At 43.7% G+C, this 144,179-nt stretch overlaps 2 protein-coding genes across 2 annotated transcripts; both read left to right on the top strand.

Moving 5' to 3' along the window:
• Positions 1–2,218: 2,218 nt before the first annotated feature.
• LOC135883785 (olfactory receptor 5J3-like) lies at positions 2,219–3,157 on the top strand. The gene has a single exon (XM_065411032.1). It carries the CDS (start codon positions 2,219–2,221, stop codon positions 3,155–3,157), a length of 939 nt encoding a protein of 312 aa, XP_065267104.1.
• Positions 3,158–85,778: 82,621 nt separating this feature from the next.
• Positions 85,779–137,005, top strand: GNB4 (G protein subunit beta 4). Its single transcript, XM_065410341.1, has 10 exons — positions 85,779–85,858; positions 116,541–116,646; positions 125,372–125,410; positions 126,309–126,415; positions 128,303–128,366; positions 129,423–129,585; positions 130,010–130,076; positions 130,212–130,413; positions 135,537–135,753; positions 136,365–137,005. Exons 2-10 carry the CDS (start codon positions 116,590–116,592, stop codon positions 136,469–136,471), a joined length of 1,023 nt encoding a protein of 340 aa, XP_065266413.1. The 5' UTR covers positions 85,779–85,858; positions 116,541–116,589; the 3' UTR covers positions 136,472–137,005.
• Positions 137,006–144,179: the final 7,174 nt, after the last annotated feature.

Here is a 144,179-nt window from a genome sequence, read left to right as displayed (position 1 = left end):
CAACCTTTGAGGATTTTCAGATTCTGGGCTTTTCAGCCAATTATAGAGATAAATCAGGGTTATAAAATTTGTATTTATTGTTGTCGTGTTATCAATTAGAGGTCAATGCCCCACTGTACTAGGTTCTCTGGAAAAACATAGTAAGTAAGAGAGGGAGTGTGAAGCAGAGCCAGGAATTAAAGGACTATCTCAATCTAGTGCCCCTACTGCCAGTCTGACCATTATCCAGTGTTGTGTATGTGTATGAGTGGGGGTGGGGGAGGATGGACACTTGGATCCAGTGGGTTCTGGTGTGGCCGATCTCTAACCATAAGGGGGAAATAACAGTAATTATTTGCACTACGACAGCCCCAGTCATGGTCGTGTTTGTTTGAAAACTGTAACCAATGGGAAGCAGTGGGAGGGCAGAGGCGGTAGATGACATTGCAATAGCAGATGAGCCTCATGGTGTTGATAGACTGTGAAGGGGCTTGGATTGAAAACAAGCTGTTTGTGTTCGATTCAATGGGGACGGGGGAGCCAGAAGAAGGAAACAAATGGAGAAAGCCTCACTTTTGAGGTGTGACATCGTTTTGCCTTCATGTCTCTTCAGCCTTCTTTCTTCCTTCTTTCTCTCTCCACTCTCCTCACACTCCTCTCTGATACAGCATTTTCTCCTTTTATCTCATTCTCTCACCTGTGGCTTCATGTAATCCCCCTATGCTCCCTCTTCCAAGCATCCTCCCTCCCTCCTTCAGAGCCTTGCACACAGCCTTCCATTGTTGCTTCTGTGCCAATGTTATTCCTTCACCATTTCCCGCCTGTATCATATTCCTGTGTCACGGCGAATGACCTAGAGAGATGAAGGACCTGGCAGTGTGTACCACTAGTAGGCATAAGAAACTGGGACTGGAGACAAGTGGCCAGAAATCTCCTAGAGCAAGGATAGCATAGATTGAAGGCACACTTACCAGTTCTCACGGTATTTGGTGCTTCTCTTAAAGCCTCAGCTCCTTCAGTCATGTAATCAGTTAAGAATCTCAGATTTTTTTTTAAGTATGTTTCTAGCCCTCAGGGTTGCTAAGAAAAGCTTGAAAACGTGACTCTCTCCAGGGCCCAGAAACATTGTTCCATTGCAATTTGCTGACTGAGTGAAATTGGAACATTTCGTCAAGAAGGGCCAATTTCACTGCAGCACCACGGAATTGAGGAAACTCTGCCTACATCAGAATCCTGCCTGGTTTCTGCTAGTTCACCTGCCCAGCTCCTTTGCAACCTGCCCAGTGGCCTGCTAGCAACCTCAGAGCTTCCAGAGTCCATGGCCTTGGAGCAGATACACATGCAGATTGCCCTGGGGGCTGGGAACATCCAAAATTGTCAGTGTCCATGACTCCAGGGATCCATTCCCTTTTCCAGAGACTTTTCAAAAACTGTGGGTTTGTTCCTAAACCAACTTCTGAAATATAAAAATCTTGCACAAAACAGAATTACACTTCCCTGCCCCCTCTCTAAACCCTTTGTGTATTATTTTTAAAAGATCTCAAGATTTTAAGCCAATTGCATGATTTTTGGAAGCCTGATAATGGTTTTCAAATGCTTGGGATTAGCAACACTGCCAGGGGATGTGTTATGAAGCAGCAGTAACCAAGTGACTGGGACATAACAGACATTGTAGTCATCTAAAAGGATTATCTGGAATAGGGTGACCAGATGTCCCGATTTTATAGGGACAGTCCCGATTTCTGGGTCTTTTTTCTTATATAGGCTCCAATTACCTCCCACCCCCATCCCGATTTTTCACATTTACTGTCTGGTCACCCTAATCTGGAAGGATTTAAAGTATGAGTGCTTTCTAACTTACCCTCAGTGAGCAGACAATATAAAGTACCTAGCTCAAACTCAAACCCATGCCAGGTATATTTCATTGGAGAAAATTTGTGATAATGTACATGAATCCAGAAACGCCCTATGGGGAACTGGATACCTAATTCCAGTCAATTTTATGGAGACTTGGATGTCTAAATCTCCTAGACAGCCTTGTTAAAAAGGGAGTGTAAATTTAAAGGTCCATCCCAGCTCTTCCCAGACATCATGGTGGCTGGTTTCCTGTAAGATATTCACTACCCACATTCAAGCCCGGTGGTGTCATTCAGATTTAATTCATGCCATGAAATTTCCTTCTTCCATGCTGCTCACTCTTGTTATCCCGGCAGGTATGGTTTCATGCACCCCTGTATAAATGGCTGAGGGCAATCACAGCATGGTGACCCAGTTCATCCTCCTGGGGCTGACGGATCGTCAGGAGTTGCAGATACCCCTCTTCGCAGCGTTCCAGGTGATCTATGTTCTTACGCTGGTGGGGAATCTTGGGATGATTGTGTTGATCAGGGTTGATCCCCGACTCCACACCCCCATGTACTTCTTCCTCAGTAACCTGTCCGTTGTTGACCTCTGCTACTCCTCAGTCTTCGCTCCAAGGATGCTGGTGAATTTCTTAGTGGGGAATAAAAGCATTTCTTACTCTGCCTGTATTGCTCAACACTTCTCTTTTGTTGTGTTTGTGACCACAGAATGGTTCCTGCTGACCGTGATGGCGTATGACCGCTATGTAGCCATCTGTAACCCTCTGCTCTACACCGCTGTTATGTCTAAGAGAATCTGTATTCATCTAGTGGCCAGCTCATATGTAGGGGGGCTCACGAACTCACTGAGCCACACATGTGGCTTGCTGAGGTGGTCATTCTGCGGACCCAACGTCATCAATCATTACTTTTGTGACACTAACCCATTGCTGAAGCTCGCCTGCTCTGATAACCACATCAATGAGATTTTGCTTGTAGCGTTCTCTGGGGTTATTGCCATGTCCACCCTCCTGATTGTCATAATCTCTTATCTGTACATCCTCTTTTCTATCCTGAGGATCTGCTCCGCCAAGGGCAGGCGCAAAGCCTTCTCCACCTGTGCCTCTCATCTGACAGCTGTCACCATGTTCTATGGACCTGTGAGCTTAAGCCACATACAATCCAGTTCCAGCTACTCACTGGAACAGCAGAAAATTTCTGCTGTGTTTTATACCCTGGTTGTCCCCATGTTGAACCCCCTGATCTACAGCCTGAGGAAGAAGGAGGTTAAGGATGCTCTTAAGAGGGTGATAGACTGGAAAAACATTCTCAGCTAATTTGTTCACCATGACAATTCCAGTCAATTGAGAAGAACAATTGGAAGAAGGATCGTAGTATGGTCTATGTGTTACTGCCTTGATTTGTGTATCACAAATGTTGTACAAGAATTAAATGAAACTCAAAGAACTGATGTAGCATGTGGAAATTATGTTTTACAATTGCTTGAGAGGAACAATGTTACCTAATGTCCTGTCATTATGTGGCTGTTGGAATATAGACACCTTTCCTTGTTTCTTGACCATTAATCTATTTGAAATGGTGCCCTGCAAGGTTATCTGAGATTAAAAATAAAATAAACTTGCTTCTAGGTTTAATTTCTTAATGTGTTACTTTAATTAATGCTCAGTATGTGACTTGCATTATGAGAATTCAACGCTTTTGCTCTCTTTAGTGTCTGGGCCTCATACAGGCTGCCACAATTGATCTCTATCCCCTTTATAACAGCCCTTAACGTAGTTGAAGACTGTTATCAGGTCCCTCCTCAGTCGTCTTATCTCAAAACAAAACATGCCCATTTTTAAAAAAACTTTCCTAATAAATCAGGTTTTGTAAACCCTTTTTGTCATTTTCGTTGTTCCCCTCTGGACTCTCTCCTATTTGCCCACATCTTTTCTAAAGTGTGGCTCCCAAACCTAGACACAGAACTTCAACTGAGGCCTCACCAGTGCCAAGCAGAGCCAAACAATCACCACCCTGGTCTTACATACAACATACCTGGTAATACACCCTAGACAGCCTTTTTCACAACTGCACCTCATTGTTGGCTCATAGTCAACTTGTGATCCACTTGAACTCCCAGATCCATCTAAGCAGCACTTCTCCCTAGCCAGTTATTCCCCACATTGTATTTATGCATTTGATTTTCCCTTCTAGAGTGAAGTACTTTGCACTTGTCTTTATATTGATCACCTCTATATTCATACTAGTGCTATATACATCTATTCTTAACAGTGTTATTGTATATACTTAGGCTGGGAAGGAATAAATTTTTCTCAATAAAGGTTGGTAAATATTGATTTCACCATATGCATACAAACCAATGAAAAAAATGTTGCCATCAATAATAATTGAAATTTACAGATAGGCAAAGTAAGAAAAATTGCAGCTTCAGAATGTATTCGAGTTTCATTTAAGGATATTTATTTTATCTATTTTGACAAGTGATGTTGACAATTTGTGTTTTAACAGTTATAAAGCTTTAACGTTTTGAATCTCAGTGTCGACTGTCATTAAAAAAAATGTCTGACCTCCCATTGTCTGATCCCCCATAATTTCCCGCAATTATAAAGGTTTAAACATTTAAAATAAAAAAGCCTTAAAAATAAACATTGATATTATCAATTAAAATGATCAAAAACTTAAAAATCAAATTCTGACAAGGCTCTATATACTTGTTTTACAGCTTTATTCTCAATCATCTTGTTGTCACCTTGTGCTGCTCCCCATCTGTTTGTCATCTGTATCGTTGTCTCTTATTTTAAGCTTACATTACAAGCTCCTTTGGCCAGAGGTTGGGTTTTTTGTTTTGTTTTGTTATATGTTGGTACAGCACCTAACAGAATGGGGTTGGGATTAAGCCCAATACTAATGAATTAATGAAGTAGTATCAATAATAATGCTCATGTAATGTTACTCCCACCAATGCCATATATTTCAGAGGGGTAGTCGTGTTCATCTGTTTCAGCAAAGACAACGAGGAGTCCTGTGGCACCTTAAAGACTAACACATGTATCTGGGCATAAACTATCGTGATACATGTGTTAGTCTTTAAAGTGCCACAGGACTCCTCGTTGTCACTGCCATATAGTGATTTTATAGGTTTACTTACAGCAATGCTATAAATTTATCATATATTTTAAGTGGTAGAAAGGACAATGAGATCATTTAGTCTGGCTGTATAACTCAGGTCACACTCCTATACAGTTATCCTCGGTATTAAGCCCATTAACTGGCATTTTACTAAGCGTATCTTCCGGAGAGCCAATGTCACCATTTCAATGTTTCAATCTGAAATGTCATGGTATTATAACCATGGGGGTCCCGACAAAATGGGAGAATGGGGGAGTTCAGAGGTTGTTGTAGGGGGGTCACAGCATTGTCACCCTCACTTCCGTGCTGCCTTCAGACCTGGGCTCCAAGGGCAGCAGCCAGCAACCTTTCTGAAGCTAGAGGAGGTTCCCAGATGTGCAGGTGGGTCCCTGCTCTTGGGAGCACCTCAGCTCCTACCTACTACTTGGGAGCACCGCGGCTCCTACCATTTTCGGGGCATCCAGAAAAATGGACACCTGAGCCCCAGAAGGAACTGCAAGGGAATCCCCGAGCCCTAGCTGCAGATGCCGGGCAGAAGCCCCGAGCCCAGGTACCCTGAGAGCCGACAGGAGTGGGGAGGGGCATGAAAGTCCTGAGCCCAGTGCCCCAGCCCTGGCTACAGCCACAGGGGGGCCAGAAGCTCTGAGTCCGGGCACCCAGAGACATGACTGGAGCAGAAGCTGCCAAGGCCAAAGCCCTGAGCCCAAGGCCGGGCTGATCCAGCGCACTCACTTCTGCATTGCCTCTGCAGGTGCATCTGATATCCCCACGGAGAGGAAATCCTGTCACCAGCCTGGCAGAGAAACAGCTAGGAGGCCCCTACTGGGTTCTCCTGGCTGGGGGGCTCCCAGCAGGATGGGGAGATCGGATTTCATGGGGCAGGGCTAATTCGTTCTAGCCAAGAAAGGCACAACAAGAACCAAGGGCTATCAGCTGAAGCCAGAGAAATTCAAAGGAGAAGTAAGACACACATTTTTGACAGTGAGGGAGACTAAGCACTGGAACAAATTACCCAGGGAAAAGGTGGATTCTCTGTTTCCTGGTGTCCTCATATCACAACGGCTCCCGGCAGCAGCAGGTAGTTAGACACCAATATATGGTTGTCATTCTGGAAGGTGCCTTTTAGTGAATTACAAGCAATTGGGCTCAATAGGGTGCTAAGAGTATGAAATTTCATAGCCCGTGAAATAGAGGCCACATTAGGAGATCTAATTGTTTCACAACCGATGCCTCTATGAAAAACTCAGTGTGGGGTGAGGAACAGACTCTGCTGTTTTACTGGGTAGCCTGCTTGCTCCCCAGAATCAATAATGACCAAGTGGGGTGATCCGGGGTGCAGCTCAAACATCCAACTGGGCTGGCCAGGGGCAGACATCAGGCCTGCCAGGGAAAGGTGGGTGTGGCAGTGACTTCACAAAGGCCTTTGGCAGGAACTCAGCCTATTGGGCAAAGATGATGAGGCGTCTGTGACCTCACAGAGCTCCCTTGACAACAGCCAGGCAGGACAGGGATGCAGGGCAGGGGGAACCTCGGAGACCCCCTGTAGCCTTGCTGCAGCAAGTCTCCATCTCGTGGTCTCTCTCGCAGGACCAAGAGACAGTCAGTGTGGAGGACATTCTGTGCGTTTTTTTTTCATATCTGTGGATTTTTTTGAAAGAAATCGTCATCTGTGTAGAAGGTAAGAAAAACTATAGGCTCTAAGTACAAGATAAGGGACTCTATCGTAGCAGATTCAAAGGCGTCACCACCCTCCTAGTGAAAAAGTTTTTCCTAATATCCAAGCCTTCCACACTGCAACTTGAGATCATTGATCCTTGTTCTGTCATCTGCCAGCTCTAAGAATTTCATGAGAATCAACCTTTCATTAGGAAAATAATTCAAAAGTACAAATAGAAAAAACGTTGAGTGAAATCAATACATCCTGATCTTTAGTGTCTGGGGGGGTGGGCCTCGGGGGCCAGACTGAGACCCTGATTGGCTAGTAACACCCAGGATGCCAGTAAAAAAATTCCAGTTCTCTTAGCAACCAAGCCTCCATAATCCAAGGAACACCTGAGGGCTGTGGGAGACAGAGGGATGCTGAGAATGTCTAACTCATGATTGAAAATACAGAGATGTGTTATTGGCTTTGGTTGGGGGACAAGTAGCAAATCCGTCGGGATTCTTGCCCCAAACAACAATCACTCATTGTCCTTCAGAACACAAGGGCCTTAACGCGCCTGATGTGCTCAAATCTCTCTCCTGCTAGGACTTAGAGAATTTTCTCTATCCCCAGGGTACAGAGGGAAAGAGAAAAGAAGTGACCTCTCTTTGGTCACACATCAAGGTCATGCCAGAGCTAGAAAGAGAAGCATAAGAAAAAAGTTGTATCAAAATGTTTTGCATTTAAAACTAACTGATTTCTTAAACAAAGGAAATTTGATGTGTGAACTGAAATGATACATTCTTGTCTCCACGTGTTTCTAGATTGATGAACCAGTAGATCTATCCCCTCACACCTAGTTTTTATCCATAGATTGAGGGAGGAAAACAAGTTTGCCTGTTTTGTGAATTCCCAATGGCTTTCTTGAATTTCAACAAACTGGTCGATTGAACGGAACTATTTGTATAAACTGAAATGAAAACAATATTTTCTGCACCTTTCAAGGAAGCTCCTGCTGTCCAAAGTTGAATTAGCATTTCAGCTAACTTTGCTTCCAGGGCCTTAACTATCACATCAGTGGTGCGACTGTCTGAAAAACTTGGCAGTGAACATATTCCACTTAATGTTATTTTTTCTCTTCTATTTAAATTATTTAAAAGATTGTCATGAATTTTGCCCTTATCAAAGGTTGTCAATTTCAAATTTAATTATGACAGTGAGAGAGTCTAGCTACTGGAACAAATTATCCAGGGGAGAGGTGACGTTTCTGTTTCCTGGTGTCCTACCATCATAACTGGTTAGGAAGGTGCCTTTTAGAGAATTACAAGCAATTGGGCTCAATAGGGTGCTAAGAGTATGAAATTTCATAGCCCGTGAAATAGAGGCCACATTAGGAGATCTAATTGTTTCACAACCGATGCCTCTATGAAAAACTCAGTGTGGGGTGAGGAACAGACTCTGCTGTTTTACTGGGTAGCCTGCTTGCTCCCCAGAATCAATAATGACCAAGTGGGGTGATCCGGGGTGCAGCTCAAACATCCAACTGGGCTGGCCAGGGGCAGACATCAGGCCTGCCAGGGAAAGGTGGGTGTGGCAGTGACTTCACAAAGGCCTTTGGCAGGAACTCAGCCTATTGGGCAAAGATGATGAGGCGTCTGTGACCTCACAGAGCTCCCTTGACAACAGCCAGGCAGGACAGGGATGCAGGGCAGGGGGAACCTCGGAGACCCCCTGTAGCCTTGCTGCAGCAAGTCTCCATCTCGTGGTCTCTCTCAAAGGACCAAGAGACAGTTGGTGTGGAGGACATTCTGTGCGGTTTTTTTTCATATCTGTGTGGATTTTTTTGAAAGAAATCGTCATCTGTGTAGATGGTAAGAAAAACTATAGGCTCTAAGTACAAGTTAAGGGACTCTATCGTAGCAGATTCAAAGGCGTCACCACCCTCCTAGTGAAAAAGTTTTTCCTAATATCCAAGCCTTCCACACTGCAACTTGAGATCATTGATCCTTGTTCTGTCATCTGCCAGCTCTAAGAATTTCATGAGAATCAACCTTTCATTAGGAAAATAATTCAAAAATACAAATACAAAAAACGTTGAGTGAAATCAATCCATCCTGATCTTTAGTGTCTGGGGGGTGGGCCTCGGGGGCCAGACTGAGACCCTGATTGGCTAGTAACACCCAGGATGCCAGTAAAAAAATCCAGTTCTCTTAGCAACCAAGCCTCCATAATCCAAGGAACACCTGGGGGCTGCGGGAGACAGAGGGGTGCTGAGAAGGTCTAGCTCATGATTGAAAATACAGAGATGTGTTATTGGCTTTGGATGGGGGACAAGTAGCAAATGCGTCAGTCACTACAACAGGTCATACTCGGAGCCAGGGAGACTGGCACTTCCCAGCTCTGGAAGGGAGTGTTCCTCTAGCGGTTAGTGCGGGAGCCTGGACAAAGGACTCCTGGGCTCCATCCCTGGCTCTATCCCTGACTCCCAGTGCAACCCTGAGGCAGCGGCTTCTCCTGCCATGGCCTCTGTTTCCATCAGTGGGGCTGGGGACACTCCCCTACAGCCCTTGGGCCGTCACGCTTCAGGAATGTGCGTGAGGTACTAGGAGACCTTGAGATGGGAGGTGTCCTGCTGGCCGTCGGTCAGTGTTGTGAACCCCTGGCTGCTGGCCTGAGTTTATCCATCCCCTGGCAATAAAACATTGTCTTGTTTTCACAGTCACTTTCGATCTCCCAACTTCTACCCCCTGCCCTGCTGGCAGGGGATTCTGCAGCACCCCTTACAGGCCACCTGGGTGCAGGAGATCGAGGAGGAGGGTAAAGAAAGGACCAACACCGAGCATCTGCCATCCAGCTCCATCCCATTTAGAGTAAGTAAGTGGAGTTCTCCAGAGCCATCCCCAGTGTGGTGGAAATATCCCACCAATAGGGCTCCCAGCCCGTCCCTTGGCAGAGTTTGTTCCCCAGGTTGAGGGTTCCTGTGCCCTGGGGTGGGATGTGTGGGGAGGAGGAATTGCCTCAGCAGAGGGGAGGTGGGCCGGGGAGCAGGCAGGCCCCATTAATGAGAGGCTGCTTTGAAGCCAGACTCATGGCTGCTCCCCACTCAGTTCCAGGATGGAGCGGCTGAGGCAGATGCTCAGGAGGAAGGCCGGGCAGGTGGCTCCAGAGCCAGAGGGAAGGAACATCACCCAGGAGGAGAGCGGCTCCTCTGTCCCCACGGACGGGGAAGAGGCTGGTGGCCAACATAAACAGAGGAGCTGCCTGGCATGCTGGAGGAGGTGGACGACACCAGCTCCCCTAGCTGACCCTGAGGCACCTTCTGGGCCCAAATGGAGGTGGCCTCGGGTACAGCTACGGAGGAGGGAGCCAGGAGAGGGCAGGAGCCGGGCAAGGCAGCTCTGGGGCTTCCTTCAGAGGAAGCCAAGGAGCCAGGAGCTGCGCCCCAGGGCCCAGCAGGAGCCATCCACCACCATGGCAACTGAGGAGCCCTGCGCCAGCCCCACTCTGTCCACTCAGGAGCCCCCCGCCAGCCCCACCCTGGCCACTGAGGAGCCTCCTGCCATCCCAGAGCAGGAGATGAGTGACTGTGGGACAAACATCAGCAGCTCCGCGTACTCCCGAGGGGCCAGCAGCTCCTCCGTGGGGTCTGACAGGCCAGCGGATGAAGGCTCCCTCTTTGCAGGTGAGGGGAGACCCAGGGGAAAGGGAGGAGGACTGGGGCGGTGGGGGACTAGTAATACCCTGTTCCCATTGGCTCACCAAGGTGCCGGGACTGACCCATGTGAGCCCCACTAACACCAGTGGGGGGAGGCACAGCCACACCCCGCGGCAGGGGATGCTGGGCGGAGTCGGGGGAGCTCCAGCCTCCCCTGATCATGTTGGGGGGGGGGTGACTGCCACGGGGCCCTGAGGCTCATGGGGCTGAGGGCGTCTCTCGCAGGGGTAGGGTGGGGCCCTCGCTGCCATGGGGATCCTTACAGAGAAGGGGGAAACATGGAGCCTTCTCTGTCCACTGCATCCCCCCAGCAGCAGAAGGGATTATACTTTCTCCTTCTCTCCCTGGTGCAGAGCCCCCCAGTGCCCATGAGGAGGAGGAAGAGGAAGAGGAGGAGGAGGAGGAGGAGGTGTCCCCTGAACACGACACCATCATGGTGATCCAGGAGCACCTCCAGGGCAGAGATGAGGTACAAAAATCCCCCAGCTGCGCTGCCACCGAGTCTGTCCTGCTCCTTGTTCCATCCCCACCCAGGCAGGGGGGTCTTGTACCAGAGAATCCCTCACCCCCAATGGGGGGACACGTCTCCTCTGTTATCTGGCACCCCAAAGTGGGGACATTTATCCCACACAGGCCAAGGTTTCCGCTCCCCGCAGACACTGTCCAAGTTACAAACCCGGTCTGTGCCGGGCAACACAGGTTTCAGGAAGGGGTGGCTTTCCCTGTCCAACCCCATGGAGGTCCTGAGCCCTGGAGCTGGTTTGGGTTGGGCGAGGAGGTCCCTATGTAACAGATTCTCTCTCTCTCCCCTCACCCCACTCCTAGCTGGTGAAGGACAGGGCCAATCAGCTCCGCTTCCTCCACGCTGTGCCGAGTCTGTGTTTCTCGGCACAGCGGCAGGGGCGGGACACCCTGGAGCCCCACGTTTCCAAAGCGGCCCTTGTGGAGAGCATTGCGGTGAGTGGGACCCCGTGCCCGGCCCCTGGGGTGAGGGAGCCAGACATGGGAGGAAGCGTTAGTGGGGCTGGAGGGGGAAGCAGAGGACAGGGGTTCCTGGGGCTGAGGGCTGGGGAGCAGGGAAGGGTATAATTGTGACACTGATCAGGACCTGGCAGTGGGGGAATTGTAAGCCCGGAGGGGAGGGGAGGGAAGGGGAGGGAGGAATTGGGTGGGAGACGGGGAAGGAAGTTTGATGGATGGGAGGAATGGGGGGGCCCAGCTGGTTGGGGGTGGGGGTGACACTGGCTGTTTCTGCAGAGCACTTTGGGCTCCTCCCTGGGAAGCGCCTGTGGGTCTGCGGGGCCAGAGTCTCACACGCGGTTTTGTTTCGTTGGGGTCTCCCAGGAGCTGATTGAAAATCTCCCTGAGGTGTCAGAGCCGAGCTCCATCATTTCCAGCTCCATGGTCGCGGTTTACAATCTCAGGTACCAGGACCCTCCCGTCCAGCCGCCCTAACCCTGGTGCTGATCGGGCCCAGAGCCGGGAGTCACAGATCCTCCTCCAGCTAGGTTACCCCCAGCTGTGGCTGTTCCCATCCCCCAGCAGAGGAGGCGGGAACGTCCCCTCTTTCCTGGCTGGGGGGTTGATTTCACTCCAGGAACGTTACAGTGGCCCTAGGGAGGGGATCACTGCAGGGGAGGGGGTCATGTCCATGGCAGTTCCAACGCCACGCTGGTGCTGCAAAGTGTATGACAGGTTCCTCTCTCCTGCCAGCAAACTGAAGCCGCCACTTGCCCTGGAGCTGGAATCTCGCCTCCTGAGGGCTCTTCTCCACAGGATCGTTACCATGGGCACTGGGAACGACACCCCCCAGTTCCGGGTAGGTCCTGATCCTACTTCTCTGTCCCAGGAGCAGGAGCAGGCTCTGGTCCCTGCTCCCTCGCTTTGACAGAGTGCTGAGAATAGGGGAGGGGTGAGCAGAGCTGGGAACAGGCCCGTGACAAACTGGCAGGGGGCCCCCCTTCCCTCCAGAGTAGATTGCATTACCCCTCCATGGCTGATCCCAGACTTTCCTCCTCTCCTCATTCTGTGCTCTGCTGCATGGACTCTCCCGGGGATCCTACCTACCTCCCACCCATTGCAGTCTGGCTGTTCCATAGTCTGCTGCGTACCAGGCCCTGCACAGAGAACTGCTAAGAGCAAGGATTGAAGAGGCAGCAGGCATCCGGCCATGAACTTTTGCTTAGTGTCCCTGGAGTGATGTGAATGGGAGAGGCCAGGTTGTGCCTTTTGAGTCTTGCCAGGGCTCCTGGAGAATCCTCATAATTGTCCCTTGACTGGTGTGGCCCCATTTTTTTTTTTTTTTTTTAAATGGAGATATCCCATCTCCTAGAACTGGAAGGGACCTTGAAAGGTCATCGAGTCCAGCCCCCTGCCTTCACTAGCAGGACCAAATACTGATTTTGCCCCAGATCCCCAAGTGGCCCCCTCAAGGATTGAACTCACAACCCTGGGTTTAGCAGGCCAATGCTCAAACCACTGAGCTATCCCTCCCCCCTCCCATGTCCCTTGACTGGCGGGTGCTCCCTCCTCTTGCAGGCTCTGCACAAGAGCTATTTACAGAGCCTGGACAACATGCTCAGGGGCCTGCTGACAGAGACCCCCAGCTTGGAGAAGCTGCAGCACCTCTTGGAGGTGAGTAGAATGGGACGGTCTGGGGTGGAATTGCCCCTGAACCCTGGGGGAGGGCAGCAAAGGAGAGATTAGAAGAGCCACATTTCCATTGTGTCCTTCCAGCTTGGACCCAGCCGGCCACACTTTCCCAGAGCTGCCAGTGCAGGGGGAAGGAGCTGGGACTGTCAGCCAGAGCTCTGCCCGGTTGCATTAAGCACTAACGGTGAGCACCAGGCCTGGCTGGGGACTGAGAGACTGAAACCCCTGTGAGATGCAGGACATGGGCCTCTGAGAAAAGTCACTGGCTCCTCTCTAGGGAGACCCTGAGATACAGGAGGAGCCTCAGGGAATCAGCTCTTCTGTCCTAGGGACACTACAGTTCCCGGAGGGATTGTTCTCACGGCCGTTCCATCCATCCTACCAAGGCCTGTGTAGCTGGGGTCTGGGGTCCAGGGCATGTGCCTTGATCCTGACGTGCTGTTCATGGATCAGGGGTTCAGGGCAAATAGACCAGCCCCAAGACTGACCATTGTCCCAGCCTGGAGAGACAATGAGCTTGTGCGTAGCAAGACGTGGGCAGTGTCATGGACCGCCTTTTCAAGCTCTGTGACCAGGGCTCTGCTATTCCACCCTGAGCACAAAGTCTCAGTCCCTTGGGGACGGGGAGAGGCTCATTTGTAGAGCATGTACGCCTGCCCGCTGACCCTCCCCTGCCTCCTTCTCCCGCAGCACGTCCATGTCTGGCTCCATTCCAAAAAGGCCCGGGAGAGAGCTAGGGCCATACAAAGCAGCGCTGCCCTGCTTGAATTTGCCAGCTCCCTGCCTGGATTTGATGTAAGTGACCTTTGACCCCAGCATCCTGCAGAGTCAGGGCTTGAGTCAAGTTCCTCATCCCCTGACTAATTGGTCCCCCCTGGGTCCGTAAGGGACTGCGTTCCATAGGCCACTGGCTGGCAGATTTGTTCCTGGCCTCAGGGCCCTTGTTATTCTGGAGCAGCTAGGCAGCGAATGCTCATAGAGGGCCCTTGCCCTGGTCCCTTTGCTCCAAGCTCCCTTGGGGGCAGAGAGGAAGAGGGCTCTCGCTTCTCTCTCCCAGCGCCTCCTACAGAGGGGTGGGAGCAGAGCTATGGCCCAGGGGCGCTGGAGAGCTGAAGGGAGAATGTTGATGGATTCCCCTCTCCTCCTCCTTCCACCAGACCTCCTCCGACTTCTCCAAGGCAGGCGACTTTGTGCTGCAGCTGGGTCTCCATGTATCCCACCCAGCCAACAACATCAGTCAGCAAGCCAGGGGTGGGATATATTGGCTGCACAGGCTCCTGGTGCAGAAGAGGGGTAAGAAACCCAGCTGGACAATGGGACCCCATGGAAACAAGCCTCTCGGAGACTAGTTCCAGCTGGCCATTGGGACGCCTATAGAACTAAAGCCTCTCTGTTTAGACCCACTGTAGCGGGGAAGCAGAACCCCAATAGAAACAAGGCCCCTCCTTAGAGACTCCCTCTGCTGGGCAATGGGACCCTACAGAAAGAAGCCCCCTCCTCTGAGACCGATCCCACCTTAGATGATGACTCTTTCTCTTCCCCCTCTCTGAATTAGGGAGATGAGTGTGAAAGTGCCAGGGAAATTGGCTGCTTTATTTCAGAGCCCGGCTCTGTCCCCCAGCCCAGGGAAATAGCTCACCCACAGGGCAGCCAGCTCGTGAGGGGACAGGAACGGAGCTATTGAGACACATGGAGGGAAAGAGACCATCATGAGGGTAGGGGCAGGAGCAGGGACTTTCCTCCAGGCGGCGCTGCAGGCCATACACCACCCCCTGCTCCGTGTCAGCCAGACTAGGCTGATGCTGACGTATTCCATTCTGGGGGAAGCCGGCCAGCTGATAGGGGACGAGGTAACCAAAGAGGGATCAACTGGGGAGGGAACCCCAGGGCCTTTCACCTCCAGGCCATTGAAAATCACTCCCATCCCATCCCCATGCGCTGACCTGGGAGCAAGGAGAGGATGAACCCAGGCAGGTGCCATTGGTAGGTGCCAGCTTGTCCCCTGAGCAGCTCAAAGCAGGGCAGACCCAGCTCTCCAAAAAGGCTATTTCCTAACAGGCATCACATCAACACGACACGCTGCCATTGCTCATGCTAGGGGCTGCCAACTCCCCTAGCCACCTCTGTGAGCCTTTCATCCCCTCCGGGCCTCAGGCCAGTTCCTAGTGCTCTGGGATCATGTTATCTCAGCCACCACCTGCTCTGGGAGAACTGGACGAGTCAGTCAGCAGAGGCTGCTTAAGTGCCCCATTCCTCAGAGCTACTGTCCATGGCATCATGTTAAGGACTGGGGGATCCCTTGGGGAAAGATGTCCACTTCCTCTCACCCCCCGACACTACTGCCCAGAGGCTCCCAGCCCCTCAGCTGGAGGGGATGAGGGCGGCTGAAGGGATTCTGGGGAGCGGAGCTGAATCCCCAGCTGGGTTGGGAGGTAGAACAGCTCTCAGTGGGGGACTGAGAGGAGTGGGGGCAGGAGTTCATTCCCCAATGTTGGGAGAGGGGATGGGAGTCACTAGAGAATAGAGGAGATTTCGTCTCGGGGGTTGGGTGGGGGAATCCGTCCCTCAGACATGGGGAGGGGTGGGGAGGAAATTTTGCTGGCTCCCGGTGCCGTTAATACCCTTCGTTCTCGTGGGTGTCCGAGTCTCTGATTGATCCTTGTTCCCTTGCAGCAGGGGGACATTACAGCAAAGGTGATGGCCGAGCTCTTTAATATCAGGTGCTTGAGCCAGGTGCCCAAAGCACTGCAGGGGCTGTGCTCCGCGGGGCAGCCTTGAAGACCCCCCCCCCCCTCACGTCACCTGACCAGAAGCTCCTAGCCCCTGCCGCAGGTACGGCTCTGTCTCACTGTGCCTGGGGGGGAAGGGCTGGGGGGAGCAGCCATAGAGCCCACAGCACTGAGAGAAACCAAGGCTGAGCACCTCGCTCTCACCACCCTGCCCCACCCCGAGCCCTGGAGCTGGGGCCAGGCCAGATACTGGTTCGGAAGAATCGGGCTGTGGGGCTGGCCCAGAAATGAGAGCATCCGCAGAACCAGGGGTTATGCTCAATAGCCATTGCAGTCTGGGAGGGGTGGCCTGACCTGGAGCCCCTTCCCTGTCGTCACTGCTCAGACCTTCCCATGGCCCGTGTCACCCCTGACGCAGCGAATGTCTGACCATCCCCCACCTGGGGCCCAATCCACCCACCTGGGATCTGAACCCTTCCCAGCCAGGAATGAAACTCCCCCCTAACAGTCTGGGGCAGGGAAGGATCCTCCCCATCTGGCAGGTGGGAACTGAGACGTAGAGGAAGGGCTGTGGGCCTGGTCACACAAACCTGGGTGGAGATCTGGGAAGTGGACTGGGTCCCAGCCTAGAGCTTTTCCCCCAGGGGCACTTTCACTTTCTGCCCTTTATTCTCCCCTCCGGCTAGGGGGCCTGTGAGTGTGAAATGAACAGGGGGGTGATGGGGTCCTGGCACATAGCCTGGATGGGAGCTCCCCTTGGCTTGGACCCCAGGGTCAGAGACATCTTGGTCATCCTGCTGTCCTTCGTTTATTGCTCGGAAGGGAGTCCACCGATGAGGGGTTTCTAGGGCTCCAGTAAGTCATCCTCATTGATGCCCGCATGCACCACCCTGCCCTGCCCTGCCCTGCCCTGCCCTGCCCTGCCCTGCCCTGCCCTCCGGTTTCCTTGCTGTTGACTCTGGCTTGACTCTTGACTCCGGTCTCTGGCTATGACTTTGGCGTGACCCTTTTTGGCTCCAGATTTTGGTTATGAACCCGGCTCAGTTTTCTCCTTGCCTTTCTCTAGCCTCGCTCCAGGCCCTCCACCCACCCGCTCCAGCATTGCCTCCTCCTCCTGATCTTCCCCAACCCCTCGGATTTTGACTCCCCGGATTTGACCTTCGGCGTGTCGATGGACTTTGGCTTGGGCATGGACTTGGATGATCTTTGGTCTGACCACCCGGCTTCGACCTCTGGCCTGGACTTGGACACTGGCTCTGGTTCTGCTTCTGCTTTGTGGATGGACTCTGATCTCAGTTTTGATCCTGGTGTGTCCCTGGACCTTGATTCTAGCACCACTCTTCGCCTAGGTGCCATCCATATGCAAAAGGGGACCCGTCACACCAGGTGTGAACCAGGGCCGGCTTTAGGCCAATTCCACCAATTCCCCCGAATCGGGCCCCGCGCCTAAGAGGGCCCCGCGCCCAGTGGCAGGGCTGCCGGGGTGGGGGCAAGTGGCCAAGAATCTCTTCCCTGGCTAGAGGCTCCTTTTTAATTTTTACTCACCCGGCGGCGCTCCGGGTCTTCGGCGGCACTTCGGCGGCGGGTCCTTCACTCACTCCGGGTCTTTGGCAGCACTTCGGCGGCGGGTCCTTCACTCACTCCGGGTCTTCGGCGGCACTTCGGCGGCGGGTCCTTCACTCACTCCGGGTCTTCGGCGGCACTTCGGCAGCGGGTCCTTCACTCACTCCGGGTCTTCGGCGGCACTTCGGCGGCGGGTCCTTCACTCACTCCGGGTCTTCGGCAGCACTTCGGCAGCAGGTCCTTCAGTGCCGCCAAAGACCCGGAGCGAGTGAAGGACCCACCGCCGAAGACTAGGAGCGCCGCCCGGTGAGTACAAGCCCCACGTGTTTTTTTACGTTTTTTTTTTTTTTTAGTCATTTCTGCCGGGGCCCCGTCGAAACTGTTCGAATTGGGCCCCGCACTTCCTAAAGCCGGCCCTGGATGGGGCAACCACATCTGTACGTAGGATTCAAGGTGTGGGCGTACCATGGATTTATATAGAGGCAATATGATATTTTCTGTCTTATTAACTATCCCTTTCTTGATGATTCCCAACATTCTGTTCACTTTTTTGACTGCCGCTGCACATTGAGTGGATGATTTCAGAGAACTATCCACAATGACTCCAAGATTTCTTTCTTGAGTGGTAACAGCTAATTTAGACCCCATCATTGTATATGTATAGTTTAGGGTTACCATACGTCCGGATTTTCCTGGACATGTCCGGCTTTTTGGGCCTCAAATCCCCGTCTGGGAGGAAATCCCAAAAAGCCGGACATATCTGGGAAAATAGGGAGGGAGGGGCCGCCGGTGCTTGGCCGGGGGCCAGGGCCGCTGGGGCCGGCGGTGCTCGGCCGGGGGCCGGGGCTGCTGGGGCCGGGGCCGGCGGTGCGGGGCCGGGGGCCGGCGATGCACGGCTGGCAGTGCTCGGCCGGGGGCCGGGGCCAGCGGTGCTCGGCCAGGGGCCAGCGCCCCAGGGCCCGAGCTGAGCCGGGCGGGAGATGCCGGGGCCAGAGCCTCTTGGCCTGGGCCGGCCAGCTGCCAGAGGGAGCCGCTCGGCTGGACTGGGCCGCGCCGCGCCCAGCCCCAGCCCCAGCTTTCCTGCTGCCTCCCTGTTTCAGGCTTCCCGCGAACATTTGATTTGTGGGAAGCAGGGGAGGGGGAGGAGCTGGGGGCGGAGCGTTCAGGGGAGGGGGCAGAGTTGGGGCGGGGACTTTGGGGAAGGGGCGGAGTTGGGGCGGGGCTGGGGCCCCGTGGAGTGTCCTCCTTTTTTTAAATTAAATTATGGTAACCCTAGTATAGTTAGGATTATGTTTTCCAATGGATTATGTTTTCCAACGTGCATTACTTTGCATTTATCAACATTAAATTTCATCTGCCATTTTGTTGCCCAGTCACCCAGTTCTGTGAGATCCTTTTGTAGCTCTTCGCAGTCTGCCTGGGACTTAACTATCTTGAGTAGTTTTGTATCATCTGCAAATTTTGCCACCTCACTGTTTACCCCTTTTTCCAGATTGTTTATGAATATGTTAAATAGGACTGGGCCCAGAGAATGGGGGGACGGAGAGGCATTGATAGATAGGGAGGTTAGGGAGAGGCTGAGGGGGTGGAGACTGGGGCTAGGGAGGGGTGTCTTGAGGCTGGCTAGGAGTGGGATTGGCGGGATGGGGGGGTGCTTTGGGGCTGGTTGAGGGCTAGGAAAAGGTATGCTGGAGCTGGGATTTGTGGGCTAGGGAGGGGTGTTTGGGGGATGTAGTTGGGGATTAGGGAGAGGCATTTTGTGGTGGGATGTGTTGGGAGACTAGGAGGGGTATTTTGGGGCAGGTTGGGGTTGAGGGGCTAGGGAAAGGGGTGTTTGGGTGTGTAGTTGGAGATTAGGGAGAGGCATTTTGTGACAGGATGGGACTGGGAGGGTAGGAGGGATATTTTGGGGCAGGATGGGATTATGGGGCTAGGGAGGGGTGTTTTAGGGGTGTAGTTGGGGGTTAGGGAGAAGCATTTTGGGGTGGGATGGGGTTGGGAGGCTAGGAGCGGTATCTTGGGGCAGGCTGGGGGCTAGAGAAGGGTATTTGGGGGCTGGCTTGAGTAAGGGGTTGATAACTGGCCAACCCTGTCTACATCAGGGAAGCAAAAGGCCCGAGGAAAAAATTGCAAAAAAAAAAGTGCTTTTGCAGTGTTGTGATGCTCTCTTGGGGTGCCCTGACAGTAAGCTACTGTGTTACCCCTCTGCCAAAGAGAGCTTTGCTGGAGCTTAAACGGCATGAGTCAACTCCTTGCCAGTTGCCACACCAGTCTGTCTGCGTCATCAGCAAACTCCTCGAGACTCTGCTTACCTTTCCTTTATCTTGCAGGTAACATTCACTGAAACCCAGTTCTCAAGTTCCCATAGATGTTTTTCTGCAGTGTTCTCCATTCACAAAAATTACCAAGTTTGCTTTCTTCAGAGTGATAGAATGCACTCACACCAGCCAGTCGGTGCAGCTGAGGATGCATGGTTTACTTTAGTATAACAGTACTGAGATGAATTGATAATAAAATAAGTTTATTAAGAAGAGATGTAAGTGATAGTAACCAAGAGAAAAAGAGACTGGTATGGTATAGTTACAAACAAAACAAAATAACATGCTTTCTAGTAAAACCTAACTTTAGCAAGCTACAATCTTTGCCTAAGCAGCTTTCTTACTTACATCAAGCTATCATCTCCAGCTCCTCCAAGTACCTTTCCCAGGTCTGGAGACTAGCTCCGTGTAAGCTTGAAAGAATGTCTTTTTCACCAACTGAAGTTGGTTTAATAGAAGATATTACCTCACCCACCTTGTCTTGCTAATAAAACGTGCATGACATTTTAAGGAGGTCACTGCCCTCCACCCCACCATGAGTATCCATAGTTTCTCAATTACCCCTCTCAATCCAGTTTACCTCCCTTACTGAATTTATTTTCTTCTATTGCTCCCTGTTCCCGTTCTCCACCACTTCTGCTCCTGGGACTGTCTGTGCTCCCCCATGCCTCTTCTCCTGTTCCCTTGCTTCTTCCCTGCTGTAGTTATTTTTCCTATAAGCCTCCTTTTCCAACTGAGAATAAAATCTGCATAAAACCCTGTCAACTTGCACTTCCCCACCACCCAAGTTCCCCCTAAGCTCATTGACTTTGGTGGAAGTTCTGTAAAAGTATCTGAGGGTGAAATTTGTCTCATCATGTTTAAATCCCTCCTTAAAAGTCACTTCCCTTGCAAAGCCTATCAAGGCTATTCCTTCACAGAATGATACTTAATTAATTTTTACATTTTTTACATAATAATAAGAAAGTGAGAGATCCAAGAAAACAGTAAGCTTTTACTCTTACTTTCTACAGGAAACTGAGCCTCAAAGGATGCTGTTGGCTCTTATTTTGTTTATCCCACCCTCTCAATGTACACACACTGTCACTTGGTTATGTTTTCTGTCTAATTTTGGATTGTAAGTGCCTTGGGGTAAGGATCTTGGACCTGATTCAAATCTCATTTACATTAGTGTAAATTCAGAGTAACTTCACTCTAGTCAGTGGGGTTACTTAGAAATTACACCAGTATAACTGAGAACGGGACTTAGCCCATAATCTTTATATTTACCTGTAAAGTGCTGTGTATGTTACTTGCACTGTATAAATAAGTCATAGTTTACTTATACAGAAATATAACCGTTTAATGTTTTAAAATGCATCTCTTGCCTTTTTGCCCTGAGGAAAACATTAGAGGGTACATGTATACAGAGATAGAAGACCCACGGCACAGCCACAGCTTGGCTCGGGTCAGCTGTCTTGGGCTTGTGGGCCTCCGGTTGCAGGGCTAAAAATAGCTGCATAGATGTTTGGGCTGGAGTTCGAGCTCTGGGACTCTGATCCCCAACATCTACATAGCGATTTTGAGCCCCACAGCCCAAGTCAGCTGACCCAGGCCAGCCACAGGTGTTTTATCCCTGTATAGATGTACCCAGAGTGGCATAAGACCTAATTATCATAGACTACTTAGTATTAAAGCTTTCTATCAAAATACATAAGAAGTTATCCTTTTTTTTTTCAAGTGGCTGCCTGTCCAAACTTTCTCTTAAACCCCTTTATCTGGAATTCTTATTGTATAAAAGATGTTCTAATTCAACCAGGGCCGGCTCCAGGCTCCAGGCCCCCAAGCACATGCTTGGGGCGGCACCTGGTAAGGGGCGGCGGGGGGAGCGCGGCGCGGCATTCCGTGGGGGGGCGCTCCGGCGGCGCGGCGCTCGGCGGGGGGGCGGCGCGGGCACGGCGCTGGGGGGGGGGTTCCGGCGGCGCTCGGTGGGGGGCGGGGGTGGGCTCTGGCGGTGCGGCACTCGGCGGGGGGGGCGGCGCGGGGCGCGGGGCGCGGCGCTCGGGGGGGTGTTCCGGCGGCGCTCGGCGGGGGGGGGGCGGGCTCCGGCGGCGCAGCGCTTGGCGGGGGGGCGGCGCGGGGCGCAGCGCTTGGGGGGGGGGGTGGCGCGGCGCGGCACTCGGGGGGCGGCGCTTTTTTTTGCTGCTTGGGGCAGCAAAAAAGTTAGAGCCGGCCCTGAATTCAACAACAATTTATTTTTAATCAGTGAAGCAAGAAAAAGAACAAAAAGAATCTAATTGTAATGGGCCAGATTCTCCTTTCACTTAGTTTTCAAAGTTGTAGTTCTATTGACTTCAGTAGAGTTACTCCCAATTTATACTAGTGTAAGTCAGAAAAGAAGTACGCTAGATGTTTGCATTTTGGACTACAACTCCCAGCCTGCTGCACACTAAGAGTGGGCTGGTGATTGATGGCCTCAATTTAAGTCTCCTCCTACACCAGCGACACTGAAATGCAGAGGAAATATTAAAACCGAGCAATAGGAGACAACCAGGACGAAAAACGACAACCCACAGTTGCAAGAGAACCAGGAGATGGTTGGATGTATTAGATTTTAAGGGTAAGTGATTCCTTTAATTTCATCTAACATGTACTCTGGTTCTCTTTCTCTGTTTCTTTAATAGGGAAAATTCTTTCAGAATTTCAGCTTATCCTGTTGTTCATTGAGAAGAAATGCATAGTTTATATGGATCATTGTAAAGTTTAACAAAAGTGCAAACTGTACAAGATACTGGGATGAGGGAGATAAATGTAAATCCTATTTTTGTATTAGATGTAGGACGAAAAGTCGGTTTACCGGGCACCCCTTATATGTCTTATGAAACCTTTTGTTGACGGTGTATTATCATGATTTCCAGCATGGGGCACTAGTACACAAGAAAGGGTTGTTGGAAGAAGAGATCATTGCAATAAAGAGAATAATTCAGAAAATGTGGAATTGTAATGGCAAAGGATTTATCCTTAGATGTTATATCTTTCAGGTTATTACTGAAATAATGCTTTGTGGAAAGCATACAGTATTTTGGGCGAGATCCTGTTCTACACAGGAGCTGCTTGTGCTGCTCTGGCGGTGCCAAGCAACTATAACGCCAGTTTAGTGATACCCAGATTATTGCTCCATCATAGGGGAATCCTTAGATGGTGAAGAGCCACCAAAATGGCTCCTATGTCACTCACTCACACCCCCCCGCAAGCTGAAGAGGTGTGGCAGAAGAAAAAGGCATGTGGCTGGGGTGTGTCTGTGTCCAGCTGATCCCTGGCTGTCGAAATGGCCACTGAGAACTGCTAGCAGTACGGGCACGATAGAACAGATTTAACACTGCTTTTATTTGCCCTGGAGATGAGGCTGGTCCTTGGCAGCCCCAGGATTGGGGGAACACAGATAAAAAGCCTGCAATTTGGGACCCAAATCGAATGCTCTGCAGCCTGTATGTGTGTATTTAGATTGTAAATTCTTTAGGTCAGAGTCATAGAGTCTGGTTCTACATTGCCTTGCATTTTGTGTAGTCATTTACACTGTGGAAAGAGGGTGTAGAGAACTGCCTTTGTGATTTGGTAGCATTTTACCCAGATTTGCACTCACTTTACATAATTGTAAATGGCTACACAAAGTACAAGGCAACTTCTGAAGTTACTCTGGGTTTACACCAGGATAATTAAGAAATGATTCTTTCCCACTAAGGTCTGTAAGTCTCAGAGACCTTGATCATTATCTTGAGTTATTATTTACCAATTTCTTAAAACCGCCAACAAGATGCTTTTTTTGTAGATGAGTGCATTCAGCACTCTACTAAAACAAAATCGTGTAGCAAATACTACACTTTATATCTGAACAGTATGATTAGTTCTTTTGTTTTTGCTGTTCAGCAAACTGCTTTGCCTCACTGGGTCAGTGGTCTTCTGTTCTCCTTGCAACACTACACTAGTGCCAGTAACGTCACTCCACTTCCTCCCCCAGCTAGCAGTGCCGGCTTTAAAATCATGGCAGCAGACCAACGGTGACAATGGGTCATTGACAGTGTCTCTCCTCTTCCTCCATCCCAGCCTGTTTCACCGCTTTGTGACATTCAGAAAAGGATTTAGATGTTTACATGAATCAAAATAGTGTCTGTGGTTACACTATCCAATCTAAATCCTTAGTACATATATAATGCTGTCTATGTAAGGCATTTATATGGACCCCATCACTGTAGTCTCTGAGCGCCTCACACTCTAATTTAAAGTATATATCCTCACAACAGCCCTCTGTGGCAAGGAAATACTATGATCTACATTTTGCAAATGGGGAACTGTGGCAGAGTGGCTAAGTGACTTGTCCAAGATCATATAGGAAGTCTGTGGCAGAGGAGGAAATTGGACACAGGTATCTCAAATCATAGGCTATTGCCCCAACCACTGGACCATCCTGCCAGTCAGCTGTATATCTTCACTGCACCATACAAACATTAACCTTCACAAATGCACTATGAAGGTTTGTTATGCCCATTTTACAGAGAGGGAAACACAGATACTGAAATTGAGTGATTTACCCAAGGTCACACAGCAAGATATTGACAAAACAGGGATTACAGCTCAGGAGTTCCTGGTTCTTGGTTTTGTGCTCTCTTCTATAGACTGCTTTATGTCTCATCTAGAGTAGGGGTTCCCAAACTGTGGGCCATGATATACAGTCCCGGGTGGGCCACTGGTGCAGCCATGGGTGGAGTTTCGGAAGGGTATGCGGGGGAGCATTGTGAAGTGGACAGTGACAGAGTGGCAGCTGGCGATGGCGCCCGCCCAGGGCCGGAGGAGCCCAGCGACTCTGTGGTTGGTGGCAGAGGGCAAAACGGAGGCAGTGAGCAAGGAGAAGAGGCTGGCCCCGTGAGGCTGTGGACCCCAGAGTGGCTGGAGGGTTCACAGCCATTCCTGCTCCGAACTGCCACACCCTGCGATCCGTGGCTGTCGGGCTCCCTTGAGTACTGGCCTCACAGCCCTCCCCAGGGACTTAGGCTTGGTGATGCTGCTCTATTTCCGCCTGGACAATACCCTGATCAGGACTGTCATAGGTAACAGCCAGGCCCGGCCCGAGCACCTGCCTCTGCTTGGCACTGGCAGCCCCCAAGCCCTTCCCTCATTCCGGGCAAGGGTTGCCTGTGAGGCACACCAGGTGCTGGCTGGGTGACTGTCAGGTGGGGTAGGACTGTCAGGTGCCAAGCTCAAGGCATTCAGGCTGCTGAGGCAGAGGGTGTCAGCGGGGACTGGCTGTGGCACCTGCCTGGCCCCTTTGTCCTTTTGCTGGCCCTGATCCCGGCTGAAGTGAGGTGCCCCGTGGTGTCCCCTCCCTGACAAATGTGTGGCAACCCAGGAAGGCCAGGCTACATGCTCAGCAGCCCCTTGCCTGATTTCGACGGCTCACCTGCCTGGTGGGCGAGGGGGGAGGGGGGGGAGGGGGCACTATCAAACTGTATACATTGATAGTGCGGGGGTCACAATGTAAAGGTTCGGCCACCTCGCAGACAGCTTGAGTCACTGCCTGCCCTGGGCAGGCACCCTCCTTACCCTCAGTCTCCCCTTCCAGAAAGCAGCGGGAAGTGTTAATAGTGGACCGCAGTGCCTATTGTAGTTGCACAGGTGGGCCTCAGGGATAAAAAGTTTGGGAACCCCGATCTAGAAGTTCAACACTTTTTTTTTTGTTGAGGCAATTAAGGCCAGATCTTTGGTCCCCTTTAGGGCACTTTGTACTGTGGAAAGCTGCCTTAATTGGTCTGCTAACATTTTGAGCCAGGTATGCCTGTTCTGCACTAACCTGGCAAAGACATCAGGTGAGTGAATAAGCATGGGCCACTCTGGTGATCACCATCAATGTAAGAATTCCGTGGGATGCAAATCAGAGCAGCACCTTTTCCACTATGTTTCAAAATAAAAAGTCTTGACATTGGCTTCAGTATCCAGTAACCTAAGTCTTCTTGTGTCCAGGTGGGAAAAGCTCTGCCCCTCTCCACCAGAAAAGAACCTGCTCAAACCTCCATCATTTCTCTATGATCTCTATTTATAGAAGAAAAAGAAACAGAGAACCAGATCTTCACCTCCATTCCCACCTGTTTTATGCCATAATAATAATGACAAAAAAGTAGCTAGAAATCTGCCAGATCTGCCCAGATGAGAATTCCCCTGGCGTGGGAGAAATCCCTGGGTGGCAAAGAGTTGATGTAGCTGTCTCTCTGCCGCACCCCGCATCCTGGCCCCCAGTGTAGAAAACGTTTCTGGGGAGGCAGGAGTGTAGCTGCAGTATCTCAGCAATCTCCCATTGCTGGAAATGCCCCTTGATGCTATGGACAGCCATCATACTATTGGCTGTTTTAAATTATGCCAGAGAATGGGTTGACCCCAGGATAGGGGAGTTACAGAAGCGGCTTAAAGCCACCTTTCCCCCCCACCCCCTCACCTTAGCTGCACCAAGCATATCGCAGCCACATCTGAGGATGTGTCGTGCACATTATACAGCTCAATCACTGAACATAAATAAGGTGTTTATAATCACATAACAATGGAAAGATTGTTATGAACTTCATAATAAAACTGGGTTAGTAAGGTACAAAGAAGAGTAAATTTGGCCACCTGTGTCTCTGTATCAGCATGGTTGAGAAAAATCAGCCAAATTGTAAAATCTTGGTTGGTCTTATCGCGTTTCAATTAAGGGCACTTTCCAATGGCCACCATATCCTCCTCTTTACAGTACCAGTTTTCCATTGTGAGTATGCAGGACTACCTCATTGGGCTGCAACAAGAACAGGACAAACTTTTCTTGCTGGATAGATATTATCCACACCAAGTAAAGCAGGAGACCTTAATGTATACAGGGAAGCATAGAATCAATCTTCTCTCTCTGAATACTTGTACTCAGAAAATCTATATTCTAGAGGAGTTCCACTACTAGCATTCAAAAGTGCCAGCTGCTAAATTAGTGGCAGCATAGATCTGTATCAGTATGCACCATATTAAAAGTCTTTGGGGGTGTTAGATAAGATCTGTACAATATTTGATACTGCTTATTAAGATAGTTGGTACAAATAGTTTTTTTAATGGCCATGGTGAGAATCTTGATTTGCTTGATTATGTAAATTCTTAGTCAGATGGTCAGTCTGAGTCTATGGTCAGAATCTTGATTATGTAAATTCTTAGTTTTTCCATTGCATAGTTGTGTGCAGAGAGGATCTGATTCTCCTCTCAAATCAGTTATACAGTTTTGACTTCAACAGAGCTATTCTTGATTTTCACCAGAGTAAATGAGAAGAGCATCAGGCCCACTGAGTACTGACAATTTCCCCTGAAAGTGAAATTGACAGAAGTCGGTGCTTCCAAATACTGTCAGGGGACTATGTGGTATAATGGAGAAGCTGACAAGATCTGCAGATGGTGAGCTCCTTTTGAGCCAATGAGATGTCAACTTATACCTGTGGGGAAACTTCAGTATGTACTACTTGCACTGAGATATAAGTTATGATGAAAATTAGCTATGTGACACAGGCTTGCTGGCTAAAAACAGGAGGGTGGTGGGGGGAAGTTATTTTTATCAGAATATAAAAAATATATAAAAAAGGCACCAGGCCACAATAATCCACAATTAATATTTCATGTTTGTTTATTTTTAGAAACTAGCTATTTATTTTTGACTATAGACGAGCAAAGAGAAACAGTTCATTGCCACCACTAATCTTTATTTTCCTCAAACAGCCAAGAAGCTACTTAGAATTGGCAGCTGTGTCTAGCACTGGTACTAGCACTGGTGGAAGCACTAGTGTAGACAGAGGATCAGGGCTTTGTGCCATCATGTCATCTAGATCTGTTTTGGGCAGGGTGGTAAAAACATCTGCTCGTGGTCTACATAGGGGTCCCCGTGGTTGCTAGCACAAGTGGGAGCTGCGCTGGTGTGAGACCAAAGGTGAGGGGAAAATTACCAGTGCAGAAAAGGCCTCGGTTTTTTTGGATGCATATGTGTCTGAAAGCAGAATCTGCCCCTAAACATTCAATTAAGAATTGAAAGTTAAGACATACTGAATAGAAATGCTGGAATTGTACAAATGATAGAACTCCCTGTTCTTTCCTTGCTAGATCTGGCTCATTGACTTTCACTGCAGCATCTTTCCCACTTGGAAGCTAAAACATGGGAAAGCAGGAGAATGCTAAAAAGCCAATAGTTTCTGATACTGAGGAATGTTATTGTTCCTCATCACCAGTGTGTCCTTGGCATCAGCCAGTCCAGCTGTAATATTGCTAATGGAAAAGTGAAAGGACACTAATGATGGGTTTGGATTCATTTGACCAGCTGAATATCTGTCCCCTAGAAGGATACAGAAGGAGAAAGGATTTTTTTCGCTTACTCAACAACATATCTCCCAGAATCACGTTTATAGCTGATGAAAGGAAAATTGGCATTTGCCCCTTTCTGTGTTTAAATGAGTCGACAGTCTAACAGCCTATATAGAAAGAGTAATATGTTCTGATAGGTTTCTGAAGTTTACTTCCTGCCACCCTCTGGCACAAAGTGCACCAGGGCTGCAAAACTCCTTGATACTAGCACTGTCTCCTCCAAATAGAAATCAGGTCAGGATAGAAAGGCAGAAGATGAAAGACTGAACTTCAAAAGCATGGCAACCCTACATGACTGTCCTTTACACTAGTCAGCACCAGAAAGACATTAAGCCTGTTTGGATTTTGCAACATGTAATACTTTTCAGACTTTTAAGAGCCTGATCCTGGAAGGTGCTGAATACTTTTAACTGCCAGTGACTTCCATGGGAACTGATGAAACTCATCATCTCTTGGTATTAGGCCCTTGGTTCATTTCTCCAGAGTGGCTAATTTTGAATTTGTTTTTCATCCCCAATGACCCATGAAACATCACTCACCTGCAAGAAAGAACATATTCCTTTTCAGCTGGAGTTGTCTAAGGCCTGGTCTACCTACATGAAGGGCATTCTTCAAAAATGACAATGAGGAGGCATAGAGCAGTGATTCTCAACCAGGGCAGAGGTCTTCCTGGGGATACATCAACTTATCTAGATATTTGCCTAGTTTTACAACAAGCTACATAAAAAGCACTAGCGAAGTCAGTACAAACTAAAGTTTCATACAGACGAAGTAAGCAATTTTTCAGTAATAGCGTGCTGTGACACTTTTGTATTTTTCTGTCTGATTTTGTAAGCAAATAGTTTTTAAGTGAGGTGAAACTTGGGGTATGCAAGACAAATCTGTCCTTGTCAGTACAGTACAGGGATTCAGTAATCTGGAAAAGTTGAGAATCACTGGCATAGAGAAGAAATGACTGGAGTCATCCATGAGGATGCAGTTCACATAACAGAGATCAGCCTTTGCAGAATGCTGCCATCCCAAACAGGAGGCTTTCTGTACACTGAATAATACTTTCATTATTTATATGTATGCAATATACATAAAATGGCCATACTAAGTCTGACCAATGGTCCATATAGCCCAGTATCCAGTCTTCTGATGGTGGCCAATGCCAGGTGCTTCAGAGGTAGTGAACAGAACAGGGCAGTTTATCAAGTGATTCATCCCCTGTCATCCAGTCCCAACTTCTAGCGGTCAGAGGTTTAGGGACACCTAGATCATGGTGTTGTGTCCCTGACTATCTTGGCGAATAGCCATTGGTGGACCTATTCTCCAGGAACGTATCTAATTCTTTTTTTAACCCAGTTATACTTTTGGCCTTTACAACATCCCCTGGCAATGAGTTCCACAGGTTGACTGTGTGTTGTGTGAAGAAGTACTTCCTTTTGTTTGTTTTAAACCTGCCTCCTATTAATTTAATTGAATGACATTGGTATATGTGTTATGTGAAAGAGAAATAAGACTTCCTTATTCACTTTCTCCACACCATTCATGATTTTATAAACCTCTGTCTTATCCTCCCTTAATTGTCTCTTTTCCAAGCTGAACAGTCCCAATCTTTTTAATCTCTCCTCATATGGAAGCTGTTCCATCACTGTGTTGCCCTTCTCTGTACCGTTTCCAATTCCAGTATATCTTTTTTGAGATGGGGTGACCAGAACTGCATGCAGTATTCAAGGTGTAGACATACCATGGATTCATTTAGTGGCATTATGATATTTTCTGTTTTATTATCCAGCCCTTTCCTAATGGTGCCTAGCATTGTTAACTTTGTTGACTGCAGCTGCACATTGAGCAGATGTTTTCAGAGAACTATCCATGATAACTCCAAGATCTCTTTCTTGAGTGATAACAGCTGATTTAGACCCCATAATTTTGTATGTGTAGTTGAAATTGTTTTCCAGTGTGCACTACTTTGCATTTGTCAACACTGAATTTCATCTGCCATTTTGTTGCCTAGTCACCCAGTTTTGTGAGTTCCCTTTGTAACTCTTTGCAGTCAGCTTTGGACTTAACTATTTTGAGTACTTTAGTATCATCTGCAAACTTTGCCACTTCACTGTTTACAATTTTTTCCAGATCATTTATGAATATGTTGAACATCAGTGGTCCCAGTACAGATCCTTGGGGGACCGTGCAATTTACCTCTCTCCACTGAAAACGGACTGTTTATTCCTACCGTTTTCCCCTATCTTTTAGCCAGTTAGTGATCCATCAGAGGACATTCCCTCTCATCTCATGATTGCTTACTTTGCTTAAGAGCCTTTGGTGAGGGACCTTGTCAAAAGTTTTCTAAAAGACCAAGTACACTATATCCACCTTTGTCCATGTTTGTTGACACCCTTAAAGAATTCTAATAGATTGGTGAGGCATGATTTCACTTTACAAAAGCTGTGTTGACTCTTCCCCAACACATCATGTTCATCTATGTATCTGATAATTCTGTTCTTTACTAAGGGCAACCTCCCTAAATTGCCTAGGGAGGTTGCGGAATCTCCGTCATTGGAGGTTTTTAAGAGCAGGTTAGACAAACACCTGTAAGGGGTGGTCTAAATAATACTTAGACCTGCCTTGAGTGCAGGGGACTGGACCAGATGACCTCTCGAGGTCCCTTCCAGTCCTGTGATTCTATAATTTCAACCAATTTGCCTGTTAGGCAGTTAGGCTTACCGGCCTGTAATTGCCAGGATTGCCTCTGGAGCCTTTTTAAAAAATCAGTGTCACATTAGCTATCCAAACAGTCATCTGGTACAGAAACTGATTTAAGTGCAGAGGTGAAAGTAAGCTGGTACGCCCCGGTACGGCGTACTGGCAAGAGCCGGTTTGCCGTACCGGGGCGGCCCAGCTTCCCCAGGCGGCAGTTTAAAGGGCCTGGGGCTCCCAGCAGCGGCCTTTTAAATTGCTGGAGCCCTGGGGTAGCGGCAGTGGGGCTCCGGGGGTTATTTAAAGGGCCGGAGCTCCCGCTGCCTCTACTGCCCTGGGCCCTTTAAATAGCCGCTGGAGCCCCGCTGCCACTACCCCAAGGCTCCGGGGGCTATTTAAAGGGCTGGGGCCCTTTAAGTAGCCCCCAGAGCCCTGCTGCCAGAGCCCTAGGGTAGCAGCGGCAGCCAGGGGCTCCAGCAGCGGTTTAAAGGGCCCGGTGTGGTAGCGGCGGCCAAGCCCTGGGCCCTTTAAACTGCTGCCGGAGCCCCCAGCTGCCGCTGCTACCCCATCGGGGGAGGGCACTTACCAGTACAGGGCGGGCTGGGGCTGGCTCTGATCCCCCCATCCCCGCCCCTTCCGCCCGAGGCCCCGCCCCTTCCGGGGGCCAGAGCCGGCCCCAACCCAGCCCCGTACCGGTAAGTCCCTATTTCTACTTTCACCCCTGTTTAAGTGATACGTTACGTACCACAGTTAGTAGTTCTGCAATTTCATATTTGAGTTATTTCAGAACTCTTGGGTGAATGCAATCTGGTCCTGGTGACTTATTACTGTTTAATTCAGGGGTAGGCAACCTATGGCACGTGTGCCAAAGGCGGCACATGTGCTGATTTTCAGTGGCACTCACACTGCCAGGGTCCTGGCCACCGGTCCAGGGGGCTCTGCATTTTAATTTAATTTTAAATGAAGCTTCTTAAACATTTTAAAAACCTTATTTACTTTACATACAACAATAGTTTAGTTATATATTATTGACTTATAGAAAGAGACCTTCTAAAAACCTTAAAATGTATTACTGGCACGCGACACCTTAAATTAGAGTGAATAAATGAAGACTCGGCACACCACTTCTGAAAGGTTGCCGACCCCTGGTTTAATTTATCATTTTGTTCCAAAACCTCTTCTATTGACACCTCAATCTGTGTTGTTGCCTAAAAAGAATGACTCAGGTGTGGGCATCTCCCTCACATACTCTGCAGCAAATACTGATTCAGAGTTTAGGGAGCTTTAGAGCCAGGTTTTATGTTTGCCCTGTGATAGCGAATGGAGGCCAGTACCAAAGTTTGTGTGTAGATCTAGACTTCTGTAAAGTGGAGTGGTGTTTGAATCTGGAGGTTTGGTTTGGGACCTCAAAATAGGACCTAAGGAGTGCATAGGCCTTGCGTTGGCTGTCTGAACAGGAGTGATTTTTGTCCTTTATGATTTACACGTGCAAAATAATAATCTCCTCCTACTTGTAAAAAAAAGATTTAGTAGCAAATATAATGCTGTAAGAATGCCTCATTTTGCTAAGACCAAATTACTGCTACAACATACATTACACCAGGACATTTGCTAGTATGGTGTTGTCAGAGTATAGTGTTATAAATAATTAAAAGTGAGCTATGTTGCCAATAAACAAAGTACATCTAATGGTGCATTATCCTTTCTTGTATATTATGTTTGTCCATTACTTGCTAAATTGCAAAATTCAGTCATCTGCAAAGACTCAGAGAGACTGATGTGAAAATTAGCCTCAGTCAAGTGTATTATTTTATTGTGTTATTGATAATAGTAGATCCTAAAGGCAATGGATGTAGTAATAAAAACATGTAGCCCTTTTCATCCATAGATCTTAAAGTACTTTCCAAAGGAGATAAGTATCACTATATCCATTTTACAGATTGGGAAATGGAGGCACTGAGAGAAGTGGCTTTCCCAAGGTCACCCAGGAAACTAGTGGCAGAACTAGGAGTTGAATGAAGTCTCCTGAATCCGAGCCCAGTGCCCTATCCACGTGGCCACACTGCTTCATTGCTTTAGTCACGCTGTCTGTCTTTAGGATGCATGCTATAGGCTTTGTATGCTGCTAACACTGGTTTTGGATGAGAATGATTGAATAGAGGAGGAGTAAAGGTGTTTGTATTCCCTCTATGCATCCATGTCCCCCCCAGTTATGGAGCTGCCCAGGGACAGTCTAGTCTGCAGCTTAACATGGAGCAGCCAAAGGGTTGCCCTAATTTATGTTCACCAGCAATGGACTGTTTTTGCAGCCAAGAATAGTTAAAGGTGCAGTAGTGCTCCTGCCATGCCCCTGCCATATCCTGACAGTGGTGCCTACAAGAAGGGTTCTGTATCACTCAGGGAAACCCCTGTGTTAGGGGCAGTCATTCTCGATTGGCTGGTTAAGCAGGCTTGCCACTTCCTTTATATCTGCTTCACAATCTGGGGAAGTCACGTGTGATGGTATAGGTAAAGGTAGCAGGTCAAATTCAGCCTTCAGATTCCTCATTTGATAATAATTGAATAATGGAATTGTACAGGTGAACATGAGGGCAGGACTTAGCTCAATAGGTTCAACATGCTGATTCTTTAAGAACCAAAGCTGGACACACAGGGCTTGACACTCTGCTGCCTCCTACCTTGCATATTTATTTTCTCCTTTACAAAGTGGGTGTAAAATTGGAATTCTTTGCTCTGTACACCAGGGGTAATATTTAATGCTCACTTTGAACTTGCTTTGCACAGGATTAAATCACTGTTTAAAGTGTTGTATGTCCAATGGAGCTATGGATCTTGAGGACTTGGCATATTAAACCTGATGGGCCAAGTTATCTGACCTTATGAAGAAATGCAACACTTTCAAGTTAGATTTTTTTAAAACAATGAATAAGATAATGAACTAATAGCAAATTGGGATACTTTCTGCTGTATAGGTCTGGACTAACACAAAGAAAGGATGTTTTCAAAGAAACATTGGTACTGGTGCTCAAAAAATATCAGAAACAATTATTCTATTCCAGTTTGTTTCCCCTGTTTATTTACCCGAACCTATTGCTATGTGAACTATTCGCACCTGAATTTCACTAACTCGGAATGATGTGAAATGTAGTCGGAAGTAAGTTTACTGAGATCATTCTTTCTGTGTCTCTGTGTATGTAAATAAATAAAACCCCTAAGTTAGTGGAGCTTCCTTTTGTCTTTTGTTTGCACAGTTCTCTCGGCTGGGTCAGAACTGGATCTTTTCTAGGCAGGTAATATCATTCACACCATATATGACTGCTGGTGTTTTTGTTTGCAAGGACATAAATACACTAGCCTTTGTCCACCTTGCCCCGGATGTATTAGTAATGAAAAAAGAATTTGGAGTGAGAGAGTTGATATGAATAGTCATATAACAGTAAATAATATTAAATAAAAAGGAACTGTGGGAAAAAATGCCCACTCTTTTGCCTGAGTTACAGTTTGAACTATTATATTGGGATTCTTTGACAGAACTGAGAGAAGAGAGCACAAAAGCCATAGTTGCCTGAATTATTAATTGAAATCCAGAGAGCCCAAATTGCTACAATTAAAGCCTCAAGGATCCTCCCCACCATCCATTTGAAAAAAAAAAGTTTCTTATTCACCTCTGCAGGCATCTTTGTAAAATGGAGGCTCCCTTGTGCTCTTTTGAAACCAGTTAGTGCATATAGGAGTGTGGATTCTCAGAATTATCTATAATGCATGGCGCTTTCTGCATTCAGTGGCATTTTTCCGACTTTCTTTACGTCACTTGCCATTTGTGAAGGTTGCCAGGGTAATGACCAATCATCTTGGGAGAAGTGCCTGCTAGTGGGGACAACATAGGCTTTCTTCTTTTCAGTATTCTGCAGTATGTATTTAAGAGTTGTTATAGGATCAGGATTGCAGATTTCTGTTTAGTTAGCAGAGGGTGAAAGTTTACAGAGTATGAAATTGCATCTTACAAGCACGGAGGGTAAGTTTTTATTTGTTTTGTTTTATTCAGACACATTGGGCCAAATTCAGCCCTGCAGTAAGTGGATCCAGTCCCAGTGAGCTTCCCCTTTCTTTGATATTTACAACTTGATATTTACTTTTTATCATACATGCATAACTGATGATGAACTAAATAACCAACAGTAAGGAGGTTGAAACTACCCTGAACAAAGAAATACTAGTAATTCTGTGTAAACATCAACATGTCAGGATGCCATTCTGTTTGTAGGTATGAATCTACACCTCTACCCCAATATAACGCGACCCAATATAACACGAATTCGGATATAACGCGGTAAAGCAGCGCACCGGGGGGGGGGGGCTGCGCACTCCGGCGGATCAAAGCAAGTTCGATATAACGCGGTTTCACCTATAACGCAGTAGGATTTTTTGGCTCCCGAGGACAGCATTATATCGGGGTAGAGGTGTATATATCATTTCCCACCAACACACATGCACCAAGTATGGCCACTCATCCCAAACATATTTTCAGAGCAATAGATTAAAAACAAAAACCCACAATTTGTTGAAATGCAGATTATGCAGCACTGCATCATGGTTGCCTCTGAGGTAACTGGGAATTTTTGAATAGTCTTCACTGTACAGTATGTACACAATGGGCCACATCAGGTGGGAAACCATAGGATGTCCAAAGTTGAGCCCTATTCTGTGAGATGTTGAGTTCACTCCACTTCAGCAGGGCAGAATTTGGCCTGTAGGATAGACTTTTGCAGGATGGAAACCCATGGGCTCCAAGGACATTGGAGTTTTCTGTGCTGTATCCTGTGGGATACCGACTGCCCTCAACTCTCTTGAAAGTCAACGTAAGTTGACGGTGCTCAGAGCCTCAGAGGGTGGGACCCAGCTTTAGACCTCCAATGGCTTTTCACATGGGAAGGCATTATCTGGCCAATGTATGCAAAAATATAATGAAGCCTATTCAGAAGTTCCCAGTTATCTCAGAGGCAGGCATAAAGTATCTCTGCATAAGCAGCATTATGACACGTTTAATTATTTGTTTTAATTAACTCCTTTGAAAATGTTTTTGGGATGAGTGTGTGTGTGTGTGTGTGTGTGTGTGTGTTGGTAGAAAGATTTGTGTGTGTTTAGTGGGAAGGGGTATATGGACTCATAACTATACATAAAATGGAATGCTGATATAGTGCAGTTGCTCTGTAAAATTACTACGGTTTCATAGTTCAAATTAGTAACTGACTCATCAACGTTGGTTATTTATTGCTTCATGTTTTTTGTGTCCACACAGAGCTTCTAAGTACATTGGATCACAACCACCTTGCACAACATACAGGCTTCCAGGGTAAAGGTTTTCAAGCACATAGAGAGCTCTGTTGCACTTCTAATTTCAGCTGATCATAAATATACCGAGAACAAAACAAGTCAGAACTATAAATGGGTTTTATTCACTTTTTCCCCAAGCAGATGTCTGCAGTCAGGACATTTTATTTAGCATAACAGGTTTCACTTCACACAATTTTTGGATGCTACCGTATATTAAGGTATGTTTATGGTTGCATTGCATTGCCAGAGTCATACAAAGCAATTGGAGCACACTGGCAAGCCTGGACTGTGTGTGTTTGGGGGGGGGGCGGGGGGGGGGGAAGAGAGAGAGAATGAATCACCACTTTAGTCTGAGGTTTTGCTCTTTTTATCATGCTTCAAGGAAAATGTGTTTTACAATAAGCAGATGAGTTTCTCTGCTTTTAACTGTTGATAGTGCCATTTTACTTCTCTTTTCTTGATGTCACATGATTCTGGTTTTGTGTGTGCTTAATGGCTCAGTCCTTGTATTTGGGAAAGAAAAGCAGTGATTACAAAGAACAGTTAGGCTGTGCTCAGTTTCTTTATAGTCTTTGATTTCCCCTTTTGTTGGTGCTTCAGGAAACAGAGAGTGGGTCATTTTGTATTACTTTAGGTGGAATCCTTAAGACAGAAAAAAAAAATCATCTGGTGATAACTGGATAAGGTATGTCAGCTAGAACAGGGACACTTGAAAACATCCAAAAGTCCAAATAATCGTGTCTGAGATTCTTCTAGTCCCTCAAGTGAAAGAAGGCAGCAGAAAATACTGGAGGTTAGCCTAGGCTACATGACTGGTGTGAAGCAGAAGGCTTTGTGGGTTTTTTGGAACATTGTACACCCCCCTCTCCACTAGAGTGTAGCCCAAACAGGAATGAGTAATGAGCAATTGAGAGGTGATTTTACCTCTGTAGGGCATTGGTGAGACTAGTATTAGAATACTGCATCCAGTTCTGGTGTCCACATTTTAAAAAAAGGATGTTGAAAATTTTAGAAGGGTGCAGAAAAGAGCCACAAAAGTGATTCAAAGGCTGTAGAAAATGCCTTACAGTGAGAGACTTAAAAGACTCCGACTATTTAGATCAGGGGTAGGCAACCTATGGCACACGTGCCAAAGGCGGCACGGAAGCTGATTTTCAGTGGCACTCACACTGCCCGGGTCCTGGCCACCGGTCCGGGGGGCTCTGCATTTTAATTTCATTTTAAATGAAGCTTCTTAAACATTTTAAAAACCTTATTTACTTTACATACAACAATAGTTTAGTTATATATTATAGACTTAGAGAAAGAGACCTTCTAAAAATGTTAAAATGTATTACTGGCACGTGAAACCTTAAATTAGAGTGAATAAATAAAGACTCGGCACACCACTCTGAAAGGTTGCCGACCCCTGATTTAGATGATCAAACAGAAGACTGAGAGGTGACTTAATTACAATGCATCTTCACAAGGAGGAAATGCCAGGCACTAAAGGGCTCTTTAATGTAGTGAAGAAAGGCAGAACAAGAACCAAAAATGGCTGGAATCTGAAGCCAGACAAATTCAAATTAGAAGTAAGGCATACATTTGTAACAGTGAGGATGATTAACTATTGGAACAAACTGCCAAGGAAAGTGGTAGATTTTCCATCTCTTGATGTCTCCAAACTAAGACTTGGATGGCTTTCTACAAGGCATGCTTTAGTCAAACACAAGTTATTAAGCTCAATATAGAGGTAACTGTGTGAAATTTAGTGGCCTCTGATATATCTGAGGCCATATTAGATGATCTGCCTTAATATCTATGAATCTAAGATATACATACACAATGATGGGTTTTAAATGAGCTGTTACCACTCAAGAAAGAGATTTTGGAGTTACTGTGAATAGTTCTCTGAAAACTTCTGCTCAAATCACAGCAGCAGTCAAAAAGGCTAACAGTACACTAGGAACTATTAGGAAAGGGAAAAAATAAGAGAAAATGTCATAATGCCACTATATAAATCCATGGTATGTCCACACTGGAAAAAGTTCAGAAAAGGGCAGCGAAGATGATGAAGGGTATGGAACAGCTTCCATATGAGGAGAGACTAAAAAGATTAGGGTTGTTCATCTTAGAAAAGGGACTACCAAGGGGAGATATGGTAGAGGTCTATAAAATCATGAATGGTGCAGAAAAAGTGAATGGAGAAGTGCTATTTACGCTTTCACACAATATACAAAATCAGAGGTCACCTAATAAAATTAATAGGCAGCAGGTTTAATATAAAAAAAGAGTAAATACCTTTTCACATAATGGACAATTAACCTGTGGAACTCACTGCCATGGGATGTTGTGATTGCCAAAAGTATGACTGGTTTTAAAAAAGAACTGGATAAGTTCATGGAGGAGAGATTCATCAATGGCTATTAGCCATGATGGTCAGGAATGCAGCCCAATGCTTGGGGTGACCCTAAACCTCTAGCTCCTAGGTGGTGGGAGTGGAAGAAAGAATTGATCACTGCATCATTTCCCTCTTCTGTAGATTCCCTGAAGTTCTGGTATAGGGCACTGTCATGCACAAGATACTGGGTAAGATGGACCATATTCTGACCCAGCATGGCAGCTCCTCTGTTCTAATGTATGTTCTGAGTGGATAATTTAGAAAGAAGATGGTCTTGTGGTTTAACACACATGACTTGGAGTCAGGAGATAGGCACTTTGGAAAATACTACCCAAAAATCTCTAAGACCTGGTCTACACTAAAAAGTTAGGTCGAAGAAAGCCGCCTTAAGTCGACCTGTTAATGTATGTGTCTACACTACTGGGTCCTTTACACTGACCTAAGTCACCTCTAATGTCGACTTCTTTGATCCACTTCTGTGAGAGGCACAGCGTTTAATTTGATTTTGAAGGGTTGACTGCGAGGTAGTGCACATGCAGCGTTGTGTAATTTGACTTAATTGGCCTCCAGGTGGTGTCCCACAATGCTCATCTGTGACTGCTCTGGAGATCATTCTCAACTCCGCTGCACTGCAGCCAGGTACACAGGAAACAGCCCCTCCCCTGCTAAAGGCCCGGGAATTTTTGATTTCCCATTTCCTGTTTGATCAGCATTGGGCGCGTCCCAGCTTGAGCACAGCTGATCATGGAGCCTACACGCCCCAAACGCGCTCCAGCCTGGTCTGCACAGGAGGTGGTGGATCTCATCACTGTGTGGGGAGAAGAGTCTGTGCAGGCAGAGCTCCGATCCAGCAGAAGAAATGCTGACATCTATGCAAAGATCGCTTGTGGAATGGGGGAGAAGGGCTACACCAGGCACACACAGCAGTGCCGTGTGAAAAATCAAAGAACTTCACCAAGCATACCAGAAGGCAAGGGCGGCGAACAGTCGTTCTGGTGCTGAACCCCTCACATGCCGGTTCTACAACGAGCTGCATGCAATTTTCGGGGGTGACCCTACCAGCACCCCCACAAGCAACGTGAACACCTCACAGGTGTGTGATTCTAGGGACAACAAGGAGGACGATATGGTGGATGAGGAAGAGGAGGAGAATGGGAGACAGGCGAGCGGTGGATCCATTCTCCCTGAGCGCCAGGAAAAATTTTTAACCCTGGAGTCCTGTGGGTTGTAGGACATCACGGTGGCTGATTGTGATGCCGGAGAAGGCACCTCTGGTGAGTATACAATTACAATCAAAGTCCAGTTAAACTTCAGTGGGCACACACATTCAGTGGTATTGCATGTTTACTGTGAAGAAAAAGCGAGGTGCTGTGGTTCTCTGCTTACAAGAGGCCGCTCCAGTTATGCAGAGGGTGGCCCCCGGAAAAGACTGTTTATGTTGGCTGGGATAGCCCAGGAATCCTCGATGGATATCTCTAGGAAACTTTCATGGAGGTACTCTGCAATCCTTTGCAGGAGGTTTCTGGGCAGGGCAGTCTTCTTTCTTCCACCATGGTAGGACACTTTCACACGCAACTCCCGAATTAATTCTGCTGGCATCATTGCGGTACACAGGTTAGCAGCATAAGGACTGGGTCTATACCCAGACGCTTGCAGCATCTCCTTCCTTTCCGCCTGTGTTACCCTCAGGAGACTGATATCACATAGGGTTGCCTAGGGGAAACAGAGGAAGTTCTCATTAAAAGTGCTCTTACAAGAAAAAAAAAGGGCATGTAGACCCACCCCACCCCCCCACATTCCGGATCGTCAAACCACGCAGCCGCTAATGTGCCTTTACTGTGCTCAGCATGGGTCGGCAAGTAGTTTAAAGTGGCTGATAGGGGACTGGGGCCCCACATGAGAGATTCCGCAATTTGGGAGGGAAAATGTTCCTCCCCGCCCTGTTCATAAACAGCTTCCCATGGTGCTATGGGGAAGGGCCATTGTTTGTCTAGCCACCTCTGCTCCTGACATGAGCCTGCCATAAACTTCATTAAAAGTGCGGTCACCTATGACCTGGGCAGGCCTACTCACCATGGCTGGAGCAGAAAATCAGCACAGTGAACGGTTACGGATTCTGATTATGTTATGGCTTGCACCTAGTGTAATAAGAGTGGTTTTTTTATGAAAATGGCCTTGCTATAGAAATATTTTATTCATGTACAAAGGCTCCTTTATTTTTTCCCCATGACTGACAACTACAAATGTGTCCTTCGGCATGTCATCAACACCTGAAAGCAAACTTTCACCGATTAGAAGGAGGAGAAAGAGAATGCAGGAGGACATGTTCACCGAGATAATGAATGCCTCCGGGACAGCTGAGAGCGTGGAGGATTTCACTGTCTGAGAAGGAAAGCTTCCAATGAACAAGAGCGTGTGGCGCAGGATGAGATGCTTCGGATTATCAGAGACCAAACAGACATGTTGAGGCGTCTGATTCAACTGCAGGAACAGAAGCAGGAGGGTAGAGTCCCTCTGCAGACCGTGGTGGACAGCCAGCCAGCATTGCCTGGTGCAGAAGCACGCCCCCCCCCAAGCGTTCCCTGAGGCATGGGCAAAAAGTCCATTATCCCTTTCACTTAACTCAGGGGGAGGGCACAAGGAACAGAAGGCATCCATTCACAGACCTTTGATGGTCTGGAATGAGATATTATGTTACACAGCTGAAAATGTTTCTCCCATTCCAACTTTACAACCGCTTTTCCCCAAGGTTACCTTTTTTTCCTGTTTACTTGTGTTTGTTAAATAAAGTAAATGGATTTGAGAAATAAATGTTCTTTATTGAGTAGAAGCAGTGGGCTTGGGTGGGGGGTTGGCTTTACAGGGACAGTGATACAAGCCAGGTGACATTTTGGGAAAGCACAATGCAGACAAGCAGCTCACATTAGTGTGACCATTATTGAAACGGCTTTTCAAAGCCTCGCGGATACGCAGCGCCCCTTGCTGTGCTCTTCTTATTGCCCTGGTGTCTGGCTGCTCAAAAATGGCTGCCACGCGATCTGTCTCAACTGCCCACCCCTGCGGAAAATTTCCACCCCTTTTTTTCCACAGATATTATGGAGCACGCAGCAGGTAGCTATAACCATGGGGATGTTCTCTTCACTAAGGTCTAACCTTGTTAGTAAACTTCTCCAGCACCTTTTCAAATGACCAAAGGCACATTCATTCACCATTATGCACTTGCTGAGCCTATAGTTGAACCGTTCCTTACTCTTGTCCAGACGGCCGGTGTATGGCTTCAAGAGCCCTGGGAGGAAGGGGTAGACTGGGTCCCCCAGGATAACTACAGGCATCTCAGTGTTGTCAATGATCATTTTGTGGTCTGGAAAGTCCTGGATTGCAGCCTTTTGAACAGACCCAAGTTCCTAAAGATGTGCGCGTCATGAACCTTTCCTGACCATCTTATGTTGATGTTGGTGAAACGCCTCCTGTGATCCACCAGCACTTGCAACACCATTGAAAAGTATCCCTTTTGGTTTATGTACTCTTTGGCAAGGTGGTCTGGTGCCAAGATGGGGATATGCCTGCCATCTATCGCCCCACCACAATTAGGGAACTCCATTGTGGCAAAACCATCCACTATGTCCTGCACATTTCCCAGACTCACTATCCTTTGTAGCAGAAGTCGATTAATGGCCCTGCACACTTGGAGCGCAGCAGCTTCCACAGTTGATTTACCTACTCCAAATTGATTCCCCACTGACCAGTAACTGTCTGGCATTGCAAGCTTCCAAATAGCGATCGCCACTCGCTTCTCCACTGTCAGAGCAGCTCTCATTTTTGTGTTGCTGAACGGCAGGGCAGGGGAAAGCTCTGCACAAAGTTCCTGGAAGGTGGCCTTCCACATTCGAAAGTTCTGCAGCCACTGCTCGTCATCCCATACATGCAAAACGATGCAGTCCCACCAGTCAGTGCTTGTTTCATGGGACCAGAAACGGCACTCAACAGAGTGCAGCTGCTCTGTGACTGCCAGCAGCAACTGTGAATTGTTTTTTTCAATGGTTTGCAGCAGGGCTTCTTGCAGGACATCGCTATGTTCCGCGTGGTGGACCCTACTTCGGCTCTGCTAATACTGCAGGAGAAGGCACAAAAAGTGTTTGAGATGATCACAGCAGGAGTGCACATCTGAGCAGGCTCCATGCTTCTGGGGTTATGGTGTACGCATGTCAGTTTTAAGGCATGAAAACCACTGGGTTGTTTGACGTTGAGCACAGTGCATCATGGGATGCTGGCGCAATGTTCCCATTCTCCCCTGCGACAATGTTTTGGTCCCAAGAGGCAATGCACAAACTTCCCAAAACACACTGCGGCAAGTTGCACTTTAGGATCGCTACCCACAATGCACTGCTTTGTGCGTCGATGCAGGCACTGCTAGTGAGGACGCACTCCATCGAGACAATGAGCATGGTGTGGCCACGTACAATCAACTTAATTCGGAGCTTGAGGTCAAATTAGATAAAGTCTACTTAATTTTGTAGTGTAGAAAAGCTCTGACTTAGTAGCCTTAGTCCCATTTTCAAAAGTATTCACCCACAAAAGCTTATGCTCCAATACATCTGTTAGCCTTAAAGGTGCCACAGGACTCTGTTGCTTTTTACAGATCCAGACTAACACGGCTACCCCTCTGATTATAAACCTAAGTAAGTCAATGGGATTTAGGGTCCTGAGACACTTAGGTGCTTTGAAAACGTTCCAAGATGTGCAGCGTAGCTTTGGACAAGTCAGTTAACCTCTTTGTGTCGCAGTTGTCTCCGTGTGTGAAGTGGGAATTAGTAATACTTACCTCACAAAGGTGTTGGTAGGCTTTAGTTAGTCCTTTTTGTGTGTGTGTTTGAGAATGTACAATGTCAGCTGAGTTCTGACTGCTACAGATGTAAATGTTGTTTCGAACAACCCACAGAGATGCCCCAGTTCATCTTGTTTTCCATTATGGTAACAAGGTCATGTTGAAATCTTCCATATGATTATGAAGGCTCATATGAAAAAGTTTCCTGGAGAGCAACATCTGTTATCTGGTGATAATAGTGATTCAAACAAAGGGGTGGCTTCCTGGAAAGAAACCACAGTCAATCTCATGGAATGAATCACATGACCCAGCAAGCTCATTTGGAAATAGAAACAATATTCTGTAGGTGCCACAAATAGTGCTGGAGACTCACAACATACATTATTTTGTGGTGTTGTGAAGGGATCTACAGTTTCAAGCAGCCAGGCAATGGAGAAGATTGGGGAATGGGAAAGGAAATGAGAGCCAAAGTCAACCTGTACTACGATCTATATCAAAAGCTTTTCTGCTTGGTGGTGAAACTGAGGCAGAGGTGGGTGTCACAGCTATAATGGGGGGAGGGATAGCTCAGTGGTTTGAGCATTGGCCTGCTAAACCCAGGGTTGTGAGTTCAATCCTTGAGGGGACTACTTAGGGATCTGGGGCAAAATCAGTATTTGGTTCTGCTAGTGAAGGCAGGGGGCTGGACTCAATGACCTTTCGGGGTCCCTTCCAGTTCTATGAGATAGGTATGTCTCCATATATTAATGGTCCCAAGGACCAGTACACCCTGTCACAGATGCACTTTAATTAAATACCCCTAGAGCATGCAATGTGTCCCACACATGTGAACTCAATTGTCCACTAACAGCTAGAACTGCAGTTCAGGCAGACCTCTCCAGAGGGATATTATTTAGTATTAATTAGCTTGACAGTTTATGGGCCATATTCATGCACCATGTAAGCAGACTTTCACTAGAGCTTAATTTTGTTTCACTGATTTTTATTACATACAGACACTTTGTGCCACATTCAATATTTCTGTAATATCCTTCACTTCAGTGTGTCAAGCTCGGAAATCATCTTGGTCTTACTGCTTCACCTGTAGATTCCAACTGGCTTCTGTTGTTCTTTACTGAAGATAGAAATCTACCTTACAATTGTTGTATTTGGAGTAACAGTTGTTAGAGGGGTGCCAGCATGTTTATTAAAAATAGGAGATAAACTCAATTGAGTTTACCTGAAACTGCACAATCAAGCTGACGATGGAGAGTTCCAGTTCTGTCAAGTTCCACAGACACTTGATATATAAGTTACAAGCATTGCCACATACACATAAATCCCTTCTTGGATGTTTTGGACACAACAATAATATTGAGCCAAATTCTTCAGTGCTTAATTGAACAAAACTCCCACTTCAATGGGAGTTTTGTTGAATTAGGGACTGCAGAATTTAGCTCATTGTCTTTGGCTTACATGGCTGCAAATGTTATTGATGGTTATAAAGCTTTCAGTGAACTTTCATGCTTTAGTCCACAAATTGACTGCCAGAGGAAAGGCTTGTTTGAAAAAAAAAAAAAAAAAGAACTTATACTCATCTTTCATTTATTTTTTTATGAACATTGCTATGGTACTATTCTGAGGGTATTTATATAAAATACAGAGTACAATGCAAAAGAGGAAAAGATGCTTGGTCTCAGCAGAGAGAAACTTCAGGTTGAATTTCTGCAGATTAAAATAATTTCTTCCTGCTTTTTTTTTTTTTCTAAATGAGGAAGTGAATTTGATTAATTTAAGGGCTCACAAGTCTGATTAGGATGAAATTAAGAAAAGGTAAATTTAGAATGAATAGGGCCGGGGGGGAAGTAGCTTCCCTTCCCAAGGGTAGGAGTGGAAGCCCTATTGCTTCAGACATTTAAAGCTAGACTGCATAAAGCACAAAACACTGCAAAACGTACTATGGAGAATTATCCTGCATTGACAGGAGGAGGATGGGCTAGGTGACCTAACAGAGTTTTTGTCTGTAATTTGCATAATATTTATCATTGAGAGCACCAGCTCAAGCAAGGGTAACACAAGCTGTTCTAAGTAAACCTCTGCATACAACCAGCCAGTCTTTTGTTTCCCCTAGTCCCGCTCCTACACAAGCAGCAGGGATGAGGGTGGGATGCGGGCTCTGCATCACTAGAGAATCCCCCTACAATGGCACAGAGGAAAATCTGGGTCATTGTCTGTTGTTTCCATTGTCTTTTCCAAAGTACTGAATAAAATCATCCCAGAATGTTTGTGTGTGGATAGGTGGAATTTCTAATTTGAATTTAAAAAAAACCCAACCAACCAACCAACCATATATGCTCTGAAATATAAGGAGAGAATCTTTGAAAAATCATAGAACAAAAGAGGATGGAAGGCACTCGCACCTAGGAGATTTACTACAGAAAAGCCAGTTGCATTTCAGTTAATATATTCTTAGACAATATAGATTATTTGCCACTAGCAATATCTACAGACAGAATGAGGAAAAATCTCTCTCTCTCTCTCTCTTTAGATCTATCTATCAAAATGCAAGAAATGTGTTCCTGCACTGAACAATTGATGCATGTAGTGGCTAGAACACTTACATTTATTTAATTCTGTCTTCTTTTACTACAAAGAAATTGAACTGAGAAAAATGTAGCCTGCTTTCACAAAGCAATTTTTTTTTGCTGCAGAGTGCACAGTGTATGTTATCTGCCAGGGAAAGAAACAGGCCATTTAAATTCAGGCAGTGTAGCATCTCCAGGCTGAAAAGCTATTTTTATCTTCGCTTGTAGCTTAATTTAGAAACTGAGCAGTTGAGGTCCTTTTCCCCCCCACAGACTGGATTTTTCTTTTATAATGACTTTAGATATCCATGTGTGAGGCTACTGAATAGAATAAAAGTGGTGTATCCTGAGCTTCAAGGTCATGAATGTACAGCTAAATAAAGCAGATTTATAGAAATATATACATACATACACACAGAAATTAAATTACATTGATGTACAATCTTTTGAGCATCAAGCGCTAATTTGCCAGCTTGCAGACTGCACCTAATTTTGTATACATTTATGCAATATCTGATACAGATCATTTCTTTTTTTATGTACAGGGTGCTGTAATTGTATACAACCCTCTACAACACACAAAGAAAGAAAAAATATGCTCTAAGGGCTTCCAGAAGGAGGAGGAGTATTTATGAGAAGTGTACTGATTCTGTGCACCAATTTTCCAAATCAGCTTCTTGATATTTGGCTTTGTTTATGAGGTGGCCACAGGCATTCAGAGGCTCAGTTCTTCAGAGATGAAGCTCAACACCAAGAAATGCAGATTTGAATCTGTTAGGTGATTGCAATGTTTGAATGCATTACAATTCTTAATATAAAAAGTCTGCTCATAATTCCAAGTAATTCCAAGAAGGCTTGTGTAAACAGCAGTCATCTTAAAATTGCATGCTCGGTGTCACTCAGAACTCATCTATAGAAATTCAATATTATTCTATCGTAAAACTTGGATCTAGCTAAATTTTAGGCTCCACTTGTTCAAATTCAGCAAAAAATGGGCCTGCAAAGTGCTGTGTTGTGGTGCAATAGCAAGGAACACAGGAGCATGAATGGTTGCAACAGAAATAATTATATTATTAATAACTTTAAAGTAATATGGAAGAGTTAGCATTGTTCTTAATAAAGCTGTGTGAACCACTGATATTTCAGTTTGCTGGCTGTTCAAAAAACATTAAAAACACCAAAAAAAAAAAAAATCTTTTGGGTGAATCTGAAACTAATTTTTTTTTTTTTTTTTTACTTTTTGTGAACTGAAAAGTAAAAAAAAAATTGGGGGGGTCAAATAAAATGTTTTGTTTCAATTTCAAGCATTTAAAAAAAAATTTAATAAAATTGCAGGATATTTCAAAACAAAAACTCATTTCAAATTGAAATGTTTCATTTTGAAATGTCAAAATGTAATGTTTGGACTTAATTTCCCCCCCCCCCCCCCAACATGACCAATGTAGTAAAATTGACACAAATTTTTGAAATGTTGCGGTGTCACTAAATCTGCTTTGTTTTTGTTTTTATCTGGTTTTTTTGTTTGTTTGTTTGTTTGTTTTGGTCACAAAAAGTTTTGGGTGAAAAATATTGCCCAGCCCTAGTTCTGAGTGTAGTGAATGAAACTTTCAGCATTAATTCTTCACGTGCCCTGCAGCACACAAACAAAATCTCTTTTTAAAGTCTCTGAAGTTTTAACTAATGATCCTTGAATCTTTTGATCCATTCAGCAGAGTGCTGACTTTCACACATGTACTTTTTGAGACTGCTTGAGCATTTGTTGGAAAGTGGGAAAGATAATTTTGCTGAAGCTGTCTATGAAAAAAATCTTACTGTTGCAAGTGGAGGTTTCTGCTTCTCTTTGCTATTTCACTATTATGACAGCTGAAAGTAAAGGCTTCCACTCCGCTGCTTTTAAAGTTGGGATGAGGAAAGGTTTAAAAAAAAACAAAAAAAACCTGGGCATGTTTAGTCTTGAGAAAAGATTGAAGGCAAACCTAATAAGTCTTCAAATATGTTAAAGGCTTTTATGAGGAGGTGGATGGTGATCAGTTGTTCTCCATGTTCACTAAAGGTAGGACCAGGGCCAGCTCTAGGCACCAGCAAAACAAGCTGGTGCTTGGGGCGGCACATTTTTAGGGGCGGCATGGCCGGCGCCAGAATGCCGCCCCTAAAAATGTGCCCCGGCCGCCCTAGCTCACCTCTGCTGCCGCTCGTGCGCCGCTGCTCCCCCTCCCTCCCAGGCTTGAGAGCCTGGGAGGGAGGGGGAGAAGCGGCGCCTGCGCCACGGCCACTCGGAGTCTCCCCCTTCCTCCCAGGCTCTCAAACCTGGGAGGGAGGGGGAGATCCCGAGCGGCCGCGGCGCGCAAAACAGCCGTTTCGCGCGCCGCTGCTCCCCCTCCCTCCCAGGCTTGAGAGACTCCGAGTGGCCGCGGCGCGGGCGCCGCTTCTCCCCCCCCCTCCCAGGCTTGAGAGCCTGGGGGGAGGAGGCAGGGCTGGGGATTTGGGGAAGGGGCGGAGTTGAGGCGGGGCCGGGGGTGGGGGTAATTAAAAAAGGGGGGGGGGGCGCGGCCAAAATTGTTTTTGCTTTGGGCGGCAAAAATCCTAGAGCCGGCTCTGGGTAGGACAAAAAGTAATCAGCTTAATCTGCAGCAAGGGAGATTTAGGTTAGATATTAGGGAAAAGTTTCTAACTATAAGGACAATTAAGCACTGAAGTAGGTTACTGAGGGAGGCTGTAGAGTCTCCGCCACTGGAGGTTTTAAAGGACAGGTTAGACAAACATCTGTCAGGGGTGGTCTATGTATACTTAGTCCTGCCTCAGCCCAGGGGTGAGAACATCATCATAATAATAGTATTAGATACAGACATGTCAAGGCTCACTCATTGGGTGTGAGACTCACTCATTAGCATGCTATCTCACTCTCACACACATTCCTAAGCTTATCTCACTCATTTGGAGTAAATATATAAAGATTTAAAATATTTTTACTCAGACCCTGCAAGAGACAACAATACATCTGGGTCCTGCGGCATGAGGCTTAGAGCTTGGAAAGCCGATTTCCAAGCTAGTGTACTGTGGTAATCATGGAGACTACAGGCCTGCATTCTATGCACGCACAAGAGGAGAAAGGAGGCTACACGGGGAAGGGGGAAGAAGTTGTGTTTGTGACTACTTGATGGTCAAAAAAAATATATATGAGTTCACCCAAAAAAATAAGCAGAACTTGATCAAAAGTTTGCGGGTTCTGCAAAATACAGTTCAAAATTTAAACCACAAATTCATGTCCTCAGGGATCTCCAACCATCCAGGTTTTTGTTCCAACCAGCAAATAATTGTTTTTACAGGTATTTAAATCCACTGGTTTGCATTGCATATAGAATTCTCAGGTGCCCTAGACTTTAGTATGAATTAGGACATTTAAGTGTTTCATATGCAATATTAAGAAGTGTACATTTTAAAACAAGCTATTAAGTGCTGGTTGGATTAAGAACCTGGACTATTGGATGTCGCCAAGGACCAAAGATGAGAATCCCTGTCTTAAGCAATGACTTAACACAACACCTGGAAAGTCTCACTCTTTGGGGCCCTAAATCTCACTCTTAAGGACAGCCAACCCTTGGTATCTCTGTAGACAGGTTTAAAAAAAAAGTGCTATAAACCTTTTTTTTTCTTCCAGAGTGTAAGTCAACCACTACCTGACAGAGGTTAGAAAGAAACTTCCCCTGCAGCCAAGTTATGCAAAAATTGTCCACTATGGGTGGATGGAGATTCTTGCATTTGGCACTCTGGCTATGTTCCTCTTTGGGCACTCACCCTATGCTGAGAGGACAGAGGACAGCGTTAGCATAGGAGCTATTATAGTAGTCTTACACTGCCAAAGGATTTCCTTAGGTGTGGAAAATTCTCCATTGACGATTTACTGGTCAACGAAGAATGTTCCATGCCTAAGGAAATCAGATTTAAGGCTGCTTTTTGTCCCTTACTGGAACAGAGAATCCAACCCAGGAAGTTCAGATTGTGGCCCGAGATTTGGATCTGGAGTTTTAGTTGAGGTCCTTTTCTAAAAAGGGATTTTCCTTATTTTAAACCAGATATGCTGCACCAATGTTTTGTTGAAAGAGCTGTTTCAGAGATAACATTTCTCTCATCAAAGGCTTTATCTGAAACTGATAGTAGGAGAAATCTTCAGTGCTTATGTCTTCTCATTTTAGGCACAAAGGTATGTTGTTGGGAGGCAGGATTCTATTTATTTGTCTTTTTAAAAGACAGGTTAAAAAAAAAAGATTAAAAGTCATCTCAGAGGTGCTGCAGAAGTGTCAAGAGAGAAGTGAAATCTTACGGAACTGACGATGATATTTCTGTTCTTAGAGAAAGACAGGAGATATTTGAAACAATTGGCTGAATAACTGTAGAGCTTTTCAGCTTAAAATGGTAATTGATCCATTTGGAACTTTATTTCAGTCTTAATAACAGAAAGAGGGTGAGGAGGTGATGGTGACATCCAGATAGAGATTAAGTTAAGGCTAGACTTTGAGATTTGGGTTTGAGGTTGAACCAGGGCAAAGGTTCTGATTCAACAGCACCAAAATATTTTGAATTATTATTTTTCCATTTGAGGCCAAACTCTTCCCATAAGAGTTCAGCCAGGTCTGAACCTGAACTCAATAATAGGCTCCTTCTGGTTTTGGATCCAACCTAGAACCAGAACTATAAGGGTGAGTTTGGTCTGGGGAATTGAAACCAAATCTCCCTAAAATTCAAAAGTGATATAGATTTGAATTTCTGGTATTGGCTCACATGGTGCTGTTTGTAATACAAATGAAGACATTTTAAAAAACACATTGGGCCCAAATCTGTCTCATTTCACTGTTTCACAGTGTTAATCCGTCCTTATTCTGTCTGAGGATTTCTGCAAAACCCCTGCACAGCCACCCACACAGAGTACTTGTCCTAGAAGCATGAGTAATCAGAGTAGGCACTCAGGTACCACACTGATAAGCATGGTATAATGCCTAAATAAGAAGATGGATAGATAGATATTCCAGGGATTCCAAGAGCAGCCAGTCAGGACCTGTTTAGCACACACAAGACTTCTCTACTCCCCTTCCTGCCTTGAACTGGCCTGGGGCTTGGTTATGTCTGAATGTGTGTGTATCTACTATGTTGGATGCTGTGAGTGACCTGCCCTGTGTATTTTTGCCTTAGATGTTTGTGTCTTCAGGCGGATACATTTGTACATGCTCAGCTTGGCAGACTCCCTGTCTCTCCTCTGTAGGCTGTCTGCTGTGGAGCTGGGAATTGTTTCGGCAGCTGTTTGCATCTTTTTGACCTCCCTGTCAGATACCGCCATCTGCTCCATAGTGGTGGAAGCCTGGTTACCCAGTGTTTGTGTCTTTTCCCCACTGGGTTGCTACCAGCTGTCATGTATAGGGTCACTCTTGTGACCTTTCTCTCCCTTTTTTCTACCCATGTATGGTTATTGTAGTGGACTGTGACTTTAAGAGACTTGGTAGCACTCCACACGAGGAAGTGCAGGTTGGATCCAGATAAGGTTCGTCCACTGTGATCTCTGAGTAAACTACAGTAAAGGTCTATTTGTTGGGACCTCCCGAGCTGTGTGTGTTTGTCTGATTCCAAACGGGGGACATTACACCATGGTGCTCTCTACTCACCTCCGCTGCCTGTGCCCCTCACCAGTGTTACCATTTCAAGAGGGGAGGGATCACATACATAGTGCACTCAGCCTTCCACATGCATTTTTAGCACCGTTTTTGTGCATAAAGGTTTCAAGATGATCAAGCCTGTATTTCCTTCAGGTTGCACAACAGATAAACCTGAAAATCCTTTAAAAGAATTCCTATTCAAAATCCTTTTGAGAAAGATTTGTAGGTGTTGTTTCAGAACCTGTATCTCAGAAAGGGAAATCCATCAATACCTTCCCCATCGAGGAGTGGTAGGAGGACTCCAGTGACGGCAGGCAGAGTGTTCTTAGAAATAGGATATGAATATGTTCAAACTTTGGACGATGCATTTAACAAAGAGCAACAAATTGCAGGAAGGGATTGAACTGATAGTTAGTTTGTGTATGGGAGACTAATATCTGTATTGTGGCGGTGAATAACAAAGGAATAATACTCAACATTGATTTAGGGATTTTCACCCATAGAGTTCAAGCATTTTACAAAAGTGTGTAGGAATCTTTATTCCCAAATTACAGATGGAGAAAATGGGGTACGGACAGGTTCATTGACGTGCTCAAAGTCATGCAGTGAGTTGATGGAAGTCCCTGAATAGTCCTGGGTCCTATGCACTGAGACATGCTGCTGCCTCAAGTTCATGTATCCCTCTTAACCCAGGGTGGTTCTCTGTTCCCCTCTAGTGGTTGAAAAACATAGGAAGTTTGAGTCTACTACTGTCATCAGTTAATGGTTCTATGGGTATCAAGTATTGTAATAGGAATGGATATATAACATCTGCCAGCCCCTTATCGTCTCATTTTCCTCTCTAATCTTTGCCTCATTCTTACCAGTAGGTTTTCATCTGTGGAAGTGCTAGAGGCACTTGGAAAACTTTAGGTTCAGATGGGGCCTTCACAGATGAAGCGCTAAAAGAGCTGTGGGATTTAAGAGATCTTAGTCTGTGGAAGGGATGAAGCTCTAAACAGACTGAGATGCTGTTTTAAAAAAAAAAAAGAAAAAAAAAGAAAAGAAAAACCACAGAAAAACAAAAACAACACACCTTGGGGGGAAAGGAGAGAGGGGGAAGCAATGTGCAGAATGTGTGGTGATAAAAGTTTGATCCTTCTGGCTTAAGCAAAACTGTGGTAAACCATAGTAATAGGGTGCAGAAACACAAGGAAAGAGACACTGCATGTATGGTATATACATGCTGTGTCACTGCAAAGGCAACTCCATGGTTAGTGTTATAAGCCTAATTTTGAAACAGCTCTCTCCTCCCACCCCACCATTCCTAAAAGATACCCATTCTCCCTCAAATTTCCCATATGTTTTGGCCAGCTTATTTCTCTTCCATAGGCATTAGGAAGTCCACAGCTCTTTGACCGCAACACACCTTGTATTTGTGACAAACTATCCCAAGTGGCATAGGTTCCAGAATCTCTTCCTTCATTACCTCTTCTTAGAGCTGGAAGGTTATTTCTCTGCTTTGGATTGGTCTGTATGAGAAACCCAGTACCCAGACAACAGTATAAAATCACCTTTGTTGTAGTTCAACAAAATGTATTAAGAAATCAGAAGAGGTAAAAATAGAAAGAAATAATGTGTGCATGTGAAATAGGGTGACCAGATGTCTCGATTTTATAGGGACAGTCCTGATTTTTGGATCTTTTTCTTATATAGGCTCCTATTACCCCCCACCCCCGTCCCGATTTTTCACATTTGCTGTCTGGTCACCCTACTGTGAAAGCTTGTCGGATGTTTTAGTTGAAAAGCAATTGCAATGAAAAAAATGGGTTTTCATCAACATGGATGAAATTTTGTTTTTCCTCAAACAAAAAACATTTTAGTAAAATTTTTAGTTTATTTAATTTTTTTTAATTTACTGATAGATTTCAAAACTTCAATTATTCACTTCTGTTTCTTCATTGCCATCCCCCACAAAAAAAAATTGCAGAAAATTTTAACAAAAACAATTCCGTATCTCTCACAAAAAATGGCATTTTTCATCCAGTTCTAATAGCTAACCTCCATATGGGTTTGTTACAGTGCAAAAACACCACATCTTGCATTTGCAGAGAGCTTCTCCCTGGTTTGTCCTTTTGACCAACATGTCTGAGATCCAGCCTGATTTCCAGGCACTTATCACTTCCCTGTTGGATCACAGCACTGTTACACTTTTCATGTTTCTTTGCTATGCTTGACTGGTTATAGCACCAGGCACCCCACCCTCACCCAACACAGAGCACACCCCAGTATCTCCGAAGAGAGATATGTTAGTTTGACTCTCACATCCATTGTATGTTTTCCAAACTCATTCACTGTTGCAACTGGGGCTTTGGATAAAAAATTAGGTTCTTGTTTTGTCTGTACCCCTCTTATGTCCAAATGAGCATCTCCCTATCACTTCCTCAGGACTGGCTGCTCTCTTTCCAGACTGTGCTATGCTTTTGCATGGTAATTATTCTGGAGGGAAGTGTCAACCTGAACCAAGCTCCTTGTGTGCCTTGCTTCTGAGCTTAAAGAGTGGTTTATATATTCTTATATTTCTCTCAATATTAATTCTACCCTCTGGCAAATATGAATTATTGACACATTAATGTTGATCTTTCTCAGGTATCCTTCCAGATGAGATTTTGTTGCTGTGGAAAATTTGAAGGTAATCCGACAAGGCATTTTTGAAATATGAGATGCATACATACACATTCAGAACTTGATTATATGAACAGAACATACCACTCTCCCTCTCTCACACACAATTTTTTTAGGTGCAGTCTAGTCCTGCAAAGACAAATATCCCCAAGCAAAGAGTTTTCCTCATACTCGTCTAACCCACTGTATGCACAGATGCCGTTGCCTCCTACATAAAAGTTATAACTAAACTCATTACTATTTATCATATTTTAGTGAATTTAAACTTCAGCACAAATCTGTTAACTGGAATTTTACCTTATGTATTTTTCACCTTCCTAGCCTTGAATCAACTTCTGTCCATTAAATCAACCCATGCAAAATGTGCCCCCATTTGGTGTAACTTGGTATCAATGGGAAACCTGTTCTCTGGGCGAAATGGGGAGAGAAGTGCATTAGTTCATTTCACGATGAAAGGGACAGCATTACTTCCTTTGAGAGCCTTTCTGGTAACTTTCATCTCCAGTCATCCTAATTTTATCCATATTTGCTGTAAAGTAAAGATATTAAGAAGAATGGTCCTCCTTCTAGTGAGTGATTCAGCATTTATATATCACCAAATTCAGCCTGTAGTGTCAGTAGGCAAATAAATGTGAGCTGGTTCTACTATGTGCAAAATTTAAAATAAGGGTGATAGTCTAACTACTGTGGCAGAAGAAAAAAAGAGACCACCTGATCTGCAGCTGACACAGTGCAACTCAGGTTGGCCTCATGCTAGAATTCACACCAGGCCTGTGGCCCAGTCACAGGAGTCTTATTTTATCATCCAAAAATATCATTAGGAGCAATGGGATGAAATTTAAATAAGGAAAATTTAGTCTGAATATCAGAAAAAAAATCTCCTGATGCAGAGAACTGTTAGACTGATTTAATCTCTCAAGAAATAATGAAAGCCCAATTGCTTGGGACATTTAAAACTAGGTAGGACAAAATGCATAATATACTGTAAGGAACAATCAATCGTGCACTGGCAGGAGGATGGACTAGATGGCATATTAGGTTTCATTTACTTCTTTGGTTCAAATTAAGCTCTGTTGTAAGCAGGTGCTGTTTCACTGACAACCTTGAAGGTAGCCTCAGTGGAAAGACCAAAGAGTATATGAACTTGTAAGCAGGACTATCTTCTCACTCCCATGTGTTGAGTAGAGCAGACCAAATAATTTCAAATTTTTTTTTTTAAATGAAGGAGCTACTAAAAAATTACCCTAAAACAAACAAACAAATAAATAAATAAAAATTTTAAAAAGAGGAATTTAAAATCCTTAGACTCAGCAACTTAAGCATGGCATAACTGAATTACATTATGTATGTATACCCTTGAACAGGAGAAGAAGCAGGAAGGCAAGACAAAAGTCAGCATGGTTAAATGGAAAGCCTCAAGAGGTCATTGAAGCCAAATAGGCATTCTTTCAGAATGAAATTCAATCCTAGTGAAGCCAAAAGAAAGGAACTGAAATTATGTTAAACAGAAAATATATATATTATGAGAATCAGGAAGGCTAAGATAGAGAATTGCTCTTCAAATTCTAAGAAGATAAAAAAGAATAAAAAAAAATTCTTTAAATACATAAAGAAAGGAATTATTGGGTCCACTGGACCACTCAAACATTTGCAGAGAGTGATCATGAAATGGTAGATGAATTAAAATGCATTTTTAAATTCAGATAAATAGTCAGATTTCCCATACATACACATGCTGCACACTCAGCTGTACTCTTGAGGCACACTGGCAGGTCAGTTGAAGGAAGGATGGATGGCATGAGCTGGCCCACGTGTGCCTGTTCTGTGGATCAAGGACTTCAGTCTCCCATGAACACTGAATTAATCCTCTTTTAAAAAAAAAAAAAAATCTATATTTTTAAAAACAGCTAAATTCTCTTTTTATGCCAAAATTAATACAAATTCTAATAAATACACCATTGTTGAGTGTTTAATTTGTACTTTCATGCCCTTTCAGCCCTGTTTTGATGCCCTTGTTGACTGTGAAGAGAGTATAGACTATAATAATTCCAAACACGTTCCCTAAGCAGAAGCCTTGGTAAGCAGCATGCTTCCACACCCCTAGGCCTACTACTGTGTTCTTCCCTTTATTTTTGGTGCCAGCTATTCTTCTGTACTTATCTGATGTGGGTGCTCCTACATCGTGGCTTGTAGCAAGCCTTTCAGCTATGCTAGACAGACCCTTTAAAATTTGCTCTTTGACGTCAATACAGCTTTGGGGAGTATTTGTTATTTTTCATGTGACTGATAGGAGGTTTCCTGATATAGCTTCTCAAAGGAGTGGGCAAGAGAAGCACAGCATGACTCTCTAGGGGACATCACCTTTGATAGTTGAAAGAAACCTTTTCATCTTGAAATTGGGCTTAGAGGGATTGTGCACCATTTTAAGCCCCGACATCCTAAGGAGCTACATAACATCCCTCTGTAGGCTGTTGCCTGGGGAGTTTACTTTCTGAAAGTTTAGAATGAACAAATTGCAAGGTTTCACGTGAACTAAAAATATAGATTTCATGTGAACTAAACCCTTTCCCCATGAATAGTTCAGCTCAGCTATTTGTGCATATTTCCAGGTCCTCAAGGCAATAACTTTATTTAAAACAAAAAAGAGAGAGAGAGTAGATTGTCAATATATGGATATTTTGTGCCTTTGGCTTATTTATATTAATTATGTACAGAAGTTCATTTACTGTGGAATCTATCACAATTTTCATACAGGTTTGTCAGTAACATTGTATGTATTATATTGTAAGCATGTGTGTGTACGCTTAAGTATATCTAAATCATATATACTTTATACTGGCACAAACCAGAATGTAAAGAAAGCATATATACTTTAAGTATTCAAGGGGTAGCCGTGTTAGTCTGGATCTTTAAAAGCAGCAAAGAGTCCTGTGGTACCTTATAGACTAACAGAAGTATAGGAGCATGAGCTTTCATGGGTGAATACCCACTTCTTTGGATGCATGTATTCACCCACGAAAGATCATGCTCCTATAAGTCTGTTAGTCTATAAGGTGCCACAGGTCTCTTTGCTGCTTATATATACTTTATTTATTATTTAAAAAAAAAAAAAAGACCTCAGTGCACATGAAAAGTGCCAGATTGACACCTTGGAGATTGAAGTCCTCTGTTTATCTACCATAGTTCAGGAACACTACAGTAGTGTACCCTTCCCCACACTGCCTCAGCTATGAATTCCAAGGACAGTAGGTGAAATTCTGACCTCACTAAAGAGAATGGCAAAACTCCCATTGACTTCAGTGGGGCCTGAGCAAGTAGCTCAGTTTCTTTTCCTATTCAGTCTTTAGCTTCCCTGATTTGCTAGCAGGGATGATAGTGCCAGTTGTGATAGCTTTTGTTTCTGTATGTGAGGTATACACCTAGGAACTGGATTCAAGATCCACTAACTTATTTCCGATGCCATCATGTGGCAGTAACTTTCAGTCACTTACCAGCTGAACTAGATTTCGACCAATGACCTAGAGTTTGAAAGCCTCTGTATTCAATTACCTTCTTCTTCCCTCCTTCTCCTATTTTCTCTCTTCCGCTCTGCCAAATATAGTCATCATGGGGGGGGTATCCTGGAGACCATTTTTCCTCAAGTTAAAATAATGATCTAAAACTATTCTAAATCATGTCTTCCCCCAAATTCACAACTCGGTAAGTGCAATAATCTCCATATTTTCACAAACTGACTTTTCCTTTACATTTGGTCAGCCTTACCATTTATCAAGAGTAGCTGAGGCAGAAGATCATGACAAACTTGGTTTGAACATCATAGAAGACATTTGGGGTTGTATTGTGTTTCACTGAATCTATCCAGCCTTTAGACTAGAGATGAGTCCAAATCAAAATTCCCAATCTGCAAACCTCCAAACATTGGAAGAGTTCAGATCTGGACCAAAACTTTACAGCTTAAACCCAACCCTTCAGAAGCACTAATAGCCATTGTGCTTGGAGGCTATAGATCTGATACAGTTCCCCGTAAAGTCATCAGTCCTTCCATTGACTTTATGGGGTAGTCAATTAATTGAAGAGTTCTGGTACCTCACCTGAATGTCATATTGACTAATATAACAGAGAGGCTGTTCCAGTGTTAACTGGAAGAGGTTGTTTATTAAACATTCAGCAATTCCCATAATGGAGAACACAGATGAAAAAGGCTTCTTTGGCAGGCACAAAGGGCAGCTTTCTGTGAGCGCTGTTGAAGCTTATGACCATTATAACAGAGTAGCTTGCCCTGTGGCCTAGGTCAGTGGCTCTCAACCTTTCCACGCTACTGTACCCCTTTCAGGAGTCTTATTTGTCTTGCATACTCCCAAGTTTCATCTCACTTAAAAACTACTTGCTTACAAAATCAGACATAAAAATACAAAAGTGTCACAGCAAACTATTACTGAAAAATTGCTTCTCATTTTTACCATATAATTATAAAGTAAATCAACTGGAATATAAATATTGTACTTACATTTCAGTGTATAGTACAGAGAGCAGTATAAACAAGTCATTGTATGAAAGTTTTCCAACTTCATTAGTGCATTTTATGTAGCCTATGGTAAAACTAGGCAAATATTTATATGAGTTGATGTATCCTCTGGAAGACTTCTGCGTACCCTGGTTGAGAACCACTGGTCTGGAGAGCCTGGGGCAAAGCTAATCATGATTACAGGCTGGGCCCCACCTGAGAAGAATCAGGTGATTCCTGAATAAAAGGAGGCAGGTTTAAGCACTGATAGAGTTCAGCTGGGGAAAAAGTTGAAAGGAGAGTCCGAATAGGAAAGGAAGTTCAGAGAAAAGATCTCCAGGCAGGGAGGTCTGGGGAAGATTTGACTAACCAGGGAAGAGATTGGAGGACCCAGAGGGGAAGCATGAAGCCTTGAGGTAGGAAGTGGCCTAGGAAAAACTGCAGCCCAGGTAAAGGGTGCAGATCCAGCTGTTCTGTTTGGCCCCTGGACTGGAACCTAGAGTCATGGGTGGGACTGGGTTCCTCTATGGCTCCAGTGTGAGAGAATACAGGCTGAGGAACAGCCCCAGAGAGGGCAAAAAGATTTCTTTTGTATTAAGACACTTTGGGGACTTTTCAGTTTGGACAGTTGTGACCTTGAAGGGGGTGGATTTCAGAAAGTGACCTAGCTGGCAGTTTGAGTTACTAGTAGAGAAACCACCACAGCGCTGGAGTGATAGCGGGTAGGGGATGCTAGCCCTACAAAAGAGAGAAGATGCTGCTCCTTGCTATGAGGGGGCACCTAGTGGTGAGTGGACTCTGTTATAGCTGTAAAAGCTGAACCCTCAAGGTGGCAGAGGAGAAATTAATAAAATATTTTAAAATACAAAATTGACTGCCACATATGGAAGATATGATGAACAGAGATGTAATTACATGAGCAGTGCAACAGAAGCAGCTGCTGTTGGGGAAAGGCAACAAACAGAGGGAAATGGATTATCAATGAGAAGGGGAGGCCATTCTAGAGAAGGCTACACCAAAGAGAAGCAGGGCAGACAAGGAATGATAGGCCGAGGAAATGGTGGCTGGACCCATTTAAAGTGTGGGCCACAGAGTTTCCTCAAAGGTTGTCTGAAAGTGGGGGCAAGTCACGAAAACCTACATGTGTTTTGTGAGAGATGATGGTAGGAAATATGTGGGCAACTAGGACTCCACAGTTGTTACTAGCCTCCACAGTTGTCACTGTGATCATTGGGAACTTCACAGAAGTGGTGGAGATAGAACTCTGGACTCGCTGATCCAAAGGCCTAAAACTTGAGCTAAAAGCAAATATCCATTAGCTGTTAGCAATTCAGGGGTGATGATAAACAGTTGAACAGTTCTGATTCTATCTATTAGAGGGAAATGATACACAAGCCCAATCATCAGGGTCACTGCAGAACTGTGTGTTTGGAAGCTTTAACTATTTTTTTTAAGTTAAAAGTGAGAAGAGGTTTTCAAGGCTAGGAATGCCTGGGTGTGAAGAATATTAAAGGTTGTAGCTGTGCCAAGCTTTAATGGTTTTGAGGAGATTGTAATGGTCAATGGAATTGAGAAGTTGTAATGGAAGAAGTAAGTGATGCTACGTGCAGACAAACTACTTTCTCAAACATGACCTTAAGGAGGGATGACCCATACATTAATCAGGTTGTCCTGTTAGGAGGAAGCTGTGTTATACTCCAGGTTTTTTCCTACCTATCTTTTCAAATGAATGTGTCCAAATTTTTGAGGAATCAACAACTCAGTAACGCTAATTGGTTTAGTTTCACTTTAGCGTTCCAGACTGACAGCCCAGGAGATTGCAGTCTTCTATTCACATAACAGGTGCTGCAAGCCTGCATAGGCTACAACAGAGCAAGCTTACACACACAGTGCCTTTTGGCCCCCACCCAAATGCCTGAACCAAGCCCTGCAGAAACCCTGCTTCTGTGAATGCAAGGACCTAGGGCGGCAAAAAAGCCACCGGCCAACCCCCTCCCCGCCCCCCCATTGCGGCAGGGGAGGGTGCCGAGCCCGGCCGCGGGCCCGCAGTCCCCGACCGGCCGGAGCGCCGGGGGGAGGGCGGAGAGCCCGGCTGGGGCTCTCCGCTCTCCCCGGCGGCCAGAGCGCTGGGGGGAGGGCGGAGAGCCCCTGGCGGCCAGAGCGCCGGGGGGAGGGCGGCGAGCCCGGCCGGGGCCCCGCTCTCGGGCCGGAGCGCCCCGCCGCGCCGCCCCCCTCCAGGCGCCGCCCCAAGCACAGGCTTGGTGGGCTGGTGCCTGGAGCCGGTCTTGGCAAGGACAGGTCAGATTCAGTCCATGGAGACACTGCTGAGAACACCAACAAAGATATCAGTTGGGGCTAGTTGTGGTGGTGGGTTTATTTTGTGATGTGGTTACTTGTCCAAGGAGAATTCAACAGGTGACCACCCCCATTTCACATAAGACACTCAACAGCCAAAAGGATCATTAGCATTGTTATTAATCCTATAAGCAGAATTCAGTAGCCTGAATGGCCAGTTATAATTTTTCAGAACTTGGCTGCAGATAAATTTTTAAAAAGAGAAATTCTTGTGATTTATTTAGTATCTTATAGATTATTCTCTAATTCAGTCTTTTGAACTTGGCTGTAGCACTGTCGCTCCCTAACACTGGGATAATGAGCAACCCCACTATGGTGACAGCTGCTTCTGTCTGGTTCTGTCTTTCTAGAGCTACATAAGCACGAAGTGCAGTGACATCATGCTCCCTATGGTGTTAATTATTAGCTGCTAAAAATAGCAGCAAACAGAATAGAAAAATCAAATGTCTGTTTAAATCACTGATAGAATGGGAAGGTAAAGAGACAGAGGTGAGCAGAAGGGCTTTTGATTTAAATCCAAATCCAACAACATCAGGATGCAATCATGGTAAATAGAGTTTTAGGATGCATGAATTGAAAAAAATTTTAGGGCCAAGTCCAGAATTTTAATGGTATGTGAATGTTTTTTGTGTGTTTGTGTGTTGCCAATTGCTTAGGCTGCGTGATCAGAATAGTCTGCTTTATGAGGTTTATTCATGAAGTTATAACTAGGGGATTTATAGAATTATAACAATTTCAGTGTCAGTGTAATAGGGATTCCATGCAAACAGAACTAAAAATAATGCAATATCAATCTTGTGAAATCATGTATTCAGATGTTAGGAAATTAGAACTTTAATTATCAAATACAGTACAAATTGATGCTTTTTATGAAGCTTTAAATAGGAGAAGTACAGTACATACAGTCTCAGGCCATGATTCAGGCAAATGCTTAAGCCTGTTCCAAAGTGCTTTGCTGAATCAGGGCCCTAGATATGTTACGATTTTTAAGTCTCAACGAGAGAGAGACAAGTTTGAAGAAAATTAAATGAGTAATCTTAACTTTAAATATCTGAGGATTTGAGATAGTCCCAAGTATTAGGTTCTCAAGTTTGAAGACTAACCCAATTTTGTAATGGCCCAAACTAAAGCAACATCAGGTTTGATATGGCCTTGTGGTGGTCGAAAAATTTCAGATGGCACAATGCTCTAAACTGCTCCAACTTCAATTGATCTGATAAAACAGTGTTTCAACTTGCATACTCTAAGGGCATGTCTATGCTTACAGCATTTGTGGTGAAGACTCTATGTTGGAGGGAGAAGCTCTCCCACCAACAGCACTGTGCACAATAGCACTTACGTCGGCATAACTTATGTTGCTCAGGGGGTGGAATATTCACACCCCTGAGTGACCTAAGATTTGAACGTTCCAGCCTATATCTTTATGAACTAATGCTCTACAAACTTTGCTGATACTGCCTTGCTGTGTGGCACTGTACTTCTCTTACCCTTAGGGTACATCTGTACAGCAAAAATGAAAAAATCATGGCAGTGAGTCTCTGAGCCTGGGTCAACTGACTCAGGCTTTTGGGCTAAAAATAGCAGTGTAGAAGTTTGGACTCGGCCTGGAGCCTGGGCTACGAGACTCCTCCCCTGGGATTGCTGGGTTTCTCCAGTCCAAACCGGAACATCTACAGTGTTATTTTTAGCCCCGTAGTGCAAGCCCAAGTCAGCTGACTTGAGCTCTGAGACCTACTGCCATGGGTTGTCTTTATTTATTTATTTATTTTTGCAGTGGAGACATGCCCTTAGCCTCCATCAGAAAAATGAAGTAGCATTGTAACCAACCCCACTGCAAATTGTGGCTGTGAGTGCTGTGGGACACCAGTCCCTAGATGTTTGGTAGCATGCTGGGTATACCACACATGCCGAGCCAATTGTTGCAGATGCTCTGATGACTAGCTCTAGCCCTTGGGGGGTGAGGGGGGTGGCGTTCCCACCAGCACTCAGTCGCAATAACAAAGGATTGCTTTATTGGGGTTGCCCAAAATAAAACCGTTCAATTGCTCTGGTCACAATAACTTAATGTTACAAACAAAAGACAAACCAGCAGCTCCTAACCCAGCCCATAAGGGCAAGGCAGAAGTTGGAGCTAGTGCCAAGGATACTCTAGGCCCCGCCTCTTCCAGAGGCAGTCACACACTGATGGGCATTGCCGATCCTGGATCCTCAGTCCTTCTGTCTATCTTTTCAAATACATCCATGCAGCCCCTTGTTTGCCAACCGTTCCCAAGTATCCAGCTCTCACACAGCTACTGCTGGCTCCCTTGTTCCCAGGCTGCTACCTCTGGGCTGCTGATCCTACTCATCAGGAGGGAGCCAGAGGCTCTCACCCCTTCAATTTTTTTAAATGGAATGTTCTAGCCCTTATAGCTGCAGATATAACCTTCCAAATGTGAATCAATGCAGGGCTCTCTTACTAAGTCTGAAAACAGACCAAGAAAAGTGATGGATCAAATTTGTACCCATTGGGGACAGTTAGGGTGCAAAGCACATGTTTAGCGTGGGATTTCCTCTCCCTCCCTTTTATGTTCGGGGGTGGATATTTAGTTTAGGTGAGGAGCTCTGGAAAATAGCTTTTTCCAACCCACTGGCAGGGGGGGGGGAACTATGATAATATGAAAGGGAGGTGGGGGAGAAACGTTTTACAAAATAAAACACACTTGGAGCATGTAGCTAGTTTATCTTTTTTAGAAAGAGTCCATCATATGATAGGTTTTTCCAGCTGCATCTCCCGGAAGGCTTCACACTGCCGTCTTCTAGCACACAGCACTGCAGACAATGCAGCAACGCCCTTATTCTCTACTAGGCAAAGATTTTTTTTTTCATAACATTGACTACATCATTCACAAGCTGCAACAATTTCACAGCATCTCGTATCTTTATCCTACTTTCAACAAAAAATACTTTCTCACAGTTTAGGGGACCTTATCAGGGATTGGAACATGTGCACTTACACAAACAGGTGAGGGTTTTTTGGCTGATTTCTCTCTGGCTGCTTAACACTTTCACTGATGGCTGATACTGGTAATAATGGTAGTAGAACACCATTAGAAGCATTCCTATTCCATTGGAACTCTGTCCCCGGTGCCTGGAATGTTAAAGAGCTATTCAAAATACTCTCAACAGGAGGTAGAACTATCTGGAACTCGGGCTTTAGTTTTTCTGAACACTTGACACTTTTCCAGTTTTTTGTGTGGAAAACTGGCCAGTTTATCAGTGAAAGTGAACTCAATTCTAAGCAGAAATTATGTAGAAATTTTAAAGTTTGAAATCTGAATATAGTGATTTTGAACGTAGTGATTTTCCTGAATTTTGTAGAAAAGCAAAACCTGAGAGGCACAAGTCACCTAAAACCAAATGACAAAAAAATAAAAAACTTGAGTTAAATGTTTGTGGAAGAACAGTCACTGGTTTCACACAGCACTAGTGAAACCACAGTGAAGTTATTAACAAGTCAACTGACCATCTTTCCTGTAGCATAACAAGGTCTAATGCAGGGGTAGGCAACCTATGGCACGCGTGCCAAAGGCGGCACACGAACAGCATGAGTGCCACTGAAAATCAGCTCAAGTCCTGGCCACCGGTCTGGGGGGCTCTGCATTTTAATTTAATTTTAAATGAAGCTTCTTAAACATTTAAAAAACCTTATTTACTTTACATACAACAATAGTTTAGTTATATATTAGAGACTTATAGAAAGAGATGTTCTAAAAATGTTAAAATGTATTACTGGCACGCAAAACCTTAAATTAGAGTGAATAAATGAAGACTCCGCACACCACTTCTGAAAGGTTGCCGACCCCTGATCTAATGGCTGGAAGTTGAAGCAAGACAAACTCAAACTGGGAATAAGGCACAAATATTTAACAATAAGGGTAATGAATCATTGGAACATCTTGCCAAGGAATGTGGTAGATTCTCCATTGCACACAATCGCTAAATCAAGATTGTAAGTCTTTCTAAAAGATATTGTCTGGTTCAGCAACAAGTTATTTGGCTTGATTCTGGAACCCCTTAGTGAAAATCTTGTGTCTGCTATTTTTTCATATGATTTTTCAATGCGCTGTAGAAATTAGTCAAGTCTTGGCTCCTTCACTGATACTGGCTGAAACAAAGATTTAACAGGATGAAAAATGTCACTTAAAAAAAGCTGATTTCTGGGCTCATAGCCAGGATTTGTGGATCAGGATCCTGAAAACCTTAGTTACTGAAGTAGTTCTGTTGTAGTCAGTGAGTCTATGCATGTGAGTAAAGACCCCAGAATTGGATCTACTGCCCTGTGTTGCATCTGGCTTTTATATAAGCTGTAAATTGAATACATTAAATTCCCTAGAATGTGAGGCTAACATTTTCAGACTATGATAGCAAAGCTGAAGTGAATGGGAGCAGCTGGCGCTCAGCAACTCTTGATATTGGGCCACTAGGAATGTTAGGTGCCCTAAATATAGACCTAAGTGCCTAACTCTAGAGCAGAGGTGGGCAAACTACGGTCCACGGGACTGTCCTGCCTGACCCTTGAGCTCCCGGCTGGGGAGGCTAGCCCCTGGCCCCTCCCCTGCTGTGGCTCCTCCCCCGCTGTCCCTCCTCCCCGCCGTTGTGCAGTCAGCACTCTGGGCGGCGGGGCTGCGCGCTCCTGCCAGGCGGCATGGCGGCCAGACATGCTGCTCTGAGCAGCATGATAAGGGGGCCAGGGCTTGGGGGTTGGATAAGGGGCGGGGGGAAGTCAGGGGGTGGTTGAATGGGGCAGAGGTTCTAGGGGACGGGGAACGTGTGTGTGTGTGGGGGGTTGGATAAGCATGGATGTTTCAGGGGGCAGGGGTGTGGATAGGGGTCAGGGATGGGGAACAGGGGGGTTGGATAGGCGTGGGGCCTCAGGGGGTCGGGGTGTGGATAGGGGTCAGGGGACTGGGAGCAGGGGGGTGGGGTACGGGCGGGGGGGTCCCGAGAGGGGATGGTTAGGGGACAAGGAGCGAGGGGGGTTGGATGGGTCAGGGGTTCTGAGGGGGGCAGTCAGGGGGCGGGAAATGGGAGGGGGTGGATAGGGGGCAGGAGCCAGGCTGTTTTGGGAGGCACAGCCTTCCCTACCCAGCCCTCCATACAGTTTTGCAACCCCAGTGTGGCCCTCGGGCCAAAAACTTTGCCCACCCCTGCTCTAGAGACTTACATTTGAAATGTTGGCCCAAATGTATCCATACAGATATATATCATTCTGGTGTTAGTTTGCCAGAGTTAGCAATTATTTCAACAGTATGCCAACACAGCAAAGAAATTAACAATTCTCATATATTTTTCAAGAGACACTTTCATTCAGTGTCCTCTGTAAAAGTGTCTACAGCCACAACTACCAGCCTGGCAGGAAAGGGTGTTGCTTTTCTTTTAGTTAACTTAACTTCCTTCCTCTCTAAACTTCCTTTTTGTAAAGATGAAACCTAGCAATGGAGTGTTTGTCTGTAGTCCTCCTCTTTCCTGTAAGCCCGGAGAAACCTGTTAAACAAATAAACTTGTAAGATGCTGATCCTGCAGCTTCATGGCTTCAGTGGGAGTTTTGCTTCACGTGTAAGGACCAGAGGATCCGGCTCTGAGAGAATATATTGTGAGGCACATAAAGACAAGAAGCAAGTGGGATTTGGACTATTAAAACAAAGCATGTTTTGCTTTCCAAGCTGCACTATTTAAGAACACTGGGAAATGTGCATGAGTCTGACAGACTATAGAAGTAATGACTCTGGCTCAAGCCCTGAGTCTGACAAAGAGGAGGCTTGATCCAAGTGAAGGCTTCCTGGAAGCTGCCAATTCTCTGGCCTGCCTAGGAGAGGAGAATGTTTCCTGGGGCACAGGTGAATCGAGTCCTTCATCTTTCAATCTGTTTATAAACATTAACTCACAGGGATGTTGTTAAGGAAGTTAATGAATTTCCCCCTGATTTCAGAGGGGAAACTGAAAAACAGACATTAAAAAATTCATCATAGGTCAGAGACAGTTGTCAGTTCCTGATTACCAACCTAGAGGAAGATTCAGAGATGAGTTTGTGCCCAGAATAAACTAAAAGCACAAGAGTACGGGGAACCTCTGTGCAGAGAATCTCTCTATACCGTATGAATTTACAATATTGGGCAGAGGAAAAAGATAATAGTAAGAGTGCCATGTTAAATGACAGCTCAGAACTGTTGGCTGAGGCCCTTGTTTTTTTGTTTTGAGTGGGGTCAAGGTCATCAGTCAAATAATTTATTACTTATATCATAAAGGACTTAATTGAAATTCTCAAGCACTGTGGAAAATCTTCCCCTTATACTGAGAATACTTCATTCAGTTCATCTGACCATCTATGCTACTCTAAGATTGTATGTGGGACTGGCTTCTTCAGAAGTGTGTTGCAGAGTAGCAGTTTTCAATGCACATTGATATTTTGCCAGTCACGTGCAATGCGGGAACATCCTCCCATTGATCTGAACTATTTGACCATGAAAGAAGACAAACAATAACTGCACTGTGTCCTGCAGGAGACCGACACAAACTAGTAGGGATATTGCACTGCTAGATTGTTTCATAAGCCTTGCAAGTGGAATTTAATCAGGACTGTAAAACAGTGGAACTCTACAGAAAACATAATTGATGTTTGTCATAACTTGGCGATGTCGGACATGTAGCGGGATGTTAAGTGAAATCATCCTATAAAAAAGTTAATACCCAATATCAATTCAACAATCAGTATTGCAAATAGTTAACTTGATTCTGTCTCAGATGCCCACTAGTGATTTATCTTTGTGGTGATTTGGCAATGATGGGTTATTTGGGAGTAATTAATTATGTTAGGTAGAGTTACTTATAAAACACAAGATCAAAAATCCATGTATTTGTGGATGTGTTTAGGATGCTCCATGACAGAAAATGACCTGCCATCCATTCGCCAGCATTAAAATGCAGGGTGTGAGGCCCAGCTGATATCACCTATCTGCAGAGTGCACAGAGAGAGAGGCAGTCTCCTGCACAGACGGGTCCCACTCCATGTAACTCTTTATTGAGCTACCCTGAATGACATCAAGAGGCAGATGGGAAGCTACTATGGCATACAGCTCACATAAATTAAAACAATCAGCATATGATTAAAACCACAAAAAGCCAGGAGATGCAGAGCTAAGAAACACGTTCTCCCTTCTAAAGAAAGGGGGAAAAGGAAGATTTTTGTTTCCTGTCGCTTCACTGAGGAAAGGGTGAAAAGAGTCCTACTCTTTGTAGAATCAGGGCTGCTCATTAAGTAGGTGCAGTTGTCCTGGCCTGGGCTCAAGGGGTGGGACTACGCCTGGTGACCTCATGGAATGGAAATGTGCAGAGAGCAACCAGCAGGAGGTGCTGTCTGAGGACACTGGGAGACCACACAGCAGAACCAGCTCTTGGCAAAGAAAACTGAAAACCCTCAGTTAACCCGAGACCTCTAGATCTGCTAAGACAATGGATGGAAAGCAAAAATGAGGCACAGAGGTAGAAAAAAGAGGACTGGAACTAATGGGAGAAAGCAGGGAAGGGAGGAGTGGGAAAAAAATTAAGGAAGGGGCTTCTGGGAAATTGGAATCTCCATAGTGGGGTGAAGAGGTTTTCTGGGGCTGGGCCCCAGAGTTGACAGCTGGTGGCTTGATTCTACATCTTGTCTTGGGGCCTGATTCTGCTCACTAGTCTTGCCTAGGGAGGTAAATGCCACTGACTTATCTGAAGTTACTCCAGATTAACATTGGTGTGAGAGGAGAATCAAGTCCGTAGGGCCTACCTGTACAGGCAAAATGATTGTGCTGGGTGACTGTTCTAGTACAACAGTGCCCTGACTGTGTTACAATGCCACATTACCACCCTTTGTCTAATGACATTTGTATAGATTTCTGATCTTCTATTATAGGTCACTAACCAGAATGGACTAGGAAGAATATAAGATAGGGCCATTAGCTTACCCCTCTCTCTCAGGCGTCAAGGGAATGACTAAGAGTGGGAAGGTGTGCACATAAGCCAAGGCTCTTTGATGTCTCTGACTTTGGTTGCACTCTTTATTGTTAATTCTTGTAGCTGGAATAATGGAGAGATCGATGAGGGTATTGTGCCTGGGCTACTGCTCAAGTTTCTAGCTTCCTGCTTGGATGAGAACAAGCAACAATTCTGGGCCGTAGCCAAATACTCTTTTCACTGTCAAAGGCCCACACTGCAGTTGTAACTGGGTAAGGTGAGCAAGTTTAAATATACATTTTTCTTTAACATTGTCCCTGTTCCCACTGAAATCAATGGCAAAGGTCCTTGATGAGGTAGGATCAAACCTAATGCTCTTCACTTCAGTGAGGCAAACAGCTAACCAAATCCAGCTCTCAGTGGAGTAGTTCTGGATTTAAACCAGTGTAACTGAGTTGAATTTGATCTGGCATCTTAAAATCGAAATTTTGTTTCAGACTGAAAACACTACATTAATCATTTTAACAGTTCTAAGGAGAAAATATGCTGTTGTATTGACCTTGGAAATGTCATGAAATATGGTAAATATTAAGTTTCCCTGCTAAATGGAAAGATTAGAAGTGCTGTCCTTTAGTGCTTCATATGGTAATCAAGTTGTCAGGAAAAAAGCATTTTTTTTTAACATAGCTGTCAAGCTGATGGGATTTAAAAGGAAAAGATTTTCAGCTACTCGGAATTTAAACGAGATTAAGAAGCTCCAGTTTCAACAGCCCACCATAGATGAAGACTCCATATTTTCAGTTTACCTCTCCTCTGACTTTCTTCACCCATGGCCATATAGTCCCAGTCACCGCTGGCTCTGCTATCTAATAGTTAATTTACAGGGCAGTTACCTGCCCCAAGATGGCACTGAACATCGAATGGATGCCAATTACTAGGTGGCTGTCTGCAACAAAGAGGGAATTGCTGCTTCTGTGAATGTTTTGGGTATATTCAAAATACTTCTGCTTAAAACATTCTTATGTTTATAGTACCCACGAAGTGAAGAGAGCAACTGATTCTGGCAATTTATCAATTGGAATTTTTTCAATGGGCATCAGTGAATGCTTCTGGAAATAGATTATGGATGTGCTGGCAGAACCATTAAGCTTTCCCATAAAATATATACACAGTATGTACCACACTTCAGACAACATTGAATAACGTCATTGGTTTCTGATCACTCATCTTTGTCTGTTACTCACTCTCCATCATTAAGAAGCTTTCATTTTCAATTGGACTTTTATCCTGCTTGGAAATCTTGATTTTTCTTATTACATCTGCCAAGATTATTTGGACTGCTATGCAAAGGCACCGCGGCTGTGTTTAGCGAGTTGGATGTGGTCAGGTTGAGGTGGGCCAATGCAGGAAGCAACAAGCCAAAAAGTCACAAAAATCAAACTACTTTGTGCTTGTGGTTTTAAATGCTCTTGAATCAGAACCTGGATCCCTCTCCATGACCGAGGAAATGCACATTCAGGATGAAGGGTGGGCAGGTGCTCCCATGCAACTGAGAGAAACCTGGGTGAAAAATTCCTCTACTTTGCCAACATTATGGGGATTTGAATGGCTCAGAGGCATTGGTAATAGTTTATAGAACCCTCCTCCTCTCTGGAATGATGCCCATCCAGCCCAGGTCATATATAGTGACTGTAAACTGTTACCATGTTAAGGCTGTTTGGTGGATTATGTGAAGTATGCTTGATGGCCTCACTCCATTTCCTAGTGCATGCATATTCACAATACAAAAACTCCACTACAGTTGGCTCTAATTGACTTTCTTTTTTGCAGCCTTAGCCCAGAGCCAAGGTGACTGGTTCAAAGAGGTTCCTTCAGGTCAAGGTTGAGAAACAATGTTGAGCAGGGCCGGCTCTAGGTTTTTTGCCGCCCCAAGCAAAAAATTTGCCACCTCAAGCTCAGGTGGGGCTGGAGCTCGCAGGCCACGCTGGAAGCGGAGGGACTGATGTCACCTTCTCCCAGCGCCTGCAGGGGCTTTACCCCTCCCCCGCCTGGCTGTGCAGAGAAGCCCCGATATAAGGGGTGGCACAAGGCAGCGCAGCAGCCAGTGGGCAGATGAGGTGGCGCAGCTCCGGCTCCCCGGCAGGACTCGCCCTCTCCTCCTCAGGTAGTGGCTGGGCCCTGGCAGCTCAGCATCCCGGGGCTTCCCCTTCCCGCTGCGGACGGGGGTGCAGTGCCCTCGCCCCGTCTAAGTGGCGCAGCTCCGAGAGCGCAACTGCCCCCCCCAAAAAGGATGGGCGGAATGCCGCCCCTGGAAATGTGCCGCCCCAAGCACGTGCTTGCTTTGCTGGTGCCTAGAGCCGGTCCTGATGTTGAGGGTGTTTGTGGGACGCTTAAGCTGCTGCTGCCGCTGCGCATGCTCTGTCTGCTCTGTAGATGGACAGCCCTAGAATACCAAAGGCCTCCAAGTGGTACCTTTCACCAGCGCTGAACTGATACATGATGTAAAAAATCCCAAACCTACTTTGCCATGAAACACATTCTTTTGGTGAAAGAGCTGGAGGAGACCATGAATTATTCCATCCATAGTGGTTTTTCCCCCCCTTATAGACATAGGGTCTGTCAAGGGACAGTTGGCTGTACTATATTTCAAATGTCTTCCCTGGGACAGAGCATTTGTGGAGTGGAAATCAGGTTTGTATCGCTCAGGTTGCCTGTCTGTGACAATAAAAATATACACCTTAAGTCTGATGATTCCCGATTTATGACACATACTGAATATGTGAAGGATTAGAAAGGGTGCAATATTTTTGCTTGCATTTCACACCCTGAACTCATGCAATGAATTGACTAAAACAGCAGTCCCCAAACTTTTGAGGGTCACGCCCTCCCTTCTCCCGTCTGCGCCCCCGTCTCCCTGTGGCCAGGAGTGGAGCCATGGCTGGAGTGTGGGGGTGGATGCGGACGGGGGTAAAGGGGCTGAGGCTGGGACCGCAGCTGGGAGTGGGGCTGCAGCTGAGGGTGGGGGCAGGAGTGGAGCCACAGCCAGGCTGCGGTGGGGGCTGGCAGCGGGGCCCGTGGCCAGGTGCTAATTCACTCCTGGCCTTGCCCCTAGCCTCAGCCCCATGCCGGGAATGGAGCCGCAGCCAGTGGCCCAGGCTGGGGGCCTGGTACAGGGTCAGGAGCGGAACCAGGCATGGGGCCAGGAGCTGGGGATGCAACTGGGGGCTGGAATGGAGCAGAGAGGGCCTGGGTGATGCTCCTTCTCTGCCCTCGTGGGGGCTGGCCCAGGCCCCCACCACGCCCCCCTGGACAGTCCTCTGTGCCCCCAGGGGGGTGTGCCCCACACTTTGGGGACCTCTGGACTAAAAGCTAGAAAGTGCTGTTCAGAAGAAAATCAAATACTAATAAAACTCCTTTTCAGTATTGGTAGTGTAGCTTATTAAAAAGGAAAGATTATTTTTTTTAATCTCTGTGTAATACTTTTGCTGTTTTACTTTTTGCATTTCATTCATTCAGAGACTGAACAAGATTGGTCACTTTCACATTTCTCATACTCAGTTTCAATTTTTTTGTTTCTCATGCACCCTATCATGACTAGTGCAATGCTGGTATGTTATATAGTGTATTTAGTCTCAAGAGTAGGGGAGGCAGGTGACCTGGATTTGATTTCAGTCAGCTCTGCCATGGATTCACTGGGTCACCCTTGGCAAGTCACTTACAGAACTTTATTCCTCACTTTCCCATGTGTAAAATGTGGATAATGAAAGGTATTCACCATTGTAAACAGTTTGAGATCTTTGAATAAACAGCACTGTGTGTGTGCAAGTATTATTTAAGTGCAACCCTGTTTTACAATTATGTTCTACAAACTATTTCATTTGTCTTTTAAATCATATCATTTGACTAGAATGTGAGACCTCCACCTCTTTATCCCCCTCTTAAAATAATCCCTAAATGTTGGGTCCTAACTGTTGTACAAGTCCAGGCTTCTTTTAGGAGCTCTGAACCTCTAGTGTATCAGAGTTTCAAAAAGATCTAGGTGACATCCAGCCCATTTAATGGACAGCATATGCATTTATTTTGGCTAAAAGCTAAAGGGAACCCATTAAGAGGTAAACCTAGACCAGCACTGCAAAATGGGTCTTCCCTCCCCCCCGCTTTTCCCAGATGACTCCTTATAAAGGACTTGATCACCTAATTGAGGGCACAGTAGTGAATTCATTTTCATTGCTCACAGCTGCTTTTAAATCTGTCTCAGATCACATTTGAAATGATGTATTAGCGCAATCTAGACCACAATGTCATTTCCAACATCCCCAATTCATTGCAACTGGCAGCCTTACCCTCAGGAAGGATCAAGGCCATAGGAACAAGGTTGATAGAGGTCAAAGCTGAGTGTCAGTGGCAGAGCATGTTGAAAAGTTTGCTAAGAGCAGCCTTTCTTTCTCTCTAGCTCTGGAGGAATTAGCCTCTGGTATTGGACTTTCTCATTCATGAATCCTAAAATTCAACCCTTGTACCAAAAATCCTTTCAATTAAGAGAAATAAAATCTCTTAAGTGGCAAAACCTGAATTGCTATACTAGGCTGAATAATGAACCCTGTAGTTCAGTATCCTGTCTTTTACACTTGCTAATAACTGGATACCTCAGAGGAATCAAAACACTTCTATAATGCATCTCTTATGCAGTAGTGTGCCATAGGGAAAATGTCTTCCCAAGCCCAGCTGGAGATTAGTTTATATCCCAAAGCGTGAGGATTCATAGTTTTTGTCATTGTTATCCTAGTTAATGCAACTGCATCTGCTGTTCTCATTCATTTAAATGTATGAAAAGAATTAACTTCTTTTTGAATCTCACTAAATCATATTTGTCTCTGTAACATCTTGTAGCTTGGAGTTCCACAGGCTAAACATAAATCACATTCAGTTTGTGCGAGAAATAGGGTTTTGGATGTGTAAATTTGTTCATTTGTGTGCTCTGATGATAGTGTACAAATTTATATGCTTATAAAGAATTGACGTTTTTCTAAAATATTGGCCAGTAGCTGAATTAAACAATCTTTCATTTAAAATATGTAGAATGTACCTTGATACATTTTTACTGTGCTTGGACAACAGTTGTTGGTAGTACTGTAATTTCTAAACATTACAAGCATGCTGCTCTCCATGCTTCTACCATTTCAAGTGGAAGAAGATGGGAGGCCAATTGAAATGTACACAGCCAAAGCCTATTGCTTGCACAAACTAAATGTGATATATAAACATGGTGTCAACATTTAACTAATAAATTTCTCCTCTTCACCTTCATGGTACTCCATAATTCTACACCCTCTGATAACTCTGTCCATGTCAATTTCTGCACTATCCCTTCTATGGAAGTGTTTCCTAGTGGATAAAGCACTGGACTGGGACTCACGAGGCCTTGATTTTATTCCCAGCTCTGCCACTAGTCTGCTAGGTGACTTTGGGTAAGTCATTTCACCTCCCAATGCTTCCATTTCCCTAGGTGAATAATAGGGATCCTTTTGTAAAATGCTTTGAGATCTATTGATAAAAAGTGCCATATAAGAACTAGGTGATATTATTATTATTGTTTGTTTATTACCTCTGCTTTGGTAAGTCTTTCATGATTGTCTGCATTGTCTTCTTCATTCAGTTCACCCCATATGCCTAGAACAGAATTTTCCATTAACATATATTATGCCCCCTCTTCTTTAAGAAGCACCCAAGAACTCGCCTGAAATGATCACCCACTGCTCTGTGTTGATGGATGTGGTTCTTGTTTGCACAATATTGTACTCACTCATGCCTACAATCTGCAAAATCCTTGGAATAGGGATCCTTTTGGGCGTATGGTAACATGCCATGTATGCCCCAAAGACCAGTAATACACAGAAATTGCTATTAATAATTGGGAATAGATTTGCAAGCCTGAAAAAGTGGGGCCCTTGTGTGGTACCCCAAGATCCCTGAGGGCATCTTCAGGATTCGTAGGCCAGACTCTCGTAATCTTCCATGTGTGTATTAAACCCAAATTCCTATCTGGAGACAAGACTCCAAAGGAAAATCCACAAAGAGAACTTCAGAATCAGTGTTGTGAACTAGCAAGTTATATTCAAAATGGGAGGCCCAGTAATAATCACTCTGTGCTGCCGCTCATCTCCGTTCTCTGAAGAGAGCAAAGATACTCAAATGGCTTTTTTTTTTTTTTTTGGTAGCTGCTCTTGGAGCATTTTCCATATTTGCATCAGTCCTATACCTTTGTCACTCAGAACTACTTGCAGAACAAAGATTTTATAATGTTCTCACTCCTTCCTTCCTTCCACTCAAGTGGCACTGCAATGGTTGCTCAGTTGTTCTCCTCACACAGTAAGTCACCTGGCTCCCTCCAGAGAGTCTGGAGTCGAGACTCCAAGACCTAACTGCAGAGTGAACTGACTTCATTGCATAATCAGTGATTACACTGGACCTCCAAAGCCAATCAGTTTGTCTCTCACTTTCCATTCCAGCCACTGATTCTTCAGATTTCAAGTGATCGTTTCCTTGTTTTATTCTTTTACTTTTATTACATTTTCTTTGCCTTGATTTTTCTATTTTAAATCATTTGGATTTAAAGGTGCCTGAAAGACGCTGTATTGACAGCCCTGGAAACCAAAGCCTGGTGTTTCTTAACAGAACAGGTTCAGCTGATAAAGCACAGAAAGTGCACTCTTCCCCCACCAGCCTGACTAAACCCTGACCTAGAGTCTTCCTGTGGGGATGTGTGGAAATGTGGTCCCCTTGGCCATTCCATCTTTAATTTCTGCTGAGGCTGACAACAAGGGTGCCCGTTAACAGTCATTGGTAGTGTCTCTTGTGATGCTGGTTGGACCTTGTCTGTTAAGAATTAGACTGAGACCACAGATACATTTCATGTAAGACACCGCCTTGTCTGGTGGAAGATTACCATTACTGGGTACTGTGAAAGGTCACCTATATACAAGCAGAGCTGCTGACAGAATAGTAAAAGCTCCGTCTTGCTTCAGTTGCACTGCTGAACCACTGAAGTGTTCTGGAAATAAATCCATGTGAGACAGAAGCAAGAATGAATACCAGAGCTCGAGGATAAAGAGATAGCATGTTTAGGAGGAAACAGGCAAACATGGAAGCAAAGCCTGAAGATATAGCATGTGCTTTCCTGTATGGTAGCAAAGGTGGTACACCTTTATATAACACGACCTGATATAACACGAATTTGGATATAACGCGGTAAAGCAGTGCTCCGGGGGGGGCGGGGCTGCGCACTCCAGTGGATCAAAGCAAGTTCAATATAATGCAGTTTCACCTATAACGCGGTAAGATTTTTGGGCTCCTAAGGACAGCGTTATATTGAGGTAGAGGTGTATATGTAACCCCATTTAGTAGATTGAGTACATTTAACAGTAAAGCAAGCAAGCTTTTAACAATCCCAGTTTCTTCCTTGGTCTCTGGGAAAACAGAGCAAGGGCTGTATCACTTATCAGGAAGCAGTTAATCTGAATGTAATGGGGGGGAATGTAAATATAAAGGCTGGCATAGGTGTGGATCAAAGTTTCTCATCTGACTAACTGTCTAGATTGTAGTAGTAAGAGGTTCTGTCAATCAGAGTCAAAACAAAGGGTGAGGACAAAACAAAATGATTGCCAAGGAAGGAGTACTGCGGAAAGGGATCTGGGGGTCATAGTGGACCATAAGCTAAATATGAGTCAACAGTGTAACACTGTTGCAGAAAAAACCATCATCATTCTGGGATGTATTAGCAGGGGTGTTGTAAGTAAGACACGAGAAGTAATTCTTCCATTATACTCCATGCTGATTAGACCTCAACTGGAGTATTGTGTCCAGTTCAGGACGCCACATTTCAGGAAAGATGTGGACAAATTGGAGAAAGTCCAGAGAAGAGAAACAAAAATGATTAAAGGTCTAGAAAACATGACCTATGAGGGAAGATTGAAAAAATTGGGTTTAGTCTGGGAAAGAGAAGACTGAGAGGGGACATAACAGTTTTCAAGTTCATAAAAGGTTGTTACAAGGAGGAGGGAGAAAAATTGTTCTTCTTAACTTCTGAGGATAGGACAAGAAGCAATAGGCTTAAATTGCAGCAAGGTAGGTTTAGGCTGGACATTAGGAAAAACTTCCTAACTGTCAGGGTGGATAAGCACTGGACTAAATTGCCTAGGGAGGTTGTGAAATTGCCATCATTGGAGATTTTTAAGAGCAGGTTAGACAAACACCTGTCAGGAATGGTCTAGATAATATAGTTCTGCCGTGAGTACAGGGGACTAGATTAGATGACCTCTCGAGGTCCCTTCCAGTCCTATGATTCTATAAAAGGGAAGGAGTATATGTATTGCAAAGAAAACCTGATTAAGCTAACTAATCAACAGGACAGTTCCTTTGTGAATTAGTGCTGTTGAGAAACCAAAGTCACTATCAGACAGTTTTTTGTTTTTTTTTCTTCAGAGTAACCAAAATGGATTGCTAAATGGCCAAACTAATTCTGAAGTCTAAAAAGCAGCCTACTCTTTCCTCTGATTTCCTAAGGTTTGCTGAAGATATTGTGATTCTCTGCCCTGGTTTTTCTTTGGTAAGATCAATAGATGAGATCCTTTATAGATTTATGGTGTGTGTGTGGGTATGTGCGTGTGTGTGTGTGTGTGTTTCTTTGCTTTAAAATCTTTGTCTCCTGGAGAAACACAGCTAACCATCTATATTGTGAGATGGTTTGGAAATAAGTTAAATAATGGGCTGTTAACAATGGAGCTGGTGAAATAGTGGGCAGTTTGGAAGCGTTGAAAGTACCATGCTAATGATGAACTATGCGTTTCTTAGGAAGTGAGGTAAGAATTTGCAGAGACTTAACTGATATTTTTAGATTTTCTGAAGCTGGTTGGATGAGCTGTCTCATGCACTGTCCAGACTAGGGAAATTTTCAAAAAATCTCCTATCACCGCTGACACCAGTTCAACTCAGAGTAGATCTAACTGACATGGCCTTCCACAGAGTTTCCTTCCAGGGGGGATGAAGGCAGCTTTAAAAACTGGCAGAATTGTGCTGGCAGGAGTTCTTAGCGCCCTGTTGAATCAGCAGCTTTTCAACCTTTACTAGTATTCTCTATTTGTATTAGACCAGGATCCCATTGTGCTAGGCTCTGCACAAACACAGAATCAAAAGATGGTCTCTTCCCCAAGGGGCTTACAATCTCAGTAAAAGACCAGACAGATGAGTGAGTATAAGGAAACAATGAGAATATCGGTCAGCATAAGGCACTCCTAAACAGAAATAACGTGCACACAAGCAGGTTAAGCACTGATTTTACAAAATTGTTTCTAAATCAGTTTCTTTAGACCACTAGCAGCCTAAGTGTAGTCAAACTTTTTATAGGCAAGTTACCTAAGAAAAGCTTAGAGGAGGGATTTGAAGGTGAATAATGAGGTAACTTTGCAGATCATACAGGGACTGCCTTCCAAGTGTTGGGACAACATGGGAGAAAGCATGAAGGTGTTTGAAAATTTAACAAGTGGGCAGTGGCGGATTAGCCAGTAGGCCAACGGGGCCTGTGCCCTGGCCAATTGGGGGGCCCCCAGAAAAATGGGCACCACTGTGCCCTGACCCACTCTGCCTGCCTGCCCGGCGCTCCTGCTGGGGAGCGGGGTTGGGGCATGGGGGCTTGCCTCGCTCCCCCCGCCCGCCCGGTGCTCCTACTGGGGAGTGGGGGAAGCCCCTGGCACCCCTACCCTGCTCCCCAACAGGAGCGGCAGGCGGGGCAAACCCCCACACCACGACTCCACTTCCCCTGCAGGAGCACCAGAGGAGAGCGGGGGGTAGACTGCAGGCGGAAGGGGACCCCTCTTGCTCTTGCCCAGGGCCCCACAAACTCCTAATCTGCCTCTGAGTGGAGGTTGGAGACAAGCATAGACAGCTAGATAATGACTGTGAGGTGATTGGTAAGGTGAGGACTGACTCTGAAGGGCCTTGAAAATGAATACAAACAGCTTGTGTTTGTGATTGAGAAGGGGGAGCCAGTGGAGGGATGCAAAGTGATGGGTGACATGGGAAAAGTGACCGTCTAGGAAAATGACCTTTGCAGCAGCATTGTGAATGGATGTGAGCAAAGCAAGATTGTTTGTCAAGGCCGGAGAGAAGGATGTTGCAGTAATCGAGGCATGAGATGATGAAAGCCTGGATGATCGTTTTAGTTGTGGTAAATGGATAGGAAAGGCTGCATCTTAGAGATGTTATGCAGAAAGAATCAGCAGAGTTTAGATAAAGCCTGGATGTGGGGACTTAGAGCAGTGGAGGCAACCTGCGGCCCGTAGGCCACATACTTGCTCATGTCGATTCCATTCTAGGTGTGTGCATGCCCACGTGTACTCTTGTCAGAAATTTTGCCTTAGCTGACTCTGGTGCCCTCTCAGTTCCTTCTTACCACCCCTGATGGTTGCTTGGAGTGCCTCCCTCTTGCTTTGCAGGTATGATAGCGGTTTATTAGCTCCTGGCTGTTCTCTTTGTATATAGTTGACAATAGTTAGTTAGTAATTAAGTGTTAGGTTAGTTAGTTAGAATCTCAGCAATTACTTTGCCCTGTGGTGGGGCATGCCCCTGTTTCTGGGTTTCAAACCGTGCTCAGCTTGTAATAAGCCTATGCCGGTTAGTGACCCCTACAGCAGTTGCCTAAAGTATTTGGGGGAGTCACACATGAAAGAAAAATGCAGGATCTGCAAAAATTTTAGGCCAAGGACCCAAAGACTAAGTTGTTCCATACGTCGACGCAGCTCTTCGTCGCGGTGGCATACAGAATGAAGGGCCTTCCTGCATCTGCTCAGAGAATTTCATTGGGGATCACCGCCTGCATAAGGTTTTGCTATGAACAGGCAAAGGTGCCACCGCCGGTGATTGTCACTGCCCATTCAACCGGAGCGCAAGCCTCATCGGCAGCCTTCCTGGCCCAGATGCCAATTCGAGATATCTGCAGGGCCGCTACCTGGTCATCCATCCATACGTTCACATCCCATTACACGATCATGCAGCAGGCCCAGGACGATGCTGGCTTTGGTACAGCAGTATTGGAAGCTGCACAACCATGAACTCTGAGCCCCCTCCAGGGATATTGCTTGTGAGTCACTTATAATGGAATTGACATGAGCAAGCACTTGAAGAAAAAACGGTTACCTAACGTTCATAATTGTTGTTCTTCGAGATGTGTTGCTCATGTCCATTCCATTACCCGCCCTCCTACCCCTCAGTTAGAGTTACCGGCAAGAAGGAACTGAGAGGGCATAGGGCCAGCTGTGCCTCATATACCGGCGCATGAACGCGAGACTCCAGAGGGCGCCAGAGCCGGCCCTACGGATACTGCTAAGGCAAAAAATTCTGACAAATGGGCGTGCACACACCTAGAATAGAATGGATATGGGCAACACATCTTGAAGAACATCAGTTACGAAAGGTAGGTAACCGTTTTTTCTTACTGACATGCTAAACCAATCTAAGGCCTATTGAATTAAATCTGTAATTTTCTTGTGTCGACAAGGCCCCAGTATCTGAAGCCACTGATCTTACATAGAGTTGGATGAAAATGCTTGTAAAATATTATCACTGGTGTGGGTGGAGAATTCTGATTTAGTAGCATTTCATACTCCTTTTGCATGGATTCCAATGACTAAACAAACTACAAGGTAACAGAGAATCAAGCTCTGCATGTTTCACTTTCCCCATCTGCAAATGAAGATACTTTCCTGACTCGCAGAGGAGTTGAGGATACCTTTTTTTTTTTTTTTTTTTTGGTAAGATGTTTTGAGATTCTTAGGTGGAAGGACAAAGAATAATTAGGCACTTAAATACCTTTGAGGATCTGAGGCATATTATATAATCAGTTAAAATGAAAATGGAACTTTCCAGGGCTCTATCCATGTTAAACTTTCATACACTTTTTTCCGTTTTATTTACCAATGTGCTAGTTTAGTGTTCCGCAAAGCTCCATTTTGAAAGAGGATAAAAAGGGCTGTGTTCATTTGAGGCCCATATCCTGTTAGTGATCCCCACCCACAACTGAAGTTTACCATCAGGAGGTGGAGTTGAGAGAAACTTTAAGGGAACCAGCTTGGATGGGCAGAGTTGCCTTATCTGCAGCAATTTTTTCGTCCTTGTGACAATTTCCCCCTTTATGAAAGGTGATTAAGCAACTTCTTCTGCAGCCGTCTAGTGACTCTCTGAACGAGGTTTTTTCTTTTCTGGTGAAGAAAAACAAAGTTGAATCCAGTCTTGATCTGTTACCTTTGAAGTTTGCAATGGGGATCACTCATTAAATGCAAGGTAAACATGTTCCTGAATGACACCTGTCCATTGAATAAATGAAGGACAGATGTCTTCAACTGAGAAGCACAAGTGTATTCTTTACAACCAGGACAAAGTTATTAAAATATCAGGCTTGTTAGCTGAGTCAGTTGGTGAAGTAAGGGATGTGCATAAACATTTCCGTTGTTATGACTCAATGCAATGTAAGCAATGAACTGCTTTTTTACAGTGTATATTGTGTTATATCAAGTCATTTATCAATACTACAGTAGTATCATGTCAGAAAAATATGAGGGTTGCCTAACCCCAAAGCCTGGCCCAGATACTATGACTCTGTGAAATCCTCTTACTAAATACCTAAGACTCAGTTATGCCTATTATGAGGCAGAACTGTGCTGGAAAGGGGAAAGAGGCAGGTGCACCACCCAAGGATTATGGTCCTACTCAGGATTGCCCTATAATCACTTTATAGTAGCTAAGCAGGTTCTGTGTACTCCACTGAAGAACTCCTGGCTCAGTCAGCATGTTGGCACAGCATAGAGTGGAAGGAGATATGACCTAATAAGCAGCCTTTCATCCCACTGTTCACCACTGCCATAAGCTCAGTACAGGCTCTGGTAATGGAGGGTATGAGTTAGAGCAGCTCTCATAAGTGCCCTTTGAAACTGACATGGTACCTGGCAGCCGCTGAATAGGGGAGGTGCAACCTATTTTCTCCTCTCTCATATACCACTAACTTCCGTGAAATTACTAGTGATTCTTACCAATGTGAGAGAAAAATCAGCCCCAGTGCCTTTGGGTGCTAATGGGGAGAGGTGCCCCTAGCTACACATGTGCAATGGGAGCAGCCAGTGTTCCTGCCAATGTAATACCCTGGCATTCAGAACATGGGGCCGACTGCAGACCCCTCACCCTGTGCATACATGCTGCTTCCCTGGCTGTGGGCCACCCCAGGCACTACACTGCTGAGCACCAGCAGAAAAATGATGGCTGCCCCCTGCTCAGGAGCACTCATGCGGGGGCTTTCTCACAAGCTCTCCATTCCAGTGAAGCAGCTGTAAGTAACATATCACTCATATCATATCAGGAACAGGAAAGAGAGGGAACTCAGGAGCAGGCCATAATTTGGCTGCAGGCATTCAGGAATGCAAAGGCTTTGTAGTCTATATTGGTTCCACTTGGCTGGGTGTGAGTGAAAAATGTTGGCTTCTCTCCTGAGAGTGTCAAAGAGGGTGCCAATTAGGAGCAGTTGTTGTGGCAACTGTCCTGAGATCATACATGTCACATCACAGAATCTTTACTCTTCCTTTTTCTCCTGTTTTTGTTTCCCTCTTGCTCTGTGACTCACCTAATATCCAGAGTCTCTATCAAGGCCTGTTCTAGGGACACAAAATAATCATCAATATACAAGAAAATAATTTAAATGCAGTGTCATGTGTTTAGCAAATCTATTTCTGTCTCAAAATTCTGTAAATAAACTCCATTTTTAGTTTCACATTGCGGGATTATTGCCCAACAGGTATTACTTGCTAATGGGAGGGCATCAGATGTAGCATAAATATCAGCTGTGATGCATAGATAATTTCTTCTTTGAAACAGAACAGTTCTGGTGATAATTAAGCTTCTCCTTTTGGTATTTGCAATGGAGTTCATTCAGTTTTACTGTTTATATCCACCTCACGTAGGCTTTATGCAAACATAATTCATGTTAGAAACCAATTCAATAGACTGCTGGTCATTATTTCCCCACTAATACAGTACTACTGGCAACAAAACGCTGCTCTCCCTTTTGTAAAGGAGATGGGGCTGCCTCTAAACCTAAGTAACTTTTAAGAGGAGAATATAAATTAGAGTGAGTTGGCTATAACACTTGGGCTTGTCTGTGAACCAACACTGGTTCATGTGAACAGTTGACAGGCACAAAAACTGTTCAGCAATGTTTTTTTTTTAAAAGGCATTTTTGCTCTCTCTGGACAGCTATTAAATTTATGAATCTGTTCTTTGTGTTGTACTTCAAATTCTCAAGTTCATCGGGACAAGTCACATACGTAGTACTGTCTCATATGGCCACATCTGGTTGCTCAGAACTTGTGTGAACTTCATGCAACCGTGAACCCATCAAACCCATCCTTGCCTATGAGTTCATGCAAAATTCAACCATGCCAAAGTGCATTACAATTGAATCTGAAGCTTTACAAGCTTCAGGGCCTACAAATCCACAACAACCAGTTTTGATGCAAAACCATACCAAATCTTTGTAAAACTCAGCTGTAAGTGTATAAATGGGATAACGACATGGTACGAAAAAGGATGAGAAACCCTATTCTAGTCACATCCTTTTCTCAAATCCCATCCTTAATTATACTCCTTTCTGGAGTTATCCCAAGAGCTCTTTCTCTTTAAATCTTCTGACGTCAGCGATGCGAATCCATAGCAACTGTCTGTCACGTTGGATCAGTCCATGAGGGAAGTGGAAAGTGGGAAAGAAATTGCTCCTGTGCAATCAAGGCTTCAGTGTGAGTAAATACAAGGGATGCATTTATTTTGTGACATTCTGGATGGATTTTTAAAGCAATATCGGCAGCAGCAAAAGGAAACTGCAAGTATTGAATCTCCTGTAATGTGCATAATATTTTATTTGGTGAATGCATTTAATAAGCTAGGTCAGTGGTTGTGCAGCTGCTGTTCAGAGGGAATATTTTAAAGGCAAGAGGGAAGCTCAGATTCTGATGCATCATGGCAGTATATAAACCCAGACTGGAGACAAAGTCTCAGTGCCTGCCAGTTTTCTTGATAATGTTAAATGGTGCAGTCAGTATTAACAAACTATCTACAAACCCAGCCAATATGTAAATACTTCTTTTGCATAGAATTTCCTTAACTGTTTATGTAGAGATTTAGAGGGGCTGTCACCAGTTTGATGATGGCCCTGAAAAATTGTCATGCCCACTGAAATAAAAGCATGCAACTGTTAATAAGATATGCACCACACTTAACATGTATCTAGGTGCATCTCTCACGCTAAGGGGTGAAGCTGGAGATGCTTATGTGCCAATGCAACGGCCAAAACAGCTTTAAACAGAGTTGCTATAGGCAAAAGTGGTGTAAAATCTGCATATGGGTACTCCACAGCCTCCTGGGTGCTATGGAAGTCTCAGTGGTCGGTCTCTGCAGATCAGCGCAGAGAGGAGGAATGTGGGAGTGACAGTGGCATACGTTGCTGCGCCTTGCATTACCTAGCAGGAGATAGATATGGCTGGGCTGTGAGGATGCCCCAGGCCTTACTTTCTGGTTGAAGTGAGGATTCTACTCCTACCAACTCCACCCTGTTTTCTGAGTCCCCCCAGAATAAACTGTTTTCTTGGATTTTTCATGAGATATTAGAATGGTGTCCAAAATTACAAATGCATACAGCTGTGGTATACTTCAGTAGACATGCCAGGTAGCAAATTAAATTTATATGGGGTGCTGAGCAAGAAAATAACTTATTGGCTCACCTGCATCTGTTTACACGTTTACAGCTCAGTGTTAGACACCCAATTTAACTTGCATGTAGATGTTATGCATTAGATGCACAGGTGAAATTGTAGTTGCTCTTCTTCACCAGCCCTATGAAAGAAGACCGATATGGTGTACTAAAGAAAGCCTTTAGAGAGGTTCCCTACTATATACTGAATGTGTATGCATGCATATGGTACCTTTTCCCTAACCTAAAGGAGAGTGCTGTGTGGCTCAAAAGTATGTCTCTTACTCCCAGAAACTGGTCCACTAAATATTTACCTCACCTTGTCTTGCTAAGAGCCTAGGAGTGACATGTCTACACCCCATGCATATAGTTGCTACAGCTCTCTTAAACTAATCAAAGAGCTGTATGAATGTCATCACCCTCAACATGCCCAATATATGCATGGTACATTATGCATGAAATTAAGAGTGTAGCGTCACACCACACTTACTGCCCGCCGTGGTAGAATGCCTTCAACAACGCCCTAGGTGCTCTGCATGGAATAAACATGGCCCTAGCTTCCTTGTACCTAACTGAATGCTCCCGGAGCTGCTAGGCCCGTTACTATCCGTGGGGCTGAACGTTGAACCGTTTGTGCCATGAGACACGTTAAACACGCATGTAGACGCTCTGCATTAATGAAGCCAGGGAGGGACGCGCCCCACTGTAAACGGGGGAGAGAGAGGCGCTCCGGATTAAACGTGTAGCGCGGGTGCGGGGCCCGACGTCACGCCCGCAGGGGCTGCATTACACACGCCTGCAGCAGTAGCCCCCAGCCACATGGCGCAGCTTCGCGCGTGCACGGCCGGGCCACGCGGCGGCGGCTGCCCACTGCCAGTAGAAAGCCCGCTCTCCGTGCCCCGCAGCTGCCCCGCCCCTTGGACTGTACTATTCCACCTTGGGCCGTACCATCCTGCGGCAGCGGCGCGGGGGGGCGGAGCGGCTGCTGCAGCCCAGCCGGAATTAGCGGAGGCAGGCGCAGCTGGTTTGTCGGCGTCCAGCTCGGAAGGCGCGGCTCCCCCGTCTCTCGTCTTCCCTCCTCCTTCCCCCCCTCCCGCTGGGCCATGCGCGGTCCCGCCCGGCGTTAGGAGCGGCCCGGAGCGCGGTTGGCTGGCTGGCAGGCAGCTCCCTCAGGTAAGCGGGCCCCGCGGCCTCCCCTGCCCGCCGCCGGGCCTGGGCAGCGACTCTCCCCACGCAAGGACCCAAGGGGGGCTGCCAACTGGGGCGGGGCGGTGGTGGCGGCTGCTGTCCCCCCCTCCCCTCCCCTCCCCGTGGTGGCCGGGCCTGGTGTGGTGCGCGCGCAGAGGCCTGCGGAGGGGCTGCGGCGCCCCGAACGGGGGGGGGGCTGATGTGGCGGCCCCCAAGGAGAGTGTGTGTGTGTGTGTGTGTGTGTGGGGGGGGGGGGGTTCTTGGGTGTGGCCCGTAGGCGGGGGGGGCGGTGTTTGGCGGTAGGTAGCGGAGGATCCCCTTGATGCTGGGGGTGATGCGGGCCCCTGGGGCTGCTCCTCTGAATAACATGTGGAGGAGGCTGGTGGGCGGGGGGCGACTGGCGAGCAGCCTCCCTCCAGGGGTGGGCAGGGAGCGGGGAGTCTCCTTGTCTCGAGAGACAGGCGCGGCGCCCTCCTGTCTTGTGACCCAAAGGGCAGCAGGCTGGGGAGCTGGGGGCTGAAGCGCTGACTGCCTCCGGTGTTAATGGAGGCTGCGGTTGTGGTTGTATTGAATTGCTCATTTTCCTGGAGGAGCGAAGTGGATCCGTGGCGCTGGGGAAGCCCATCCCCGGTGAGGGTGTTTTTTAAGCAGGATCGTGTGGTCTCTGGGGTCTTTCAAGCCAAATGCCACTAAAGCAATTGACACGTTTCAAGGCAGGTGAGCGGGGTTACTCAAACCCCATCAATGTGAGAGACCCCAAGTGTTCCAGACCTTACCCTGTATTTCTATGGGGTAGGAAGTGGGGCTGAACTGTACAAGGCCTTCCTTTTCTCTAGAACAGGCAGCTTGAAGCTCCTCTCCCTGAAGCATAAGCAGAGCGTTTCATGCTCCTTGCAATAACTGGTTTGTTGTTGACATTCCTGGGAAGGAAAGGTTTCAGAACTGCAGACTGAAGCGTTATGGTGCGTTATATTTAACAAACGTTAATGTTAATCAGAGAAACACATAGATTGGAGGAACAAAATATCCTCTGGCTTGGGGACCCACTCTACTGGGAAGTCGTTGCCATGTTGCTGACAATGGTTATCAATAATGGGTTCAGTATTGAAAATGATGTGACTGCTGATGCAGATGGGGTATAGCACCCTTTGAGTAATAAGAACAGGAGTACTTGTGGCACCTTAGAGACTAACAAATTTATTAGAGCATAAGCTTTCGTGGGCTACATCCGAAGAAGTGGGCTGTAGCCCACGAAAGCTTATGCTCTAATAAATTTGTTAGTCTCTAAGGTGCCACAAGTACTCCTGTTCTTTTTGCGGATACAGACTAACACGGCTGCTACTCTGAAACCTTTGAGTAATGGTACTGAAAATGGCTTTGTCACATCAATACTAGCAGCTAAGCCTACCCATTTCATTGTCAGTAACAGATCAATTTCCTATTACCCAATTTCTATTTTTAGATGTTTGGAATAGATAGGGAAATCGTCCTTCTTCCTGAAATGTAAGACAGTGACTTATATTTGTGTTTTTTGCATTTAGCAAAAGTATAATTTGCTGATGGAACCCCATATTCTTTTTTTTTTTTTTTTCTCCTATGGGGGGATTATAACATAGTGCTAAATCTTGAAGTATCACATCATGTCTCCAGGAAAAGTGCTTGCAGCTCCTTTCGGTTAATTAAATGGCATATGTGTATTATACTTATCAATGCTATTGAGATATGTTGCTAACTTTTAGAACCAAATTCCTTTATTCCACAGAAATTTGGTCTTCTCCTAGGGATAAAAGTAAATATAGATGCCCAAGATTTTGAATCTTGTAAAAAGGTCATAGGAAATTTTGGTTTGGTCTAAATTGGAAAAAAAAATTGTCGAAAACCTGCCATGTGGTTGAGCATCGGCAAATTGAAAGTTATGCTGCTTTAGTGCTACTTGTGTTAATCCAAAAGCGGTTTCTTGCCTGCCCTGCTGTGATAGGGCAATCTCCTGAAGAGTTACTTAGGTTCACAGTGGGAGAGTGGAAAAAGGAAAGTCTGCTCACAGAATTCCATTAGATATGTTGAGAGTGATGCAAAAAGATATATAGCAATATGTTAGTAGAGCTATTAGTTAATGCTGTTGTACCCAGTTGGCTCACGAGGAATTGCATATGCAGTCCTGGCCTGCAGTAAGAAAAAATCTTGATAAAACATGCACTTTTAGTTGGGTAAATCCTTTTAACGAGATGTACATTTTTAGTGTTTGTTGCAATCAGTTCATGTGGGAGGCTTATGCACAACCTAACTCTACAATGGCTATTTGCCAGTCAGTTTATATTTCTACAAGAAGCAACAGAGGGTCCTGTGGCACCTTTAAGACTAACAGAAGTATTGGGAGCATAAGCTTTTGTGGGTAAGAACCTCACTTCTTCAGATGCAAGATATTTCTACAAGGTTACCTTTTCTTTATTTGGGGGGAAAGTATGTGAACAGACTAAAAACAAATGGTGAAAATCTATGTAGAAATGTTTTAGTATTTCTGTAATATGAGACTAGTAGTACGACAAAATTAAATTTAAATTGAAAAAAGCCCTAAGGTGTATAATATGTTGTTTTTAAACCAGTGAAAGTATTGCCCCAGTTCTCATAAATACATATCTGAAGTACACACATTTTGTATGATTACACATGCAAATTATGAAAGCCTTGATTTGAGATTCAAAATTAGCTGTATATTGAAAATCCTATCCTTATGTCAGAGGTCCAGAGCACACTACCAAATTTCCTGTTTAGCATGATTTTCGGGACTTGGGATGTTTTCTTGAGTAATGATCAGGTCATTGAATACTAGATTGTTGGCCACACTGTTTAAATACATTTAATTCTGTATACTTAGTTTTAGCCTTTTCATTATCCAAACTTCCTTCATGTTCCTTAGATAGCTTTATCTGCTGTTTAATTTGTCTGATTGTCTGTCACATTCTCCTGAATTCTGGAAAACTGGGATTGTTATTATGATTCTTAGAAGTCTCCCTGGAAAAACTTAAAAAATATTTTTGGTCTGTAGAACTGTGTACATTAGGTAGCACTATTGTAAGAAAGGTTGTTACATCTTTAAGGAATGCTACAAAGCTGTATGACTGTAAAAAAATTGTAAAGGTGATATTGGAAATAAATGTAAAACCTGTACACCATATTGTAAATCTTAGGCTACATCTACACTACAGGGGGGGGTCGATTTAAGATACGCAAATTCAGCTACGCGAATAGCATAGCTGAATTCGACGTATCAGATCCGACTTACCCTGTTGTGAGGACGGCGGCAAAATCAACTGCCGCAGCTCCCAGTCGACGGCGCTTACTCCCACCTCCGCTGGTGGAGTAAGCGCGTCGATTCGGGGATCGATTGTCGCCTCCTGACGAGACGCGATAAGTCGATCCCCAAGAGATCGATTTCTACCCGCCGATTCAGGCGGGTAGTGTAGACCTAGCCTTACTCAGTTGTTACTGTCTTCTCTGCCAAAACCGTAAATCAGGCAGGCCCTTAAATAAGTCCTAAGGCAGGGTCAGTTGATTTGCTGCTTCTAATTTTAGAAGTCAGTTCAAAAAGCCTTGTCAAATTGGTGGTAAATCCAGTGTCTGTGGTGAAGTGACATTTGATGCGTTCATTATTGTGCAGCATAAACATTTACCTAGAGCGGTACAATGCTAATGCAGAGCTTTTTTTTTTTTTTTTTTTTTGGTGTGTGTGTGTGCTTCAGAACACTTAATCTTGTTAATATCAGTGGACAGGTTAATGCAAACCCTGAATAAATTTAATTTATTTTTTATAAAGCATGGATAACACTACAGTGATCTTGGACAATTTAGAAATTCTCTCTTTAGAGCCCACCAAAAAATGAACCTCCTCTTCTTCATACGGCAGAGTAGGTTTGAGTCCCTTATATAATCTTTCTCAAATATATACACCTCTACCTCGATATAACGCTGTCCTCGGGAGCCAAAAAATCTTACTGCATTATAGGTGAAACCGAGTTATATTGAACTTGCTTTAATCCACCGGAGTGCGCAGCCCCGCCCCCCGGAGCACTGCTTTACCGCGTTATATCTGAATTCGTGTTATATCGGGTCGCGTTATATCGAGTCAGCGGTGTAGTTTGGTATACTTATCTATCTGTGTGTGTGTGTGTGTGAAATTTCTGTGTTTTGCAACCTAGTGTTTTGTGATAGGATTTGTGTGAAAGATGCTAAACAGAACTAATTGAATAATCATGAACACATAAGTGTATACTGTTTAAGGGAAAATGAAATGTTGTGATATCTGATATTGAGTATGGTAGACAGTATAATAAAACTTTCCAGATTACATACAGCAGTGCTGTTCTATAAAGTCTCAGTTTTCATTTAAAAAAAAAATCTCTTCTGTTTATGGAGAACTTTCAAAAGGTGCTCTGAATGTAAACCATGCTGCAGTGTCTTGAGTTTGCAGAGAGCCTGAAACAAATGCTTTGAAGTTTGAACTGCCCTATTCATTTCATTGAGTACTAAGTCAGATGTCAGTGATACTTTAAATGTGAGTGTTATTTTACAGCTCATCAGAGATAGTAAGCATCACATTATGAAGATCTTCACTAACATTTGCCAAAGTATGAGACTAGAAGGACTGGGGATGGAGGTGGAAGAACAGAACTAAAAATTAATATGGGCAGGCCTTTAATCACAGATGGTAGGATTTTTGGGGCAGGGGAAGGGATTGGTTTCATTTTTCTGAAGAGGAACTTGACTTTCAAAAGTTTGAGAAATGTTAACATATCTTAGGGCACGTCTTCACTGGCAACACGCCTTTTGTAGTTGCAGCATAGTGCTGGGAGAGAGCTCTCCCGGTGCTCTTAAAAACAAACAAACAAAAAAACAAACAAAACCACCCACCTCCACGAGGGGCGCAGCTACCAGTATTGGTGCACTGTCTATACTGGCACATTACAGCGCTGAAACTTGCAGCGCTCAGGGATGTGTTTTTTCACACCCCTGAGTGAGAAAGTTGCAGCGTTGTAAAGTGCCAATGTAGACAATCCCTAATTCAATTATACTAATATACCTGCTGTGTGTCACTGGGTGAAATGTCTGCAAAGAGTTAGAAAGGAGAGGGAAGAATCCTAGAATCGTAGGATGGAAGGGACCTCGAGAAGTTATCTTGTCCAGTCCTCTGCACTCATGGCAGGACAAGTATTATTTATGGCTCAATTAAATGTCCCAATTAAAAGATTGAGATTCTTTTGCCCTATCTAGAGCATGAATTTAGTCTCTTAATGGCAAACTTTGTTCATCAATTTGAAGAAGCCATTGCTTCCCCCCACCTACTTCAGGTATTGGATCTCAGACAAGTCTTAATCATAAACGTTTTGCACAAGGCAGCTGCTTCAGGCTAATTATGCAGAGTTCAGCACTGCGATTCTAAAGTAGTATCAAAAACTATAATTTTAAGTTTAAATTTCCATTTAATATGATCCCTTACAAATAAAAATTGAGGTTAGTTTTAACATGCTTCTTAAATGAGGTTGAGGAACCAGGAGCAACTCCTGATGGTCACCTTCTACTTCTATATTTTCAATGGGCAAATAGGCCCATCATGATAAAATGCAGGAGCCGCTGGACTCTTTCTCATCCCACAAAGAGGAGGAAGATTCAGGATCCTCAGAGGATAGAAAGAATAGTTTTTATCGAGTAGCTGGTAGCATGCATATCTTTTTCCTCTTGCCCAGGTGTCCATAGTAGGGTATAAAATTACAGGAAACCTAATTTGCAGACAAAGAGTAACATTTACTTCAACAGTTTGTCCCTTAAAAATACCAAACAACATGAATTATAAGTGATATAACTTGTGTATATAGAAGTTTTGGGACTAAAAAGTGCAATCTAAATACAAGATACTCCATATTAAAAAAGCAAAAATTGGCTGCCATCTGTTTAAAAACCTCCTGGACTAAAAACTCTCAATCATGTTATGACAGTTTCATATCTGTGCAGCTAGATATGTTTCCCCAAGTCTTGAGCTACTACTGAAGAGAGTGCATTAAATAGTTCACAATTACATATATCTTTTAAAATGTTTACCGCTGCTTTCTGTTTACCAGTACCTCATGGCATTCTGATCCAAAGCAATTAAAATCCTGTTCTAACTTTCAGACATTAAGGGCCATATTGTACCCCTTGATCTATATGTGGACAGGACCCTCTGCATACTGATCATGCTCCTCCTACACAGAAAGGAGCCTCAACATCTACACTGTAATTAAACAGCCCTTAGCCCAAGTCCTAGTCAGCTGGTATAAGCTGGCCCTAGGTTTTTAATTGCAGTGTAGACAGACATATGATATGAGTAAGGCCCTAACAAATTCATGGTCCGTTTTGGTTAATTTCACAGTCATAGGATTTTAAAAATAGTTCGTTTCATAGTTTCAGATGTTTACATGTGGGGATCCTGCCCCAAAAGGGAGTCGTGGGGGATCGCAAAGCTATTTTAGGGGGGTCACGGGATTGCCACCCTCACTTCTGAACTGCTGCTGGCAGGGATGTTGCCTTCAGAGCTGGGCAACGCCTAGCTCTAAAGCCAGTATCACCGCCAGCAGAAGTGAGGGTAGCCTGGCCTGGGGGGGGTCGTCACTTTTTGGGGGGGCAGGGCCGGCCTTATAAGTGGATGACCACCCAGGGTCCCATGGTCGGGGGGCACCAGGGTTCCCTTTCCAGCCAGCCCCAGATGCCTTTAATCCCAAGCCTGAAGCTGGAGAAGGGCAGGGCAGGGGGCCACACCAGCTGGGGGCTCCTACTGTGTGCTGGGCTCCAGCTGCTAGTCCCAGTAGGGCTAGGGAGGGATGGGACTTCCTCTTCCCCTGCATGGGCTGGGACTGGGTCAGACGCAACTCTGGGACAGGGCCGGATTAACCTTTTGTGGGCCCAGCACCAAACATATATGTGGGCCCACAGAGGGGCAATGGAGCATGGTGTGGGGAGGTCGGTACCTAAAGCGAGGGGCTGACCTGGGGCAATGGGGCTTGGTGTAGCCCTGTGCGAGGGCACTGTTTACAAACCGTCAGCTGCCAGATGCGCACCAGCCCGGCCGGCCCTGTGCTGCCAGTGTGCCCTTACTCCTTGGGGGCGGGGCCCATGCTGTGCCACACAGACCCTGCTGCCCGATACTTCCTGACTCCCTATCCCCAGTGCCCATTGCTCAGAGACCCCTATGCCCAGCACCCCCCAATACCCCACCACCACAAATGCCCAGCACCACCCCACAGACCCATTGCAACTGTTCCGAACTCCACACAGAGCCCCCACTTACTAGCACCCCTAAACACACAGGTCTCCCCCACCGCCCAGTGTCTTTCCCCACAACCTCACCATCAAACTACAAAGCGCTCCACACAGACCCCCCACTGTCCAGCACATCAAGACACACAGACCTTCCCCACTGCCCAATGACGCACCAACAGACCCCCCCACTGCCTGGCACCCCAAAACACAAACAACCCTCACTGCCCAGCGTACCCCAGTCCCCCATGCCTTGCCCCCTGCCCCAGCTGCACTCATCAGCCCTGCTGGGAGGTGACTGTGTCTGCTGGGCTGAGCTGGCAGTATGGCCTGGGCTGGTCCTGGGGCAGGAAATCACTCTGCTCCAGCCCCTCAGGAGCAGTGCAATCAGCCAGGCAGAGGAGCAGGGCCTGCCTGAGCTGGGTTCCCTCAGGACCTACTTGCCTGGAGGGGCCCAGCCATGCCCCTCACACTGTACCCTCTCCCTCCTGGCTGAGACTGGGTCAGCTTCTACCCTAGTCCCAGACGGCTTGTCTCTGGGGAGGCAGGCGGGGCCCCACAGGTGGCAGGCAGCAGAGACTGCTGGGATCCTTTCTGGAGCTGCACTGGCGTCCAGCCAGGGGGCGGAGAGGAGCCCTTGGTTGGCGGGCTAAGAGGAGCAACTGGTGGGAGGGGCCGGGGGCAGAGAGGAGCCCTTGGGTGGCCAGTGGGCGGGCCTAGAGGAGCGTGTGGTGGGCGGGGTGAGGGGCGGAGAGGATCCAGTGGGCAGACAGGGCCTTGGGGTGCAAGTTGGCCAGGGCCCCTTCTGAGCATGGGCATGGCACCATTGTAAACGCAACACTGCTCTGGGAACCTCCCCTGACTGCAGGAAGCTCTGCGGCTGCGCTGCCTCCACCCTCATTGAAGATGGCGTATCCATGGAGCTTCTTATTCTGTAGTGATGGTTGCTTTATTTATAAAAGGGCATTTTTATTGCAAAATAGAATTTAAGGATTATTTGTAACTTTAAGTACATCAGGAAGTCAGAGTGACTCTCGTTACTCTTTACATCATAATTTAGCAAAGAGATTGAGGAAATTAAGGAGAATCTAAATGATTTTTGCCCTTATCACAGACGTTTGTGGGAAAATGTATATTGTGAGGATAGTGACAGTGAGTTGCTGTCAGAGGTATAAAATTTGTGGAAATCTTCAACAGCAGTAAGTCACTAAGACTGGTGGGATTAATCCAAGAATTTTGAAACAATTGAACAACAACAATAGCTGAGCCCTAATTTAAAAACAAAATATTTTGCATTTTAAAACTGTAGCTCTCAGATAGCAGTGTGACAGTGATATGAATGCCTAGGTAACTGTCAGGATTCAAGAAGGGTCAGTCATGGCATGGAAAAACTCATTTCTCCATAGGGAGTATGTATTTTGCCTCATGCTGTACTAGAATAGGGGCTCCTGGCTCCTTTGCTCTGTGTGTTGGGGGTGGGGAACAAGCAGTGGAGCAGTCCAAGTATTGCTGCTCCTTTAATATGAGGGTAGGAAGCTGAGCAGTCTCTGAGCTGCTTACTTTTTTTTCAGGAGAGGTGGGAGAGAGTGGAGCATCAAGAGCTACTGTCCTTTTGCAGAACAAGAGAGAAGGAGTGGTGCTGATGCAGCATCTCCTTTGGAGAGGAGATAAGGGAAGACCAGAGAAGTGGAGTCCTTAATGCCTTTCTTGAAGGAGAGGGAGAGCAATGGTGTATGTGGGAGAAGTGTTGCTGGGAGGCTAAGGGCGTCCTGCATATCCCAGAGCCCTGCAAAGAGGCAGCAGGTCCCAATATTCATTTGATGGGTAGTTGGTGGTTTTTTTTTCATTTGAAGGGGGGTGTGTGTGTCTCAAATTCATTAATGGGCATGTGAGTAAAATACCAAAAGTAATTAATTTAGGGGTTAGGGGGAGAGCCCAGAATTCATTTACTGTGGTGTTTGAGTGGGAGAACTAGATGGGTGTTATGGTTGACTTTATAATATTGTACAGTAAGTGGTTTATGAGAGTCCTACACGTTCTGAAGCATTATGTACAAACCACTGCTGCAGGCAGGATGCAAGGACATTGTTTTATTCTAATACAGTTCCTGTATGAACAATAATAACATTTATTTTAATAAATAATGTGCTGAGCCTGATTTTTCTGAGGTGCTGAGCACTAACAGCCCCCATTGATTTCAGTTGGAGTTTTGGGTGCTCAAGACTTCCTAAAATCACGGCCCACAAAATGCTTGAGACGCTTATGTAAATCAAAACTAGTGCGAGCAAAGATTATATGGATACGATGCATGTTTTCCCTAAAAGTGTGACGTGTCCTAAATGCAGAAGTTCAAAAACCAGTTTACTACAGCTTCATGATTTTTCTTGTTTTATAAGTTAGGAACATGACATTTCAACTTAGCTTCTTCAAGGTGGAAGTAATCTTCTTTGAAATCGATTGGAGTCCACTGTAGCTAGCTTTATTTATCTTTACAGAACAATACTTTATTATATTATTTAAGCACTGATGGTGAGCTCTGTCATGTCAAAGACAGAATCCTTGGAATTTACAGTCTTTAAGTGTCCAGTCTGGTGACCCCTTATGAGTTCTTTTCTTGTGTGATTAAAGGTTTGCAGTATCAGACCCAAAAGGTCTCCTTTAGAATGTAAAATCGTAATCATACTTGTAATGTGACTCTTTTCTGAAACAAGAAACCATAAAACTTCCTTTTAAAAAGTTGTTGATCTACTAAAACTTAGAATACTATCTAAATGGTTTTTATTCTTTTTTTATTCCCAGATGACTGTTACATGCAATTTTTAATGTTTGAATGGGTAACATTTTACTATGTCCATTCATACTTTGTTTAGATGATGCGAGGAATGTTGTGAAAGGACTGGTTTTTTTTCTGCAGCCTTTTTTTCAAAATATTTGTAATTAATAAGCATTTCTATGAAGCTCATTGCCATGGGACTTGAGAATATTTTAAACATTAACAAATTTAAACTCCTAAAGCAGCCCTTTGTGATAGGGAGTGGGGCACAGAGATTAAATGGTTTACCCAAGATTGCACCAGAAATCTTTGGCACATCTAAAATAGAACCCAGATCACCTGAGTCTCATATTGGAGTATCTTAACCACAAGGCCATCCTTCCTGTCATCTTTATGCAAGCAATCATGCTAATTTGTGGCCTATCAAGTGAGTTAGTTGTACACAATAGTTAAGTTGAGGGGAAATTGGATGTTACCGACAATCTCAGTGAAATGGTAGCGCACCCATCTTAGAAAAAGTTAGGCTAATAGCTACTTTTCTGCAATTGAAAGTGTTTAGATACAAGGTTAGAATATACTAACTTTATATAATTTCTCTTTTTACCAGATACCTACTGTCCAAAGGTAGAGTTCAAGATGGGGTGGGGGGTACTGTCAAATTTTAAGGGGAATTCCAGGAGAGAGATTCCCCATTCCAGCTGCTTGGAAGGCTCTGGGAATTCCTAGAACCTGCTTGGGGTCTTTGTCTTCCATAACAGTATCTGTGTAGTAAGTGTCTGAGGCCTTGGCTACACTGGCGCTGTACAGCGCTGCAACTTGCTGCACTCAGGGGTGTGAAAACGCCCCCCCCCCGAGCGCAGCGAGTACAGCGCTGTAAAGCGCCAGTGTGATCAGAGCCTGCAGCGCTGCACGCTCACTCACAGCACTGCAAGCTACTCCCCTCGGAGAGGTGGAGTACATACAGCGCTGCGAGAGCTCTCTCGCAGCGCTGGCGGCACGACTACACTCGCGCTTCACAGCGCTGTGAATTCCCGAGTGTAGCCAAGGCCTGAGAGATCTGAAGCTTCCTTCAGGAAGCTTCCAGATCTGAGTTTCCTCTAGCTGGTGGAAAGTAAAAGAAACTCTGTCTCCTTTCCTCCTGCTACGCAGCTTCCTGAGTAACAGAGCTCTTGCTTCTCCCAGCAATACTCTACTCCTTCCCTCAGAACCTCCTGGCTGCTGCAAAGATATAGGGAAGAAAGATATGTCTGCTATTCCACCCATTCCCAGCCTCTGTTTTTTTGGGTCATTCTCCTCTGTGAATAAGTTCATCCTCGTTCTCCCATGTGAATAAGTTTGCTGTTGCTCATAGTTTTCCCAAACAGCAGCTGCATGAAATTGAATATCTGCAGAAATTGATGTCATCGGTTCCTATGCTCACTAGAGAGTTTCCCACTTGAGTGTGGGTGAACGGATGTTTGGATCCCTGCATATTGACATAACTAGAACAAGAAGTGTGAATAACCTATTTAAATCTAAAAATGTCACAGTGAAACCTCTTTAGCATTCCCTAGCCTATAAATCTTGACCAGTAAAAAGTATACAAAACATACATGAGAAGAGAAACAGTAATAATCTTATAAAGTAAGCCTGTGTCTACACTAACATCTTCCTAAAATTTCCTTTTCTTGCTACCATTGGTTAAGGTCTACTATTGTCGCAATAAAGGCAGGTGGCTGCTTAACACTTCAACTACTAGATAGTCTGGAGCTGCTCTGGATATGTTTAGCTGAGACAAAGGTTAAAATCGGTTGGTTTGCACTAGTGCTGCCACCTGTGGGAGCAGTGTTGGGCAAATGTAGGCAGAGAAAAGGCTAGTGGAGACACAGTCTAAAAGTCTGGAGTGATGGTTCTGAAATAAGTCCTCAATTAAGTTATCTTGTTCATCGGCAGTGGTAAATCTAGCTTTCTGTGCCTGGTCTAATTAGGGGTATAAACTTCTTGTAAAACTTCTTTTCTCATGGCAGGAATGCTTTGTGTGTCAAGTCTCAATTTTGAAAACTTTGTTTAAAGAAATTAGACCTTTACTCAAGGTATGAGAACTTTCCTCACAGGCAAAACTTTTAGAGGTACCAAATAAGATTAACACAGAAAAATTGAGTAATTGAAAGGGTAGGCTCATATTTCTGAGTCACAATGGTCTTGCATAGTTTATGAAATCTCCCTCTACACCACTTTAGAGGCCAAATACCTGTGTGTTTGAGTTCTTATTTATTTTTGAAAGCTTTTTTTGTTTTGTTTCCTGCACACTAGAATATTCTTGTACCAAAACCTCAAACAATGTTTTTGAATTATTTAGTTCAGATAAAGATTTTGCAGGTTTTTTCTTTAGAGGCTTTAAGTTCAACCTTCATTGTCTGTTTTTGCCTCTAGCTTTGTATAAGTCAATTTTAATTTCCAGTGTATGAGGAGCCTACAGGATGGATTCCAAATAAATTTCATTTTTCCTCATGACCCCTGCAGAAGATAGAGCAGAACTTATTTGTCAGCCCTACTTTTGAGTATCAGAGTTTGAGGGTTGATGTGTAAAGCTGTCGATGCTGAGTACCTCTTTCATACCTCCATCCCAGCTGTCACTTAGGAATCTGTGGCAAGAAATTGTCTGCCTCTTCTGAACTCCTTGATTTTTAAAACAAAAAAACAAATATCAATGCACAGAGCACTGAGTAAAATGACCAGAAAAAAACCCTACTGCTCTGAACCCACCAAAATAAAATCTAGGTCATAGAGATATTACTAGCAAGACATGGGCAGGACTATAGGAGGAGAAACTTCTGCCTATGATATAGCAGGTAAATTCAAAGTGGGGTGGAGGAATATTGCATTGTGTCTTCTCCTGCTTTGTGTGAGCAGGAAAAGTCCACCTGTGTGGATGAGGATACTGTTACAGTCTCTAAAGGGTGCTAGTCCCCAGACTTCAGTAAAAGTTAAGGTGGTTGAAGACAAGGAAGGGAAGTCATTAAAGGGATGGTCTAGTTCAGGGGTCGGCAACCTTTGGCACGCGGCTCGCCAGGGTAAGCACCCTGGCGGGCCAGGCCGGTTTGTTTACCTGCCGCGTCCGCAGGTTCGGCTGATTGCGGCTCCCACTGGCCGCAGTTCACAGTCCCAGGCCAATGGGGGCTGCGGAAAGTGGCTGCCAGCATATCCCTCGGCCCGCGCCGCTTCCCGCAGCCCCCATTGGCCTGGGACTGCGAACTGCAGCCAGTGGGAGCCGCAATCGGCCGAACCTGCAGAAACAGCAGGTAAACAGCCTGGCCCGCCAGGGTGCTTAGCCTGGCCCGCCAGGGTGCTTAGCCTGGCCCGCCAGGGTGCTTAGCCTGGCCCGCCAGGGTGCTTAGCCTGGCGAACCGCGTGCCAAAAGTTGCCGACCCCTGGTCTAGATAATACTTAGTCCTGCCATGAGTGCAGGGGACTGGACTAGATGACATTTCGAGGTCCCTTCCAGTGCTACAATTCTACGATTCCTGACCAGGGATAGTCAGCTATATGGATGTAGATGGTTGGTAGCAGCAGACAAAACTGTACACAAAATATCTATAAAAGTTTAAAAAAAAAAAAATTGCAACTTTTTTGATAATGCTGTTCATCTAAGAGTTTGAACAAATTTCCATTCCCAAAAACTGTAGGGAAAAACTTCATGCCAGCTTGTAAGCTAAGGTAATAAAACTCTTTAAAAGATGGAAGTGGAAAGTCCAGAGTTCCAAGCAAATAGCTAAATTAATCAAGGAATTTCCAGTGTTGGCAATTCTCACCATTTTATCATGAGTTCTTCAATATTTTGGTGTGCATTAAAGCTCCAGCTGCTGGAATTGTGAGATTGCGAGTCTCACCCTAATGGTTGCGGAGAAAAGCTGAAAAATGCAAAGCAGATGTACCCTGAAAGCTCAAACCAGAAGACAAATAATACATTTTATTCTTTTTAAGCCAATTTCATGATTTTTGAACACTTGAGGTTGGCAGTACTGCATTAGCTTCCATCCATGATTCAATCTTTATAGTTTGTCTCAATCTATTTTGATTTTAATTTAGAAATTAACTTTGCACAAAACATTATTCCTCAGAATCCGTACCCATGATATATTTTGAGACTTGATGCATGAAGAAATACCTCTTATGCTCACTAATAGAAAAAAGCCAGCTTGTAAAAGCTGAAATAGCACAGAAATACACTTATTTGCATCATAAAGTTATGGGCCAAAGGGACTTGGACATATTTTGTAGCTCTAAGTGTTGATATATAACTGTCTGTGTTGCATATTGGTATTAATGTATTTGTAGTGTGTAAATATATTTTCTTTCATAGTTTGAATTTAGCTAAAATTGATTAGTGTGTTTTCAAGTACACAGTGAATTGCTCTACTGTAGATGTATGAAATGTGGCTGAAGGGGGGAAAATATTCTTTGTAAGAAGTTCATATTTTGTTTTCCTTGTTTTGTGATTTAGTACTTGATTTGAGGAATAATGGATTGGGAAGTTCAGATGTATAGCTGTAGGGGAGAGGTGGTTTTAGTGGGCTACACAGCCGCAAGGAAATGCTCGCTTTCATAAGGAGAGACTAAATAGCTTTGAGCCACTATTTAGGTTTTCAACTCTGAAATTAGCTTTTAAAATGGCATCAGGTTCTCCCTCTCAAACTGGTACTTTTGCTTGTCAGAGTCTAGGGCTCCTTGACCATCCTGAATGCCTGGCTCTCAGAACCCTCCCAAACAACTGAATAGCTCACCCTGTCTCCTCTGAAGGGGCTAAGATGAGACCAGGGTGAGCTGTGCCTGCCTCTTAAAGATACTAAGTATAAGGCCTGGGCTATACTACCCGCCTGAATCGGCGGGTAGAAATCGACCTCTCGGGGATCGATTTATCGCGTCCCGTCAGGACGCGACAATCGATCCCCGAATCGACGCTCTTACTCCACCAGCGAAGGTGGGAGTAAGAGCCGTTGACGGGAAGCCGCGGAGGTCGATTTTGCCGCCGTCCTCACAGCGGGGTAAGTCGGCTGCGATACGTCGAATTCAGCTACGCTATTCGCGTAGCTGAATTTGCGTATCTTAAATCGACCCCCCCCCGTAGTGTAGATGTAGCCTCAGAGGGGTAGCCATGTTAGTCTGTATCCACAAAAACAACAAGGAGTCCGGTGGCACCTTGAAGACTAACCGATTTATTTGGGCATAAGCTTTCATGGGTAAAAAACCTGAAGTTTTAAAAAAGATATTAGGATGTGACACCTTTAAAAGCACCCCAGGGTACATGTACTAGTTTAACTTCTATCCCCCTTCCCTTTTTTTCATTTATCTACACTTGTCAGAACCAAAAACAGTGCACAGGTGATTTTTTTTTTTTTTAAATAGTCTATTGTGCCATAGTGGTTCCTTCACTTGGGATAGAAACTACAGAGGATGGCCACAGATGTGGTAACTGCTTCATCTTTCCCCCTCATATGATAGGGTATGATTCACAGTTTAGTAGAGAAGAGATCCGGCATACGTGACTCTTTCAAAATGCAAGTTTCAAACTTATGGTTAAGTTACTTGTCTCATGCTGCAACTGAAGAACTGAGTCATGTTATGTTTTTATAATAAGCGTTTTCCCAACCTTTTTATGTATAAATGATTCAGTTTGGTATGACTTAAGATGTTTGGAACAAGAATCTAGAGCCTCTTTTTGCATTTAATTGTGGCATCTGAAGTAGGCTGGAACACCCTTACTGTCTGGTCACAGGATTTAACTCTTAGACCAGGGTCGGCAACCTTTGGCACGCAGCTCACCAAGGTAAGCACCCTAGCGGGCCGGGCTGGACTACTTTACCTGCCGCGTCCGCTGGTTCAGCCGATCGCGGCTCCCACTGGCCGCGGTTCGCAGTCCCAGGCCAATAGGGGCTGCGGGAAGCAGCGGCCAGCACATCCCTTGGCCAGCACCGCTTCCCGCAGCCCCCATTGGCCTGGGACTGCGAACCGCGGCCAGTGGGAGCCGCGATCGGCCGAACCAGCGGACGCGGCAGGTAAACAAAGCATCCCAGCCCGCCAGGGTGCTTACCCTGGCGAGCCGCGTGCCAAAGGTTGCCGACCCCGTCTTAGGCCTTGTCTACATGGGAAAGTTTCGCCAGCATAACCTAACATGAATTTAAATTGATTTAACTAAATCAGTGCCTACTTGTGTGGATGATGCTCTTACTGGAGTTTAAAAATGGCTTTTCCTTTTTTTTAGATTAAACCTGTTCCCAATCAATTTAAGTTATACCAGAAAAAAGCCAAAATTGATCAGGAATAGGTTTAAGCTTTAAAAAAAAAATAAATAAATAAAAAAGAGAAGAAAAAAGCCATTTTAAAACCTAAATAAAAGCATCAGCCATACAGGAGTTTGCATACATGAGGTAAAGATTAAACTGGTGTAACTTTCTCATATAATCAAGGCCTTAGGTGAAAGTGATGCATTATTTAATTTTAGTTGAGATATTGAAGGAATGAAAGATGCATACAATATATGGAACTTTCTCTTCTCTTCCTCCCCCCCCCCCCCATTGAAATTTTAAATGGACTCTCTTCTCTCCCATAACCAGGCAAGTAATGCTAAAATAGAATTTGAATAACTATTTCAGAAGTTAATGAAACAGGAATACATTTAAAATCACAATTTTTCTTTCTAGAGTTTCATCAATACATGTAAAATAAATTAGTACTGTAAGGAAGCTTCAGTTAAAACTTCCTTTTAGCATAATACCAGCTTTATTCAGAGAATTTCTGTTAGGAAACAGACTCCTTATTTTTCGGCAAGAAGGTTGCCTGCACTTCAGGCTAACAATTGACAGTATTGTACAGGTTCTTCTTATATAAACACAACCTTTATTTTCCAGAACACTCTGCCAGTGCCATGCTAGTTCTGGAACGTAGTGTAGCATCTTGCTTAAAGGGATTTTGCTGCTTTATTTTAGTAGAGGTGATACTGAAGTATTTTTTGCAAACCACTGAAGAGCCTTTATCCTTAAGAAAAGCTTCTGTTAATTTTTCTAGTGTTAAGTGACCTTTTGAAAAGGATGTGATGCTGCTTGAGCAAACATTTTTTATAATTCTAGAAGACAGATGAGAAGCTATCGGAATGCTTCATAATCATAAATGATAGCTGTAATAGTTACAGCATCCTTGTATTTAGTAATGTATTTGCATAAACAAAAGGGGGATGAAAAATAAGTAGGAAAAAAACTTACTTGTCAAAACAAAAAGCCTAATGTCTAATTTAGGAAAATCTTTTGATGGATTTAACCTTGAAAATAATTGACCAAAAAGGTATTTTTTATGTTGTAACCCATAACAAAATCAGCGTTGGTACTTAGGGCAATATATTTGGATAATCAGTAACATGTAAAAAGACAAATGTTTATATCCCCTTGTTTCAGTATCAGATGGTACAGCTGTATACTAAAATTCCCAGCTGCATAATTATGCAAACGGCATAATGCCTCACTTTAACAGCAGTACCATAGAAGCGGGAGGGTGGGGAGGGGTGATGTTGTAGAAGACTACTTGTATTACACATCTAATTCTCTTTTTATAAATGACTGTTATATAGTAGTACATTGCTTTCAGTGAAATGCACGTAGCTGGTACTGCTAGGCTATGTTATAGTTGCCCTTTGACTATACAAGAATGTCACTATTCTTCAAAATTAAATGGTCATATCAGAAATTGCATATATGCAAGTGAACAGTCACTTTATTGACATGAAACATGTATTTTTGTTCTAATATTGTGTACAATATGCTAAAAATGTAGAAACTGACTTCCAGTTTTAAATTGCATACCTGTTTGCACATTTGCTTTGCACTCATACTATAAGTGTATGCTCATGCTTACACGGTTAAAGAGCTGCTTGGCTAGCTGTGTGTGCATGCGAACCCCAGACTTGCTTGAGAATAGTTCTCCATTCAAAATATTTTCTCAGTACTATAAAATAAAAGTTCAATAAACCAGTTTAGTAAATATCAGAGGATTGGTTACATTTTTGTGTTTTAAAAACAAAAACAAAAAAACCCCCAAACCTAATTTTACTGTTGAAAATCAGTTCAAACCAAAATGGCTTCTGTCATAATTTAAGTGTCACTTCAGATGCAGTGCTCTATTCTGTTAAGTAGCATAAATTTGTTGGAGTCACTTTCAGCTCTATCTGAATGTTCTAGTATACAAGTAGTTAAATATTATGTGGCTTGTAATTGTGGTTTTGCTCAGAAAAGTGACTGAATAGCACCACCTTTATCAACATCTGCTCTGTTTTCAGAGTTGTTTCTGTTTGCCAACATTCTTTGCTACCTTTCTACTAAACTGCAGAATCACTTGCTCTGTGAGTGAGCTGGGTTGTCTTGCTGTAACCAACACGATTGTTAAATTTCGCTGGAGAAACATTATTACATGTGGTGATGAGCAAACAAGAAAGAAGAATTGAAGTTTAGATCACAAGTTGAGTTTGCAGGGATGCCAGTTAGGAGAGAAAAAACACACACTTATTTTTACTTAACAATTGAAATGAATGTGATTGACATTTTAGCATTAGGTGTATGTTTTTAAAGGCACCTCTCAGAGTACACTTTTATACAGGACTTTATGTAAGACTCTAATATTGAAATTGTTTACCATTTTCTAGTATTCTTTCCCAAATCAAATATAAATAGGCAAATAGATTAGAAATAAAGCCTTCTTTAGACATTAATTTCTAGGACTTCTTATGTATGTATGTATGTATGTACTTGGTTTAGGATAGCAAATTTCATTTTAAAAGTAAACTCAAATATCCCTCCTCTTGTGCATAAAATATTAGTTCAGCTACTAATTTTTCTATTCTTAAATATATTTCCACTATGCATGTGACAAAGATTAGCTCAGATTTTGTTTTATCACTTTTCCATAGTTTGTATATATAAAAATAGTATAATTCTGTCTGCCTAATGTTTCAGACTGCTGTTAGTCACTTTTTATGCCATATTTAATCTGTCTTCCACGGAAAATCCTTTCCCAGACCAAAGTCCAGACTTGGAAAGTAGTGCAGTATTCCTCTAAAACTGGATCAAACCAGAAGGTTATCTATGCATATACTATCTTGTACTTTGCAAGTTGCACATATATATTAGGAATCCTGCAAAATCATCTTCTGATTATATCTGTGTTGAGTTCTGAGTCTGCTATAACTGTCTAGCTGAAAGGCCTCTATTAGCTACAGTTTCTTAGTCACCAGAGTATCTGTCTGGTGTGCTGATGACAAGCATATTGAAGATTTAGAGACACATTTAAAACCTAAGTCCTAAGGAGAACTAGGTGTTTTTAATCTCTTGGTGGGGATCTGGTTCAAATTACTATCTTAGTACCTCTGCAGCTATTGCAACACAATACAAACGTTCCAGTGTCTAGCTGTTTCAGTGTTATATGTTGGAAACAAATTACATAATCAAAGCTTTTTCAGCATGATTATCATTTTTTAAAATATAATTCAAGCTTTTGTACCCTTAAACAGAATGAAGCAGGTTTTTTTGGGGGGAAAAAATCATTATTTAGTGACTTACCAGAGTCTCTGTGAATCTGTTCCAAACTCTAGTGGGGTTGTGTGGTAGTAAAAATGTACCAATACGGTACATGCTGGAGTTGTGTTAGTGGGAAGCAACGCAATGAAGGGCTGGACGTTGTGGGACCGGAAAAATAAGTAAAGCTAGTCTTGTCTTGTGTTTTCCTCCTCTGAGTACATATTAAATGTAATAAACATTTTGTGCAGAATACCTTCTTCCTGCTCTTCCTTAAAATATTTTATACATAAATCTGCATAAGAAATTGATATTAATTTTAAATATGTTCTGCTAATATCCTTCCTCTTAAAAGGCGTTGGTTAATTGTTTCCTGTTTTTGTACCAGAGCTATAATGGAGGCACATTATTTTAAAACACTTCCAAAATGTACAGAAGTGCAACAATAGCTGTGACCTTAGAGAGCAAGGTCACACCCAGGCCCATTTCCTGTTTTGTTCTTGGGGAAACCAAAGGTTTCACTAAATACTGGATAAAACTAAGGAACCATCTATTCTGCAAATGTTGGTGGGGGGTGGGGGTGGAGGAAGTTATGTAAAGTAAATACTATTTAAAAGTTTCGATCTACAGTGTTAACAAATCACACAATTTAGGATTTGAAGTTTTCCTTCTAAACTTGTTTTTATATCTGTTAATTCTTTTCAGAGTATATACAGTGCTTGAATAGGCTCTGGGTTTTCTTTATTTGTGGATAAATATGGCAGGAATTTCCAATAATGTAGAACTGCACCTCTCAAAACTACATAATGTTGAATTAAATTTTGGGGGATGAAAAGGGTAGGGTGTGCTTGTGTGTGGTGTGTACAGAGACAGAAGTGTCTGAAGCCCTTATGGTTGGGACCATGTTCTCTGTTTGCTTGTGCAGTGTAAGCTTTATGTTTGCAGATCTTTATTTATAAAAAAAAAAAAAAAAGAGAAAAGAGAATCAAACTTGCAATACAAGTAAAATTAGAAATGCAAAAAGTACCCTCACACTAGCCTTCTTCAGTGCCTTGGGAGTGGCAATCTTCTGTTCCAAAAATCTCTGGGCAGTGGAAGTATATCACTGCAGTGTAACTCTGAGTTGGCATGACTTTATTTTAGCAGAGAGCTGTTGCAGAACTGGAGAAGACTCTTTTTAAAAATCAAAATAATGATTGCTTTGTAGTTTGAATTTGTATAGCTACTCTAGATCATCAGGATATTTACTTTAAACAAGTCTTGACCACTGTTCCCTCTAAGCTGTGCGCGTGTGCACACAGATCCTAAATCCCGTGCACACGGAGAAACACGGCACGCACAAAAATTTGCACAGAATAAATTTTTTGCGCAAACGGCCTATCAAAAATTAGAGGGAACATTGGTCCTAACTCAGCCAGAGATTTTGATTTCTGTAGGCTTTGGTCATTCAGTTGTCATACATAACTTGCTTCCCAAATAAAATCAAGAAAGCTCAATAAGACTTAATTTTTTTTTAAAGATTTGTTAAACTTACTACCCTTTTTGATCTATTTTTTAGAATCTTAAATCCATTCAGACTGAAAGAGGATCAAAATATAAACCAAATATAAATATGGATTCCTGAGTGGCAAGTAAATGATCTTTCAATATTTGATTTTAAGGAATCAAAAACGACTATGCTAACAGTGCTTAGGTCATGCATAGTTTCACTAAGCTAGGAAGCATTTCACCATAGTGCTGCAGCACATCCTAAATATGTAAACAACTCAACTATTCATTCTGAGTTGCTGCTTTGCAGTACTGACTTTCCTTTCCTTCTAATCCCTTCTCAGAGAACAGAAACCTATTTGCCTTGTCCAATTTAAATAAAAGGTTATTGAAGATGAGCATGTAAACTACCACTTCACTATAACGTTAGTCTTATCAAAATCAAACTGTTACAAAATGTATAATATGGTGGTGTTTCAGAATGGTATTTTAATGTACAGTGAGCATGTTTGCACACACAAGGCGTGGCTCAGTCCTACATATGTTTAGACACACTATTACTCGTGAGTATCCTCAATAGCTTAAATGGAACTACTTATGTGAGTAAAATTACACATGCATATGGGTCTGCAGGATTGGAGCCTGAATTTGTATAAGTGAATTGTCAATCCTCTTATTTTGAAAAGTATTAATCATAGTATCTATTAGGGCTGTCAAATAATTAAAAAAATTGAGAGATTAAAAAATAATTGCGATTAATTGCAGTTTTAATCGTACTGTAGAACAATAATAGAATACCATTTATTTAAATATTTTTGGGTGTTCTCTACATTTTCAAATATATTGATTTCAATTACAACACAGAATTCAAAGTGTACAGTGCTCACTTTCTGTTTTTATTACAAATATTTGCGCTGTAAAAAAAGATAAAAGAAATAGTATTTTCAATTCACCTCATACAAGTACTGTAGTGCAATCTCTTTATCGCGAAATGCAACTTACAAATGTAGAATTTTTTTACATAACTGCACTCAAAAACAAAACAATGTAAATCTTTAAAGCCTAGAAGTTCACTCAGTCCTACTTCTCCAGTCACTAAGACCAACAAGTTTGTTTACATTTATGGGAGATAATGTTGCCCGCTTCTTATTTACGTCACCTGAAAATGAGAACAGGTATTTCCATGGCACTGTTGTAGCCGATGTCGCAAGATATTTACTTGCCAGATATGCTAAACATTTGTATGCCCCTTTATGCTTCAACCATCATCCCAGAGGACATGCTTCTGTGCTGATGATGGGTTCTGCTCAATAATGATCCAAAGCAGTGCGGACCTATGGACGTTCATTTTCATCATCTGAGTCAGATGCCACCAACAGAAGGTTGATTTTCTTTTTTGGTGGTTCTGGTTATGTAGTTTCCAAATCAGAGTGTTGCTCTTATAAGACTTCTGACAGCATGTTCCACACCTTGGAAGGCACTTCAGATTCTTAAACCTTAGGTCAAGTGCTGTAGCTATCTTTAGAAATCTGACATTGGTTCTTAAATCGAACATCATCTCCTGGGTTGTCATTCGAGACTGCCATATCACAAAGTATATGGCAGAATGTGGATAAAACCACAGAGCAAGAGACATACAATTCTTCCCCAAGGAGTTCAGTTATAAATTTAATTAATGCATTATTTTTTCAATGAGCATCATCAGCATGGAAACATGTCTGCTGGAATGGTGGCCGAAGCATGAAGCAATGTTTAGCATATCTGGCATGTAAATACTTGCAACTCCGGCTACAAAAATGCCATGCGAACGCCTGTTCTCACTTTCAGGTGACATTGTAAATAAGCGGGCAGCAGCATCTCCCATAAATGTAAACAAACTTGTCTTAGCGATTGGCTGTACAAGAAGTAGGACTGAGTGCACTTGTAGGCTCTACAGTTTTGCATTGTTTTGGTTTTGAGTGCAGCTTCCCTCTCATGCAAATCTGTACCAGATTCAAAATCTGTGTCTGTGTCCATTGGTCCTTTGTGCTGCTTCCTCTGGGTGTTGTCCCAATGCTGTTCAAAGAGGGTGTTTTCAAAAGAAGGTGCTTGCTTCTAACCCCCAAGGCCCGCAATATGTCTGCTTTTCTTTAGTGAGCCCACTTGACACGTTTTATTGTCCTTGGGTCTGGCTCCCAGCCCCTCTCCAACTGTTGCAGCTGTCTGGAGGTGCTGCCTTCCATGCCTTGCTCATTCACACCTCATTCATTCAACAGGGCGATTGATTAAGGGAGTGGGGGTGGGAGATCTTATTCTACTCCTTGCAAAAAGACATTTTTCTTCTACTTTAACTATCCTTAGGGGCTATAACATTATACCAAGGCTTAACACAAAGTTTCTACATGAGGCTTTGATATAAAGTTTCCATATACCAAGGCTCATCAGTACAAGATTTCTATATTAGGCTTTGATACAAAGTTTCATGAAAACAGAGGTCACACGTGGGTAGACCCACTACAAGGTTATATGAAGAGGCACAATGTAAAGTCATATGAAAATTATCAGAGATTTATCTACATTGTCCCCCTTTTGACCTCTCAAGAACAATTCTTGAGTGGTCACCATATAAGTCTTCTGTATCTGTTTTAAAGCTATGTATTGGGTTATGATCTCAGCCTGTAGTTTCAATTTGGAATACATCTGTTTTATCCAGCAGCACATGCAGAGCATTAGAACCAACATAACAGTTAGGATTACTAATAGAACAATGATGGGATGAAAAATTATATTTAGAAGTGCTGACCAGGTGGGCTGCTCCTACAACACTCTGCCCCTTGATCTATGATTATTACAGTAGTTGTTGTCATTGTAAGGCACAGGTGATCTGTTGCAAACAAACCAAACAATTATAACTTGGTGAATATAACTAAAATCATTAAAATTGACTAAACACCAGATATAACATAAACGTAAATGCAAATAATCATAATTATAATAATTGGGAATACAATAAAACCATCAACATTACAATAATTGGGTACATTGACAAATAAAATGAGGCCAAAGTTTGATGCTGCAATAGCCATCAAACAATAAAAGTCACTGAGGTCAGGACCTCCTTAAGCACACACAACAAATAAGATTTTGTAGGAGTACCACAGTTGTTATGCAAGGTTAAGCTGATTTGGACTTAAACTAACATTCAGTTGCTAAAATGTTGCGGACCCTACTCAGTCTCTGCCACAGTGTGTCTGGTACTTGGGGCTGCACAAATGTTTATTAAATGGTGCATTTTTTTGTCAGTTTAAATGTTCCCTTTCTCCCAGTAAAAGGGCATTAACACTTCATCTAGGGGGAAAAAAACACATTTTTTTTGTTTTAAAATTCCCAGCCACTTTGCCATGGCCTGAAGGTCTGAGGCAGAAGCAGGCACTGTTGTTACTGTTGCAATGGCATTTTGGCCCTGGGAGGAGGAATCTACCAGATATCCCCCTTCCCAATCTCCAGAGGGGTCCCAAAAATCTGCCCCTTCTGGGGTCTTAAATGTCCCTTCTTCTGATATCAGAGGGGTAGCTGTGTTAGTCTGAATCTGTAAAAAGCAACAGAGGGTCCTGTGGCACCTTTAAGACTAACAGAAGTATTGGGAGCATAAGCTTTCGTGGGTAAGAACCTCACCTCTGTTCCTTCTTCTGATGTTACTGCTGCTATAAGATTTGAGAGTGCTGTTTTAACTCTCTGTACCCAACCTTAAGGGCGTCTAACTGGGTTTGGGTACTAATGGACATACATTTCCATTTCTCTGCTTCTGCAGCAGAGGCTTATAAATCTTGGTGCAATTTCTTGTTTTCATTTTTACATTCAGCCAATTGAAGGAATACCTCATTACAGGTTTTCCATAGAAGCCAAACTGCAGCTGCTTCTTTTTTTTTAATTGGAGTTGAGGGTTTATATATCAATGTGTACCGAGCCAATTTATCTTCTAAGTCTGAAATTGTATGGACATCAGTTAACACTTGATCAGACCAAGGGCTGTGTCCGAATTTTTGCAAGATTTGTTCAAAAGGGGTAACATCTTTTACAAATGCCAATTTCTCAGTCTCCTCTCTGGGAGCCTTCTTAAAAGACTGTTTACGTTTAAACATTTTCTAGTATACCCAACCTTCTATTGGGACTAAAATAACAATGTTTATCCTCTTTGCTCTTATTTACCAATACCTCTTTTCCTGGAGCGAGAAAGCTACTTCTCCTCCTCTCTTTACCTGGGCTTCTATCACTGGGGGTGTGCACACCTTAATGATTGATTACTTTTCCATACTTCTTAAAGTTTGTTTCATTACTCAATAAATGCTCGTGATACCTTTCCCCCTTTCGCAATTCTCCACCAAAATGTTGTACTTAAAGCACTGCACAGGATCTTTTCAGGGGGAATAAGGCAAAACGCCACTTTTATTAGTAATACATGTATTAATTAATATTGTATCATATGCATATGATCTATATTACACACACACACACACACACACACACACACACACACACACACACTCCGTCTCGTTGTTGTTACCAATTAGTTGCTCCCCTTAATTGCACTGGCCAGGTGAGTTAGATGGGGGAGGGGGTGGAGCCGGGCTTCTGCCGATCCGGATCGATGCTCCCATGTTGACAAGACCAGACCCGGGGTTCTCTGCAAGACACCTCACCTTTATAGCCACCTCCCTCTCATGCAAATCTGAACCAGATTCAAAATCTGTCTGTGTCCATTGGTCCTTTGTGCTGCTTCCTTCTGGGTGTTGTCCCAATGCTGCAAAGAGGGTGTTTCCAAAAGAAGGTGCCTGCTTCTAACCCCCGAGGCCATCAGTATGTCTGCTCTTCTTTAGTGAGCCCACTTGACACGGTTTATTGTCCTTGGGTCTGGCTCCCAACCCCTCTCCAACTGTTGCAGCTGTTTGGAGGTGCTGCCTTCCATGCCTTGCTCATTCACACCTTGTTCATTCAACAGGGCAATTAATTAAGGGAGTTGGGGGGGCGGGGGATATCTTATTCTACTCCTAGCAAAAAGACAGCACAATGTAAAGTCATATGAAAATTATCAGAGATTTATCTACACAGTTATGTAACAAAAATTTACATTTGTAAGTTGCAGTTTCATGATAGAGATTGCACTATTGTACTTATGAGGTGAATTGAAAAATACTATTTCTTTTATCTTTTTTACCGTGCAAATATTTTCATGAAATCATATAGAATGCAACGTCACAATAACTACATGACTCGGGGTGTGGATTTTTCACATCCCTGAGCAATGTAGTCAGACCGATATAGGTCTGTAGTGTAGACCAGACCTTTAGTTACTGACATCTAGCTTAATGTTCTACCTGACTTCAAATATGAAGCATATATAGAGCATGCTCTCAACCTCTTCATATTTCTGTGTAACAATAGTATACTTGTGGAGTTCAGACATTATTATTGAAGTCTTTTTCAGAATAGCATCCTGATTTTTACCTACACAGAAAAGGTGCCTGCTACTAGCTATTTGGCTGACAAAAATGTGCCTAAAGTTTAATGAATAGTTCAGCCAGTCTTTATATTGATACTATTTACAGTGAACTATTGATCTGCATGGCACATCATAGAACACAGACTGATTTCCTGCCCAGAAGAACTTGCATCCAGTTACAGGGACACCATCAACTTAAATAGAGCTGCTCTGAAATGTTTTAACCTCCTCTTAAAAATAAGCACATAAGATTACTGTAACTGAAACATTAGCCAAATATCTTTTTTAGTTTGTGAATTTGACAGTATTTTGTATCTATGTAGCTATTTTCCCTTTTCTTTTGTGTGGGTTCAGGGTTCTGGAACGGGAGGGAAAACATTTTTAAAATAGGAAAATTTGATAGTAAAACCATCAGTTGACAGTGAGACTCTGACACAAGTATAGTACCTGATAAAAGTTGCAGTTAACTTTTTTAAGTTGCTTAGGCTTTAAATTGACTGTTCCTAGGAGGAAATAACCACAGGGACCAGGGCAGCCATATAAGCACACATACTAGTGATTGGAATTTTTAATACTTGATTTTATTTATTTTCAGAAAGAATGCACATCATACTAGTGTTCACTATTTTTCATCTTTCACTAATAATGCCTAGTATTATTGCATTCAGTACACTGGGAGAGTAAAGTAGGAAACTGATGGTAAATTAAAATAATAATCGCCTAGAAAAGTTTCATAGTGCTTGTAATGTTTTATAATTATGACACAATTTATACATTTAAAGTAGAAAAGTCAAACCTGTGAATGTAATGAGTGGTATAGACAATGGTATGATATCCAGTTGAAAATTTATTTAGATTATTTACAATCTTCCTAGTAAACATAAAGTACTTTGATTCTTTGTAACTATACCTGTATTCTCTCCTATCTTTATTTCAAGGATAAGTAACTGAAGTATCAAGTTGACTTTGATACCTATTGGAAGCATGTGAAGATCAAAATGTTTGAAAGATTAAATAGATATTGATAGAGCTTCTCGTACATGTTTATATCTGGGCTGGAGAAGTGAGAGGGGAATCTCATAACTATAGTAGCTGATTTAAACTTATCAAAAGGCACTTTAATGTCCTTTCCTAAGAACACCCTGAGGTGATGCATTAATTTGTTTGTAAACTACTTGGAACCATGACCTCCCATTCTTAGCTTGTACAGCACCGTGCTCACTCTTCGGCTTTGTCTACAAAGGCACTTTAAACATTAAAACGTTTTTGAGTCTCGGGGGTGTGAAAAAGCATCTCCCTGAACGACGAAAAGCACCAGTGTGGACAGCACTTCATTGGCGGGAGCCGCTCTCCCATCGACGAAGCTACTGCCCCTCATTGGAGGTGGTTTTATTTTGTCTCTCCTGGTGATGAAGAGCATCTACACAGCATACCTCACAATGGTGCGGCTGCAGCAGCACAGCCATGCTGTTGTAAGGTGCGCAGTGTAGACATAGGGATAACAATGGAGGTATAACCTAAGGCTAACTCCCCTCCACACACACACAATTTCTAGCTCAAGTAAGTAGTGCTTTAACCTTCTGCTAGCTGCTCTGTGTGGTGAGGTGAGGGGTGTGTGTGTGTGTGTGTGTGTGTGTGTGATAGGTGGCTTGAAGCTCAGGTAATGCAGTGGGGATGCAGAAGATCAAGTCAAGATACCACTCATCATCAACTAATCTAATCCTCTGTGCTGCTAATGAAATCACTCTGTAACCCCAGTGTTGTTTTTGAGTTGTGGTTACTCTCACTCCAGGTAGCTAGCTCGTTGTTGCAGTCAAGACAAGCCCTTCAAGGCCATATGAAATGCCTAGAGTCTGTCTAGTACAATTTTGGCTTTTTTCTGGTATAACTTAAGTTGATTGGGAATGGGTTTAAGCTAAAAATAAGGAAAAGCCATTTTTAAACTAAAGTAAGAGCATCATCTACACAAGTAGGCACTGATTTAGTTAAATCAATTAAAATTCATTTTAGGTTATACAAGTGAAACTTTCCCATGTAGACAAGGTCTAAGACAGGGGTCAGCAACCTTTGGCATGTGGCCCACTAAGGTAAGCACCCTGGTGGGCCGGGCCGGTTTGTTTACCTGCCGTGTCCGCAGGTTTGGCCGATCGTGGCTCCCACTGGCCGTGGTTCGCCGCTCCAGGCCAATGGGGGCAGCAGGAAGCGGTGGCCAGCACATCCCTCGGCCCGCGCTGCTTCCTGCAACCCCCATTGGCCTGGGACTGCGAACCGCGGCCAGTGGGAGCCGCGATCGGCCGAACCTGCGGATGTGGCAGGTAAACAAACTGGCCTGGCCCACCAGGGTGCCAAAGGTTGCCGATCCCTGGTCTAGTAGAACAGATGTCATTAGGTGAGATTGAAGGACATGGTAACTAGAATAAGCGCTGGATGCAGTGTCCTGGGAATTTGGGGTGAGGGATGCAGGATGATAGCTAGATTTGCTGCTTTATCAGACTTTCTCATATTTATGGCTGATTATTTTAGGTTTCAGTGTTATAAACTGGGTGAATATTGCTCAATTTTCCATTTTTAATGACGTGCTTATAGTAATCGTGTGTAGCTAATTATAGTTTGGAAAAGATGTTGGACATTTCTTCCCAGTAAGAATTTAGAGATTCCACATCTAGGTGTTTCAGATAAGATACTTAATAAGTTTCCTTAACTGGCCACATCTTTATCTTTAATATTTGTAACCATCTAAATGTGCCTTTCTGTGGTAACAGTACTCTTGCCTAGTGCTTCACAAACCCAATCTCATTCTAAAAAGCATTCAGATGTCACCAGATCTATGCTCATTGTGTTTATGGAGGGGGGGTTGTTTTTCTGTGGGCAGGTTGGATTGAGAGCTCTGAGTCAGCAATCGTGGTGTCACTGACTGGGGCTGGGATAGAAAAATGATTAGGGAAACTAGTAAACAAAAATAATACAAGCAAAATGTTAAAAGTTGCAAAACCTGATAGTTATTTGTTCACATCTACTACTGTTTGTATGCATTGTCTGTTTAGATTGCAATCTCTCCAAGGCAGGACCACTTTATACGCTCTGGTTGCACAGTGCTTAGCACATAGGGACGCTGATCCTGATTAAGGCCTTTATGTGCTATCACAATACAAATAACTTTGATGGTGGAAAGAGACACAGATTAAGTGACTTCACCAAGAACATCCTGTTCCAGTGGAAAATCTGATATCTGAACTTGAGTTACTGACTCCAAATTCTGTGCATTGACTATTAAGACAACTCACCTCTACTCAAAAATGTCTTCCTATGAATTTGTCTTGTACAGACTTCTGCATTATAGAAGTGTTTAGTGTAAAAATAGGGTCTAGAGCAGTGTCACTGCCTATTGTTGCCATATTGGGTTGAAGAGGCTGAAACTTCTATACTTAGAGAGGTCTGCAAGTGAAGAACAAAGCTAAAAATCTACATGTATTCATTAATAGGTCTTTCTAAATTGCAGCTGGTGTTTCTGTTCACAATTGCTTTGTTCATGATATAGCACGGGGTGGCCAAACTTACTGGCCCTCCGAGTCGCATCTAACAATCTTCAGAAATTCGAGAACTGGGGCACGCTTGACGGGGGCCAGGGCTTGGGGCTTCAGCCCTGCAGGAGGCATCTGATGGGGCTCGGGATTTCTGCCCTGCTCCTGCTGAAGCTCTGAACAACCCCCAACCCCCCCCCCCCCCCCCCCGCCCCCCGGCTGGGCAGAAGCCCCTACCCGATCACCTTGCTTCAAGGCAGAGATCCTGAGCCTCCCCCTCCAGTTTGGTAGGTGGAGAATGAGGAGGGGCAGAGGGGGGCTCTGCAAGCTGCATTTTAATGGTAATATGGCTCACGAGCCACAGTTCGGCCACCCCTGATATAGCACATTTAACAATGGTGCTTATGGCAACCAAACGGAGTCCTGCAAAATGTCTTATAATAATATCTAGTAGTGGGAATCTCCCTCAGACAAGCCAGTTCTGGAGAATAGACTTAACTTATGTACAGTGCTTGGAAATGGAGGAAATGGGGTCTAGACAATGGAAATTAATTCCCCCCCCCCTCTTTTTTTAAATTGGCAGATTTTCTTTGCCTGCACTGTAACAGTGAGAGAGAAACAGCTTCAAGAGGATGAGTGAACTGGAACAGTTACGGCAAGAAGCGGAGCAACTGCGGAATCAAATCAGAGTAAGAATTACTATTTCCCCAGCCCTTAGTTATCTTGGAGGAAAAACTTGGTGGAAAAAATGAACAAGTACATATGTCACTGATGTTTAAATCATGCAACACTTAAAATCTTTTCACATTTGATTAAGTCAATAAAAGGTTCAAAAAGTTTGAAACTCCACCCCTAATTTTCATACAGTTATGTCTAGTATTGCAATTTAGTACGATATGGAGTATCACCCAATATTTTGGAGTCCTGTGGTAAGGAGTTAGATAGCTTCCAAAACCCAGGAACAACGAGAACTAGTTAAGGATACTGATCATGAAAATTTAACTTTTTTGGACTACTACTGGCTTTTCCACTACTATTGTTCCTGATCGTTAGGTAAAATGCTTGAGCACTGACTGAGAGAAAATATCCAGGGTCAGGAATCATGCCAGTGCTCCTTTTCCTTCTCTTCCCATTGAAATTATTTTTCAAATGCGCATCATCCCTTTCAAGAAGCTATTGCAGAATACATCAAAAATTCAGTGACAGTTTTCAGTGAAAAATATGTAGGATACCAGTCTTATCTGTGTTTTCTTTCTAAGCATGCAGCATCTACAGACTAGATCAGCGATTCTCAAACTGTGGGTTGGGACCCCATTTTAATGGGGTCACCAGGGCTGGTGTTATATTTGTTGGTGCCCGGGACGGAAGCCCGAGCCCCACCGCCTTGGGCTGAAGGCAAAGCCTGAGGGCTTCAGCCCTGGGCAGCAGGCTCAGGTTATAGGCCCCCCTGCCTAGGGCTGAAGCCCTTTGGCGTTGCTTCTCACACCCCCAATACCTGGGCAGGGGGGTTGAGTGGGCTCAGGCTTCGGCCCCCCCTTCCTGGGGTCGTGTAGTAACTTTTGTTGTCAGAAGGGGGTCATGGTGAAATGAAGTTTGAGAGCCTCTGGACTAGATCTATGTAGGAATGCTTTACCTGGAGATACACAAAGGAAGTTTTAGTCCTAGTCAATTTCATTATGTGGTGATTCTACATGTAATTACCGTATATACTCGATCATAAGCCGATTCATTTATAAGCCCCCCCCCCCCCCCCCCCCAAGATGGATAAGTAAAAATGGAAAATTTTAATAACCCGTTCATAAGCCAACTCTATTATTCAGGGGTCAGCTGCTTACCTTGATGGGCCGGGACAGCAACTGGTGGGGAGATTTTTTGAAGGGGAGAAGCTGGGAGTCAGGGGAGTAACCCCTGTGACCACCCCCCCACATGACCCCACCCCTAGCCTGGGACACCCACACTCTCTCCCCATCCCATCCCTTTCCACCTTATCTAGGGAGGGCCAGGGGAGGATGTCTCTGACCTGGCTGGAGCTCCTCCGGCAGGCTGGGTGGTGCGGCCGCAGCCTGCTCCGGTGGGCCAGACCGGCCGGTGCGGCCGCAGCATGTTCCAGTGGGCTGGGCTGGGTGGCACAGCCGCAACGTGCTCCGGCGGCGTGGCCACAGCCTGCTCTGGGGAGCAGGGCCGAGCGGCACGGCTGCAGCCTGCCAGCCCCGGAGCTGCAGCTGCTTCCGAGCAGTGTGGCCAGAAGCGAAGAGACACTGGCCCCGCCTCTTCCCTTCTGGCTGTGCTGCCTCTCCTTGCTCCCTCGGTTGCGGGGAGGGGCTGTGTCCCACCTCTCCCTCTCTGTACCCGTTCATAAGCCGACCCCCTTCTCTGGTACTTCCCTTTTTTTACTAAAAAAATTTGGTTTATGAATGAGTATATATGGTACTTTCAGCCTGACATCAGTTGTCTTGTGATAATCTGCTGCCTACTCAGTGTTTTGGGCATTGAACTACTGATGAAGATATTGTCCATGTGCTGTGCATTTGCCATGCATTAATTGTTTTTTGGGGGGAAAAGGCTTCTTGTAGCACATTTAGGGCTCTTTTGAGACTGATTGTTCAAAGTTATCTGGGGGAGAGTTCTGTGTCACATGTCCTTTAACTTTCCCAGTATGTATTCAAAAGTAAGGTCAAGGCCAGTTAATGTCAGGAGAGTTACAGCACTAAGGACTCTCTCCCTAGCTGACCTCAGCAATTTGGTTAAATTTAGCCATTATTTTAATTTAATCTTACATTAGCACTACAGTGTACTAAGTGCTGCACAAATGTTGATGTAAATATAATGTTTCAATTTCTTCCGCAAATGACATGCCTTGGAAGTATGTGCCACATTGCAATTGGGCCTGATGTAGTCAGTCTCATCTTATAGGAAATGGCATTGGGTGAGGAGTGAGACTGGTGTGGTGCAGAATACCTACTGAGCAGCTACTTGGCCAGTGGAACAGGTAGACCTCCCAGGAATGTCCTCGCAAGAATGTCCTGTGGAGCTAGGAAGCCAGCAGGATTTTTTTATATGGAGACTTAACTCTACTGAATTGGGTAAAATTGATTTAGTAAGACCTATGTCTCTGTTGGGCCCCACATCTGCAATTGGAGCCTGGCAGATGTACTTCTGCATCCATGACAAGCACCACTGAAGTCAGTAGGGCTCTATATTGGCATTGGTGTTCGCTTGCATGGCTCAAATTGCAGGATTGGGGAGCCTTATAAAATTAGTCACAATATATTAAAGAAGAAAAAAAACCCTAACTTAGTATTACTATACACTGTTGTTGTTCGTCCTTTGAGTTCGAAGATGAGCATGATATCACTGATTGGTTTGGTTTCTGTGAACACGTGAGTGGCTGGTTAGGCCAGTTTGAGCTTTGAACTGTCTGTGGCACACTGAACACAAAATGCTGCTATGCATTACTTGATTAACAGCAGACATGCTGCTGGCGCTTCTCCTCTGCCTCAGCAGTTCTACTCTGCTCATAGACTGTAGCTCTAGTATGGAATGAGGCTTCACCGGGTAGAACGATCATGAGCGAGATCTTTCCAAAACTCTGGGTCAATGTTGAAACGCCACAAAGATAACTTGAGAGAGTCCTTGAAACATTTCTTCTGGCCTAGTTAGTAGCTTGCAATGTGTCCAGTTCAGGTCACATTGCACAATCTGGTCAGTTTTTAAGAAAATAATTAGACAGACTAATATTTCAGTTAGGTGAGGGGTCAATCTTGCTTACTTGTTAAATCAATTCAAATTTTTCTTTCTAATTTCTTGCTCTGAATTTTGGCTTGGGAGAGTAGGACACAGTAGTTCTTATTTTGATGTACTGCTGACAGTAAACATGATATGATGTCCTAATTCTAAATGACCATTTTTTGATTGCTCACATAGTTTGTGTTTCTAGTAAGAGAATAACAAATACACATTTTCATTAGTTATTTTTCAGCCTTCTCCAAATAAACCAAAATGTAGGTGTAGATTTAGATGAGGGGCATTGCGAAGTGTTTCAAACATGAGGCTCTTACATCTTCTAAAATAGGTATATCTCCATATATTTTATTTATATATCTCCTAGAACTGGAAGGGACCCCGAAAGGTCATTGAGTCCAGCCCCCTGCCTTCACTAGCAGGACCAAGTACTGATTTTTCCCCCAGATTCCTAAGTGGCCCCCTCAAGGATTGAACTCTCAACCCGGGGTTTAGCAGGCCAATGCTCAAACCACTGAGCTATCCCTCCCCCCACAGGTTCTTTTTTGTTATAAATGCTAAACCGCCTCCCTCAAAAAACTGGTCCATAGGATGTACGGGACTGTTGAAATAAATGGATTTACTATGTGTAGCTGTAATTTGGGCTTCTCCAGCATCACATTTATTTTACATATAAACATCCTAGATATGTAAATATTGGTGGTACTTTTTTCTCCAAATCTTTTACGGTTCTCATTGGTTTAATGGATGCCAGTTGCTAGAGCTAGAAGGAGAGGGCTAGGCAGCCTATTTTAGTTGAGTGTTATTCTCTCTCTAAATTCTTTCTTTAAAAAACAAAACAAAATCTAGCCAAAACATCAGTCCTCACCAATGGATTAATAGAGATGGAGGAGATATGATGACTCAAATAATAAAATGTACAAGAAGCAAGAATGCTTTGGGTTTGAACGCTCATATCCCCCAAATGTCTTGTTTGAATTGCCTCAGACTTTCAAATATTTTAGCCTAGCATAACTTTGTCTATGAAATTGCAGGTAGGTTAATGAACTACTGGCAAAACTGAGTTGTTGAACAGGGTTGTGATGAGACTTGTTTAATCCTCTCTAGAGAGTAAATAGATCATATAGATATAATGAAAGCTGTCTTGGAAAATTCCTAGTGTATTCTAGCTATTCCAAATCTTCCTCTTTTTCTTGGTAGCTGCTGGCTGTCTTGGTTACTTACAAACCTTTTTATGTTTTGGGATATTTGAGATTCTTTAAAAATGTTATACCAGTCTTGTATTCTAAATCAGTGGATTAAAGATATTTAAATTAGCAGCATCCTAAATTAGAATAAATTGTAGTACATAGGGTTCAACCTTGACATTAAATCTATAATGGGGGTCTTGGTGCTAATTGGGGCATTTGGGCACTACCAAAATGTATATATTTGCACACACAAAACAGTGTTAGGGTTTCAAAGTCTAGCAATCAAACCCTGGGAATTATCAGAATTAAGGTTGCCTGTCCCTGTGTGTATGCATCATGATAATAGGAGATCATATAATTAGACTAGCTTTTTCACAAGATCCTTGCCTTATTTAGTGCATAGGACTGTGTGCGCTTTGGGGATGAATTAGGTTTGTGGTAGTGAAAGCAGCTGTTGTCTGCGGGATTCCTACCTCATTTGTTGTAGAAATTTGGAAGGTCTGTAGTGAATGAGGCAGGGGGTTGAAGGAACAGAAGGGAGTGTCTTATGGCAGTTGAATACTGCCCTAGAGAATTGGATTCTGTACCTGCACACTGCACCATAGAGTTACTATCTGATACTGGCCTAGTCACTTAAACCAACATTTTCACTGGTGGTCACTAGTTGTTACTTATTTTCTAAGAACCCAGAGAGAGACCCTGGGGTCTGATTTGCAGATGTGCTGAGCAGTCATAGCTACAACTGGACTCCATAGGAGCTATGCTTTGAACATGTAAGGTGCTATATCAGGGGTTCTCAAACTGGGGGTTAGGACCCCTCAGGAGGTCGCGAGGTTATTACATGGGGGGGGTTTGTGAGCTGTCAGCCTCCACCCCAAACCTCACTTTGCATCCAGCATTTATAATGGGGTTAAAAGTGTTTTTAATGTATAAGGGGGGGTCGCACTCAGAGGCTTGCTCTGTGAAAGGGGTCACCAGTACAAAGGTTTGAGAACCAGTGTGCTATATAATGCTAATTACTCTGAGAAAACAAGCCCTAGGCATTGCAAATTGGGCACCCAAAAATTAATGGACACTTTTGAGTTTAATCTCTCTGTGCCTCAGTTCCCCATCTGTAAAATGGACATTATACCTTCACTTCACTTTATGGGTGTTGTGAAAATAAATTAATATCTGTGAAGCATTCAGATACTATAGTGATGAGCACCATAGAAAAGTCCATGAGAAAATTAATAATTCTGTATTCAAACCCTTTTCTGAATAGTGTGCAGTAAATAAGGCACAGGACAAACCATTGAACACTGAAGAGAACAACAAATGGAATAGCTTCTCATTCAGTGATCACTATGGACTGAACGAGGCAGGGATCTTGTGGGGAAAAAGTGTGTGTACATATTAGGACCCAGTCTTTAATGACATGATCACATAAGGACAGACAACCTTAATTCTGACACTTCCTAACTTTTGAGTGCCTTACTTTGCAACTTTAACTTTTAATAGCTTACATCTATAATTGCTTAAGTTTTTAAAAGTGGAATTTATTTTTTTATGTTTGGTATGTGAAATCATATTGACATCCCCATGGGTCACCAGCAGGATTTGAGCCTTTAGATGCATAGCACAGGTCTCTGCTTCTTGAGTAACAAAAGTAACACATAGCAGTGTAACTTGCTGACAGCAGAGGCTGTTGACTTGGGAATCGTGGGTTCCATTGCAGATTCTGAAGAGAGTGTTCTCTAATGGTCACAGAGCTTTCTACAGTGTTCTCCACAAGCCTGGCCCCTTCTGTCCCTGTCTTGACCTGCCCCCCTTTCTGACCCAGTCTCTTCTTCCCAGTCTCTTCACATAGCCAACCCCAGTCTCTATTTCAGTGCTTCCCATCTGATTCCCAGTTCATACTCCTCACCCCAATCTCTCCTGGTGGCCTCACCCAGCCATCTCCAATCTATCTATCAGTTCCCTCCTACTGTCACCCCCCTCCACCGCCTAGTCCTTGGCTTTGTCTACCCTAGTACCTTTGTGGACAAAACTTTTGTCGGTTAGGGGTGGGGGGTGGGGGTGGGGGAAACACCATCAGATTTCAAACCCTTGCTCCAAAGTATGGAAGTTTTAGAACTTCTCAATGAAATGGTTGTAAGAATTTATTTAACATGGGCAAAACTTAAATTTAATTTTTTCCTTAACCTTGTTCTCAAACAGCTGGACCTTTTTGCTGAAAGATAGATAAATAAAATTCAGCCTGAGGCAGCCTGGAAATCTTCAGCCTGAACTGTTAAAATTCAGCAAAGTTATAAGCAACGGAAGAACAAAGTCTTAAAGTTGTCTGACACATCCCATTATAGCTATAGGTGGTGCTGTCAAATTTTGCTATTATATTAATAATAATAAAAAACAGTTCTGGCCTAGTTAAAAGATCGCATCCAAAATAAATTTAGTGTTGGGCCTCTTCAGCTGTTGCAACTGAACAATGAATGTAATTGCTCAGCTTTAATATCCAGTGTATTTCTTCTTGTGAGTGAAAGGATTCCTGAACACTAAGAGATTTGTTGTTTGGTATTTTAAACTGTTTCTGATTCAAGATGTCAACATTTTGTAAATATTTCTGCAGTTCAGACACTGTAAGAAATGGATTGAGGTGACCTAATCAGCTCTTGAGCTTGTTTTTGGAAAGAAAACGATTAAGAGCAGCTAGTGTCCGTTACCTTACTTTGTTTTGTTTTTAAAGTAGGAAGTCAAAATATACCAACTAAATTTAAAAGAACATTATAAAGGTTGCAAAGTAAACAACTGAGAAGCTAGAAAATGCCAGAACTAAGGTAGGCACTGACACAATCTCTAATTACATGACCACATACTTTCTTTCCCCTCATTCAGTCCACCCTGTCCTGGAGATGAATCAGGGTTGTGCAGTGAAAGCGACTGTCTGTCTGTATTGTGCCTACTTTATTTATTGTGGAAGTTGGAAGGTGTCTAGTGAATAAGGTGGGGGGGGGGGTGCAGGAAAGGAGAGGGTCCTTAATGCAGTTGCATGCTGCTCTGGAGAATTGGATTCTATCCCTGCCTTGGCCACTGAGTTCCTATCTGATACTGGACTAGTCATTTAAACTAGACTTTTCACACATGGTCTCTACTTGTGTGTTCATCATTTTCTGGGTTCCTAAAGTGAGACCCTGGGATCTCATTTGCGGAAGTGCTGAGCACTCACAGCTGCAACTGAAGTCAGTGGGAGCTGTGCTTTGAACATATGAAGTGCTATATAATGCTAAATTCTCTGAAAAATCTGATCCTATGCTTCTCAAATTGGGCACCCAAAAACAGTGGGCACTTTGACCTTAATCTCTCTGCCTCAGCTCCCCATGTGTAAAATGGAGTAATACCCTCTCACCTCATGTGGATTTTGTAAAAATAAATTCATTATAATGATGAGCACCAAAGGAAAAACCCACAAGGAAATTGATAATTATGTCTTCAGATCAAGGGTTGAATAGTGTGCAGTAAATAAGACATGGGGCCACACATAGAACAGTGAGGAGAAAACAAAATTTGAATAGCTTCCTCATTCATTGTGCACTGAATGAAGCAGGGGTGCTGTGGAAAAAGTAGTTTGTGCTCATGTAATTGAAGATATGGTGCATATACACATGGCGATTTTGCTCATTGGGGGGTGGGGTTACTGTACTGGTACAAAGCACTACCTTTACCGGGACAAGCTGCATCCAGACTAGGAGTGCTTTGCCAGTATGGCTATTCTAGTGTGTTGTACTGGCAAAACACACGTAGTTTGGATGCAGCTTATAACAGTATAGCTATGCTTTTCCAATGTATCTTATTCCAGGCTCCCAATTCCCTTATCTACCCACGCCAAATGAAATAAGTCTAACCAGCAAAAGCGCAGTTTTGCTAGTAGAACTGTCTGCACCAGAGCCTTCTACCAGCACAGCTATGTCAGTCAGGGGTGCAATGAGGTGTGATCCTTGACTGACACAGTTGTGCTGGCCCTAATCACTTTTTCACCTTTGCCAGCATTTTGTGTTCTCCCCTGTTCTTATCTTACTCAGCCCACATTTTAGATTCTTACCGAAATACTTCATAATGAAGGGACTACTCTAAAGTGTTTTTGGATTCACCACTTCGCCCTTGACATATAGGCAGAGTAGGACAGCATAAAAACAAGAGGCCGTCCCACAAGATTGCAAAGAGGTTGACTTGGAACTCGTCTAGGTATAAATTATATGTAAGCAAGTATGGCAGCTGTTTCCTGTTGCAATACTTCAGATTTCTTGGACACCATAACGTGTTCACATGACTGGGGTGGGAATACTGAACATAAGGATTCTTGCATACTTTTTTTGAACAATGAATCTTTGTTTTCCAACAGATTTTGAAAAAGTCTTGGTGTAAAATAACTTTTCTAACCTTTTCAGTTGATGTACACTGTTACTGGGTTCAAGAGTCATATTAATAGTTCCTTTCTCTGTTTCAGGATGCCAGAAAAGCATGTAGTGATACAACTCTTGCTCAGGTACGTCATTATTTTTATATTGGGAAGTAGCCCCTACAAGGCAATAGGTTTCTTGACAGGTTTCAGAGTTGATTATAGCATGCCTGGGATGGTGGCTGAAAAAGATGAAGTGCGGCAACTCTTGAAGTACATTGCTTAGTGCACTATTTACAATTATGAAATTGAAGCAATAATTACAGAGGATGGAAAAAAAAGCTAAGGCCTTTACAGGTATTATTTGCAGCCAGTCAAAAAGCTCTAAAGCCATGAGACACCTACATACGTCAGAAATACCTTGGATAGATTTCTTTATTATATATTATATTAAATATTATACATATTTTCCATAATTCACCTTTTTAAATATTTCATGAAACTGTATGGCATAACGGTTTGGCTTTGAGAGTTGCTCCCACTTAGCTATGTATAAGCTGTCCATTTTATTTGGAAACTGAAGTTTTTCATTTAAAATCCAGGTCTGGGCTCTTAGGTGGCAGTTGTCAGACTACCGAAAAATGACACTGGAATAAATACTAAATGATCATTTTCTTCTGGGGCTATTATTTTGAGGGTGTGAATTGTCAACTTCCATAAAGCTTTAATGTAAAAATAAAGTTCACACCTAATACATACAGAAGCTCCTTCTACAGAGTGCCTGAAACAGTCTGAAACATTTAAAGTAGCGACCATCATTCAGTTCACTGTCACTGATACCCTGATTTTCTTGCAAAACCTTTTGACTGGCTACACTATCGCATCATTGTGCACTGTTTCTGTGGAAACCGTAATCCCTGTTGTATGTCTAAATTCTAGTGGTGCAAAATTTTTATGTTCCTGGCAGTTTGCATATTGTACACATTTATGACCATCTCAGAGATAAAGAATAATTGTTTGGTTTGTGTTTTTTTTTCCTGTTCAGATCACCACAAGTCTGGACTCAGTGGGTCGAATCCAAATGCGAACAAGACGTACACTGAGAGGTCACTTAGCTAAAATTTATGCTATGCACTGGGGATCTGATTCAAGGTTTGTACAAGTGGTTCTTGAACTTGGAGGCAGAGGGATCCCTTTTCTAGCTCTTGAAAGAATTGTAGGCTTACTAGAGAGACAAGGTGGGTGAGGTAATATCTTTTGTTGGACCAACTTCGGTTGGTGAAAGAGAAGCTTTCAAGCTTTTTCAGAGCTCTTCAGGTCTGGGAAAGGTACTTAAAGGGCTTGTCTTCACGTACAAAGCTACAATGGCACAGCTGCACTGCTGTAGCACTTCCGTGAAGATGCTGCTATGCCAATGGGAGAGCTTTTCCTGTCGGCGTAGTTAATCTACCTCTGTCTACACCGGGGATTAGGCCAATGTAGTTTTACCAGTATAAATCTGCAGTGTAGATCTGGCTAGATTGTCACAGCTAAATACAAGTTGGAACAGATTGTTAAGCATAAGGAGTTATCACATTGTAAGAGACCACAATGAAGTTGGCAGTTAACACGTCTGCAGTTATAGGACAAAGAAGGGTTATTCGGTCAAAGATTGTTGTAATGAGCCATAAATCCATTGTCTTTATTGAGTTTGTCTATTACAAGAAAATCCAGACATCTTGTGGGACCACTCTGGGTATGTCTACACTCCAGTTAAAAACCCACAGCTGGTTCGTGCCAGCTGGCTCGGGCTAAAGGGCTGTTTAATTGCGCTGTAGATGTGCCCGAGCCCGAAAGTCTACGCCACAATTAAACAGCCCCTTAGCCTGAGTCAGTTGGCACAAGCCAGCTGCGGGTGTCTAATTGCAGTCTAGACATACTTTCAGTCTTCAGACACTTTTGAGGGCCATAGATCATAGCAAATTTTGAGAAATGTTTATACTACAGCTTTCCTTTTTAAAGCCAGTTATAATCATACAGAAATAATGAAAAGGGAAATGCTTCACTTTTTTATTTTCCACAAGCATTTTGTCTGGTCTTTCAGATGGTCTATTACAGATTCTTCAAATCTGAGAGCCTGGTTTAGGTGGCACTTAACTTCAGAATTCTTTTTATTACATTTTCCCTTAAGCTATGAAAGGTCATGTAGCTTGAAATAGTTGATTTAGTGCAAATGTATTTTAAGTTAATAGAACACTGTAAGGACATGGAATAACGATATTTTTCAGTGAATTAAAATGTGTGTTTTCTAAATCACAACAATAAATGTAGTCTGCCTTGTGCTGCAGCTAATTCAGTATAGTTCTGATTATTAGTATAAGAAATTCATCAAAAGAATTGACAAATAATCCAAATAAGATTTAAATACATGCATAATGTGTTAGATTGATTCATTGGAAGTTTTTATCAAAAACTCTTCAAAATGTCTACAGTGCCTTCCCCACTGCCAAAAGGTATATGTAAATGAAGAAAACAGATGCAGCTTGTTCTGGTGGAACAAAAGGGTGATGCTGGAAGGCTTCTTAAATATAAAATAACTCCTTCCAAAGTTTTTTGAACAACCAATAGCCATCTCAACATATGGTAGGCATTCCAGAGGCTAATTGTACCTGGTGATATTTTGTTCTGGCTTGTCTAGACCGGGAGTATCTACACTACATTTATGATACTAAAACACTGAATCTGAAGGATACAAACAACCAGTAGGGAGAGGTTATAAAATTTGTAAATAGCTTGAGCAGTTTTAAATTTCAGTTATTCTAGCTTGTTTTAATAGTGGAAGTTTATCCATGGATTCAGGTAAGATTTTCTAGCAAGCAACACGTTGTTCTTTGCAGCTGTCCACCAACTTTTGGCCCTAGAAAGTTTAAAAATAGACAACAGGAGAAAATGAAAAGGCTTTTCTGAATTACTTGACATTCATGCATCTTGTCTATTTTGAAATTAAGTATGAGACAAGAAGTTAACATGTTAATTTTTCTGTTTTGTGGTTATCTTTAGGCTACTAGTCAGCGCTTCCCAAGATGGAAAATTAATTATTTGGGATAGTTATACAACAAACAAGGTAGAGTTGTTTATAATCCATATTTGTAATCTGTACACAAGTGACACTTTTGTTTTAGTTCCTTCTTTCTGTAACACTTTTTAGTTGGATTGGCTCCATCACTTTTTCCTGTTGAAGTTTTAACTAGCTTGCTTTCATTATTTTTTATGTCCAGCTTTTTATTCAAAGTGCATTTTAGCTTGGGTAATTCCTATTTCTATGTAGCTCGCTTGCTGGGAGAAAAGAATATTTAGGTTTTTTATAACCCTCTGATAACTATCTCTGAGATCACTGGTAAAGTGTGCTGCAGAAGTAATGTGGTTAGCATGGGATCCCTTGGAAGCTTAGCAGTGCTCCTGGTGTTCATTGGCCAAACATTTGTGTGTGTCAGGCGTGGGTGGGGGGGGAATCTTCCTAAGGAGTTTTAATAACTAACTCCTTGTTACTGTTGTTTTTGCAACTGTCCACCCTACTTGTGCTGTTGTTTCTGTGGCACATGCTCTGCTGTTCTGTTGCAGAAGCCCACAATCCCAGGGTTTACAGAGAATTAATATAAATCCATTATAATAGATGTTTAGCTCCTTGGGACAGAGCAGGTGAGAAATCTTGATCAAACGAGGAAGGACTGGGGTACAGCTCCTCTGCTAATGGCAATTGGCATAGCTTCATTGGTGGAGCTATGCCAATCTACCCCAGTTGAGGTTCTGGCTCAGGAAGACAAACTGGAGGGAGGAATTTGAATAGACCGAAACGTGTTGCATGTTTAACTAGTTTAACTGAAATCCTTCATTTCAGAATAGCTCTCGTACTATAAAAACGATTGTACTGAACTTGCACACATCTAACCAGGCGACCATTTTTTCCATCCCTTAAGTAAATATTCAGCACAAATTGAAGCGTGTTTAAAATCCGATTCTTTATTACTTGGATATCCCACTATCTTATTTAGTAGCATCTGCTACAATGCTAAAGCAGTATTGCAGATAACTAGATGCAGAAGGTTGGACAAGAATGGCTATGGTTGAGTGTGACTGCCTAAAATGTGGTGTAGTTCTAATATGCCTTGTGTCTCTGTAGATGCATGCCATTCCTTTGAGATCTTCCTGGGTGATGACCTGTGCATATGCTCCTTCTGGCAACTATGTCGCTTGTGGTGGATTGGACAACATCTGTTCCATATATAATTTGAAAACCAGAGAGGGCAATGTGAGAGTGAGCAGAGAGTTACCAGGGCATACAGGTCAGCTGCATTTTACTACATTTATTTTTCTTTACTGTTAGTCAAAGTAAAACAGTCACAAGCCTGCACTGTTCACAGCATGCCCTAAAGTGAAAACAAATGTTAACAATTTGCAAAATGGAATATAGTCTAATCTTGGTTTTGATCAGATTTAGGAATCACTTTTTGTATGTCACTCATTTTGCCTTTATCAGTCTTAATGCTAAATTCTGTGTTCATTTAGTTCTGCCAGTGAGATACTACCAGTAGCTATCTGAGCAAATGGAGCAGTACGTACTTCGGTGAATTTGGCTTCTGTACTGCTATTTTTAAAATACAAGTAGCATCAAGTGGTGGTTGTGTGACATACTGAGAAGGTTTTTTGGATAACTTTTACTGCGACAGTGGGATATGAAATTGACATCTGCCATTATTCTGTTCCTAGGATACTTGTCCTGCTGTCGTTTTCTAGATGACAACCAAATTGTTACAAGTTCAGGGGACACCACCTGGTGAGTTTTGGAGGTGGGGGGTAGTTGGTGGGTGTTTTTTTTTTTTTTTTTTTTTTTTTCAGTGTTTCGATTGTTTTTAAGCTAAACTTGCAGAAACCCCATTATATTGCTGAAATACATCTGTTTTATCTGCAGTGCTCTTTGGGACATTGAAACTGGTCAACAGACCACCACCTTCACTGGGCATACCGGAGATGTGATGAGTTTATCCCTAAGTCCAGACATGAGGACTTTTGTTTCTGGTGCCTGTGATGCCTCCTCCAAGCTTTGGGATATTCGCGATGGAATGTGCAGGCAGTCTTTCACAGGGCATGTGTCTGATATTAACGCAGTTTGTGTAAGTGAGCATTTCTATTTACAAATGGAGAGCGAGGAGACAATAAGTGTAGCTGTAAGATTTCAATTTATAATCTAGTTTTCAAAACAGGGTGGAAAGTCGTCAAGTCTCTGATTTGGCCACTTACAATTAATGTAGTTTCTTAGAATCGGAGATCTTGATAAGACCAACCACCTGCAATCTAGTTCATGACTATTAATCATACATATCCTCTAGATATGGTTAAGTGATCTTGGAACAATTCAGACTGTCCTCATTTAGTCTAAATTGTCATAATGGTTTGCTGCTCTGTCCATCTTTACCTGCTTGACCTCCTTTTGCTTCATAATACTTTATCTTTGCTTGATTGGATATGTCCATTTACAGTAGGTGTGTGTACATCTTGTGCACCAGTGGTGGAGAATTTTCCCTAGCAGCACCAGTAGAGGCGTCCACTCCTGTGCTATGATGTCCCTCATGTTCTGAGCGGAGTATAAAGTGGCAGAGCTGCCCTGCCCTTCGTTCAGTTCCTTATTGCGGTTGGTCAGAGCATGCGGTCAGCTTGTTCCTTCTGCAAATAATCTTGTTCTTTCTGATCTCCTTCTTTGAGAAGGTAACATCTCTTTTTAGATAAAGGAATGCAGTGGATCTAATTTACCTCTATTTCAGTAAGGCATTTGATACGGTTCCACATGGGGAATTATTAGTTAAATTGGAAAAGATGGGGATCAATATGAAAATTGAAAGGTGGATAAGGAACTGGTTAAAGGGGGGGAGACTACAATGGGTTATACTGAAAGGTGAACTGTCAGGCTGGAGGGAGGTTACTAGTGGAGTTCCTCAGGGATCGGTTTTGGGACCAATCTTATTTAATCTTTTTATTACTGACCTTGGCACAAAAAGTTGGAGTGTGCTAATAAAGTTTGCGGATGACGCAAAGCTGGGAGGTATTGCCAATACAGAGAAGGACCGGGATATCCTACAGGAAGATCTGGATGACCTTGTAAACTGGAGCAATAGTAATAGGATGAAATTTAATAGTGAAAAGTGCAAGGTCATGCATTTAGGGATTAATAACAAGAATTTTTGTTATAAGGTGGGGACTCATCAGTTGGAAGTAACGGAGGAGGAGAAGGACCTCCGAGTATTGGTTGATCACAGGATGACTATGAGCCGCCAATGTGATATGGCCGTGAAAAAAGCTAATGCAGTCTTGGGATGCATTAGGCGAGGTATTTCCAGTAGAGAAAAGGAGGTGTTAGTACCGTTATACAAAGCACTGGTGAGACCTCATCTGGAATACTGTGTGCAGTTCTGGTCTCCCATGTTTAAGAAGGATGAATTCAAACTGGAACAGATACAGAGAAGGGCTACTAGGATGATCTGAGGAATGGAAAACCTGTCTTATGAAAGGAGACTCAAAGAGCTCGTCTTGTTTAGCCTAACGAGAAGAAGGCTGAGGGGAGATATGATTGCTCTCTATAACTATATCAGAGGGATAAATACCAGGGAGGGAGAGGAGTTATTTAAGCTCAGTACCAATGTGAACACAAGAACAAATGGATATATACTGGCCATCAGGAAGTTTAGACTTGAAATTAGACGAAGGACTCTAACCATCAGAGGAGTGAAGTTCTGGAACAGCCTTCCAAGGGGAGCAGTTGGGGCAAAAGACATATCTGGCTTCAAGACTAAGCTTGATAAGTTTATGGAAAGGATGGTATAATGGGATAGCCTAATTTTGGCAATTAATTGATCTTTGACTATTAGCGGTAAATATGCCCAATGGCCTGTGATGGGATGTTAGATGGGGTGGGATCTGAGTTACTACAGAGAATTCTTTCCTGGGTGTCTGACTGGTGAGTCTTGCCTACATGCTCAGGGTTTAGCTGATCGCCATATTTGGGGTCAGGAAGGAATTTTCCTCCAGGGCAGATTGGCAGAGGCCCTGGGGGTTTTTCACCTTCCTCTGCAGCGTGGGGCATGGGTCACTTGCTGGAGGATTCTCTGCACCTTGAAGTCTTTAAACCATGATTTGAGGACTTCAGAGGCTCAGACATAGGTTAGGGGTTTGTTGCGGGAGTGGGTGGGTGAGATTTGGCAGCCTGTGTTGTGCAGGAGGTCAGACTAGACTATCATAATGGTCCCTTCTGACCTTTAAAGTCTGTGACTCTAAATGAGCTGTTAGTGGTTCTCATTTTTGGATCTCTTGGACCCCTTTTACTTTTTCATTATATATCTATTGTTCAGACTCTCAGTGGACTTTGGGCTCTGCCTGATACTGGGTGGGGTGGGGGGAGAGAGAGAGAGAGAGTCAGTGTCCCCCAGCGTCAAGCCCTGCTCCAGGTGTCCAAGCCAGTGCCCGTGAGCGATCCTCACTCACTGTTTGAAGCGTTTGGATGAGGTCACATCAGGAACGTGTGTCTGATTTGCCTGGGCTTCAAGATAAGAACTAAGAAGCAAAGAGAAGAACATCTCGGGTGCATCCTCATGGAGGCTGCCCTTCGCCCAGCATCAGAACTACCTCTGTGGATAGAGGGAGTTCCTCAATCACTCCATCCACGAGTGTTCCCCTGTCTTACCTGTGGACAGACAGGAGGAGATCCCCCTCACTGGGCAGTCCTCAAAGAGGTAACAGTGCTTGGAGCCATATAACACAATTCTCATAACTTCATATGCATTAATGATACATATATTTAGATGGAACAATGGGTTTCAGCAGATCATAACCTTTCCCATGATACCTTATAAGGCATGCTTTGTATGCAATATCACAACTATATACAAATGATGAATATGGGGGTTATAGGGCGCTCCTCTGGAGTGTAGTGTGTCACAAAACCTTAAAAAAAAAAAAAAAAGGGGGGGGGGGGAGACAAAGTACAGGTTAGGCTACACCTTAAATTTTTCATCATGGTAGTATTTGATTTCCACCTTGACTAATCTATATATTGGTCTTCTTTCCAAAGCCATGTGCTCATAATGATGAACAACAGTTCCACGCTTGGGATGTTTGCTGGTCACTGGTTTTTTATCTAGATAGAGCAAAGCACTTTTGGGTCTATTTTCAACTATTCATCTCCTATGCAGAACGAATGAGAGTGTCCTGTAACGGTGTAGTGACTATCCAAGTGGATCACCAGCTGTGTTTTCATGTGCTACAAGATCAAGGGCCTAACGCCTTCTCAGAAGTGCTCTCTGCATTCAGCCAGAGCGCACTCAGCTTCTGCAGTATTTCTGGGAAGCATCGATATTGTGAACATCTGCAGAGAGGCAACGTGGTCTTCAGTCCACATCTTTGCTAGATATTATGTGATTACTACCACGTCAAGAGAAGACACAAATGTGGGGAAAGCAGTTCGGAGGTCCCTCTTCTGATGAGAATCCTAGTCTCAGCTCTGTTGGAAACTACATGGGAGTCTCCTAGTGTAATGGGCATGTGCAATCCCTTGAAAAAATGGTTACTCCTTGCAGCTGCTCTTGTGAGATGTCTTGCATATGTTCTTTACGTGACCCGCCCTCCTTCCCCAGTGCAGTGGAGTCTCTCATCTGAGGGCTTGTCTGCACTTGAAATGCTACAGTGGCACAGCTGCAGATGCACTTCAAGTATAGATACTACCTATGCCAGTGGGAGGGGTTCTCCCATCAGCATAGGTAATCCACCTCCATGAGAGGCAATAGCTAGGCTTCCCTCAACCTAGCACTGTCTACACTGGGGGTTAGGTTGACTTAACTATGTTGCTCAGGGGTTGGGATTTTTCACATCACTGAGCGACATAGCTAGGTTGACCTCACTCTTTGGTGTACACCAGACGGAAGAAGATACAGTGTGAAGGTACTGAAGGTAGGCTGGGGTGGCTCCACCCTGGTAAACCCTCTGCTCAGGGCACATGGCATGCGAGGGTGCAGGTGTGGCCACCCCTATGGGTATCTCGAGGGAAAACTTTGGCACTGATGCATGAGATGTGTACACACCTAGTGTAATGGACATATGCAACATACATCAAAACTACAGTTACAAGAAGGTAACTGGTTTTTTTTAAGGAGTAAAGAATAAAACTTCAGGATGGAGTCAGTTCTCTTACTTTTATGTTAACCAGTGTGTATTTGGATTTCCTGTAGAAAAGGGCATCTTTAAACTCTGGAAACCAACGGTGAAACTAGTGCTTAAAAATGCAGAATATGTTTACCCTTGGAATAGCTTTGTAATATTTCTAAACTGGAGTGTATTTCCTTTGTTTGTCACAGCCACATTTTATGTCCTGATCCACAGGACACAAATTTTGTTTAATGGGGAGAGGGATAGCTCAGTGGTTTGAGCATTGGCCTGCTAAACCCAGGGTTGTGAGTTCAATCCTTGAAGGGGCCACTTAGGGATCTGGGGCAAAAATCGGTACTTGGTCCTGCTAGTGAAGGCAGGGGGCTGGACTCAATGACCTTTCAAGGTCCCTTCCAGTTCTAGGAGATAGGATATCTCCACTAATTTAAAAAAAGGAAAAAAAAAAAAAAAATCTAAACCTACATTGTATCTTTTTTATAAACACTGCAAATTCTTACGTCTCTGGAATACCAGCAGCATGATCTGTGGAGAAATGCAGCCCATACGCTTGGGTCTAATCCTGAAATGTGCTTGGTACCTTTCACTGACATTTAAATCAATGAGGTGCTTAATACGGATTATTTAGTAGGTGTGAATTTTGGAGGCTGAAGTGCTAGCTTGCAGTCCTCTGTTGTGATCCAAGCAACCTGACTGACCAGCTCAAGGTGGAACATTGTGTACAGGCTAGTCTCCATGGCTCATGCCAAAGAAAAAAATGGCTATGCTTCACTCCATGAGATGTGTGGAAATTAGTTGCATCCCTCTGTCTCTTCAAACTTTGCCCAGCCAATGGCTTCATTGGCAAATTTCAATGCACCTGCCTTTGGTCAGTACTATGCTACAAGTGTTAAACACAATTGTGTGTGCACAACAGTTGCATTTTATTGACAATCCATTTTGATGTCTTTTTTTTTTCTTTTTGCTCATGAAATTGTGCTGTATCTGAATATCAAAGTAAAGACAATCTCTACATGCTGTTTTTGAAACCGTGCATGAGCAACACTTTTCTCTGGTGTCAAACTCCTGTCTCATTTTCATTTTTCAGTTCTTCCCCAATGGACATGCATTTGCGACTGGTTCTGATGACGCCACTTGTCGACTCTTTGACCTGCGTGCAGATCAGGAGTTAATGATGTACTCCCATGACAATATCATCTGTGGAATCACTTCTGTAGCCTTCTCAAAAAGTGGTCGTCTCTTGCTAGCCGGCTATGATGACTTCAACTGCAATGTGTGGGATACTCTGAAGGGGGAAAGAGCAGGTTGGTAAATGGTATCTGCAGTGAGTTGCAGTTCTTTTTCTTTAGCAGGATCTCAACATGGAACACATTCCACTTTCTGTAACTTTTAAACGTAAAACTAGTTCACTGGTAGTCAGTGATACCACCTGCGTCTGCTGTTGAATTGTGAAATCTTCTCTGCTTCCTTTACTCAACGTAAAGGTTTACTTTGGGATTTGTATCCCCATTTTCTTGCATTTTATTTTTTCATAATTTCAGATCTGGTAATAGTGATGTTTAGAAAAGAGAGGTGAGGTTTTCTGTTGTGTACAGTAAGTGGTTTTGTGTCTGGTTTTGGTTATAGACATTGTCAGCACCTCTGATTTATTTATTTACTTTATACTGGGAAAATCCAAATGCAAAATAGTTAAAATATTTGGTTCAAGGGTTCAGGACTTCCCAAGATAGGAGCTAACTCATAATGTTGAGGAGCTAATATTGCTTTTAAGATAAAACATAGAGGAGGATACTTCTTCTGTCACTTAACCACTCTTAAAAACAAACAAAAACCTCTTCCAGGATGTCTTGAGGTGAATTTAATGTACAAAACTTGAAAAGCTTCAGCTGTTAACCTCCTCCATCTTCTCTTCCAGGTGTCCTTGCTGGCCATGACAACCGTGTCAGCTGTTTAGGTGTTACTGATGATGGCATGGCTGTAGCTACAGGGTCTTGGGACAGTTTTCTCAGAATCTGGAATTAACTGGGAGACAAACATGTACATTCTCCATTGAGATCTGGAGAGATCAATGCTGCAGCCTATAGCTGTGAAATAACATTTCTACCTTGTATTTGCAGGTGAAGTTTTTCTATTCACTGATTATTACACAAAAAGGCTTTCTGTAAACTAGAAAAAAATCAAGTGAAGAAATAGGGGTGGGGGTGGAGAAATCACTGACTTTTAAAAAGGGGCCAGGCCAGCACACATAATCATGGTGACTGAGAAACTAAGAGCCAGTCTTTTTTGTTTTTGGTGGTTTGGTTAGATTGTCCTTGAGGGATTTCTGCTTGTGCTCAAAGTCTGCTAATTCTGTACTTTTTTTGTACATAACAGAATATACACATTATAGCAGCCAATCATGTAACATTTGTCTGTATGTAAAGAAATATGTTTGCATTTTTTAAGGAACTACATTTATAGCTTTGCATTTAACCTGAGATGTCACTTCTGAGTTCTGTAGTGGATGAACTAGATTGCTGTTTTAAACGCTTTTGTGAATTTACTGTAGATAAAGTGAAGCCAATGGTATGTCTGTGTTTTTATAATGGAAGGCATTTGAATTACTACTTTTTTTTTTTTTTTTTTTTTTTTAAAAGGCCCTGATGACCGTGGTAATACCTAGCGCCTTACTTATTCACTTCTAGACCTATTTGTCTATTTAAGCATGGGGATTACTCCTTCCAGCCAGTGGTTTCTGGTTCATCCATCAGCAGCCATGGCCTCCAAGCACCAAGAGAATGTTAATGCCATTAGGTACATATATATGTAATATAACAAAATAAGGTTTTAACACGCTGGCATCAGAAGAACAGAGTACATAAGTCAAGTAACACATTACTGTCACTAAGTGGGTGAGTGCTTTTTCCTTTTGACAGTGGAGTTGTAAATGAGAGGATTCTGATCCACTGCAAACTCCAGCTGCCATGCACTAGCAAGGTGATCTTCTAGCATGGAGTTGACTGAATAGATTGTGTACACTTTTACAATTTCTTCAAAGTTGCTGTTCAACTACTACAGCAAATGAAGAGATTTAAGAGGGTTTCTCTATGAAGGCTTCCTACGGATGGCTTAGGAAGTACAGTGAATCCCTTACTAGAACTGCAAAGTTAGAGGTTCACCCTAATATTTCACAACAGAACATGCTTGTCTTGTGTAATGGTTGAAGTGACCATGTTATCTACAATGAACAATAACCTTTTTGATAATCTCTATGATCCCTCTAAAAACTTTGCACTCTAAATTTAAAATCCTGCTAGTTCATTTACAACCGAAGTGGTCTGTGCTTTGGCATCTAATAAGATGCCAATCTGCAAACTGACAGTAAATAGTCATTTCCTTTTATATGCCTGATCTTGATATGATTCACTTATAAAATGGAAGGCACTGAGAGCACTTGAGCTAGTAAGCATTTTCTTATTGTGTAGGTATATGACAAATCATGCGACTCAAACCCATTTGAAACTACCCATGAAGATCACTTAACTCTGGTGCTGGCAGCGTGTCCATGTTTGTGATGGATGTCCCTGGGGGAATCTGAGTTGGGCATGAAAGTACCTGATACTTTCAGGAAAGGGCCATTCTCTGTTGGCTTCTCGTAAGTGATTTATTTTAAATGTGTGTGTTTAAACAAATTACCATAAAGCTGAAAGTTAATGTTAATCTGCTGCCCCCACCTGAAGGTGCGATGTATCCAAATGTCCTTGGGTCAGTTTGTGAACATAAGTGCCCAGCAGTCTGTAATATGAAAAGAGATTGTTGCTGAGACCACTGTTTGTGAAGTTTCTACCACTTGTCATTCTAATTTCAGTACTTCCGGACTGTGCCTGTAAATATGCCATGTTTACAACGGTGGAGGTGCCAATAAATGTGCCAACTGTAGTCAATTCAGTATCCGTTAAAAAGCACATCCCGTGCTGGAGCAGTATACACTTACTAAAGGCAGATTATGGTGTAGGACCAAAATCATGTTCTGCTGTAGATCACAGAAACGCATTTGCATTTTCTTTTCAGCAAGATTATTTTGTTTTCTGATCTGTTTGCATTAACAGAATTATTTATGGAATATTTGTATCTTTTTCCAAGAGGGCAGCTCTTTGAGGTCAGGCAGAACACTTGATATTTTTTAATGGTGCCTTTGATTTTTAAACTTGCAGCTGCTTCTGGTTTGAGTGAATCATTCTGAAAATTTGCTAGTAAACTCTTAGAGGAAAAATTTAAATTACTAAATAGTTTCTCATTAAAGGTGCATCTTGAAGTGACTTCCTAGTTGCCAGTGTTGTAAAGTGACTTCCCATACTTGCAATTAAATATCATAAACTATTTCCCTTTATACTGCAGTATAGATGTTTGCTGTCTAACTCGTAAGTAAATCAGGTTTCTAAAAGGGTAACGGGATGTCAACACCTGAGGAAATATTTAACTCCTGGGGCGAATGTACACCAAAATAGTGGCTACTGTTGGAGTCCTGGTACAAGTCTGTTTGGATTGTTTGCCTTTTTTAAAGCATTTATAGTAGTGGGACATTTATTACATGATTACATCTTAAACTGAGGTCCTATAATGGGCCTATATGAGCAATTTCAGTTTTTTTAAGCATTGCTTCTGGGTGAATTTTCAAGATGGTACACTCATTAAGATAGAGGTTAATTGCAGCTTAATTTTAAACCAAGCACCAAATCCCATCTTCTGCTATAAGCCACCATTTGCAGGTTTTACTTGAAAGCTTTCATCCAGACTCCTGCATCTCAAAGAAAATGTCTCCATGGGTATTTTTAGACTAAAAGATGTATACCTGTAGCTTAATATAAGCTCAGATATGCAGGTTAGTGCAGATTCTAACCGTTCACATGATGGTGAACCAGTTTAATACAGGTAGTGGATTTTATAGCACAATGGGGTACACATTAAACTATTGTGAAAAGTTTACCACTGCCAAACTGTAGAGCTATCTTCATTTCAAATACGTTATGTGGTTACAAAAATATTGACTAGATTTTGGAATTAGTAATACTTAGTACTAAAAACAGTTATGACCATCGTGCCAAAAAGTTGTAATTGATAGGAAAGTAACCTTTTTCCAGGCTTCGTTCTAATATTAAATCCGTGTTTAAATGTACTTTAAAAGAAATGGCGTAGCAAAAATGTAATTGGTTGAAGCTGTAACTTGGAAACTGGAACTATGTGCCTCATATGAAATTACAGATTAATTCAGGTACAGCTGCTGTCCACTTTTTTTTTTTTTTTTAAGGCTGATTAGCTTTATGGTGAAGGATACTGATCAAGCAAACTTCCAGTTTGAACTTGCTCCCATGTATATTCAGCCTTTATCACTTTATTAGTAAAAATACTGGGTGAGATTCTAGAAACCACAAAAAGCTTTGACATGGCATTGTGCTAATGTACATTCACTTAGTATGGGTAATATGTGTACCTCCTTTCAACCATCTCTAGACTTTTTTCCTCCTAAATGTCATTACCATCTGCCTTGCTGAATGTCACATAAGTATCTGACAGAACTGCTGGTTCAGTAGTCCATTTGGAGTAGAAAAACTCATTCAAACTGCTTTCTTCTGAGGAGAGAGGTTGACCCTGATTTGGCAGTGCTGAATTGACATATCAGCTAGTCCTTATGTGCATACTATAATGCATGGATTGGAAATAGATAACTCTTTAATTCAGTTAATGTAACCACTTGTCCCATCATGAAGTTCACATTACTTTAGGGTGAAATGATATTGTGAAAAACATTCCAAGAGTGCTTAGTCTTTCCTCTTTGAGGACACTGTCACCTCCACTAGATTTAGTGCTGTGCTTTAAAATGTTGGTGAGAATAGGTATTGGCTAATTCAAATAGTTGGTATGAAATGGTTGTGTAGCAGAATGACAGATTTTGAGATAGCATTTCCTGTAAAAGTAATTAAGCATGGGTTGATGGTGCACTTTGTATACAGTAATCTGGCATGCATGCTGGTAAAACTACTTCCTACACTTCAGAGGCACCACAAGCCTTTTTATCCAATTGCTGGTTGTGTAAAATACATGCAGAATGTTAATGCAGTGTTGTTATGGTAAATGTGTGAACAGTGTTAATAATTGATTATAACTGATAACAGATTAAATGTGCCTGACATTCTTATACCACACAGTATGTTTAGGTTTTGACTAATATGGACTTCAGTGGAATAGTCTTAGATATTTCAAGCCTTTGTTTTACTTACACAATGGTGCTCTAGTTGTTTCTCCTTTTTTAAAAGAAAGCATCTGAACACTTGTACTACATATTACATCCAAAGGAGTCCAAAACTAATTTCTTTTAAACATGCTTGACTCTTAGTTTGGCACTTAACTGTGATGGCCCAGCATTTCTCATCTAATGGTTTTAATTTTACTTTCACTTGTTGCTGACTACTTTGATGGAAAACTTCAGTAATGTTACCAATTATGAAGTGATTCTGCACTGCCTTTGGATTGTGTATGTATTCAGAAACAGTCTTAAAGCTTTTATTTAAGCTAATTCAAAACAAGGACTTGTGCCACTTGTTCTATAACAGGGCTGTTATATAGACTTCCCTGTTTAAAAAAAATCACTTGCTATGAACTCTGTTTATAGCTTCTCCCCCTCCCCCCCAATGGATCTTTTCTTTGTATTTGTACAGTGGCTCAGTGAAAGATGTTGCCATGAATTGATATTGTAACCAATAAATAAGTGCTTTTAACCAGACTTGCTGTGGTGTGTGTAGTTATTTTACAACCTTCCTTCTACCATGGCAATCTTCTAAAGATGAATGCAACAGATACAACTCTGCAACTGCCCCTACAGGGTATTTATATGGGGATTTTACTAATAACTTCCAGCATACATTTAAAAGTTCCTTAAGATATAGCACAGGGGTAGGCAACCTATGGCACGCAAGCTGATTTTCAGTGGCACTCACACTGCCCAGGTCCTGGCCACCAGTCCAGGGGGCTCTGCATTTTAATTTAATTTTAAATGAAGCATCTTAAACATTTTAAAAACCTTATTTACTTTACATACAACAATAGTTTATATATTATAGACTTATAGAAAGAGACCTTCTAAAAACATTAAAATGTATAACTGGCACATGAAGCCTAAAATTAGAGTGAATAAATGAAGACTCTGCACATCACTTCCGAAAGGTTACTGACCCCTGATATAGCATAAATACACTTGTAACGTTTATGGCTTTGAATGATGACTAAGACAGATTTTGACACAAATAGCACTGCCCATCTATAAAGTGACTATACTATTAAAGGCATGTCAAAAGTGCTACAGCGCAGACCCCAACTCTGCTGAAGTGCATCTTTTTGAAACACAGATCCCCTGGACTACAGTAATGATTAGAGCACCTAGTCCTTCACAAGCAGAGTCTGCTTTAAGTGACCATGTTATCCCCAGTTTGAAAGTGGCATTCTGGATTTAGAATTTATTTCATAATTCTTTAGGCAAGCTGAGTCAGTTTCCCTCTTTCTGCTGCAATACCAGAAAGGGGAACAGAAGGGGCTTTGCAATCCATGCTATTAGAAGATGAGAGCAGAATACCTTTGCTAATAAAAGGGACAAGCTTTTAAATATCTTGTGTAAACCTTTAGCCTGACTTCCTTTTATATGTAAAGGAATGCAATTGCTCTCTACAACTTGAGACAAAATGGCATGTACATAGTAGAGGGGCAGCTGCTGTTCCCAGAAAGGAGGAGTTAAACTCAAATGTTTTTCCCCTGTTGATTTAAAATAATGCAAAGTGTGGCAGAAAAGTGAACTTACTCTGTGGGAGCAGGATATCCTCAGCCATGCATACCCCCCTTAAATGAGGGGGGAGCACACCTAGTTAATTTGTAGGGAGCAGCTGTCCCATCAAGCAATGAAGGAACAGTCTCCTTCCTTTTATAGGACATACTCTTCTGAAGAACCACACTAACACTTTACTTCCAATAGAAAGAATTCTGAATTTTATTTCCACAGCTACCATCTTGCTCATTCACTTGACGTCTTCCAACAAAACTATAGGGAACACCAGCAAGTGACTGTCATGAAGTGTCAGAATTTCCACAAAGTGGAAACTAAAGCAACCTTGAATTACACAGGTCTTATGCTTTAGAACAGTTTTTGTAATAAAAATCTGGCTATGAGCCATACGCTACTGACGGAGCCTTTTACCCTCTTCCCAGGAGTCCAAGATGCAAATAAAACGACCCCATTCACAAGCAGTGTGTAGCAGAAGGTGCTAAGTTTAAAATGAGGAATAGTGCATCATCTAAGTTACCAACTCATCTGCCAAACTAAATTCAATGAGTTAAAGGGGTAGCATTCCCCCCCCCACCCCAAAAATTAAACTAGTCTAGAAATGCTCAAAGAATAAACTTCTTATAAATACATTTGCAACTCTTCCCCTTGCATAATTTCTGTACATTTAACCAGCTGGGCTGCAGCCCATCTTCACATCTCATAACATCTTTAGCCTTTTAACAGTCAGCTGGTAGCATACTCAAATGTCCACAACGATAAGGAAAATTATGACCCTGAAACACTTCGAATGGAGAGAGTTAGCATGCAGCATACCCAGCTTCTCAGTGATCACTTCCTGCTTTTAAAATAAAGTATTGAGTAAGTCTTAAAAAACAAAGTGCATTTCATTAGCCCTTTTTTGTAAATTAGTGGAAAATCCCAGCAAGTACTCAAACAACAAAAAAAATGTGCCTTAAGCCACCACAGTCACTCAAGTTTGGTTTTAAACCTGATGTTGCAGCATTAAGCACTTTCATAAAGGATATATAAATATTCAGAAAGGCTTTCACCATCTAAAATATTTTTTAAAAGCCTGTTTATAAAATACAGGTGAAATTGCACATGGTCTGCATCAGGAAGCACTTGGGTATCATTGCTAACATCTATTGACAATCCCTAGCCTACTACCACCCTTTAAAAGCTGATTAAGATGGAAACATCCACACACACAACTTCTCACAAAGCTAGAACAGAGGGAGCTAGTGGCCAAGATTTAAAAAACCAAAAACGCATGCCTACAGGTGGCAGCTAAATAATTCAGGAACTTAAGATAGTGCCTAAACAAGTGGTCGGGGAAGGAAGCAAGCAATATGGAAAAGTATCCACAGGTAAATGCAATATTGTTTCCCAAATGTATACAGTCTGAAGAGAAATTCAATTTATAATGCTCACACCAGAACATGGCCAGTATTCATGATGTAGTGAGAGAAATATTTGAAGGCTAGGCTACATCACTTGCCCAGGTGACAAGAAAAGAGCAAGCCCTCCCGAGGGTGCTTAGATAAAAGCTTTGATACTGTAGCTGAATTTTTGCATAGTTTGGGATGAATGTAGATCAACTGTATAGCAGAAGCCCCCTGTTTGTTGTAGGTAGAGGCTTGCATGCCGCACAGGACAGATTCACCTGAACTTTATACACATTAACTTACTTTGGTTTTCAATATTCCAGTTTGATGAACACTGCTATTCCATCATTGCAGCATGCTTGAATTTTTAAAGCTTTCCAAAATACCTACAAGGAATCAAGTTTACTTGAAAGCATCATGTATACAAGTAAAAATGGCAGGTCTATCTATAAATAAACAGAAGCAGGGTAACAGCCCAGCCCAACTGATTTTATCTGAATTCAAATAATCTAAAGAAGCACTTTTAGGCTGCTAG

Source organism: Emys orbicularis, chromosome 9 (genome assembly GCF_028017835.1).
Source record: "Emys orbicularis isolate rEmyOrb1 chromosome 9, rEmyOrb1.hap1, whole genome shotgun sequence".
Lineage (NCBI taxonomy): Eukaryota > Metazoa > Chordata > Testudines > Emydidae > Emys > Emys orbicularis.
The sequence above is the reverse complement of the archived record's forward strand: the minus strand, read 5'-3'. Positions and strand labels throughout refer to the sequence as shown.

Bases quoted from the DNA above. Each gene is read 5' to 3' on its own strand.
- LOC135883785 (XM_065411032.1), top strand. From the start codon at position 2,219: ATGGCTGAGGGCAATCACAGCATGGTGACCCAGTTCATCCTCCTGGGG.
- GNB4 (XM_065410341.1), top strand. From the start codon at position 116,590: ATGAGTGAACTGGAACAGTTACGGCAAGAAGCGGAGCAACTGCGGAAT. The intron at 129,586-130,009 runs GTCAGCTGCATT...TTCTGTTCCTAG, and splicing joins AGAGTTACCAGGGCATACAG to GATACTTGTCCTGCTGTCGT. The intron at 135,754-136,364 runs GTTGGTAAATGG...CTTCTCTTCCAG, and splicing joins TCTGAAGGGGGAAAGAGCAG to GTGTCCTTGCTGGCCATGAC.